The sequence below is a fragment of the Eufriesea mexicana genome, unplaced genomic scaffold (genome assembly GCF_001483705.2).
Source record: "Eufriesea mexicana isolate 0111107269 unplaced genomic scaffold, ASM148370v2 scaffold5767, whole genome shotgun sequence".
Taxonomy (NCBI): domain Eukaryota; kingdom Metazoa; phylum Arthropoda; class Insecta; order Hymenoptera; family Apidae; genus Eufriesea; species Eufriesea mexicana.
This window is the reverse complement of record NW_016913695.1, coordinates 688,705-813,409: the sequence shown is the minus strand read 5'-3', so window position 1 is coordinate 813,409 and position 124,705 is coordinate 688,705. Positions and strand designations below refer to the sequence as shown.

General features: G+C 30.7%; 18 protein-coding genes across 34 annotated transcripts in view; 10 read left to right on the top strand and 8 right to left on the bottom strand.

The window, feature by feature from the left end:
- Window positions 1-1,687, bottom strand: part of na (sodium leak channel non-selective protein na) — an 18,556-nt gene extending 16,869 nt beyond the window's left edge. The window contains exons 1-4 of the mRNA XM_017906709.1: window positions 1,568-1,687; window positions 501-597; window positions 277-426; window positions 47-205 (exon numbers count right to left, since the gene is read on the bottom strand). Of these exons, the coding sequence (XP_017762198.1) occupies window positions 47-205; window positions 277-426; window positions 501-571 (380 nt within the window). The 5' untranslated portion in view covers window positions 572-597; window positions 1,568-1,687. The remainder of the gene's footprint in view (window positions 1-46; window positions 206-276; window positions 427-500; window positions 598-1,567) is intronic.
- A 1,628-nt stretch (window positions 1,688-3,315) lies between these two features.
- On the bottom strand, window positions 3,316-7,998 carry glo (heterogeneous nuclear ribonucleoprotein glorund). The gene is made up of 9 exons (XM_017906641.1): window positions 7,858-7,998; window positions 6,999-7,276; window positions 6,786-6,929; window positions 5,768-5,906; window positions 4,345-4,517; window positions 4,070-4,263; window positions 3,865-3,984; window positions 3,688-3,787; window positions 3,316-3,555 (listed from the first exon to the last, which is right to left on the bottom strand). The coding sequence occupies exons 2-9, from the start codon at window positions 7,255-7,257 to the stop codon at window positions 3,470-3,472; spliced, it is 1,215 nt and encodes a 404-aa protein (XP_017762130.1). The 5' UTR covers window positions 7,258-7,276; window positions 7,858-7,998; the 3' UTR covers window positions 3,316-3,469.
- A 533-nt stretch (window positions 7,999-8,531) lies between these two features.
- mats (MOB kinase activator-like 1) lies at window positions 8,532-10,816 on the top strand. Of its 2 annotated transcripts, XM_017906643.1 has the most exons (5): window positions 8,532-8,797; window positions 9,664-9,830; window positions 9,910-10,137; window positions 10,200-10,363; window positions 10,448-10,816. In XM_017906643.1, the coding sequence occupies exons 1-5, from the start codon at window positions 8,784-8,786 to the stop codon at window positions 10,526-10,528; spliced, it is 654 nt and encodes a 217-aa protein (XP_017762132.1). In that variant the 5' UTR covers window positions 8,532-8,783; the 3' UTR covers window positions 10,529-10,816. The 2 variants fall into 2 exon arrangements, with proteins under 2 accessions (XP_017762132.1, XP_017762131.1); XM_017906642.1 differs by lacking the exon at window positions 8,532-8,797 and having other exon boundaries at window positions 9,650-9,830.
- A 7,901-nt stretch (window positions 10,817-18,717) lies between these two features.
- On the top strand, window positions 18,718-32,985 carry LOC108552248 (fatty-acid amide hydrolase 2-like). 3 transcript variants are annotated; one of them, XM_017906682.1, is made up of 12 exons: window positions 22,870-23,540; window positions 24,068-24,226; window positions 26,028-26,207; window positions 26,337-26,556; window positions 28,543-28,760; window positions 29,296-29,407; window positions 29,491-29,648; window positions 30,283-30,420; window positions 30,516-30,611; window positions 30,689-30,856; window positions 31,747-31,929; window positions 32,282-32,985. In XM_017906682.1, the coding sequence occupies exons 2-12, from the start codon at window positions 24,167-24,169 to the stop codon at window positions 32,387-32,389; spliced, it is 1,641 nt and encodes a 546-aa protein (XP_017762171.1). In that variant the 5' UTR covers window positions 22,870-23,540; window positions 24,068-24,166; the 3' UTR covers window positions 32,390-32,985. The 3 variants fall into 3 exon arrangements, with proteins under 3 accessions (XP_017762172.1, XP_017762171.1, XP_017762170.1); XM_017906681.1 differs by having other exon boundaries at window positions 22,870-23,544; XM_017906683.1 differs by lacking the exons at window positions 22,870-23,540; window positions 24,068-24,226 and adding an exon at window positions 18,718-19,167.
- A 296-nt stretch (window positions 32,986-33,281) lies between these two features.
- On the top strand, window positions 33,282-42,448 carry LOC108552254 (fatty-acid amide hydrolase 2-B). Of its 6 annotated transcripts, none has more exons than XM_017906699.1 (10): window positions 33,282-33,649; window positions 38,828-39,004; window positions 39,235-39,454; window positions 40,570-40,787; window positions 40,992-41,103; window positions 41,296-41,594; window positions 41,696-41,791; window positions 41,869-42,030; window positions 42,109-42,291; window positions 42,359-42,448. In XM_017906699.1, exons 2-10 carry the CDS (start codon window positions 38,837-38,839, stop codon window positions 42,446-42,448), a joined length of 1,548 nt encoding a protein of 515 aa, XP_017762188.1. In that variant the 5' UTR covers window positions 33,282-33,649; window positions 38,828-38,836. The 6 variants fall into 6 exon arrangements, with proteins under 6 accessions (XP_017762188.1, XP_017762186.1, XP_017762187.1 ...); XM_017906697.1 differs by having other exon boundaries at window positions 33,282-33,808; XM_017906698.1 differs by having other exon boundaries at window positions 33,283-33,753.
- Window positions 42,449-42,995: 547 nt separating this feature from the next.
- Window positions 42,996-57,477, bottom strand: jar (Myosin heavy chain 95F jaguar). Of its 4 annotated transcripts, none has more exons than XM_017906722.1 (19): window positions 57,432-57,477; window positions 49,490-49,683; window positions 49,083-49,156; window positions 48,740-48,869; window positions 48,486-48,650; window positions 47,995-48,407; window positions 47,780-47,791; window positions 47,350-47,609; window positions 47,130-47,287; window positions 46,901-47,065; window positions 46,604-46,827; window positions 46,245-46,436; window positions 45,191-46,174; window positions 44,912-45,051; window positions 44,617-44,661; window positions 44,201-44,321; window positions 43,995-44,112; window positions 43,697-43,912; window positions 42,996-43,456 (listed from the first exon to the last, which is right to left on the bottom strand). In XM_017906722.1, exons 2-19 carry the CDS (start codon window positions 49,668-49,670, stop codon window positions 43,305-43,307), a joined length of 3,750 nt encoding a protein of 1,249 aa, XP_017762211.1. In that variant the 5' UTR covers window positions 49,671-49,683; window positions 57,432-57,477; the 3' UTR covers window positions 42,996-43,304. The 4 variants fall into 4 exon arrangements, with proteins under 4 accessions (XP_017762211.1, XP_017762212.1, XP_017762213.1 ...); XM_017906723.1 differs by lacking the exon at window positions 57,432-57,477 and adding an exon at window positions 51,160-51,177; XM_017906724.1 differs by lacking the exon at window positions 47,780-47,791.
- A 3,736-nt stretch (window positions 57,478-61,213) lies between these two features.
- On the top strand, window positions 61,214-77,205 carry LOC108552265 (zinc transporter ZIP1). Of its 2 annotated transcripts, XM_017906727.1 has the most exons (8): window positions 61,214-61,226; window positions 67,178-67,429; window positions 67,811-67,978; window positions 68,080-68,241; window positions 68,323-68,484; window positions 68,888-69,095; window positions 69,181-69,307; window positions 76,473-77,205. In XM_017906727.1, exons 2-8 carry the CDS (start codon window positions 67,206-67,208, stop codon window positions 76,757-76,759), a joined length of 1,338 nt encoding a protein of 445 aa, XP_017762216.1. In that variant the 5' UTR covers window positions 61,214-61,226; window positions 67,178-67,205; the 3' UTR covers window positions 76,760-77,205. The 2 variants fall into 2 exon arrangements, with proteins under 2 accessions (XP_017762216.1, XP_017762215.1); XM_017906726.1 differs by lacking the exons at window positions 61,214-61,226; window positions 67,178-67,429; window positions 67,811-67,978; ... (2 more) ...; window positions 68,888-69,095; window positions 69,181-69,307 and adding exons at window positions 71,902-72,138; window positions 72,620-73,673.
- Window positions 77,206-78,965: 1,760 nt separating this feature from the next.
- Window positions 78,966-79,832, bottom strand: LOC108552223 (uncharacterized). The gene is made up of 3 exons (XM_017906656.1): window positions 79,672-79,832; window positions 79,221-79,343; window positions 78,966-79,158 (listed from the first exon to the last, which is right to left on the bottom strand). Exons 1-3 carry the CDS (start codon window positions 79,830-79,832, stop codon window positions 78,981-78,983), a joined length of 462 nt encoding a protein of 153 aa, XP_017762145.1. The 3' UTR covers window positions 78,966-78,980.
- A 681-nt stretch (window positions 79,833-80,513) lies between these two features.
- Window positions 80,514-82,829, bottom strand: LOC108552232 (probable pyruvate dehydrogenase E1 component subunit alpha, mitochondrial). 2 transcript variants are annotated; one of them, XM_017906668.1, is made up of 7 exons: window positions 82,648-82,829; window positions 82,465-82,482; window positions 81,871-82,107; window positions 81,575-81,793; window positions 81,267-81,515; window positions 80,939-81,187; window positions 80,514-80,853 (listed from the first exon to the last, which is right to left on the bottom strand). In XM_017906668.1, exons 1-7 carry the CDS (start codon window positions 82,696-82,698, stop codon window positions 80,668-80,670), a joined length of 1,209 nt encoding a protein of 402 aa, XP_017762157.1. In that variant the 5' UTR covers window positions 82,699-82,829; the 3' UTR covers window positions 80,514-80,667. The 2 variants fall into 2 exon arrangements, with proteins under 2 accessions (XP_017762157.1, XP_017762158.1); XM_017906669.1 differs by lacking the exon at window positions 82,465-82,482 and having other exon boundaries at window positions 82,648-82,828.
- Window positions 82,830-83,777: 948 nt separating this feature from the next.
- On the bottom strand, window positions 83,778-86,550 carry mah (solute carrier family member mahogany). Its single transcript, XM_017906670.1, has 8 exons — window positions 86,235-86,550; window positions 85,854-85,974; window positions 85,668-85,780; window positions 85,469-85,601; window positions 85,253-85,387; window positions 85,083-85,192; window positions 84,802-85,008; window positions 83,778-84,719 (listed from the first exon to the last, which is right to left on the bottom strand). Exons 1-8 carry the CDS (start codon window positions 86,368-86,370, stop codon window positions 84,019-84,021), a joined length of 1,656 nt encoding a protein of 551 aa, XP_017762159.1. The 5' UTR covers window positions 86,371-86,550; the 3' UTR covers window positions 83,778-84,018.
- Window positions 86,551-87,093: 543 nt separating this feature from the next.
- On the bottom strand, window positions 87,094-94,281 carry RpII215 (RNA polymerase II subunit RpII215). The gene is made up of 9 exons (XM_017906664.1): window positions 94,123-94,281; window positions 93,121-93,390; window positions 90,375-93,036; window positions 90,083-90,288; window positions 89,275-89,934; window positions 88,800-89,188; window positions 88,621-88,739; window positions 88,343-88,531; window positions 87,094-88,250 (listed from the first exon to the last, which is right to left on the bottom strand). The coding sequence occupies exons 1-9, from the start codon at window positions 94,198-94,200 to the stop codon at window positions 87,109-87,111; spliced, it is 5,715 nt and encodes a 1,904-aa protein (XP_017762153.1). The 5' UTR covers window positions 94,201-94,281; the 3' UTR covers window positions 87,094-87,108.
- A 2-nt stretch (window positions 94,282-94,283) lies between these two features.
- Window positions 94,284-96,288, top strand: LOC108552231 (pre-mRNA-splicing factor RBM22). 2 transcript variants are annotated; one of them, XM_017906666.1, is made up of 3 exons: window positions 94,284-94,302; window positions 94,961-95,014; window positions 95,101-96,288. In XM_017906666.1, the coding sequence occupies exons 2-3, from the start codon at window positions 95,012-95,014 to the stop codon at window positions 96,226-96,228; spliced, it is 1,131 nt and encodes a 376-aa protein (XP_017762155.1). In that variant the 5' UTR covers window positions 94,284-94,302; window positions 94,961-95,011; the 3' UTR covers window positions 96,229-96,288. The 2 variants fall into 2 exon arrangements, with proteins under 2 accessions (XP_017762155.1, XP_017762154.1); XM_017906665.1 differs by lacking the exon at window positions 94,284-94,302 and adding an exon at window positions 94,560-94,892.
- Window positions 96,289-96,769: 481 nt separating this feature from the next.
- Window positions 96,770-99,888, top strand: TM9SF3 (transmembrane 9 superfamily protein member 3). Its single transcript, XM_017906622.1, has 10 exons — window positions 96,770-96,856; window positions 97,367-97,562; window positions 97,650-97,772; window positions 97,847-98,091; window positions 98,178-98,417; window positions 98,585-98,869; window positions 98,954-99,162; window positions 99,231-99,377; window positions 99,458-99,541; window positions 99,615-99,888. Exons 1-10 carry the CDS (start codon window positions 96,770-96,772, stop codon window positions 99,757-99,759), a joined length of 1,761 nt encoding a protein of 586 aa, XP_017762111.1. The 3' UTR covers window positions 99,760-99,888.
- A 1,726-nt stretch (window positions 99,889-101,614) lies between these two features.
- LOC108552222 (stress-associated endoplasmic reticulum protein 2) lies at window positions 101,615-102,698 on the top strand. Its single transcript, XM_017906654.1, has 3 exons — window positions 101,615-101,879; window positions 102,328-102,400; window positions 102,498-102,698. Exons 1-3 carry the CDS (start codon window positions 101,796-101,798, stop codon window positions 102,533-102,535), a joined length of 195 nt encoding a protein of 64 aa, XP_017762143.1. The 5' UTR covers window positions 101,615-101,795; the 3' UTR covers window positions 102,536-102,698.
- An 850-nt stretch (window positions 102,699-103,548) lies between these two features.
- LOC108552182 (uncharacterized) lies at window positions 103,549-104,607 on the top strand. Its single transcript, XM_017906598.1, has 5 exons — window positions 103,549-103,614; window positions 103,735-103,973; window positions 104,033-104,225; window positions 104,304-104,402; window positions 104,483-104,607. Exons 1-5 carry the CDS (start codon window positions 103,566-103,568, stop codon window positions 104,605-104,607), a joined length of 705 nt encoding a protein of 234 aa, XP_017762087.1. The 5' UTR covers window positions 103,549-103,565.
- Window positions 104,608-104,899: 292 nt separating this feature from the next.
- LOC108552181 (putative malate dehydrogenase 1B) lies at window positions 104,900-106,778 on the top strand (the record flags this gene model as incomplete). The annotated part of the gene is made up of 6 exons (XM_017906597.1): window positions 104,900-105,046; window positions 105,390-105,703; window positions 105,778-106,067; window positions 106,143-106,327; window positions 106,383-106,518; window positions 106,582-106,778. Coding segments are annotated over exons 1-6 (1,269 nt in total), but the record flags the coding sequence as incomplete, so codon positions are not given.
- A 524-nt stretch (window positions 106,779-107,302) lies between these two features.
- eIF2beta (eukaryotic translation initiation factor 2 subunit beta) lies at window positions 107,303-110,879 on the bottom strand. The gene is made up of 6 exons (XM_017906615.1): window positions 110,741-110,879; window positions 109,879-110,139; window positions 109,650-109,806; window positions 108,488-108,672; window positions 108,113-108,397; window positions 107,303-108,027 (listed from the first exon to the last, which is right to left on the bottom strand). Exons 1-6 carry the CDS (start codon window positions 110,756-110,758, stop codon window positions 107,983-107,985), a joined length of 951 nt encoding a protein of 316 aa, XP_017762104.1. The 5' UTR covers window positions 110,759-110,879; the 3' UTR covers window positions 107,303-107,982.
- Window positions 110,880-111,825: 946 nt separating this feature from the next.
- spir (spire type actin nucleation factor) lies at window positions 111,826-122,149 on the top strand. 3 transcript variants are annotated; one of them, XM_017906716.1, is made up of 15 exons: window positions 111,826-111,947; window positions 113,893-114,218; window positions 114,871-114,902; window positions 114,985-115,108; window positions 115,191-115,348; window positions 115,566-115,787; window positions 116,224-116,253; window positions 116,725-116,988; window positions 117,114-117,255; window positions 120,028-120,161; window positions 120,237-120,495; window positions 120,568-120,878; window positions 121,002-121,250; window positions 121,323-121,609; window positions 121,747-122,149. In XM_017906716.1, exons 2-15 carry the CDS (start codon window positions 113,897-113,899, stop codon window positions 121,988-121,990), a joined length of 2,778 nt encoding a protein of 925 aa, XP_017762205.1. In that variant the 5' UTR covers window positions 111,826-111,947; window positions 113,893-113,896; the 3' UTR covers window positions 121,991-122,149. The 3 variants fall into 3 exon arrangements, with proteins under 3 accessions (XP_017762205.1, XP_017762206.1, XP_017762207.1); XM_017906717.1 differs by lacking the exon at window positions 116,224-116,253; XM_017906718.1 differs by lacking the exons at window positions 111,826-111,947; window positions 113,893-114,218 and adding an exon at window positions 114,536-114,662.
- The last annotated feature ends 2,556 nt before the right edge of the window (window positions 122,150-124,705 follow it).

Below are 124,705 nucleotides of genomic sequence, written 5' to 3'. Positions count from 1 at the left end.
TATTGTAAATACAATAGAAGAAAAATTACATATAATATGATGTTACCTATGTGCATTGTATTTAGAAGTTTCATAAGTAGAAATATGTGGTATATCTGTAATGTCAATACCCTTTTTATATGCTTTCCATACATATGATGTAATCCATGTGTAAAAAATATATGAAAATAACCCAGCATTATCTGCTGGCATACTTTCCTTATTTCTGAAAAATATATGAGAAAATATTACATAAAAAATATTTTATTAAAAAAATAAATTTATATTAATACATACTGATTTTTATGACGTATTGGTATAAGATTCCTTAAAGCTGGATTATATCGGTTCATATTGCTTGTTTTGATATATTCTACTGATACTTTTGGTGAGTGTGAATGTGAACTAGGAAGTAAAAAATGTTGTCCTTCACTAACATCATTGTATCTAAAAGAAATATTTAGAAAGTGTTAATCTTTTATCTAAATTCACCAAAAATAGAAAAAACTGTAATTTCATACATTTCACCATTAACGTATTGAGTTTCATTATTTTCGCTCTGGCCACTGGGAGCATCTGTTTTATTTTCCATAACTTTTCCTTAGTATTACAAGTTAACTATATTAAATTTAAATAATATAAACGTTAGAAATAAAATTTTAATAGAAACAAATATAAAGAATATAATAATAATAATAAAACATAGTCTTGTAAATTAGTTAATTGTATTCTAAATTGCTTAACAATTTGTGAAAGTAGAGATATTGGTACAACAGCTTACAAATTATTAGTAAGAAATTATTTTTATCAGTATGTTCTTATCAATGTCATTACCTATCTAGTAATTATGACAATTATGCACAAATGTACAATTATGCTTTCATTTTATAATAAAATTAAAAATTTTATATTTGTTTATATTCAGATAAAAAGAAAAACGAATAACTTTAATCCACTGGAAAGTTGCAGATATATAACATACAATAACAGATCTAATACTGATAATGCATATTAAGTGTTGAAAAGCTGATAAAAAATTTTATCAATTTTAAACAATGACAAGTGGTACGGCTGAAAACAGATTTAATTTAAAATTTGTGCGTGAAATTCTGCCCTCTATGATTTGACGATTTGTAGATACATGTGACATAATTCTTAATTAACCTGGTTTCAAAAGCTTCATTGAATCAACAAAGTAACGGTATTTTTATTTCGGAATTCAAAAGATTAAAAATGCAAAAACATAAAAACTATTTATAGAAATATTAATTAACTTAATAAATACTTATAAATTATTATTATTAATAATATATCAATATCAATGTAACAATAATGATGAAATACGTCCGTTATTTTTCTTTGTATTGTAATATACATTTGATTAAGTACCATTAAAAAACACAAAATAAATTTAAATAAATAAATTAAATATAGTATTTTGTATCAAGATACGTGAATATATAACTGAATATATAACTTTTCTACTTGCATTATTTGAAAGAAGATACTAAATTTTCTGAAATATACATGCTTTATCGTACAAAATCTGTCACAATCAAACTACAGTACTTAAGATAACATTAATTACCTTTGCACATAGATAAATTTTTGTATACACTTAGACAAATTGTACATTGCTTTTATGTTTCTCATTCCAATATTTCCACGTATTAATAGATTGCAATTGCTTGATGTGACGCTGCATGTTACATACATACAATGTATTCCTTTGTCCCACCCTCATTTATATTCATTATCTCAATTGTAAACACTTGAAATGATTTATTCATCACTTAGTCATAATCAAATAATATTATACTTTGTCTATAAAACCACAAAAATCTAAAAAATAAATAAGAATTTTATACTAAAATATAAAAGGCAAATTATTCTTTAATATAAAAATAATTGGATAAAATATTTAAATTTTAGCACTGAAAATTAAATAGTTCTGAGATACTAATAAAAAATTTTGGGTACATATGTACATTGAATTTTACTTCTATGTGCAAGGCTGCGATAATATGTGCGTCAATCTCTTTCAAATCTTATCTAGATCGGCCACCGAGGCCTATTGGAACTACATCCAAATGATTTATAACAATGCTTTATAGTAAACAAATTTTCATAAATTCAATACAAAAATTAATTAGCTATTTAATAAAAAAAAAATATAGTATGAATGAGGAGCCTTCTTTTATGAAGTTAGCATTTATTGTTACACTTTATAAAACACAGGTCACATCAAACATACGTCGTTGCTATTAATTTCATGCACAATATAAATTTATAAGGATACATTTTATTTTTTTTTTATTCTTTTTTCTCTTTTTTTTTTGGATATAGACTTTTTCACGTACAAAATATAAGGTCCTAAAGAAATACAAGCATTCCCGTTTTGTTTACAACATTCATTTTCGCAATGAAAGATAAGGAGTATTTTATCTCTTTTTTCTTATATATAGTGAAATGTTACATTTATTTTTTCCCTCTTCTTTAAATTAATGTTTTTCACAAAAACTTGTAGAGCTAAAAACGCTACAAGTAAAATTGACTCGAATGCAGATATATCTTTTATAAATGCCAAAAGTGGAATAGAGCCCGATAAGATTTAATATGCGCTTAACATATGCGCTTAAATCACTTAACATACTCTCTTCTTTTTTTTACACTATGAAGTATATATCATTAAACAAGACTTCATGGTCAAAATATTTTGCATATCATTTAGAATAATATTCGATAGAGTTAACATAAACTATGTAAATATAACTGTGTTATTATTTAGATAAATATATTACAATATGGATCATAATCGTTGAACTGTTTGCGTTTCAATATAAACTAACTATCCTTGTACGATTGCAAACGTTATTTCTAACTCTGACGATAACCTGGTGTCGAAGCTGTTACATAATTTATAAATATGCTTATTCTCTAATATTAGAATTTGGAACACTTTTGTGAGGTCTTAATGAAATAACAGATATATAATACATTAAAATATTATTATAATAAAAAAGGTATTGAGTAGTTTCTGTGACTTAGATTTTTATGATTCAAGGAAATTAAACTAATTATTTTTTAAAAACAAGATGTCTTTTATAATTATTTAAATTTAAAACTGAAATACACCCAATGGTTTGAAAAAGTGGTTCTTAGTGTAATGTTCAATATTTTCACTGAACATAAATGAACGCCAAAAAGAAACTGAAATATAGTTATAACAAATTGTGATTAACTAAATTCGTCCCTTAAAAAAACTAATTAATGATCACCGATGGTACATCATAAAAACTAAAACATAAGCTTTGAGTTCTGTTTAATAGTTGCGTATGTAAATCATAAAACATAATGTAATGGCTATAATCAATTTTCAACTGAACGCAATATGGAAACGAAATTTCACTGTTCACAAAATTCAGTATGTTAAAACTTTGATTTATGAAACGTTTTATCGTCGGTAGCGTAAGAAACGCGACATCCAGCCTCAAAAACTATTATAATTACTTCCTCCTAGTTGAGAGCTGAAACCTCTGTTTGGAGAATATCCCGGCCTGAAGTTATTACCCAAACCTAGTAATATAAAAATACAAAATTAGTATTTTTTCACTACCTATAACTTCTGAAAATAAACTAAAAACATAAAAGTAAAAAGGTTAAAAAAAAATTAAATAAAAAAGAAAGGAGGAAAGGTACAAATTATACCTCCACAGAAATTTCCAATGCCACCTAGCGACATTCCACTTGAACCACCAGTTGAATTTAAGAATAATTCAATGTACCTATGAGACATATGGCTTTTATCCTGTAATAAAATTATAATAGAAAAAAATTAATATAGTAATTGGAAGTTATAATTTGGATTACAATTATCTAACGAACCTTGGACATAGCTTTAACAGCCTCCTCATGAGTTGCAAACTCTACATCTGCTTCTCCAGAAGGACGTCCGCCGTTTTCAAGAATAATTCGGACATTTACTGGTTCAATAGGTCTAAAGAACTACAATCATAGAATAATATTTCATTGCAGAAATAATAATTTAATGAAATTTAATATACCTACTGTATTCAATTTGAAAACCTACATCAGCTATGTCTTGTTCAGTAGCTTTAAATGGTAATCCACGCATATGTATACTGTGGATACCGGAATTACCACCCCATGTATCACCGCTGCCTCTGAAATTTCCGCCTTTCATATCCAAACCACCTCTCATTCCCATATTTCCTCCCCGTGAATCGAAATTACTACCACTTCCCCATGGACCACCATCAAAATCTGAAAAATATTAAACGATAAAGAAAAAAGTTTTATATAAGCCTTACTTTATATTTTAAATAAGTAACAAATTCGTAGTACCTCTATTTCTTGAACCTCTGCTATTATTACTAAAACGGTTCATCCCACCGAAACGTGCACCTCGATCATATGGAGCAGGTCTTTGATTGAAACCACCCATTGGTCCACCTCGCATTTTCGGTCCAATACTAGCGCGCACTTCGGACAAAGTGCTTCGGAAGATTTCGATGTATCTGTTAAGATTGACATTAATTGTTATTATTTTCGTGTGAATATTATTGCCGCTCATATAGTCGGCTGCCTTCTCAAAGAAGAGAAAATTCGATGCAAAAATATCAATGAGTATAAAATTTCTGACTTTAAAACGAAGACAGATATAAATAGGAAATACAAATGTTAAAAAAAAAAAAAAAACATTGTCTAAATAAATTAACCGATTATTGTTCTGATACAAAAAAAGAAAAAAAAGAAAAAATTAAAAACTAAAAAGAAAAGAAGGAAAAGATAAATGGTTCGAAGAAAAAATCCATACGAAGAATTTTGTAATGGATTAACTGTTCATACTACACCTCCACATATTTATTAAACCTGTGTGTAGATACCCTCCCTCGGTGACATTGCATTCTGATGTATCTTATGTCACCCTAGCCATTGAGATGCTGATGATCCTCAGGTATATGACAATTACAATTGCACTTTATGCAATTTGAGAGAGAGAGAGAGAGAGGAGAGAGAGAGAGAGAGAGAGAGAGAGAGAGAGAGAGAGAGAAAGGGTAAACAATACACAAGTATCGAGAAGCGATACAACTAAAAGAAAGTATGTTAGATTTAAATATTTAATTTTTGGAAAAAAAGCTAAAATGATCAAAGATAGCGTATCTTGTCGTACGATCATGATAATAAAGTATTTCCGTGCAATTAATGAGCTGTATGTATTAACTATATATAGTGACCTTACAAAAGAAAAATTGTGCAAAGCCTTTGAGCTCAAATTATTACATAGTTTTGCATAAAACGTACAATTGTGCAATTGTCAAACAGATGTGCCAAATTAGATCGATGATTACTACCTCCGTAGTGCCCACCCATCCTGGGTTAGCCCTACCCACCTCCCATGGGATTTGGTGACGATGTAAGGGGGTACCTCCCGCCCGGCACCCACCCATAGGTTTCAGTTGGGCCAACAGTACTTTCGCTTACGTACGACTAACTTTCTTTTATTTGTGTTCAAAGAGAAGCAGTTTCTTTATATGATTAATTTCTATAGTAATATACAAATAGAATAACAGGTATAATTAATAAATAAATATTTTATTTTGTAAAGTATTTTCTTATTAACTAAAGTAATAAAGAAACTGCATCTATATAAAAACTCGCTCCCGCTATTTACTAACAAAATTTATATACCTACATGTACTACGATCATAAAATGATATTGAAAAGTTATAAGTATACCCAAACCCAGCTAGCGTCAGTGCCCCACCTGTGTCCTATCTTTTCCTTGTGTTTCTGCAGAGCGCGCTCCGCAACATCTTTGTTAACAAACTGAACGTAAGCCTCCCCAGTACTGCGGCCCGTGTAGTCTGTCGGTAGTGAAATCCCGTTCGGCAATATCTCCAACCCTGACCCACACATAATCAAACATCGACATTGTAGCGTAACACCCATTATTGATTATAGTATCGTCAGTTTATTTAAAGCCCTCATAAAGAAGCAAGATTTAAAATATCCTTTGCACATTATGTGCAAAACGTCTCGCTCCAAAATTATACTTTTTTCTCAATTAAGTCAAAATAAAAAAATGTTAACTACGCCGAAGTTAAGAATTAAGTTCTATACAGAAAACATAAAGATATAAATAAAATATAAGAATATATTTACATATTATATAAATCACATGAAAATTATAATAAATGTTTCTTTTGAGTCTATAAAGGATCATAGAATATAGGAATTTTACTTTTTTCAATCTTAAATCTTAACTAAGGCCATCTAATGATTACAGAAACACAGAGACACTGCTTGGGATGGGTATAAAATCACTTTCAAAGTTTATATATGTTTAGTAAAACGTTGCAAGCTTTTATTTCTATATGCATCTTGTTCTGACAGATACTTTTACTTTCATATTTATTCTCTAGGAAATATATATATATTATTTATTTGTAATCGTAAATTTCCTTTACCTTAATTTGAAGCACGTATGCTCATTTTTTAAGTTAAAATGGAATAGAAAATTATACTTTTACCTTATTTTTTTTTCTTTCATAATACTATAATGAATACGTACTATAACCATCAAAAGCATTTAGTCCCTGTGATTCAAGTTTTTTTATTTGATCAACAAAAATCAAACAATAAAATTAAAAAAAAAAAAAAAAAAAGAAAGAAAGAGAAAAGCAAGACACATTGATCATCAACAAGATGTAAGTGAACTTCTAGCAATATCTAATATTAAAAAATTAATAAAGATACAAGTTTGTATATACAGTATAAAATACCTGAGAAGAACTGTGCTATTTCTTCTTTGGAACAGCCAAATGGTAGACCACGTAGTCTCACACAACCATCATCCATAGCATTTTCTAGGTTCATACCACTTCTCTTCACAACCCATTCCATTTCACCTCTTTTTGCTTTAAAAACTATGGTGAAAAAAACAGTTACTTGTATCTGTTTTAAATATTTTTGACTTTATAAAATTTTTAACAAACCTTCAATATAACGATGACCCATATGATCCCTATCCCTTTTGCAAGCTTTCTGAATATCTTCCAATGTGTCCATTTCTACATATGCCTCTCCACTTGGACGGCCTTCTCGTGACATTGTCATATGAACACCATTTTTACCATTTGTAATAGAACAATCGCTAAAGAATTTCATGATTTCATCAACAGTAGTTGACCATGGTAATCCACGTAATTTAACAACAAAGCCTTCATCATCATGGTCTCCACTTCCATTCGACATGATTTCAGTCTAAAATAAACTATGTCATGATTTGTACAAATATATTCTGACATTTCCTTCATATTGTATATTATTAAATTAATAGTAATTAATATTATTTCATAATTCTTATTTAATTTTGAAATATTATAAATATGTGATTATTTATATATGATTATTGGTAATAACTATTCAGAATACAGAAACCAGTAATATTTAACACTATTATGTTATTTAACAAATAATTGATATAAAAATTAAAATAAATACAAATATGATATTTCATAACTTGTTACTGAAATTTAATTGTGATGGAAAATACTTTTCTTACATAATAAAATTTAGCAATAATAATGATGATACAAAAACAACAATAACAATAACAACAACGATAACAACAATAATAATAACAATAAAAAATAAGAAGAAGAAGAAGAATATCGAGATTTAAAGAAATACGTATACAAAAAAAATACGTTTACAACACAACCGTAAAAAATGTTTGGGAAAAAAAATACCTCATTATCAAGGAATTTTTAGTATCCAAGTATCCTAATTTTTAATTTTATAGAAACAAAATTGATTTGTTTTATAAATTATAAATACAATACTAATACTTACGACTTTGTGGTGCTGATTTATAAATAAGAAAGAATGACAAATTAAGTTTAATTGACAGCAAACGCTTAGCTCTACCACGCTCTACAAAGATATCAAGAAAATGGCGTATATCTTTACGAAACTTAAGGCTGGTTTAAAAATCTAATATAATAATATTGCGGTATTCAAAATTTTTGGCTCTTTTCCAATTTATTTACATTTTGCATGTTACAGTAATATATATTCTACTAAAAAATGTTTGATATATTTTAAAGTACAGGAATAGAAATCATGAATGGTTAATAGCTATTAATTTACGAACACACATAATATTGTATAAAGCGAATATATTTTACTCACTTAAATAAGAAATTATATATGCGTTAAAATTGGAGTGTGATATATCATTTAATAATATGAAGAAATATATTAATAGTACAAATTTAAATATAATTGTTACTAGCATGATATTATTTAGGGTTCATAAATTTATCCAAATTTTAGCATGTAACAATGTTTTTTACCTGGTATATCGATCGTGTTACACATAGTAAAACATTTAGTCTATAGATACTTAAATAGCATATTGATACGATTTACCATCTATTTCACAAAATATATCGTAGATGGCGAAACATCATAAATTATAAAATTACAAAAAAATTAGAAACTACGTGTCTGCAGTCACGTCTGAATAGAGGTCGTGACCGAATCTAAAGAAGTAGAATCCCGTTCTGCAGTGGAAGGATTGAAGTCGAGTTGATCGGGGAAAAGGTAGTTGACAAAACGTCTATTGTGCTGTCGCGGGAAAGAGGGTATGGTGGATTTTGAGAAATATCATTTGCAGCTAAATCCTGAAGTGTTATTTACTGTGAAGAAAATCGACGACACGTGCAGCCGTGTAGCCGTGAATTGAATTTCACTGATAGGTCATCCAGAAGTGCACAATGAGCTTCCTATTGTAAGTTTTTTTTCCGTTTATAGTGTAAATCGACTTCCCGCGGTACCCTTTTACCTTGTTGAAATTCCGCATTGAATTCATTGCTCCACGAAAATAGATATATTGAGTATTCACTGTTTCCCCGTTAATTAATTGTTTTATATCACGCCAATCTCATTCACAAATGACAAATAACAGCAAATGTGGAATTAGTAATTTGTTACCATGGATCGATTACAATGAGAAGAGATATTGACAGAAATCGCTTGACCTGTTCCATGGATGTTATCTTCTCAGCTAATTTAGGTTTCCGACTCGATGTACTCTTGAATTCGTGTACATCGCAATCGACCAATCGGTGGATATCTAAAAATAGCACGATGCCATAATTTCTTTTAAAAATTCTCCGTTTTCTACGATCTTCAACCCTCTCTTTCTTTACTGCTTTCACTCATGTCCTGTTGCACGCGCGTATATTCATCACACGTCAAATTTATCGCCACGAGACATTTCTTATCGTGACGGATACACTGCGGAAGTAGAATTTCTTTTTACAACGCTCCGATATTACTATATCAGAGAAGTCTTTAGCTGTAATCGAGATCGATCGATTTGTCACATCCGCCCTAATCATATTTTCGGTTTCTCGTGAACTTTATTCTATTTTTGCATTTTAGTTCATTTAATACCTATAATAAATCGATTTTTGTTTGGCTGTAATATGATCACTAATATGATTTATGATAAAATATTTCAATTTAAAATATATAAACAATATGCCAAAAATATCAGTACAGATAGAAATTCTACAATTTTGATTGTATTTTTAAAAATGATTAAGAATTAACCTAACCATTATTAAAATGTATTTTTATGAATTTCTTAAGTGGAAGCAGATCTTCAAAAACCTTCAAGCCAAAGAAGAATATCCCAGAGGGAACTCATCAATATGACTTGATGAAGCATGCAGCAGCTACTCTGGGCTCTGGGAATTTGAGACTTGCAGTTATGCTTCCAGAGGGTGAAGATTTAAATGAATGGGTTGCAGTAAATAGTATGTATTATAAGTATATTAGTTTATATCTATATTTTTAATAACTAAAAAATTATAATTAGCTTTTATATTGTTTCAGCTGTTGATTTTTTTAACCAAATCAACATGTTATATGGCACTATCACAGAATTTTGTACAGAAGAAAGTTGTCCCATCATGTCTGCAGGACCAAAATATGAATATCATTGGGCCGATGGACATACTGTTAAAAAACCAATTAAATGTTCTGCACCAAAGTATATTGATTACTTGATGACTTGGGTGCAAGATCAATTAGATGATGAAACTTTATTCCCTTCAAAAATCGGTCAGTTAGATTATTTTATTAAATAAGATATTCTTTTACCAATAAAATTTCGTATTTTTTAGGAGTCCCTTTCCCAAAAAATTTCTTATCCATTGCCAAGACAATATTGAAAAGACTATTCAGAGTATATGCACACATCTATCACCAACATTTTAGTGAAGTGGTTCAACTTGGTGAAGAGGCACATTTAAATACATCATTCAAACACTTTATATTTTTTGTTCAGGTAAAGAATTTAAAACTAAACAAACATTTAATAAATTAAAACTATAATTTCTCAATATTTATGCACAATTTTTGTTTGCTGTAGGAATTTAACTTGATAGAAAGAAGGGAATTGGCACCATTGCAAGAATTAATAGAAAAGTTAACGGCGAAGGACGCCCGATGAGCGATTTTGATCGTCAATCGAAAACTCCTCCAAAGAATTTCACCCATGCTATTTCTTTTAACAAAACGTGTAACTGTGCATGTTATTTAACTAATCTAATTCATTGCTAACGTGATCATTGCCTCATGCCAGGAGTTACTGGTATTATACTATGTGACATTCTGTTCATTTATAAAAACAAGTGACTGATTCACGCATTTTATACCGAAGATGATTCTCAACAAAGAAAAAGAAATTTTGACTATTTGGGAAAGTGATGAAATTACGTTAAAAATCAAGAGGGTGAGGATTATTAATGAGACTTTTGTGAAATAGTTATACATTCGATACAAATCATAGTGATCATTTTGTCTTACATTTTAAAAGAAGAAAAAAGATGTTATTTTATAAGTAGTGGAGAAACTACGTCGTAAACTGTAATTTATTACGTCTATGGAATTTTTATACTTGAAACTTCGAGAACAAAATTAGCGTGAGTCATACGCACGAAAAAATTAATTCATATCGACTATGTAGGACGAATAATTTTACAAAAAGTTCGGAACAACGATGATATTCAGTTTTACGTTTCTATTTTTATCGTTTGTAATTACCTCTCGATATTATGCAGTTTCATTTTAAAGGTTCAAGAAATATCGCCATTTTTATAAATAGAAATGACACTATGTATAAAATAAGAATGCGTCCGATAGCATTTCTTTCTTCTTTTTTTTTAATTTGTGACAATTTCGTAAGACATTGACGTCTTTGATATCAGCATGAATTGGAACAGCTTTAAATTTAACATTTTATATGATTGCTAAACTATGCATTGTTGGTACGTAACGTTATTAAGTTAATATTAACGCTATTTACATTTAACTCATACTATGTAATTAGTTTAGACGATTATTATCATCGTGTTAAGCTCTTGCAATACAAATTATTTATAGCGTTAGGAATTTTATACGCACCATATCTTTTATCCTTTATATGAGTGAATTTTTGAGTCTGTTCTATTCTAGGAAGCATGTTATATTATATTTAAGCCGTTTGCGTTGTGTTACTGGGGAAATTTTTTATATATTTCATATTTTTTTTATTGTATTTCAAAATTATTTCATTTTTAATGTTTTCAAAAATATGTGCACATGCTTACATCTAAAATTTGTAAATGTTTTCGGTTTTAAGAAGAATAGAATTAATTCGATGGATACAGGGTATCCCAGGAAAGACGCAAAGGGCAAACATTTTCGTATAAATAATGATAAATATGTGATGTGTATAGTTACAGTGTACACATTTACAATGATTTATTTCGCTCTTAAGAAATTGATTTTGATATATATAAATATCAAATAGGACATATAGTCGTTTATAGCGCGTTCAGCTACGTATAATAGTTTTCTCGCTTGTAGGAGAGATATCATAGGAGATATATATATATATATATTTTGTGTGTAGCGTGTCCGCGTGTGTGTATGTGGGCGCATAGTGTGCGTGCGTGCGTGTGTATTGATATAAATGCTTACTGTTTTCACGCGTGGCGAACTGCTCCCGTTGCATTCGAATATTTAAATGAATGCATTGTATTTGCTTGTAACTAGAAAATACTCCTCAGATGGTTTTTTTCTCACACTCTGTGCCCTTTGCTGTGATGATCGGACTTTGCATTTCTGCGTAATGAACTATATCTACGTATGAAAGGGTGAATTTTTAACTAAGTTTTTTTGCTGCTATTCATGTAAATGGTGATCGTTTGAATGAAGTAAGCTAGGAGAATAAGAAATTATGGCGTACGATCATGAGACGTATATTTGCTTTTAATGGACCAGGCTATTTTGCGATAAGTATCGCATGAAGTGATTCTTGAATCATGAGAGATACAAGGAGATGTAAAGATTGCGCCATTTTTTTACTGTATTTCATTTAAGATTTGATATGAATCTATGAAAGAAGATCTGTAGGAAATTTCTTTAGGTACTATATTAAGTATAAAGATATCAACATAATGTGATAATTATAAAATATGTAAATTGTGGGTTAAGTGATATTATCATGAGTTTAAAGGTTCCAATACTGTTTACAATCTGTTTTCAACTTTTTACTATTGCTCAGTTTGTTCTCAAACCTGAAGTAATTCTCAGCATTATCTAGAACTTCTTGTAAAAGTCCAATATTCTCAAAATTACAGATAAGAAAGAAGAAAAAACATTTACAGTTACAATTCCTTGTATGTCTTGGCAGTTTAGCGATTATATATGAAAAACTTATCTCAGAACAGTCTAACTTCATGATTCACTAGGCGGAAAGTTAGGAATTAATGGAATTCGAATCATGACAGCGATATAATTTGTTCGTGTTTAAAATGAATGAAAGGGACAAAGTGTTATTTTTTATAAAAGGTGTTTGCTAATATTTAACGCATCGATTAGATTTTTTTGCTTATCTTTCTCGCGTTAATACATAACGATTAAAAGATTGTATAAGGTTGCTCGATGTGATACCATTTTTCATGTAACTCATGAGGATCAATGAGAAATTTCACGAGGTCCAGGACTAATATAAATGTATTTTATTATAAATGACATAAACGAATTAGCTTTCGTAATAACGTAAATATTTATCGATGACAAGAAGGAATAAACGAATAATTATAGAAATTGAATGGAACGAAGAATTTTGAGGATAAAGGTGGACAATTCGAAGTAGACTACTGTGTGATGATCTACAGACCATGGTTGTTGAATGTAAAACGAATATAAGTGACAGTAAAAGTAACAATAATAATGGCTCGTATCGACGGTAATATTGTATTCAGTACTTAAGAAGATCGGGAGAGTTGTACCTTATAGAAGAAAACTTTTCTCGCAGCAGTACGCGATTTCGTCTCTCTTTTGCCCCTAATCTCTCACTTTTAGATTAGAGGGGCGAAATAGTTTGACTGTAGTAGTGTTGCCAGCTAGAAATTAATTTACACACAAGTAATACTGTTATCAATTACAATTACTCTTATTATTTTTACTATTAATAGTATTATTGATACGATTATCGCTAACGCCTTTAATGCTATTTATATAATTTACACGATTTATGTTATCGCATTGGCGGTAGACGATCATTTCTTACAAAATATACTTGGATTATTTTTTTATATTATAAATGTATATATATTATACTATATATATGAATATGTAAAATTTTATGATCATTTGTATAACTTCATTTTTCTTTGTTTGTGCTGTCTTTCTGTTGAATTCTATTTTCTTGATTTTTTGAAAGACCATTTTTTTTATGTCACTGAAGGCTCTTTCACATGATTACTAGTTAGTAGTATACAATTTTTTCACGATTTAGCAATTAAATAATTATGGAGTTATGTGAGTGTTTTCTTTTATTTAAGTGTAAGCAAATATAAGAAGATAGAAAAGAGTGGAAAGTAAGAAATTGGATAAGATACACGTTTTAAGTATTATAATAAATTCTTAAATTTAGAAATTTCTATTTCAAGAGAATTTGTATCGCCTTTTAGGATGAACAGAAAATACTCGTGTAACTTAACAATTTACTCAATTGTTATTCGTGTTTTGTTTTTGCATATTCTAAAGGAACGAAATTTATAACAATGATTGATTTTTTATTAAATTTATTAGAAAGTTGATTCGCGAGATAAATGTTAGACTAAGTTGGCATTATGGTTTATGGTTGAACAATAGTTCGATTTTTCGAAAGGGCTTCATGCGAAGAGCTTTCAGAAATACGATTGTCCATTCGTTTTTTAACGACGCTAGTGATATATCTGTGCAATGTAAATAATATTTTTTTCAAATAAATGAGAACTCACGCGTAACCATAAACACGATACTGTCTCCTCGTATAAATCCAAATCTTCTTTTTCTTTTTCTTGGAAATTAAAAATGGAAATATATTTTCAAACAAAAAGAAAGAAAAAAAATGCTAACTGGAATGAAGCATAATAATTGAAATTTCATTCAGTTATATTTAACATTCATAATTGTATTTGCATATCCTGGATATCAAATATTTTTTAAACTATATTCTTTAAGAAAAATTCGTTAACTTAATTTGTAATTTCAGTACAGTTTCATATCAGGATAAAATTTTTCAAATATTTTTAGATTATTTTCTGTAATATACTATTGAAAAAGATACTTGAACATCTCCTTAATCTAGCCTTTCTTTTTACCTCTCTTTAACAGGTACCTGGATTTGCGAAACGTTATGCAATTTTTATGCTCAAGTACCGTGTAAAACAGAAACTTTTCCTTTGGAATCTGCAGAATGCTTCCCAAGCGTAAATTTCAAAGGGTGAAAACGAAAGAATGACGTGTAGAGCGTTAATTACTTGAACAACTCGAGGAACACAAGTAATTAGAAGATGACCGCTAATACACGATAATTCGCTCTTGAAGCTATTGCTCAAGGTTATTCAATTAATATCTGTTGCTAAAGATTTGTTTGATTATTGTGAATTCAGTGTTTCAATTGAAATATTCGATCTGTGTTCAACTCATTTTTAACCATAAGATTTGCCAGTTAAAAATTTGAATATTTCAATAATCTCAGCGTAAAGTAAATGTTTCATTGTTCAAATATAAGTACAGATGCATTGGAAATTCTAATCGGATGTCTGATAAATTAGTTTAAACAGTAATATTTTTTGAATCCCTTATATAAACTTTTATTACAGTTCTATGAATCAATTGTAGATAAATTATTGACTCGTTTTCAAAAGGTCATTAAACCATAATTCAATCAACAGAAGATGGCAATTATTAAGGAATTTCACTTTAAAAATGCTGCATAATTTTAAAAGAACAGTTTGCAACAAAATATTGGAAATATTGATATGTTATATGATATTGAGATGTTGGTGAAATAAATATGCTTCTGTCTTTAATACAAAGCCAGTTAACTATTATTATGAAAAATCAACATATAAACCATAAAATAGGTAAATTATACATTTTCAAAGTTCGATCAATGTCGTAAATTTTGCAAAAATTGAGAAATAGGAGGAATACATAATTTAACAAACCGAATATAATAATCTGACAATTTTCTATTTCAGATAGCCAAGAAAATTATAGACTAAAGAAAGTAAAAGTTGAAAAAAGATAAAGAGAAGAAAATGAGGAATTTCACGGTATGATTATAGTTCTCGTTTGTCAGTCAACTTCACCGACTTAATTATTACTCTGATCTCTCATTAATGCTGCTTGCAAAATTCAATTCAATTCGCAAATAAGTACAGTGTTTAGTGTTTCTTTTATTTCTTGTTAAGTTTTGCAAGTTTGAAACACTGGGTAATATCGAAAATGCACCACAGCTGTTTGTTGATTTCTAATTTTCATTTATTCTTTACATGTAGAGTTGTTTATGAAGTTTGCTAAAAAAGATATTAAAACAGAAATCAAGAAATGACGATGACATTACATATTTGTAATGTTTTCATCATTAATATTAAGAAAATAACAAAAATTTTTGTAAAATTAATTGAAATTAACACAGCTTACTATTCATTTTTATAAAATTATTTTGCATAAAAGTGTTTTGCATGTTTTACAGCAAATTAAGCTATAGCGGTAAATGTTCCGATAATAATAGTCTATAGAATATGCAAAATAAAGGTCATCGAATATTTTATGAAGCAACGTATTGTTATGAATTCTCGATTTTGTATGCATATCCGTTTCTCATTAAGACTGATAATATAATATTGTAATTAATAGTGGAATTAAGTGAGGCCTTCAGTAAAACAAAAATGAATATTGGCGAGACATTTCGAGGATTTACATATCGATTTTTACGTTACAAAAATTGTCTAAACAGGTAAAAAATTAATTTTAAAATCGTTGATAACTGATAACAAATATAAAAATAAAATGTTTTTCAAGAGACAGAAACGGGTATAAAAATAGAAGATTATGCGATTATTTGAAAAATATTGAAGCAATATTAAATATTACTCGATACGAAAGTCTAATCTTTTTTAATAGATTACATTAATTATTGTAACAAAAATTCTAATATATATATTATGATATATTATGTAATTAACCTTAATTCATATATGAGAAATATAAAATATATACATACTCTTTACTCTACAAGTTTTAAAAAATACTTTTTAAATTTCAAAATTAATTGTAGGTATCATAAAATGAATTCGTAATTTCTAACTTCTTATCGCTTTCCAGAGAAAACGTCTCATAAAAAGATATCAATTAGGTGTATCTATTTGCAGGTATCTATGGAACGAGATCCTGGCCTGCACCCCTAAAAACGACCGCTTTCATTACATATGTATGTTTCGCCAACAGTTGCCAATAGAAACATCAGTTTTCAAATTCGTTTGGCCCATAAGTTTACATAAAGGAAGACAAATTATGAATCAACAAGTTTCTTGCAATGATTCTTTATAAGAAAGTTTTATAAATAAATCGTAATGGCTTTAGAAGCAATCTGATACATTAGAGCGAGGATTACCTTTTTTATTCTGGATCAATAGACCTTGTATACCGATTGAAAATTTCAAATCTGCGATCCATGTGAAACACTCGATGCCCAGAAGGAACTTCTATAATATCCAAGATTGATAAAAAATTCTTTGTAGCTTTCTGTTCCAAAGACAGACTTGTCAAACTTGAGGCAATAGAAAAGAAGTAAAGACAATTATAGAGACACTTTGCTTAAAATTCTGTGTTACAAAAAGAATTCGGTATTCTAAATTCTAATACTTTAATTTCGCATCTCTAACATTCTTCATTTCAAAAGACACTAATTATTGTAACCATTCTCGAAAATAGAGAACAAGTAAAAGTTAAGTTACAATTTCGAAATGAATTCGCGATTACTCGGGATATCGACTAACTCCATATGTAACTCCATATTTCATCATGTTCGATCGACTAGTCTTCGCTCAATCAGACGCTACCGACATTGCCACGTCTTACACCAGATGAAAGATAAGTTACCGAACTACTGATACTTCTAGGGACAATTCAAGAATCCCTAGCGAGATCTATACTGGATCTAATGACATGAGTCAGTAAAGGAAAACGAATCCATGTGATTGACGCGTAGGTAAGACACAATAGAACTGACAGTCTTTTCTTTTGTTTCATGAATATCTCACGAATTAATTTTTACTGACTCGTCTTAATAGTCTATTTATAGTATTTGGCAATTATTTGCGATATACCAGATTATCAAAAAATATCGATGTTTCTGTAACATCATATTACCTGAAACTGTTGGGTTACCGAGCATTCATATGTTGCAGGGTCTTGTTCGAGCCTTCCCGACTTTTGCCGAACTGGACCCGAGCTCGTAATCTCGGATACTCATACATCTCTACTACTTAATGCACCGGTAGCTCTTTTTCATGGCATAGGAGATCACTTTATGAGATCTGACCAAGGGACGCAGCTGTATTACTATTTCAACGAAATCTCAGGTAGACCATCATTCGAAGAATCAAATCGGAACGGATATAAAAGCATGGGATAATCAAATGTTAAGAGTGTGTCACGCAAACTAATTGGTTGTTTTGAGTGATAGTGATTATCGCAAGAACAATTTTGTTCTATCTAATAAGTTGAAGATGTAAGAGAAAACTTAGTTTAAAGTCTATGTCGTCTATGAAATCAACTAAAAACTGGCTCCTCGATTCCAACGACAATACCCAATACAAAAGCTATAACTTGCGACTCTAAAACAGTAATCTACAAAAGATCATCCTCGACTAACGCCTTTTTCACTAGTTTTCTGTAAACCCTGCTCCTCACTCTCGCTGAAAACCATCTCGTTTCCCCGAGTGGCTCCACGAGCAACCATCAACACCGGCACCACAAGTACCTCCTCGCGATGAAGAAGGACGGAAAGAAGTAAGCAATTTCCAGAAGGCCCGGTCTACTCGTGGCATCGGTACTTAAACGGATTTCCTTTTGTACTCCAGTCTTTAGACAGCTTGGAACTAGTCTCGTAGCCACTGTTGATCGTATTCGGTCTCCATTAAATTCTCTGTGCTTCGTGCATTCAGTTCATCGAAGTTTATGCTGAACGCTTTGTTATCTCTATCGTAGTAGCACTTAGGCAAGCTGTAAATGACAAAACAACTGATAATAATCGAGTATCGTATCAACGAATCAGTGAAAATAATGAGTGAAAACGAGATGAAACGAAGTCCTCTGGTTAATTTTCTTCGCAATGCAAAATATTCATAGACGAGATTCATCTCTCTTTCGTCTTCCTTTCTTTTCTTTATTTTTCCTGCTTGCGCACGATTTCGCGTCAAGAAGTGATAGAGTGAGGAATGACAGCGAAGGAGGGGAAAAGAGGAGAAGGAGGTGGGCAGAAAATAACTCTTGAGAAAGTGTTAGGAGAGACTCGTTGATCCGCACCACAAATTCGGTAGTCGAGAAAGTTACGTCTAGGTAGAGAATTTTGATTCCACGGCGTTTGATTCCAATGCGTGGACCTATGGGAAATTTGAAACCATGGTGTAGAATAGCGTGTGGTTCAATTTTAACAATTATAATTGGATTGGTGTGATTGAGATATCGAAGAAGAAGATTGGATTGCGATTCGAGAAAAGAAGATATAGATCAGTGGAGTTAAATTTGATGTCGATTATGGTATGTAGGATCATGTAATTAGTATTGTAAAGGTGGTGAAATATGTAGCGATTCAAGAAGTTGTTGAAAATCATTGAAAGGTTTTAAGACATAATTGTAGAAAAAGAAGAAATCAGTAAAATTTAATTTTGATCCTATACAGTCCTATCATTAGTACTGCAGAAGAGGAAATGGAAGATATGAACCTTTTTGTTGAAGATATGACCAGATAAAAATTATAATAATCGAAGAAGATTTTAAGTCGAGATTAGAAGGGGAGACAAATCAATGGAATTGAATTTTTAACATATAAAGTCGTCTAATTAATTAAATGACAAGAAATAAGAAAATGTAGATTTTTGTAATTGAAATTATAATTATAATAAAGTTTCTAGTAATAGGTTGAATTAAAAAGCCTAAAATCAGATTAATATTATCGAAGAAATTTTTAACATCAGTAGACTAAAAAAGTAAAGGATGGAGCAAATAAATTGCGACAGTCTCGTGTAATTAAGAAACCTGAAATTACCTTCAAGATTATGAAATTGGAAAAGCATTACTGCAATCGAACCTGTGTAAAATGTAGTTTTTGTTGCTTCATAACAAGAAAGAAGGAAAAGAAGGAAAGAATAGAATGTGCAATAATGCGTTGCAATTAAATTTAATTAGATTAAATATACGACCTTGAACAGATTACTACGATTTTTTCCTTCGATTACAAAATCAGATATCATTGCACTTTGCTTAATACTTTGGATGTCATCCTACAATTGAAAAGTTAAAAAGAGATCGTAACGTAGTGAGGGAATCATGATGAAAAATGTTATATAGCTACCTTTAAACTTTTGAATTTTGTTGTCATGTCATCTGTGGTAAAACCTGCGAAGTAAAATTTCAATGTAAATGCAAATGAACTATGAATTGAGAGTCATCAAATGATTCGCTAATGTCACCTTCATAGAATCCTCGGTGAATCAATTTTGAAGTAAATCGAAAACGCATTCACCACGCAATCTTGAGATCCAATCACTGTTTTACGCCATCAAAATGGCGAACGATGTCTGATTATACACGGAACACTCTCCTGGCAAACACGTGGTTGCGATTCAAAACATTGCAAGACGAAAATTTGCTTGTAAGCAAACAGTATTCGCAATCGTGTGTACATCAAGATTTGAAAAAGACGAAACCAATTTCAACAGAAGTCCACGAAGAATACTCATCTTATTGCTACGTTTTTATACAATAATTGACAAAGAACACAGTTCCTCCGAGCTGTTATCTCCTTACTGGTAGTGTTATTTGTCCTCTTTTCTTCCGTTGTGGATCACAAAAATATAACGATACAAATACTTTTTTACTCAATTTCCTTTTTTTGCTAAGGCAGGCGTAAAGGAAGGCTCTGTAATATCGAAATAAGTAGTGTTTAAAATTCTTTACTCTGTTTATTTTTCTCTTAAATTGCTGAAACAGTCGGTGAATAAAATATACTTTTATAAACGTACCTGATACGAAAAAGAAGAATCACAGGAATCATGAAATTATTATTCAAATAATCTGAGCCTGTTAATCACCATCAAATGACTGATCACCAGCAATATCGTATTTTATTATTCTTGATCTTCGAACAATCTACAACAATGTTAATGACACTTCTGACGTTTATACTATAATGATAATAGTATAAACCAGTGACCTCAAGTGTTATTCACACCACGTCAACGTTCACTTGCGTAGGTCAAGCGATTTCGATTTAATTGTCAATTCCATAATCTCGTCTGTCACTCGTGATCTGAAAATGAGACAAGAATAGAATTAAAATTTCCTTATTGTTACATTTATAATTTTCTAAGATACACAAAATTAATTTACTCCTCTGTTTATAAATCTGAAGAATATTTTTATTATTTATTCCTAGTTAGGACAAAAAGACCATTACAAAAACTTTTTTACTCTGCAATTTGAATTATAATAAACGTAATTATTCATGACACTTCAAAGTCTTCGACGCAACTCCTCTTTACAAATTATATATTAGTTATACAAGTGGCATTCTAATGATGTATGCGATTAACTCACAATTAGCTAATCGCTTGGAAAATTGCATATGCAACTGATAACATATACTGTAAATATCATTATACATGCCTAAAACGCATCGGTGAATGTTTCAGTTTTTGACTGAAAATGATAACCCACGCGTGAGAAATTTGTTTAAGATAAAAGAGAAAACTTAATTTAACGGAAGGAAGAAATTTAATTTTCTTTCTTTTTCTGCAAATTATTTAATATTTGCTGAAAAGTGAATAAGAGACCTTAGTCGACAGGATTATGCAATTATTTATAATCTATAGTACTGTAGAAAAAGATGGATGAATTTTTGTATCCTTTTATGATCTCAAAGGAAAAAATATTCATATAAAAAAGAAATTCGTGGAAGCAGAAGAAGATACTAATTAAATGGGCAAATAATTTAAAGAAGTTCCACGAATAGAGATTTTCAAGATCGTACAGGAACAATTCGAGAAGAACAAACTGAAGTTTATTGAAGAAAAATTCGGTCGAACTTTTTTTGCGACAATAATAGAATATTCGAGTGGAAACATTCAAGAAAATAATTTACTCTTGAGTATTTAATCGTACAGTACAGAAAATTTGGATTGGGCAGGCGAGGTCAACCAAGTTTCGTGAAGGAAGAGATATAAAGAATACGAATGGGATAGAAATCAACAAAATCCGAGATTCAGAGTACTTTTTAGCTGTGATTAAAGATATTGAAAATCTGTAAAGAAAATCGAAAAGAATATTTTAGGAAAAAAAAATGTACGAATTATAAGAAAAGAGTTAAATAAATTTTAATAAAGGAATATAACGTGCAAATAACTGAAAATATGAAAAAAGGTCAATATCATAAGAGACATCTAGCACGAAGAATAATATTGCGTAGTATAAAGAACTTTTTTCCTCAAGAACACATTGATAAGTTTTAAGTTTTAAGTTTTTTAACTAAAATGATATCGTAAATATATAATGTATACTTTATATTAGTGAAAGCCACAAAAGTCAATTTAATTACTGGAATAACTAACCAAAATAGTCTTCAACCGCAAGACCGACGTAACAGGGTCCTATGGTAAACGAAGTGGGATCAAAATCCAAAACTCTTGTCCGTCCACTGTCCAAGCCAGTACGCACTACGAATGGCAAACAGAATTACCACAGCATTGTTAATTATTATTTCAACGATAAAGATTTCCATTTGATGTTTATTAAAATTGATAAAACATTGCATACCGTTTAATGCATCGAAAGTTTCCTGCAATCTATATTCAATCAACATTTGAGTCGATATCAAATACATTAACTAAATAAAATTTAAAACAAAAATTCGGGATAGGTCAGCGGAAATGTTTTCCAATAAAGAACGTTAGATCATGTAATCGTTGAAAAATAGACAATACATAATGTTATTCGAAATCTATCTTGTCTTATTTGAAATGTTCGAAGCCATTCTATTATTATCATATTACCATTTGTCCTTTGTCAAATTTTGTCTCTATGAACATGTTTGAAGAACACGACATTGAATATATACAGCAGCACAGAAGCTATATGAAAGAACTGATTACGAAGAAAGACGAAACGTTCTTTTGGTAAGGATAGGTTGATCATAAGGTTATCTAATAAATGGGAAAAAAATACTTACATATACAGTATACATGGCATTCATTTTAAATGCTCATTCTACAAATATACACTATCCTTGAATTTAGCTAAATGCTTGCTACCAACGTCTAAAACAATATTTCCCCAATTATCGATATCTCAAATTCGGTAGTTTTACTTTTTTAATAGAATAGCAAGAGTTGATCGTTCACAAGTTTTCACCAGACTAATTACCATAGTATATTTCTAAGATACACATTCACGTTGCCCATTTGTAGCTCGTTTTGTTTCGGTAAATTAAACTTTCGTAATGTGCGACACCTTGTGGGGCGCCCTAATACGTCAGTGGTGGTTATTAGTGTGTTAGACGGTAACGATTACGTTTTCAATCTGGTTCGCTTTTTCAGTTGTACCAGAAGGTGATCGGTGGTTTTACGAAACGCCCCACCACAATAATGTTTTACTTAAGTATGCTACACTCGTATTGAGCCAGCTTAGTCCGTCGCGCTTATTCAAATCTCGCACGACTGAGAAAAAACTTGACTACCGAAAAATCGAGTTGGTACATAATGATTATTGGCTGGTTAGCAGTGGTACTGATTAATTTTCAGTTCAATAGTTTTTGAATTACTCGGTAGATGTCAGTTTGTTCCGTGAACTCAAAAGAATGGGGTTCATTTAAATATAAATAACAAATTTTTTCATAGGAATATTCAACAAATAAGAACGTAGGTATTTATTTACATTTTTGAGTTATTTTAAAATGATTTTATACATATGTATTGAGGTTTTTTGTTTTCACGTTGAGATAAAAGATAACAAAAGGTTGGGAAATTCAAATGTTTGAAAAATTGAAATTAAATATTTGGAAATGATGAATCATTGAACGGACGGAAAATGGGGAACATAAAATCGTTAAATGAAAAACGATTTTAGAAAACGTTAAAAAATTTGTATTTCGATCAATTAAAAATTCAAAATGATTGATCTATGATTTTTATTATTATAATTTTTTTTTTTATAGTTTATTAAAATTGTTCGAAATTCAAATGAAGAAATGTCAAATACAAAGATAATATAAATGACTTTTTAAGAAGGGAAGATAAAAAGGAAACTTTAGTTTTGTTTCAAATGATAAGATAACCGAATGAAAACAAGAAACGCTATTAACATAGATGTTTCATCCAATAATAATAAAATTTACAATGTAAACAATAGTACAAACTAACAATTACATATGTTCTGGTCCAACGAGATGTTCATTATTGGCCTAACTCGTCTTTCTGACCGTAAACCGTGAAATAATTATCAGTGACTCGTAACATAATTATCCATCGAAAGAAAATAAGGAAACATGGAGCTCCTATTGTCCATGCTGCCATTGCTATATACTAAACTTCTGATTAATCGTACGGTGAGTATTGGCGAACTAATAAATTCTTACAAAAAAATTTTTTCAAAGAAATAAGAACAAAAAATTATAAGAAATTTAGAAAGAAAGAGTAGAAAGTGTAATTTATTTCTATTTAAACATTTAAGTTACCATTTACCGTGCTATAGTTTAAGAACGTGTAGCAATAGCTACTATCGAATGTCCATGACTCACATGCCCATGGGTAAGTATGGTACAAATAGATATTTCGAATGCGTCGGAATTGCGGCCAAGCAAACATGGGAAGTAATTGAGGAGAAATGATCAGTCAAAGGTTCCCTTTCACGTGCAATGCCATATGGCAAGCAATGTTTGCAAAATTATATATAACAAAAGTGATCAAATGAAAAGTATAATGATAATTCTCACAATTTTGCAGATCGTGAAGTTGAATTACACTATGAAATATTGCTTAAATCACTGCTATCCTGTAAATGATTAATCAATATTAGAATATCATTCTTTAATTAGTAGTACTATTGTAGTAGATATTTATCGATAGTTCTTTCCTCATTCTAAACTATTCTCTTTTCTACTTTTTTACTTACGTTCAATTATGCATATCTTCTTTCTATGATTGTCAAGTTTTCAGTAAACTTTTAATAAAATTAACGATTATATACACCTACAATTAATTAAAAAATATTTATGAAATAAATGTTTATTTATATATATTTCATAAAATTTATTTATTATTTATTAATATTTATATATATTTTAAAAATTTTGAAAAGTTATTAATAATTATGTATTATTTTAAATTAATGAAAGTTGAAGTTTAAGACGATAACTACTGCAGGAAAAATATTCAATTGTGCATTTAATATCGAAAATATGTCATTATAAAACGTGATTAATACCTAAAACTATGTAATTGAAATATGTTTTTCACGAATTCGATATCATATTTCGAATTAAAAATATTTTAGGAAAGAATCGAGTAAAAAATAATCAGTTCATTTTCTCTAAAGTTTAATCGTATTCCGTATCTCGGAATCAATGCATTTGTAATAGATATTTTTTGCAACTTCTCAAAGTTCTTTCAAATTCAGACCTTGACTGTATTGGACACTTATTTCATATTCGCTAATGAAAGCTAATGAGAAGGAATGATCATTTAATGAGCATTCGTGATTTATGACATTCTTTTCTTCTGACAGTATCAATAGCCATAACCTTAAACTGTTAGCGATAATAATCATTAATTATTAATCAAACATAATAATGTTGACTTTTCTCGTGCTAGAAAAATTGGTCCTGCAATCAATTATAATATTTGTATGGTTATGTCATACAATTATAACAGACATTTTAACCATTGTCAAACTTACTTCTTGAAATTGTGGACTAAATATCCAAATTATGATTTTAAATATTCGAAGCAACGAATATTTTCATGAATATATACCAATCTAATTCCATATTCATGGTCAATATTTTTATTATCGTATTAATGTTTGATTGACCGCGTAAATCATTCGTCACCTTCCTCAATAAAATTTACCGCCGAAACTTTTAATGATGCTCCTTAGTTAATCTTTCCATTGAACCTTATTTATTCCAAATGCAATCGTAATTATAATTTTGAATTATACATCCTTATTTACTTGGTATTTCTTTATTTACATTTATATAGATTTCGAACAAATCTTACCTCACTTCTTACCCCAACATTGACAACAAAAGTTGAAATTGTATCTTATAAAACTTTTATTCGAGTGTCAATTTTTAATAGAGATTTATTCGATCAAGAATTTAATATATCCTTTTATGTTCTCCATAGGAAACAATAATTTTGATCCTTCATAGGATATTGAAGTTCCTGCTGGTTTTGATTTCCTGCATAGTAACGCCATTTGCAAAATTACAGTTCTTCAAGAAACGAAAGAAGCTATCAGCGATCAAAAGTTATTTGCTATTATCATCAGCTAGTGAAATCGCGCGAAAGATTCGCAGAAGAGAGGTACAGTGACAACGGATAAAACGAAATATAAGTCACATACGGAAACTTGCTTACCAAACAGGATGATAATTGCAGTTTCCTCGAAAAATAGTTCCATTCCTATTTTACCGATAGATGATATTTTTACAGATAAGCAGCGAAGAAGTGGTAAGGGCATATGTGGACAGATGCATAGATGTGAATCCTATAATAAACGCCATCGTCGATTCGCGATTCGATCTTGCTATTCAAGAGGCGTGCGAAGTCGACGAATATTTAGCATGTACCACAAAAACCGAAAAGGAACTGGCTCGCGAATTGCCTCTTCTAGGTGTTCCCATCACTGTGAAGGGAAGTATTGCGGTTAAAGGTTAGTTTCGTTTTTTTATCCAATTCTTTTCTTGAGTAACCAAAGTAGATTCTTAATTTGCCTCCACTATGCATCTGTCTTAATTTTATAATAATTAAATAATTTTAAGCATGAAGAATCGTTATTTAGAAACCAACCATTTTAATAGTTTTTTTACTTTATTGAGATCTGCACTATGTATCGTAGTATATGAAACCCGTTTTAGAAAAATATTTGACCTGCTTTTCACGTTACGTCATATTTATAGTTCTGTAATGTTTTTGAAAGAACCATATGTGATCTAAATGTAACTGCGCGCAATCGTCATGCTATGGAATTCTTTATGCTGTTATAAACTTCAAGCAGTCTAGGAAATTTATTTACATCATCTTAATTTGCTGTTCGGAATTAATTGCGTACAAAAAATGGTTGATTATGTGCACCATTTTTATCCTTCTTGTAAACTTCTTATAGTAAAACAGGACTCGATAGTCTTTTCTATAAAGATACGAAAATAGAAATTTCCTTTTTTATTGGACAATTAACATATTGATACTAAAGTATGAGATTTATTTTATTTAATTCTATTGATATGCTTACTTATTCAAAATGATTGCTGATGAACATTTTCTCGTTATGATTAAAAAAGAGACGAATGTCCATCAGTGTCTGTTTACTATTAAACATGTTAAATACAAAATGAAATTTTACAAATACTATTTATCTATCGCATTTTCAAAAAAATTTTATCCACTGATATTGATGGATAAAGGCATAAATCCAATAACAAGGAAAATAGAAGAATAGACTTTTTAATATTATTACTATCATTTCATTAACTTTAATACTACAGTTACGCAAAATAAAATGAATATCACGGAACAAACCAAATTTTGGGGAAAACAAGATTTTCAAACTTGTTTAAATTCTCGCTTTAATGTCGCTCCAATTTAATTTAATTGGTGTTATCATTATACTGGACATTTAGTATATTTCAATAAATTGAATACATTATTTCAAACTTACTTTGTAGTCATTCAAGTATAATCGTCGCAAGCATAATTAACACAATATATATTCCAATTAACAAGAGTTTTGAAATTTGTATTATAAGAGAGTAGTAATCAACAAAGCCGATAAATCAATCTATGGCTTGCCTTTATTTTGCTTCTATGGGAACACGTGTCAGCGACCTGTCCGTTAATTTTTGTTGTTCTTTTTCCTTTCTTCGATTTCAAGCAGGTTCAATCATTGTGCGAGCAGATATTTTCATGCAACGATACCGATCACAGCGGATCTTGAACCCATTCGAGGCAATGTCGATGTGAAATCGATTTCGGAATGTGAGACCGGTTCACCCGTGTAGTCGTTGAGTGGAATGTGTGGGTGAAAGCTCGTAATAAGTGTCCTACATATTTCCTACGTACCTTTTTCCACTTATTTTCTATTCGCCTTCTTTCCACTTTTCTTTGCTCTTTCTTGATCGAAATAGCGGTCGGTAATCAGCCTGATTCTGAAGTTTAAAAGAACCTGTTTATCATCTAGTTCAACCAGTTTCGACTCCCATGAATTTGGTCAATCCAGATTTACTATTACCAAGATACATTACATAGAATAATTTATTTATTCTATTTTATTTATTTATTCTGTTATACAATTCATCTTCTAATTTATTCTTCAACTTACTGTAATTTTTCCGAAACATCCTTTTTAAAGGGTATTAAGGATCTCATGGAGAAGGATATTATGGTGAAAATATTTAACCATTAGAAGTATATTTACAGCCTCTATGTTCTATCTAATATGTTTCTCCTTCATTTTATCCATGCATCATCTATTGGCATTGAATAATTTATTATCGATTGATTATCAGTTTTTAGTTTCCAATTTCCAATTTAAATTTCTTTTTAATGAGAAAGAACGGATGGAAGATTCAGATTCAAACACGTGGCTGATTTATTCAAAAGAAAATTAAAATAATATAAATATACATTCGTTTCTTGATAGGAATGTCTTATACTAGCGGCTTGAAAAAAAGTGCTCAATGCAAAGCAACTAAAGACGCAGTAGTTGTCAATACAGTACGCAACGCAGGCGCTATTATTCTTTTGGTAAGCAATATTCCTGAATTATGTCTGTTCTGGGAGACAAGTAACCAAATCATTGGTTCCACTTGGAATCCTTATGACAACAGGAAAATAGCCGGTGGTTCTTCAGGTGGCGAGGTTTGTATTCCTCAAAACATTTCTTATCTAATAAAACTGGGAATACCAAACCGGTTTACATGATTGGTTTCGGAATTCTGGCTTGAAATATACAGATACATTTTAACAACGTTAATGTTAATGTTTGTTGAGATAACAGAATAATTATGCGTACATATCTATTTTTACTAGAGTAGTTCTAGAGTTACAGAAATAATATGTTTGAGATTTCTGAGAACGATTAAATATTTTCTAAACAAAGAAAAATGTAAATTAACTTTTTCAGCAAAAAAGATTTTTAATACTTAAAAGGATAACCTATTGTGTACTCACTCATCCTGCTGTAGATAAAGTGATGACGTATATTTCAAGGATTGCTTGATTATTTTAATTTCTCCATCTAAATATTGTGCATTATTTTGTTGAAAAGTAAAACTTATTCTTCTTGTACTTTTACTTAGTCTTCGTATTTGTAGTCTTTTTGTATTTTTACTTTCAAAATTTTACTTTACAAGAAAAGTAAGATAAAATTATAATTTCTTCTTTTAATTTTTAGGCAGCACTAGTAGCCTCCGCTGCTTCGGTCATAAGCATCTCTTCGGATGTCGCGGGCTCTGTGAGATTTCCGGCCCTGTTCTGTGGGGTTTTCGGCCACAAACCCACATCCCGTGAGTTTTTGCATTGATACCGTTCGCGAAAGATTCTGAGGTAGAAATAGGACATGATCGTCTTATAAATAATTATGTCTAAGGTTTGGTGCCAATCGAGGGTCACAAACCAAATGGTAATGATATAATTTGGACGAATTCCTTTGTCATCGGACCAATAGTCAGATATGCTGAGGATCTGTCCCTCATGATGAAGATTATATCTCAGTCGGAAGAAATTCGCAGCCGTTTCGATGAAAAGGTTGCAATTGTTGCATTCACGTAGAGTTTTAAAATCACTGAGTCTTCATTTTTGATCAAACAATTGAATACCTTATATACTTCAGGGAGCAGAACAGCTTGACACGCTGAAAAATTAGTGATACTTTAAAGGAAGATCGGAGAAAAAGTAAACGCTTGCTGATATTATTTTATTACTTAAAAAATAAAATACAAAACGAAATTAGGCACTTTAAATTAAGCGATACAATCCGAATATAAACTACAGCATCACTTACAATTCAAAGATACTAGTTGAAGTTTAAAATGTGTAAAAATTTTTAATCATTTGTTTGTGATATAATTAGAAGATAGATGATCAGTGGATTTATAATATTTCCGATATAGTAAAAAACTTTAATGACATAATGAGTGTTAACTAATTGCAATATGAATGTCTTGAGAATAATTAGATTTTGTACACTAATTTACCTTCAAGCGTACAAATAGCGTTGCTTCCTAAGGTAGACAGATAGTTAAATTTAAATTCGAAATTTTGTGAATTCGAATGATTGGTTCATTACTAAAATATTCTCATAAAAGTCTATATCTATCAATACGATGATAGTGAATGGAATATTATTCGTTGAAATTTTAGTTGAATTCCCATTTTATAGGTGTCCATAAAAAATTTGAAATTCTTTTACATGGAAGACTACTGTACGGTATTGGATTCCATAGACAATGATGTGAGGCAAGCGATCAAGGGAGTAAGGGAGCACATTGAGACAACGTATGGCCTTCAAGTACAAAAGGTTTCTTATTTTTTCAAATATGCATTTCAAATATATACCTTGACAACGACTTACATTTCTAGAAATGATTAGTCAATATTTAAATATTATTTTAGGCATATTTGAGCGACATGAAATTCTCCTTTGATATAGCTACACACTCTTTGTTAGAAATGGACGTTCCTGAAATCGAAAGTAGCATCAAACATTCGGTGAGCATCCGATAAAAACGCAATTTCACGTCCTACAAGTAATTGAATTTAATAATTAATGTTTAATTATTGCCTAGGGGTCGAGTAAAATTCTACTTGAGTTATTGAAATGCATTTTCCTCGTGTCACCATATATGCTTCCAACGATTATATATAGTATTTTAAAATTGATCTTTAGTAAATTTCCAGAGAAAATTAAAAAGAAGGTAAAAGAAAAGCAGATCTCTCTAAAGAAACAATTTGAGGTAAGTTCTAGACATTCAAACATTTGCTTCGTTGTTTTGAGTGAAACTTCAAATTCTTATTTATTTCTAAGCTTTATATTCAAAAATAGTATTTCTAAGCTAGTTGTAAACTTTAAAATTTCATTAAATTGATCTTCATGCAACTATATACCCTTCTTCTAAAAAGCAAACGGTTTTATCATTATCATATTTTCATTATCATATTAAAAACTACTTCGGAAACTGATTGCTTTACCTTAGATAAATTTATTTCTTTGATAATTAGTCAGATTAACAGTGATTCTTTCCGAGCTCAAGACTTTATAATTCAACCTATTTTGTATACGTCTTCGAAGAAACGTGTAAATATTCATTCATATGTTGCTTAATGTATTCATCACTATTAATTCACTTCTGTTCCATTTTTTATTTGAGTTCAATGTGGTAAATAGAAATGATAAAATGATACTGTCTTTTATGAGATATTATCTGTATTTTCTTTATGTAAATTACGTACAGCATTAATATTTTATCTTGTCAGATAACCTGGATATATTCTTTGAAATGCTAACTTCATACTTTTTGCAAGATGCATCATTTCAATTTCAAATATTCAAACAGATATTTATGGTAATCTTTTATTCCTACTTCTTGTTACTTGATACTTTTTGTCTCTTGTATTTTTACTATATTATTTCTTCTTTTTCAACATAGCTGCTTGAATGAGTATCAATTTAATTTCAGTGCTAAAGCATCCATACAAACAGAATTTAAATAAAAATGGAATTAACAATTGAATGATAATTTTTACGTACATATACAAGTAGTTTTTAGATTTCAATTTATATTTGTGTTTTTATTTTATCAAACGGTTAAAACTAAATTGGAAAGTACTTCTGCTTTCGTCACAGGATCTTCTAGGTGACAACGGTATATTAATCTGCCCAACATTTACATCAGCAAGCTATTACTCATATCAAACATACAGTAAGTTTGCTAACTGTACACACCTGATGATATACAACGTATTGGGATTACCTGCGACTCATTGTTCAATGGGGCTCAACAAAAGTGGTTTACCTATCGGAGTTCAAGTAAGTATACCAAGGTAAAAGTGTTACTCAAACTATGCTCAAAGCATTCGTAATAATACCAAAGACATTTAAATGTAAGATTAACATACACTACTATACCCAAAATAAGTCGCAAAATACTCAAACTAATACCCAAAGATTCTCAAAATAAGCCTCAATTTAATCACCCGAATTGAAGTAGTCTGAACGTGTTCTTCACTTACCATGTTCCTAATACTATTGCTTAAATAATTATTTTCGAATTGTTAGTTAAAACTGTTAGTCGATGCTCAGAATCTTAATTTGAGTGTTCACATTGTTATAAGAAATTTCATCTATGCAACATATTTCGATCTTTGCGTCTTTTGTACAGGTTGTTGCAAATGCTGGCAACGATCATCTTACCATCGCCGTGGCCCAGGAAATCGAGAGAGCCTTCGGCGGCTGGCAGCAACCGCTTATGACAAAATTAGATGTTTAACATCTTCTAAGTTACATAATGGGATCTTGGACAATAGCTGTGTATCGAAATTCATGAATCCGTATCTTGAACCATGCGTCTTTGTTCAGTGTCAACAAATTACTACACAATTGTGCTCCCACGCCATTACGCGACACACAAACGCGATACTTCTGTGACTGTCAATGTTTTATGAATATTTACCAAACAAATTAGGATGTAGGTATTAGGCTTTCTAGGCAAGAAAGAAATTTTGTAGTTTCATGCTACTGTAATTCGTTTCATTGAAGTATTCATAAAGTTGCACGTAATCGTAGTCAAGATAGTATTACTAAAGCATAGGAGAGAGTGAAGGGTACTACTAGAGTTTAGCAGCGGGATGTATCTTACATACGGAGAAATCGAATGTGAAGTTGGCACAAGATAAAACCAAATTCTTAAATATAGAAACGTTTATTTTTAGTTTAGTATAAACTTCAAAGATGGGTAATAGTTAGGAAAAGAAAATGATTTAGTATTAATTGTACATACTGTGCGTTATAGTGATCCGATTCGACTACCATTATTGTCAATGTTGTATATTGACAATTGTAAAATAATCGTTCCACGTTATCTGTAATCGAAAAGTTCTTAATAAAGAATTTTTTCACTTAATGTATGATGTACTTAATATTTCAAATACTTACTAATTTTGTCCAACATACTCTAACATTAAAGAAATCAGTTTCCCACTGAATACGTTAGATTCATATAATTAATGTATCTCAAGAGATACCCAACATTTTAAAAGCAAATTTTTCGTTTTAAAATATCTTGGCATTTATGGTACGTTTATGGCGTGGAAAAATAGTTCTTTCAACGCAGAGCTTATCAGTAAAGCAACTCCAACTTCCTATAGATTATCTAGTATCCCAAGAATTAATGTGCTGCAAAGAATCTAACAGATCACAACTTTGCTCTCGCAGATATATTCAATAAGGAAATAAACTGTACAAATTACGTAAATATGCGTAAATTGTATAAATTAGTCATTTCTTTTGACCATTCATCCGCAACCATTCGCTCGATCTGTGCCAATCTGTGTCCAATCGCAGGAAGTGACGGTGCGAGAAGCAACCACCCCCGAGAGCATGTTCCTCACGATTGTGGACAATATTGCACCGCACGGCTCAGTAACGTTTAAGCGGCCGCAGGCAAAAGGAACTGACCAGTACCAGTTGTGATCATCATCGTGGTCAATTCGATCGAATCATTGATCGGAGATGTGCTACATCCAAAAGTGTACAAAAATTGTTTAGTTATTTGTATAATAAATATTATATGTGTATTAAAGAAGTTCCATTGCATTTTATTTGTGCTTCAGTAGAGTGTTCATCGAAAATTGGGTATTCTTCACAGATTTCTTCCTCTACAAAGAGCTAAAAAAAGAGAAAACATAAGGTCAAACCGACAATTCTTTGGAATATTAATTTCGCAAATATATGTAGGAAGTGAGAGTTGTGAGGATTGAGAGTGACCGCGAAGGAACGCTTGGGCCTGTGATGGGTAATAAACAGCAACGTAGGGTTCAGATCGAATGTTTGGAGGGACGTCTGAAGTGCGCGTAAAAGAACGAGTAACCGCGTGCAAGGATCTAATGAAAATGATATTTATGACTGTATGGAATGCAAGTGAAGAGCGAAAGGCGCCTGAATGTTTAAAGTACGTGACCCACCGAGAGCGAGGATATGGGAAATGCGTGATTGAGAAAGAAAGCTTGAGTATGAAAGAAGACAGAGTGTAAGGTTTAAATGAAGGTGCAAGGGCTGTCCTAGGACAGTCCTGTTAGTGAGACATATACACGAGATTTGAAAGAAAGTGGAGTCGATGACAGTTTTTATGAAGTTCGAAGAATTGACGTGAGAATGTGAGTTGTGTTATTAGGCTAATCTTTTAGTCGTACTTTACTCTCAAGTCGCTTTAGCTTATAAATAAAATATATTGGAATTAAATAACATCTTTATTCCTTGTATTTCGCCAATTAAAACATATCCCTAAAACTTCTTCGCCGAGATAAGATAGGCAAACACGAGTAAATAGAAGTTTAAGTTGAGTTTCGCGAAGTTCAATTAGTGCGACGCAAAGGGCATCCAAAAGGCTACTTCGCGGAGCTGTAAAATTATTCATTAGTTATGCAAGCTGGGGTGGGTCATGGCAAAATTTTAAGAGGAAGCTAATATCGGAATTCACGGAAACGTACAGGACATGACGGTGCGGAGCTGTAAAATTATTCATTAGTTATGCAAGCTGGGGTGGGTCATGGCAAAATTTTAAGAGCAAGCTAATATCGGAATTCACGGAAACGTACAGGACATGACGGAAAACGACGGAGGACCGAATCGAGGACCGAGGTGCTAAAATTCCTACATATATATTGGAGAATGACTACCGTTCAAAGGTATCAAATGATTCGTATGTGTTACGTAATTCTTTACATTCCGTAATTACTCGTAAACAATGATTAAGCAAGTAACGCAAAAGACGAGATAATAAATGCAAAAACCATTGATTGAATAAATATCCATTTGTACGAAACGTGTTTAGATAAGAAAGTTAGTACATTGTTAAGCACGTTCATATTTTTCTTCATTTTTGATACCTGTGAACGAAAACGTTGGAAAAATAAATTTGTTGGTTTAAATTGTAAAACAAATTTCGTAAAGAATACAATGTTTATACAAACTTTACCATCAAATATATTTTCAAGTTTAAAGGTCGATTGCAATATTTCTGCTTCTCACAACAGTGAACAAATATAATATTCAATTAAATTACACTATGAAGAGTCATGGATAATATAGAAATTTTAAAGGGATATATAGATAAGAAATCATAAATGAAACGTATTTTTTAAAACTAGAAATTAGATAGGATGTTTGACACACGATAGATTATGTAAAAATCATGGTTATCGATATTCTACCTGAGGCTATTGATTATTTAAGTAACATAGGTAATTTGAATTTCTGCATTCTCATAACGCGATGAACAGTTTACTCATTCGGTTACATCTGAAAATCTGATTAGGGTAACTACACACGAACGTTAATTACCTTGAGGAACATGCTTCATCGAACTTTCTCCTACATTCAGTTGACGTGGAAACAGAATTTCCTTATCCCGAGCCGGTTCAACTGAAAAATTTTCCGTTTCATTCCATGAATATTAACAAAAGGTTATTACAGTGACTTTTTATTTAGAATGTCCACTCTTGAACGTACAGAATAAACGATGCGAGTCTGAAACAGGATAAAAGTAAGAAAATACGCTAGGAATAATTTATTTAGGAACACTATTTCAAGATTCTTCGACTGAAATTAACTCGTCGGAATCGCGATACATCCTTCTAAATGAGTGTTTTCTTTACATAATTTTCAAATCTGAATGATAAGTAGCTCAAATAAATAGGAACTGAGATTCGTATGAGAAATACAATATTATTTCTAACATTTACATTCTTGGTTTAAATGCAACGATTCCTTCGAATCAATATTTTTCTACGAAATATTCTCTCGTTTTGATGTAACAGGTGAACAAATTACCTCAGTACGTAATACAACAAAAACTTTACCACAGAAATTAATCGGTTGCCTTCGGCTGAGTTTTTTGGAATCTTAAATGGAAATTCGATCGGATTAATGTTAATTTAAAGTATTTCAAGTGTCATTTTCTGTTTTTTTCTTTACTTTTTTAAAGAATATTCAAATTGGAATTTAAAATGATTATTTTTAAAATTGAACATTTTCTCAGTTCCATTGTAAATTAAATCTTACGTCCATAAGAATTAATAAGAATTAAAAGCTAAATAGCAGATTTAATTTGTTTTCTTAACTCAGCACGATGATAAGCAAAGAAATATTGCACTTGAAAGTGATTGATATTCTGAGCATATACGTAATTATCAGAGTTACATTTGACTGACCAAACATTATCATCGAGCAGGATGTATGTATTCATCAAAGTTATATGTATATTACCAAAAACTTTGTCACGAGAAGGACAATTGATACGAATTCTTCTATTTATTTCACGAAATACCATTGAGAAATTCAGGTTTAGGTATTAAATATTTGAACCTCAATCTGAATACTTGAGTTTCAGATATAAATTTAAATGCCGGAATTTTTATTCAAATCTGAAAAATATAATTTAGCTATTAAAAATCGAAGATTAAAATTCAAGTTCAAATGTATCTGAACTTTGTAAATCGATATTTCTTATCACGTTCTTTTTCTTCCCGTCTCTCTGGTTCTTTTTCTCCTTTCGTTTTCAAAGGAAAGTGTAAACTTCCATTTACGAGAAATGTTGCAAGTATTCTGGAATTCACGTTGAACGTATCCTTTCGCCACATAAATGCACGCGTTGCTTCCTTACAGGGCAATCCTAGTTCCGAGTTGTTTGTATGGTTAGAAGATAGAACTAAATTCAATCGTACCAGTCCTTACCTCGTGTTTGCTTTCAAATTTCTTTCTGACTCTTTCACCTTTTGTGACTATCGAATCCAATTTTTGCAACGCGTTTGTAAGTACATAACCGTTATATGGCACGCTTAGTTCTAACATTTTTACACATTTTATAATTGACAGTTATTAACTAAAACACAGAAAAGCTACAGGTAATAATAATCCATACCGGCTTAGATTTTGGAACACTATACTTTAAAGTTTTGACACGTAATTGCTAAAGATTCTATCCAGTATAAATTGCCAGTTAATCGTCGATGCACGAACAAGTAATAGACCTTCAGCGACGGCGAAAACCAACGTTCCGATTTCACGAATCGTGATACGAAATTAAATTGAAGATGGCACCTATATCGTGTTATCAGCATGCAAACTCTAAATGTATAAATAAAAGACATATTAAAAAATTAGACAATTAAAAATGAAAATGCAAGAAAAGGAAAAACAAATTCATTATATATATATATTTGTTACTGTCACGATAAAACAAAATTTCAAAGAACTGCAGTACAACGAAATTTGAGATAATACGATAATTTCAGAATCTTTATGGAAGGACATCTATACCTCGTTAATTTCTAGTTATCGACATTACTTTACGACCGTAATCTTGTACTATTTACCGACATTTGAATTAGAAATCACAATATCCAACTATTCCATAACACTTGCTCCAAGGATCATCAATTTCCTTTCCCTTTCTCCTCTCCCACACTCGCCCCTACTACACTAATTTCTACCACACACATCGAACAACAACTACCAAGTCTCAAAGTTAACGCGCCATCCACGAAACTATATTCGCTTTACAATCACGAGGGTTAATACGTGAGATCATTCCTTATTATTTGTGATTACATTACAACTAGACAGTTATACTTGAATCGGGTTTTAGTGTGATTGAATCGAATGGACAAAAAATTCGAATTGAGTGGCAAGTAGTTTCCGTTTGTTCCAATCGAGTAGCAGAGTTGCAGTTCATTCAAATCGAATGGTAAAGAAATTTGACTCATTTGCATCGAATGATAAATACTCTTAATTTATCCGGTTCAAATGGTCAGGTATCTCACTTGACTCAAGTTGTTTCATTCCACTTAAATGGCTGGGTGCAATCATTTGGAAAATGATATATTTAGTTTTCTACGCGGACGAAATACAACAAACTCAGGATAACAAAGAAACCTCGCGATTTCGTAACATGAACCAGGCAATAGAGAACGCACACCAAGTCGATTAATGAGTGGTAATAACAGAATCTCAACGACATCGGTTGAGAACACGCAAAATGTGAACTCTCTGTAACCAACGTTCTCCTTACCGCTACGCTTTCTTCACGCTCCCTTTATGTTTCGCCTGAGTACGATTGCGCGGATTCCTCTGCTGATACGATGTTACCTTCGTATATCGCTACTTCCAGAGATGTGTTTGTGCATTAAGAATTGTTAAAGGTGTGTTGGTGGATTGGAAAGTCTCGCAATTTTATGCAAGATGTTCATACGTGTTTCAATATCTGTTATTACACATGGTAACTATTCTTAACCCTTTCGTTGCCAGTGAAGAATCTATAGAGAAACAATACATATGTAGAAACTATTGCCTCCAATTAAATAAAATAAGAATTAAGACAAAGCAATATGTTTTGATACTTTTTATATCAAAAACACATCGTGTCTCACTCGGGAGCTAATGCGCACCATTTATAGATAATGCTATATTCGTTCCAATATATTATACATATCGATATATGACGAATATTCGTTATTAATTACGAGGCAAATCCTAGGAAGTAATGATGTATGTAGCAACAAATTTGTTAATAATACCTTTATAAATTGAGAATTTTTAAATATATTTGCAAATTAGAAATTCTAAAGGATCATTTTACGTTAAATGTTAAAATTAAATAAATTAAGATCAATTTCGAATGAAATCAATATTAAAGCATTTCCTATTACAGGAAAAAGTTATGGAAATACTGGTGAGTTTTCTAATAGTGCTCCTACTGCTGGTAGGCTTCATCGTCAAACACTTACTCGTCCTTGTAAACTGGAGGAAACGAAGTATACCTCCAATTAAAAATTCTCTATTAAAGTTAAGCGCAAGTGCGTTAGCAGAGAAGATCAGGAACGGTGACGTAAGCAGCCCACTAAATAGTTTCATTCTTGCTATCTATGTACATGCTTCATCATTTAACTTCAACATTACTGTTTTCTACATATTCTTTACTAACACATTAGGAAACATTTACATTTCATTTTCTTCAAAAGTAAAAATCTTTTATCAACTTTTAACCTGACTCTTTTTAATTCAATTTCATCAGGTTTCATATAGCCAAAATTTTTAACCTCTTTCAATTGTGAATAGCTTTCCAGCCAAACAGTAGTGGAAGCATATATCGACCGTATAAATGAAGTAAATCTTTTCATAAACGCAGTAGTAGAGAACCGGTTCGAGGAAGCGCTAAATGAAGCAAAAATATGTGACGAGAAGTTAAAGAACGGAAAAGTTACCGCTGCAACACTGAGCATAGAGAAACCACTTTATGGAGTACCGATCAGCATCAAAGAGAGTTGCTCTCTTAAAGGTAAACGATCCTTCCGAAGTATTAAGAAACTTCGTTGAGACATGCATTATGAATACTTTTTTTTGAAATTAAGATCATTTAGTAATGTTCAACGCTGTCTTGATATATTATACATTACTAGTTTCTTTATAAAGGATTCTTTATAAAGGATTCTTTATGAACAAGAAAATTCCTTCAGATGTCGTAAGCAAAATGAAATATGATTGTCCTTAGATTTGAAGGATACAAATATGAAGCTTATAATTTAGACCAATATTTAATTGTTAAAAATTACGTTAAGGAAGAAGAACGTTAATGTATATACACATATATCGAATAGTAAGTGTGTGTATATGAAAAGTAAGAAGATTTAAGCATAATAAAATTGTTAGATTGTTATTATTTAACGTATTTATTTTATACATTATTGGAATATTATTTTCGATTTAAAGAATATATCGTAACGTTAAGATAGTGTAATATTATCTACTAAAATCTGATATTCATGATATTTCGTTACAAAGTAGGCTAAGAGGAAGGTCAGAAAATGTCAGAAGGTCATCGATAATACTGTTTCAAGAAAGATTGTTGTTTAGAATCGGATGCTGATAGATTGTCAGGTCAAGTCGTTATGCGTGTGCTGATGCATTACGGTACGCAAAATCGCAAATCGATTTTATAATGCTTACATGCAAAAATAGTTTGTTTTAAAGGCTGGGACCTTCCGCATACCTTCCGTATATTACTTTTAAGACTACTATTTAAAACAAACTAAAGACTTTTTTTTTTTAACTTCAAACTGTCTTGTTCCTTTAAGAAACATACACCCATAAGTCACTCCAGGAACTGTAAAAAAATAAGTAAAATGACTTGAACTAAAATTTCATTCTATTCTCAGGTAAATAAAATGTTGAATGGAACAAAGAAAAAGAAGTATATTTAAAATCATCAATTTTTGCAAACATGGTATAATAAAATTATATAATTATTGAAAGAGCTACATAAGATTACATGATAATTATTTTAATTAAACGGATGATTGAATGAATGAAGTTTATTTTAATAATGGAAATATTATAATGCATTAAGAATTTTGTATTTCAAAAATATTAACATTTTCCTCTTTTTGCAAATAGCGATGAGTTATACCGGAGGTTCCCTATTTAGAAAGGGAATAAAGGCTACAGAAGATGGAAACGCAGTTGAATTATTGAAACGTGCTGGAGCTATTCCTTTGCTAGTCAGTAACACTTCTGAATTGTGTTCAGCACTTAATTCATATAATTTTCTATTTGGTGCTACAAAAAATCCGTATGACAGAAGAAAAACAGCAGGAGGATCTTCGGGGGGTGAGGTAAATGATTCAATTTATATAGTTTATACCTTCCTAGTAATTTTAAGCTTTTACTTTCAACTTTGTTCAAAGCGAGAACATAAACTTTTGTTTGTAAATTATAAGAAATATAAAAGTATTTCTTATTTAAACACAAAACATTTGTACATTATTATTGGAAATAATATTTTTACGTTTGTATCATTTTTTTTTTTTTCATTTAAGTCCGCATTAATTAGTTCTGGAGCATCAATCCTTGGACTTGGCTCGGATATGTTAGGTTCCATAAGAGTACCAGCTTTCTGTACTGGCATTTTTGGTCATAAACCTACTGCAGGTATTATGTTCAAAATTCATAAATTTTTAATGGCTATAATAGATACTTATTGATTCAATAATTTGAATAACTTGTAATTAATTTTCATCAATATATTTGCTATTTATCCAATATTACAAATATGTATGTAATACTATATAGGTAATAAAATAATCACATATATCATATATATATATGACTATTTTTGTATAGATATTGTTCCTATTGATGGACACTTTCCTATCTCGAACAATCCAATTTTCCAAAAAATGCTAGTGCTTGGACCATTAGCAAGATACGTGGATGATCTTTACTTGGCTATGAAAGTGTTAAACTCTAAATGTGAAAGACCATTGCAGTTGGACAAACCTGTCGATATACGCAATCTAAGAGTTTTTTACGCGAATAATGTCAGTACGTTTTGTGGCATAAGAGCAACTTCATCGGATGTTAAGCAGATAATTTATAAAGCTACACAATATCTATCAGATAAAGGTGCTCGTGTGGAAAAAGTAATAATTTTACTGTAATTTAGATCAATGAATGAAAGATTTTTTAATTTGGAAATTTCAATATTTAAAATTGAATTTAAATTTAAAATATTGCGTTTTAGATGCCGCAATATTGGTTAACTGATATGTTGCCCATATTGATATCCCTATTCAATAATATTGATATGTTTCATCAGACAGACTTTATGGACGAGCAGGTATTAACAATTAAACATGATTTTTATATTTCAAATTTTTAATTTGCAAGCTACATATAAATTTTCTCTCTACACAGGATAGAAATGTATATTTTGAATTTGCAAAGTCAGTAGTGGGATTATCAAAGTATACACCATCACTTGCTTTTATACATATGATTTTAGAAATAAATTTTATTTCATCTTCAAAAACAGAAGACTACATAAAAATCAAGAACGAATGTTCTAAAATAATAAATGTACGATTGGCAATTTATTTCGATATCATTTATATACTTATATCGAATGAATCTTCAAACTTCTCTTATCATTTACAGAATGCATTAAAAGATAATGGAATATTAATATGCCCTACCTTTCCACATGAAGCACCGTTTCGCTCAATGATGTTTTTTGAATTTCCGTACAACATTTATTGTTCATTTGCTAATTATATGTATTTACCATCAACACATGTACCAATGGGTTTGAATAAGAATGGATTACCAATTGGACTTCAGGTATCTCATAATTTCAGTAACTGCTCATTAAAATCCAATTTTTCTAATATGTTTTATTGTATTTCAGGTAATATCTGCATCTTATCAAGATCATATTTGTTTAGCAGTTGCTAAAGAATTGGAAAAAGAATTTGGTGGCTGGGTACCTCCTAGTTAGGATTTAATTTCAATGATATTACTTGCATGTTATGAATACTTTGTTAGCAAACATCATTATTAGAGACTGTGAACAATGTTACGTTAACCCGAAAACAGAACTGGAGCGAGTGTTATTTATTTAGAAGTATACTTCATTAGTACATGCTTTTTTTTGTTGACGTTTTTTTATATCCACCAAAAAGACGTACGTACAGTTCACGCTAAATGTGCAATAATATACCTTGTAAATAAGTAAAATTATTTATACATAATCGAAAATAATTTGTTCAACGAAGCTTTATATTAATCAAAGAAATCATAACGGCTTCTTTATTGTAAAATATAAAGGGTTTTTATATACTAAATGTTCATCGTTTTACAATAAACCTTAATACCATAAATTAATTTCACCAAGTATATAGACACATTATTTTTCTCCAGAAAAAGAGAACAGATTCAAATTTAATGAAATATTTATTTTTTCTAAGAATAACTGCTTTTTAATTATAAAATTTGCAATATGATTTTATAGTGATCTTGAATACTAAATAATTAAATTTATCGCGTTAAAAGAAATTGTTTCCACTTGAAATACTGTGTACATGTCACAACACACCAGTTATCGACCGTTTAGTATAATGTACGTTCATTGATCCCAGAATTCACTATCAGTTCAATTATTTTTCTACATACTTCATGAAAAGTATTAGAATTAATAACAAAATCAATCTTATTGTGTTTTTTAAAAAGATTGCCTTCTTTGTTTAATGATAAAGGCACAAATTCTAAAACACTGTGCTGTAGATTCACTTTCGAAGTGGATCAATAAAAAAAATCGACAAGGTCTATATTATTTTCGCCTGTTCGATATAATTTCATTTTTTACGATCACATGGAGGCACGTACGGTTTGCCTCCATGTTTTTCCCACTCACGATTGAATTCATGTTCCAACACCTCGGCTCCACGTTTCCTGGTCAACCCAGTCTCGTCTAAGCTCAATTCGCACATCTGCATGTCATCAATACCTTGACAGAAATTTAATTTCTTGAAAATACTAATTATCATAATAAACATATACGATTGTTTGTATTCTTTAAATATCTTCAAAAGTAAGTTGTAAATAATACATAATTAGATAAATAGATAATCACTTACAATCATTATAGTGATTTTAAATGATATAAAGAATTCAGAGGAATAAGATTATAACAGAAAAAAGTAAGAGCAAATTAAAATGAATTAAAAATCAATGTTTAAAATTTTACCTGCTATTAACAGAATTGGTGCCTTATCAGGATGAAGTTCCATTTGTCTAGCGACATACTGACCATCGAAATGAGCGTACCACCATCCTCGTTTACAAGTTGCATGTGAATTGTCTTGTTGACCGGTTGCAACTGGTCGTACAAAGGGAATTCTGAAATATCGTTGCGAGGACTCAACTATGGATTGTTTCATTTGAGACCTTGGTGTTTTGGCAGCTAAAATAAAGATTGCAATATATTAATATAGTATAAAATAATCTATATTTTACAGATAAATAAAATTACCAGTAAATCTTACCAGCTTCCATAATAGATTTTGGTGCCCTTTCATTTTCGTCCATGGTTGTTCGCCTACGATTTCTTGCTTTCCATGCATGATAAACTTTTAATCTACGATGGAATTCGTGGCGACAAGCCTGTAAAAGATTACGATAACGATAAATTATTTTTCTCATTGCAGTTTTCTTATATTATAACTGTTCGATAAGATCAATTGACGTTTACCTCTAACAGCTCAATATCACAAGATGTATTTATAGCATCTCGTAATTCCGAATACTTCCACTTAGATAAGTCATACTTTTTATTGGCCATTGCTGCCTGGTTATTGCGCACTTGCTCCGATCTGTCATTTCAACAGAAATGAATTAATATTGACAAAATATACAAATTTTGTAAATAAAATTTTAGATTTGTGTAGTAAAATGTATTGCACCTCAAGCTTGCATGAACATTAAAATATCATCGTGCATTTTCTATTTTAAAACATAGAAAATGAATAATATCCAAAGAAATACAAAACATTACCAATCCATAAATGATAAAGTTTAGTTACCGTTAGTATTAAAAAAAAAATTAGTTATAAAAAATTAATAATTGTTAGTCATGCATGCAGTAAACCTCAACAAATTTTACAATACCTTACTAGCCTGTTGTTGTTCGATGGTACTCGTACATCGGAACCGCTATATGTACATATTTAACAAAACAAGATCTTATTTCTTTGTTTGAAAAATTTCTTCAATCGAACAGCAAGATTACTTTCATTATATATTCGTTATATTTCATTAAATAAAAATTTGTTTATCATTTAGAGTAGCTTATTCTAATTTTCTCCAATTGATTTAAAAAAAAAAAGAAAAATGAAATACCAAATTTCAGATATTTGAATTTCTATAAAAAACTTCTATAGAAAGTATAAATATTATACAATACCTTCGTACAGGTGGTGGAGAATCTTCGACTTGTCCGTTTGATTCTTGAGCTAATCTGACAGCTAATTCATGATCCCTCCTTTCTTGCTCCAATAATTCGCGGTATTTGTTTTCTTCCATTGCTTCTTTCTCCAATTGCGCCTTCAAAAGAATGAAAGATGTAATTTCTAATTTCAAACACTTGCGATTACTGCAGTATTTGCAGAGAGGTTTATATAATATACTATATATGTGAAAAATTATAAAACATTTTTTATTGTAATAGCAAAATAATACGCACTTGAAGAACTGCAGCAGTTCTTTTATCTTCTTCTTCTTGTTTTTTCTTTTGTTCTTCTTCAACCTTCCTTCTTATTTCGATATCATGTTTTTTCCTTCTATTTTCTTCCTCCTCACGCTTTTTTCGCTCTTCTTCTTCTTTCCTTTGCTTTTCAAGTTCTAATTCTTGTTGAATCTTTCGAAGTTTTGCTTGTTCCTCGGCAATCTTTTGCTGCCTAACCATATCTTGCAAAGACGCCATTTGTCTATTCATCTGGTTCACTAAATTTGTGTATAGAGAATCGATTTCTCCCGATTTTATTTTCTCATTGTCCTTGATCCTTTTAATTGCCGTCTCCAAATCATCTTGTAGTCTTTTTATATCATTCATAGGTTTCTCACGGTTTTTCAATTGTCTGGATGTTTCTTTCATGCCAACTAACTGCGTCCTTAAGTTCTTGATCATCAAGATTCCCTTTATGCGAGGACGATGTTGCTTTTCAGCTATGTACATTCTTGCTGTTTTTTGTAAAATGATTAAATGATGTCTTCGATAAATGATTTTGTTTTTTAATTTAATCACAGATAACGCACAGAACTGCATCTTGTTCCATCGAGATTTAAGCAACCATTTCTTTACGTTAGCTACCAATTTTCTTAAATTCTCAGGATCTGATTTCATGATTTTATCAAATTCAGCAAATTTCCCAGGCTTGAAGAACACTCTAGTAATTCCAAATTTGAAATCTTTCTTATTTAATTTTAAACTATGGAGCAACGCTTCGCAAAAAAATCTAGGTTCTAATTTGGCCAATTCTGGCGGAAGATAAGATTTATACATATTGTACAATTCTTGAAATGGAACTCTACTAGGATAACCGTGTTCCATGAGTTCTAAGACGGATGTCATTCCGGAACAACGAAGTTGTCCTAAAATACTATTTCCATCAAACTGATGTGCTACCATCTCGTTATTCGGCTTTATACAACGAATAAAATTTGTTCCCTATAAAAGAAATTTAATTTAATCATATCGGTCACCATGTTAAGAAAAATATATTGTTAAAATAATTTACATTGCTTTTCAATTTATCCATCAGTTCTCCAAGTTGTGTTTTGAATTTACTACCAACACTGATAAAAGTGAGTTTTCCCTTCTGACGAGAATTATTTGCAAATTGTGTTCTAAGAAAGTTATTATTACTTTCTTGTATTAGTGCTTCCAAAGAAGCATGTAACGCATCGTTGTTTTTCTCTATGAATTGGTTCTACGAAAGAAAAAAATTGTAAGTTTTAAAGAAAGTCAGAAAGTGTTCTAGAAAGTGTACCAAGTTTAGAAAGTATATAATATAGTGTATAATATTAATAATAAAAATACTTTCTATAACAAATAGCTATAGAAATAATAGAGTATATGGTAATTGATGTGAAGTACCGTTTGATAACAAACACCGCCAGCATAATGACGTATTACAAATCCTTCGTCATCACGCAACTCTCTATGAGCCTTCAAACGAGAAGTTCGTGGTAAAGTTATTCTGAAGTGACCATTCCACACTCGATGAACTTCACTAGTAAAATGTGCAAAACTATGAGTAGGTAATTTTGATTCCTCATCTAAAAGGCTGAAAACTCCCATGTTTTTTGATTCAATTAAATCTGAAAATTAAATAAATAAAATGCAGGATCGTAAACGCAAACTATAAAACGATAAATTGATAGTTATATTTACCAATACAATCTTGATTATCCACATAAGATATTTTAGGTACATTAAGGGATTCTCTTGCATAAAGGTCTTGTTCATACTTCAAAATCCTTTCATTAAAAAATTGTTGCAACTTTTCATTGCAATAATTTATACAGAATTGCTCGAAGCTATTAACCTTAAAATACTCTGTAAAAGTAGTAATAGTACATAATAAATTAGATAAGTAAACAATATAACAAATTTAACCTACCAAATCCTGCAATATCCAAAACACCAATATAATAACTCGAAGCCTTAAAAGGGATACTTTTATTAATACGAGCCACAATATGATCGAATAATTTACTGTAAATGGCTTTAGCTAAAGCGTCCCTGGCATTATTGGCTTCGTAAACTTTCAATGGTACCCTTAAAAAATTGAATCAATTATTTAATATCATCCTTTTACTTCTAATTTTTATATAACTTACATAATGACCGTTCCCTTGATACCACCACGACTAGTCTGCATCACTTTTGAAACTAAAGCTTGTCGAAGTTCTTCAGGATCAACACCTAATAATTTTGCAGTCATTAATACTGCTTTTTCAGAACTGATGCATATCCTGGAGCCCCCCTTCGTATCCTCAGGATTATCCTCGAACATGATGTTTCCAAGATGAAGTACCGCAGCTACCATTGTATAAATTTCCATTCTTTCTGCTTCAGTCAGTCCAAGTCGTGTCAAAGCCTTCGTAAAAAATTAAAAAAAAATGATAAGTACTTTATTAAAAAATTCAATATAAAAATCGACTATATAATACATTTTGTAAATGAAATAACTTGCAGTAATTAAGTAAAATTAAAAATTGTATTAAATTAGACGAATGTTTCATAGTAGTTAAAACATTATAAAATTACCGTTGCTTTTTCCTGTGTTGAAAAAATTATGCACAGACAAAAAGAAGCAAAAATATGAAATAATTATCAAGTTTTTTTTATAAAACTCTTATTGTTTCTTTCATTAATAAATAAATTTAATAAAAAATATTGTAGTAATTATAATCTCTTAAAAATTAAGAGTTTAAAAAATCGGTGGCTTAACTCTAATTAAAATCCATAATATTCATAGTTACTTGATCGATAGCATTGAATCCTTCAACGTCATCCAAGATTGGATCGTGCAAACTACCTTTCATACTTTGATCATGACTCTTTTGGGCCTCGTTCAACTTTTTTTCCGACTCTGCGTTGCAAAAATACTGTGTACAGCCATTCTTTAAATAGTGGAAGTCATCCGGCTTCGTAATCCCAAGTTTCGCACGCAATTCAGGAGGAGCTCCAGCGCACATCATGTAGAAAACATGATAGTTTCTTTCATCAGGGCTTTGAAGACACACTCTTGACTTTTCCAAAAGATAATGAGAAATGTAACCCCCGACTACTTGACACTTTGAGTCGAAATGGACTTCCATGAATTTACCAAAACGAGAACTATTATTGTTTCGTTTGGTTTTTGCATTTCCAAACGCTTCCAACACAGGATTTGCTAATAATAATATACACAAGTAAATATAAATATTCCTTACATTTAATTATAAAATAATTTCTATTTTATAGATTATACCATCTAAAATCTTCTGTTCGATCGGCCCAGCCGTCGATCCCCATAAGTCACAGAGATATCGAAGAAGGTACTTGGTTGATTCAGTCTTGCCTGCTCCTGATTCGCCAGAAACAATGATACTTTGTGATTGCTTCAATACTTTCATATCTCTGAATGCTTTGTCGGCTAAAAATGAAAAATGAAATTTTGAATTGAACCAAATTATTTAAAATTAGTTTAAATTGCTCAATTATAATGCTAGAAAATGTACGTACCAATAGCAAAAACATGAGGAGGTGTCTCTCCCAAAGACTTTCCTTTATAAGCTTTAATCGTATCAGTAGAATAAAGATCCCTGACCTCACAATAAGGATTTACAGCAATTAAAATATTGGCCACGTAAGTCTGCAAAATATTAACAAGTTACTTCGATATGAAATCTTTACTATTTCATAGTCTCAATCACAATTCATTATTTACAAATGTAAATATACTTAATGCATTCAAAAATAATAATTTATTATTTATAATAGTTGTTCTATCTCGACAGTCTATTTAGAAATATGGTTTCCCAATTGTTTTTAAAAATGCACTGCAATTTTGCGCGTAATTACTCACGTATATTCTATCCTTGAAGTAACGAGCTCGTACGTTGTTCAGCAGTGTAGCCTCGTTCAGGTACATCAGAGCACCTGGGAACACGAAAAACAGAGCAAACCAGTGAAAGCAGATTTTCAAAAGCGAGAAAAAGAGAGAGTCACCTGCAAGATCTAAAGATCTCCGTTCTTGACGGAAATGTCCGTGAATCACATTTCCCGTTTACATGTGAATATCGTGAAACACGTTTATTATTATCTAAATTCAAGTTAATTAATAGTCCCGGTACAAACAAATGTTCGGTACATACAAAATCATAAATAAATTGTCACGGTTAAATTTGATTCTTGTTTAAACGCATATAAAGATAAAGAAAGAAAGAAAGAAAAAATTTAAAACGAGAATTGAATTTGTAAGGATGAAATTACAATTGTCTTCAACATCTTTGGTGTATTCCCCAGCAGGATAAACTTCATCCAAAGGACAGGTACGTTGTGGATATTTTGGATCCAGTGGCATGATCAACGCATCTCCGTCAACCATGTCCGTGAACTTGGCGATTATGAAACCCTCTTGAGGGTCTCGCACCCACACCTGCTGGTTCTCCATACCAGCCTACGCTCTGAAATGACAATGAAAATATGTAATATTTCAGACAATTATATTTGCAATTCACATAATGTAACTTATTGTTAGATTATATATTTTCACACAACCGCTAGTATAATATGATATTAAAATTTTAACAAAAAAAGAACATAAATTCTTAGAAGTGAATTGTACAAAATTGTTAAATATAATAAAATATATTTAAAATTTGTTTACAAAATTCATAATCATAATACAAACAATCTCTACAACAATCAGATATGAAAAGAAACTCCTTGAACGAAAGCAAAATTTACAAATTCATAGTAATAAATAAATATTCTAGTTATCTATATACAACGATATATCTTTCTTTCAGCTAACATAAATCTCGTGATTCAGTTTTAAAGGTTACAAGTAATTTCACGGTGAGGAACAACGGGTACATTTGAAGCAGTGCACATAATTCTTTCCGTTTCACATGAGCTGTAATTGCGTACAAATTACCATAGCAAAAAGAACGCAAAATGAAACGTTTATCTATGAATTCAAAATAAAAATCACAAAAAATGAAGGTTTCTGGTGAAAGGAACAATACTTGTGGATTTTCGGCAGCGAAATTGTAAGTGCAAAAGGAAATTCTTCAGCCCATGCTCTGTAACACCAACGGCACCATTATATTTCTAAAAGAAAAGCATGTTTCTTGTAATTGGTGAATGATTTCTTGAAGTACAGAATGACTTATTATTATTCTAACTACTAAAGTATAGTACTAAATATAAAATTAATACTGCAGTAAACCTTAGCCTTCTATTGTCTTACTTTCTTCTCTAAACACGGAATTTATTGCTTCTTGGAAATTATTTCATTTATTATTGCTGTAGATTAATTTTAACACTCATTTTCCGCATGGTCGAAAATTTGTTCATAAAATGAATCATAAAAATCAACTTAGAAACAAAGCTAATCAAAGTCAAAAGTACATCTGTTATGATAAGATTGATTGGAAGTGAAAAAGAATCATAATTGATCCTAATCACGGAATCATCATATGAGTACATCAGTAGTAACATTATAATGAAATTAACGAAACGAAGAGAAATTCTGTTTTAATGCAACTTCGTCGTCTTTAGCAATTCCAGGTAAATTAATCAAGGTAAATGAAAGTAACCAGCGACTGCTAACAGTTACCACCACTTCACGACAAATAAGACGACGACAAACGAAATTGGTTCGCGTCGTGTTATTGATGGAAGAAGCATTATAAGTGCCACTGTTAAAGCCGTTCGATGAGGATTTAAGACGACCCATGACGGAACAGGCAAGAGGTCCCTAACGAAGGACAAAAGATGCGATGAATCTGATGCAAGTTTTATAAACGTCACACCACGTTGAAATAAGAAATCCCTCTATGATAACAAATTGTAGTACTCGTTTAAAAAGTATGGAATAAGAATATCACATAAAACACTGTATATCTATGTTAAAAAATATAATATTATAAACCTACAACTGTAAAAGGATTATTATTTGGTTCAACGAATTTTTGGATACTGACAAATGTACTCGTTCAACATTTCTCGACTTTTATCGGATGTTATCACGATATAGATAAGAAATGCACGGTGCTGAACGTTGCCATGATGAGTCATTGAGGCAATTTACATGAATATAACCTTACCTGCCTTCTTTACTAAAGACGGAAAAATAAAAAACGAGAAGACTAACTTATTTTAATAAACGAAGAAAATTAGCAATTCTGAATAACAAAGAATACGTTACTAGCTTGTAAAAATCGAACTCGGAAAGAAAAATAATCTCATCGTCACTTTTTCAAATATTATTAATCGGATTAACGTTACTGAATGAAGAAATATCACATGTCGATGCATCGTTGCTGCACGAACATGAAGGTACTGTAATAGAAATTTGAAAATTCTGTTGCAAATCGAAGTGGTATGCTTCTGAACGATACGTTGCGTGTTTATGTAGACGAAATCGCTGGTATGTGACTTGCATTGACATGGAGAAGCTGCTAGAACTTCTTTGCTGGAAATTAAGGATATATAGTTAATACGTTGCATTACATTTTTACATTAAATCGATAAAATATAGTGTTATATGTTTACAACTTCTAGATAATAACAATGTACTTCATAATATACTTTAGATTCAGGGATTATGTCCTGCTATATGTTATACATAATCCGTAGAACACATAGTATTATCTCTGAAGAACAAACATCAAATTGTGTAGTATAGTGTTTCAGATATTCTTAACTCATACTTTTCCCAATTCAGTACTACTTCAGTAGTACTTCTGAGCACTGCATCATCTACTATTATATTTGCAGACAATTTTAAAATAGATATTACTATGTATTATTTCCTAATCATAACGTCAGTGCGCTTAATATGATTTTAAACAGTAATAAATGTAAACAGCATACACGTATATTACATATACTTAGTTATACAACATATGTAACATTTGAATGCAAACCGTTTTCTTCACCGTTACTAACTTATTTAAATCACGTTATACTGATTACCAGGTACTGATGACCGTGAATAGCATAACGCTATGGGCACGGCTAATTTTCTAATGTACTGAGTACACAGCAGTAAGATCGTATACATCTGGAAACTTGCCTTTTGTATATTCTTAATTACATTCTTCATTTACTAATCATTATATTTTTCTCTTGTCTTTTTGTTTTCAATTAGAAATCGTGCTTTTTTGGATACATCTGAAAATGATTTAATACGTAAAATGAGATAATAGATATTAACAAGTATTTATTACAAATATTGACCTATCATTCGCATGGTTGATCTAAAAAGCGCGAGAAAGCAATGGTTTTGGCTAGTTCACTCTGTCGTCGCATTCCCAGCATCCCGTTAGGAGTATCGTAACGGTAAAAGTAACCGGCAGATCCTTGCATCGATCCTTGAAACACGAACCGAGAGTGCATCACGTTTAATCTACGGATTCCTGTTCCACAGATTCCTTGTCGAAATGATTTATGCCAACGTTGATTATCGATGTATTTATCAATAAATAAATTATAAATTTTACAATTACATTATGGTCATAAATATTACCGTTATTCCATTGCACCAATGTTACTTTTTATCACACGATATATAACTAATAGAAATGCCGTTAAGGCCAATGAAGTAGAAAATTATTATATCGATAAAGTAAGAACGATCGAATCGTTCAGTTCGTTCACCTCATTTCCTATAGAAAAACGACAACTTGCGGATAGCGAATCATTCGATCGTTACTTTATCCGCTACGAAAAGCAGTATACGACACATCTCGGTGAAATAAAATGAATGAATCAGGAGGGGAAACAGGAAACGGCAGGTGGAACCGACGGTCAGGAACAGGGAGACACGCGTCAGTTGTCACGTGCTTTCCAACAAAATTTTACTGCGGAATCACGAAACAAGAATAAAAATAAAAAGAACACATTTATTGTTTGATTTTCTCGACTGGAGTACGACACTGGAATATGAAACTAGGTAACTGCACTTGAGTCATTGTTTTACTTGGAGTATCGACGATTCACCCGAAGGCTACACCTAAACTCTAGAGTCTAGACCCTCTTTCCGTAGTGCTGTTCAGTTTCGTCACCGCGAGAAAGTAAGAGCCGCCTATCTGTTGTCACGGTCAACGAACTCAGGACAGCTACTTTACCTTCTGCGAATATACTCATTACGCATTACGTCCACGCGTTGCGTAGCTACTGTGTAATTAGACGTTACGCTTAGGACGGTTTCGTAATTCATTCGATGCGATTAGAGAGCAGAAGAAGCCGCGGACAATGCAAACGAAGTACTTAATGTAAATACATATGAACATATGATTATCACAATTATGATTATTATTACTATAGTGATAACATATAAATATAATTTTAGATGAAATTCTAAGAATTTCGTGAGAACTATTTTACCATCAGGGATATTATCATGGTTTTATAATGAATGATTACTGTGAAATGGTTAACAGTATCTACTATCAAGTACACATTAGAACGCGAAAATAACAAAACAAGGTGAAAGAATGAAGGTAAAACCCTCGACAACGGACTTACAATGGAGATTACATTAGAATGGAACGTTAGCACCTCGGACCACAAAGAGCGGTCAACGACCTGCTTCCCTGAACAAAAGGACAAGATTGAAGAAAAGGGAAACCTCAAAACTGGAAATGCAATGCTATCTTTTAACCTCCAAATTTCATTCCTGTTTAAATTACTCGTCAAGTATAATTTTTATATTCAACTCAATTCAAACATTTATAATTTTACGATATACCAAATACTAAAAAACGATTACGATTAGAAAATACTAAAAAAATTATTTACCATATAAAGAAAATTTTTGTATTACGGTCGTAAATTATTTCATTGTAAAATACAGATGTATTGAGGGCATAGTAACATGCACGGTCCGATCTTAGGCATTGCACTCACGTACGGTAGTATCATCATTTTGCAGGCCGTTTAATATTAATTGGAACAACCTTCGCGCGATCATCGTCATCAACCGCTTTCAACGATTAGATTGAATCGTGGGATGTGATTTCGAGCGTATGTTGTCTTACTGCGCTATTTGATTCCTCTCTTTATATCCCATCTATTAGTTGTTATCTTTTACATCATTTGTATTATAGTTTATGAAAATGTAGCCATCATTCACTGAGAAACAATGATCGATCGCGCACTAAAAATTTCACTAATTATATAATTAAATCTTCCGAATAGATAGATATCTTATAATTTAATATATTGTATTGAGAAAATGTAGTCACTGGCATCTAAAGAACACCTACCAATATAAAAATGAAAGATCGTGCGCCCTCTGTGAAATCCATATACAATTCAAACCAATCACAAACAATGATTTATAAAAATACAGTCGATAATGTCGAACGGTTCATTTGCATGTAAAAAGTCCTTGTGGTGCGTTGCCTTTTTACGTTGTCGAGATAATTAGACTGGCACCGAGACTGCGTTACGTAATCACGGAAAAAGGATCGTTCGTTCCCATATAGGCGAGCCGATATCGTGAGACGAGAATCGTGTTGCCAATGACTCATGCGAACATTCAAGCGAGGACCATGGAGAGAATCGTTAGTCTCGTTCTTATGTCAACATTAAGGACACATCGGTGTATACTTCATAATTAATCCTGCAGCCGGTAGATACCGACTCTGTTAACATCCCGGTCTAACCTAATTATCTAACTGTGTTTCCTTTCTACGTTACGATTCTTTATACAGTTAAAAATGATTACTGAGACAAATGACGATTTAATAACACAAATTTCAAAACAAAGGTGATATTATGCAGTTTTGACGTTATAACTAAACTACTTTAATTGTTTCTTCCGCATTATTAATTCTTTCATATGACATTAAAAAGTACAATTCAAATAATGCATCAAAGAACTTTTATCTGAATGGTTCTTTCAATGAATGAAACATAAGTGGTGAAAGCAATTGTGTTTGAGAGATAATAAAAATGTTATTATTCAAATAGATTTCAAAAATAAAAGGTACATAATCGAATAAAGCAGAATTTTATAACAGGGTGAAGGAAGCAAATGCACCCAGAAAAAACACATTGTTTTCAAATAAGTGCTTTGTTATCACGCATCCTCGCACTGTGGTAGTCGAAACTAAATGTGCTTTCATCACGCACTAGGAGACTGGAATTTTTTTCTCTTTTTTTTCTCAGTTATCAGATACACTTACGAAGAACGAACCGCATACGATTCACATGCTAATTCATAGGCGCAGAATCGTCTGCTTTCGCGCACCTGTGCACTTTCGTTCCACTCTCCTAAACCTCTTGCAATCGCAAACAAAAAATACCGCACATTTTAGTCGTATTTCGACGTAACAATAATACAATATTAAATACCTGCATCACTATTTAACTGATATTAAACTTTGTATACAGAGTTTTATAAATATTTGTAGAAATATTTATATTCTAAAAAAAAAATAATTATTCATGTCATTAATTTCAATCTTATGATCTAACCTCAAACTAATTTTTGGATTTCATATGTTACAGTTGTATATGCATAACGTACAAAACGTATCAATAAATAATATTATGTATAAACAGAAATGAGATGGAAGAATTTTGAGACATTATACTTACATGGCACGTTATTATATCAGAATTCTTGACACGTATGGACTGTTTGATAGTTCCGATTGATTTTTAAGCACATAACACGGAAACATTTATATCATCCATGAAAAATGCATTATCAATGTGAAATAATATCAAATGGCATTGACACGATATCTTGATCAATAGCTTACGGTACATATCTGCTTTTAGTTGGTAAACGAAGCGTAATACTAGGATTAATTGATACTCCGGCTAGAAATATGGTTTGATTAAGAATACTTCTCCATAAAACGAAGAATAAACAAGCGAGATGTTTTAATGATAACGACTGCGGGTTTAATTAGTACGTATTAGGGATAAATGAAGCACTGAAGATATTCTTGTTTCACATAAAATTTCCACGGATAATACGTAGAACTTGCATAGCATGCTCCCCTAACCTATTTACTATGTGAAACATCTAATATAATTTAATACGCGGAAAGTCATAAAAAATTGTTTAACTAATATGTAGACAGACAATTCTTAAATAATTTGAGTAAAATATTCTCTTGAATAATTTCATAAAATATTAAATGAACTTAAAATTATATTATGAGGAACAGTTATTTCTTGAAGATTCTTTTTATACAATTCTGAGACAACTTGATGAACCGTTCAAAAAACAGTGGTTTGAAATTAAGAAATTTATTACCTCACAGAACGAACGCATATGCTTGAAAGTACATCATACTTATGTCAGCATTTCATACTTGAAACCACCGTTACTTACCATTAATTATTTTCACGAAATAATCGACAAAAACAATATAAATAACCTAAATGATTGTCCATTAATGCGAAAAGCATTCATAATTGTTAACTATTCATTACATTTATTCATCTTGGATGTTAAACAATTGTATTAATTGAAAACAGCGACAAATAATAATATTAACGAAAATGTGAATAGTGAATAAAGATATGAAACATATGCCACTGGATTTCTATCTTTTATTAACCTCATGTTCAGTATTTCACACATTATTTCTATGTAAACATAAACACATAATATATGTAGATGCTCCGTGAAAGATTGATAATATTACTGCTCGATCGATCATTTTAAAATCGATATATAATATACTAAACTTTAAAAAGCCACGCGAATTCTTTAACCGTAAAGATTAAATGTGGACGCAATAGTTCTATCGTTCTATACCTAACTTTTCAAACGCTACTACACCCATATTACATTCTCAATTGCATAATAATTTAATACAATCACCGGTCTAAATCGAAATTGTATGTATACATTAAGAAACGATTATTGATTCAGAAACTGAAATAGAGGGAAAAAATGTGTTTGAAACATATGATGTCAGTGGGTTATCAACGAATGTTAACCATAAAAAGCATGTAAATAAAAGTATATATGGATACTTTTTACTAATAGTTTGTATATATTGTGCACATTATATTCTAGATAAGTATATACTCAGGAAAGTAACAGATTTTTAGAAATGAATAAAAATAAAAATAAGAAATGTCAAAATTAAAATAAGAAATGTCAAAATTAAAAATTAGCAGGTGTGCACATTAAAGGAAAAAAGTGTGCAGGTGTTAAAACAAAGTTACTTACCAAACCAAAGAACGATAGCCACAACACGACCGTAACGAAGTCCGACATGCAACTGGCGCTTCGATGCGTTAGTTCTGTCAAATCGGCAATTTTCGTGCGTTTTCGGATATGCCACGCGGCAAATAGCAATCACCTGGCGAATCGCGCCACGAAAATTTAATCAAGATTATTAACATAACAACAGGTGGTAATCAATTTAAAAATGAAGTATCATGAACAATATATATTGCAAATTTTACATATTTTATGATAAAAAGTATTAAAAATATCAAAATTGGAGCAAACATTTACTTTTATTAAATGGAGGGTATGAATATTAAATTTAATTTAGATATTTAATATAAAAATTATAAAATTCTTTTTCAAATTAAATATTGCAATATACTGAAATAAGTATTTATTCGTATCACTTGGCAATTTTTAAGTTTTTTATTTTGGGAGAATTTTGAACACAATAATAATAATTAAAAAAGAGAGTAATATTGGTATACAAATACAACTATTTATGTAAGTTACATAAATATTAATTGTTATAATTACAAAGGTTAGAAGTAAATTCTCTGTGCCAGCAGTAACGTAGTGACACCTACCTTAACATCCAGCAAATACAGTCGGTAAAACAAAACGTACAGTATATGCTATCCACAAACAACTTTACGCGTCTCTTTACTGTACTTAGCAAAATCTCCGATCATAAAAAATGAATTTTTAATAATATCCTGAAATAAATTTGCTATTAGCTTTGCACATAATTTAATTGTACAAGATTCTTATTTTTAAAAACATTTTTAAAACATAAAAACGATATTTTCAAATCACTCTATGGTAATCTGTAAAGTCATATAATGGTCACTGACCTCTACAAGTTACAAACATTAAGAACATAATATATCTATAGCATCACAAAAAGCCCTTCAATGAAATATATACGAGATCATTCTCTAACCTTACATATTTTTAACTTTTTTCCTTGTTTACACAAAAAATTTATCGTTTGGTTAGTTATTAATTCAAAACACAAAACAAAGACCTCATTTTGAAAAGCAATCCTCTTAATATCATTTTCTCACCGTAACAACTGAAGAAAAGGAAAAAGAACATGAAATTGTTTTTATCCTTGGTATTTGACGATGTACCAATCCTTGCAGTTTTTAACAATACCAATATTGCTATGTATATAGGAAATATTCCCACGTACTACATTTTTCTCTCATTTTCTTCATCGTGATTCGTTTAGAAAATATTAACTATATTTTCATTTAATTATTCCAGCTTCATTATTAACAAATGTAACTGGGAAGATAACTCCAGGAATTACATTTTACTTAAATCGATACAATTTCAGGTACAATAGTGAAATATTTCTACCTTCCGCTTTCTCTGTCCTCTTTTCAAACGCAATTTCTATCGAGTTCCATTGCAGGACCGAGTTTCCGTTCACTTCCTTGTGCGGTGACCTCTAGGAGGAAAATTCTCCAGTATTCGCGCAAGGTGTATTAACGGACTTGAAAATTTACCACGGTCTGTCATACGTTGCATCCAACAACGACCATATATTTAGTGATGCGTCACGTGGGTAAGAACAATTCAAATAAATCTATTCCATTATTGATAGTCTTCAAAGGATCTTTGATTTGCGAATGATACATAGGTAATCCCCTGGTTCGAGGTAATCCCCTCGATCAGCCACATTAAATGGAAATTTTTCTGTCACTCTATGAACAAGGAAGAATCCATACTCTTCTTCTCTTTCAACTTATATAAGAGCCTAAAAAAGATATATAAAATAGATCATTATAGCAATAGTACCAAAGTTACTAAATGAATCACTACAATGTTTTTATAATAAACAATGTTTATTTTTCCTTATATTTGCTTTCTCTTTTGTTTCCCTTTAAAATCAGACGTACATTAAAGTGCACTGAAAAAATAAAATTTTGCAATAAATATACTACGTGTTATTTATGAAACATGATTCATTATGCAAACATAAGAGTAAGTTCAAACGTAAGAGTAGATATTTCTAAAGACGATGATGTTTCACAATTGGGTATGACGAGACAAACACTCCTTTTCGTTCTCCTTTTTTTCCTTCTAGAGCATAATATCGCATTTCCTGCGTGTCAGCGATCGACGCATGTCCCATCTAGCAGAATTACAGGTCACGCGCAGCTATACGAGCGAAACAGATAATCAGAGTCAACTGTAAAGAGCAGCGTCGCGACAAATCTTTGGACCTGAATCGCCAAGAAAATTCTTCCTCCAAGCAACTTCATGAAAGCACAGTAGTACCCTACAAAACAAAACGAACTGCTTTACTCTTACGTGTGTAGAGTATCTTCCTAACGATAATGCACAAGTTAACAAGAGTCAAATTTTCGGTCTCAGTCCCAATTACTTAATCTAAAGAACCAAAGCCTTACTAACCTCTTGGATATCTTAGTCTCACATTTTCTATTATCCAATGTCTTCCAACTGTTTTCCCGATGAATCATAACAGTGATATACCTGGGAAAAAATAAGTATTCGTAAAAAGTCTCAATTGAAACATAAAGGAAATACGATATTGTTTGGGCCTCCTAGTTCCAGCGTTTATGTATCAAAGAAGAAAATATACTTTATACTTAGATGGACGTTGTGTTCATCTCATAAAACGACTGTTTCAACTGTACATTGTGTACGTACAACATGGTCCTCCTTTTGCGGATAAGGGTGACGTAAGATCGATTGAGTAGGAAACGGAACGTATTAAAAACAACGAAAGCCAGACTGCAGCAACTGATCAGTAGTCACCTTGAAAGATTGCATAATTAGAAGAATAAAAGATGCGCAGTAAAAGGGAAACGGAAAATGTAAGACATAAAAAATAATTTTTTTATGCCTATGTAATACTTTGACACGAAAAAAGCGGACATATTTAATATTTAATAATGTTACACATTTAATGATAACATCTGACGTTTGTAACTACATAGATTGCTACTTAAGTAAATCGATATAGTGAATATGACTCTAATTGTTACACTCGTTGAAAAACTTGTGAAAAATTGTTGACATTTTTAGGCGATTAAAGTGCATCAAATGTTTCTAAACAATCATAATCCATTTGACAACAGACAGTAATGCAATTAGTCAATGGCTTTAACTGGTAATGTAATATCGATGTAAGATAAAAGATTTGCGATAATTTCCAACATTAAGGTGATATTTGATCGTTATTCACGGGACATTTGTTCCAAATGAAGTTCTATCATAGTGATACCAGTATGGTCGAAGCTAAAGAAAGGGGAAACGAAAGGAATTCTATTATATTTCATATTCCAGATTATCCGAAGGTAAGAAAAATTTCTAAATTTCTCGTGTCTAAATTTCTCGTGTAACGGGACAAGGTCGAAAATCGTTAGTGTGATTAGCAACGGTATGTTTGTTTAATCATTTCATCTTCTCTTAATTTTATAATCTAAAACTTAACTTGTAATTCATACGAAATTTTGATCAGGCAAAATAATGATAAATATAAATGATCAAAAATATAAAGAATTCTAACAGGAATATGACATGGTACATACACAGTCCATACCATCAGTGTGATTTGAGGTGACTTTTATCCCGACCTAACATACTCCACCTGTTTGATCTTAGTTGTTAAGTAGATGCTGAACGTGCAGCAAGTTATTTATGAATACAACACGTCCACATACGTGACCGTGGTGAATTGACGACTTAACCCGTACCCAGGAATCCCCGGATAGAAAAGGGACGTATACGCACACGGCAGGGAATCCCGATAAACAGGTATGAAAGTTTCCTTTACCGACTCTGCTTACTCTCTCCTGTGCAATGTTGCTATTCTTCATTCACGCATCCGACTCAGTGTGCTGTGGTTCGCCGGAACTCTTGGAAGTGCCATTTACGTCCTCCGTGGAGTTTAGTGGTCCGTTTACCTGTGAAGATTGTTTGTTAGTTATCCAGAATATATATGTAATAAATATTAGTAAGTTCATACTGAAATTGATTAATGTGATTATGTACCGGATTATGGTCTATCTTCTCTTATCAGTATCTCACAAGATACACTGTGTGACTTCTTCTGCGGTAAATAGATTGTATGGCACCGACATGGTTATGATATCACTGTTCTTTATAAATATTTAAATTTTCGATAGAGTTCGAAGATGTTTCCTAGCATTTGCAAATGATCTCAAAATTTTATGTATGAGAAATTCAGTTTACGATTCATTTCTGATAGTTTAGTTTGTGCTCTAATGTGCTTTCGTGAAAGTTTCCCAGTTACAACAGTCCATTTATGACAATGTTTTCATTAAATATTTCCAGTATTTCAATGAAAATAGCAGAGTTCAGTTACCATACGAGTAAAAGTTACACAATTCTTTGACACATGTGTATTTATTATCAATTCGATAATTTATCAAAAAGCCAAGAATAAAACAATTATTAATAAAAGTTATTTATTAAAAGAAGTGATGACAGAGAAATATTGAATGATTTACCACTGATAAATAGGCGAACTGACACATTTCTTCTGTCTTTGTTTATTTAAACTCAGAATTCATGTTTATGTCTTGTCTAAGCCTGTTATGTATTTGTCACAGTATCATCTATTTGTTATTGTTATTCAGTATTGTATCAATATTATTTTACAAAACTTTAACAACCCACCCACTTCACACGTGTTCATCAATCATTATTATTGTAATACTTTAGAAACATCATACTTTGAAATCATCTTCGAGAACTGTTAAGATATAATACAAATAATCTTATAATTCTTTGAAAAACAAATTTGTCTTCCATGCTTATTTGGCATACTTTTATTCCCTTATACTCCAGTATCAACATATCTATAATCCCCAAGATTCCGTTAATCATCATAACAAGTCTCTCAAAGCGGATTATCAATCTTCAATAACTTACAATTGCTAAAAATTGCCTGCTAATCACTTATCTTGATTACTGTGACCCTCTCGCAATAACTGCTCCACTGATGAGAATTCAACAACTCTTAATATGTAACAGACAGAGAAATTTTCTTTAAAATGTGTCAACGTACAGATGATACATCATAAACAGTGCCATAGACCTCGAATATATCAAATGTAAACATATTTGATTATATCCAATGTCACTGAATTGCGCAAAATATTATGTTCCTTAGCAACTAATTTCATCTAAGACTAAATTCTAGCTTCGAATAAGTTAATAAATCAGTACCATCAAGTAATAAACTTGAATAAAAGTTATTCAATATCAAAAAGTTATTACCAGTATACCTCAGGTGTACTGTATTTATCAATTATAAATTAATTAATTAATTACTCGAAATATACGTTATACACTAATTATAAAATATATATATACATATATATATATACGTGATATACGTCTACATTACGATACTCTAATTACATGATATATGCCGCATACGTTAATATATAAAATATATATTGCATAATACACATGGTACACGTTGATGAAAAAATAATTGTAAAAGAAGAAATAATAGAAAATAAGTACGAAGAGGAATGATTAAAATGGGAATCGCCCAGTACGTTGCCCGTAGTGGGAGAAGCAACGTCAATTGGTGAATCAATTTCAACCAAGCTATAGTTCTTTCCGTTCTCTCTCTCTTTTGCAATTATATATGCCTATCGTTTCTTGCATCTATGATCAATACTCTCGTTTGGACTATTTTCATTTGGATCGACCATTAAACTATCCGAATAGCTCAAAGAGAAATAAAAAAAACATCTATACACTCACTGAACATTGCAATGTAATTACGATCTTTTAACGATCCATGAAAAGCAACGAATGACTCGAGATAAGAAATAACATGCGGAAAGCGTTTCCACCATGCCCGAACAGCCAGTGAGTCGTTTCAAATGGATTCACTACGAAACAGCGACGTACTGTGAACTACGAAGAAAGATCGTCCGATGTACAAATTATGGGAAAAAACGTTGGAACTCGTTACCGTCTCTGTCGGCTTTTTGGACCATTATGCCGGCCAAAACTGGTTTCGCGAATACGCGTACAGCTGGTGGACACTGACTGACTAGCCAGCCGACGATCCTAGTATTCTTCAATCGTCAAAACGTGCATCATATCATTTCAAATATCTGAAAATATAATCAATATTATACGTGTTGTATACCGTGTTTAATTTAAAAAGATTAAATTAAAATAAATCTAAAAATTATTCCAGTCGGATTTTTTAAATATCGATGGTTGGCTCGTTATGAATGTTTATATAGATTTTGATATGGATTTTAATTCAGTCGTAATACTTATTAGTTGATATTTCATCGGTTAGATCATTTAAAAAAAATCAAGTCCCGCAGTGAATGATATTTTTTGTGATCTGCGATTCCATTTTTGTGTTGTCTTATAACCCGGATACATATGAGTATAAACTAGATGCAAAAAAGCTTAGTTTGATAAATAGAATGAAAAAACAGTTGATAATGTCAAACAAAGATAGTCACTGTAATGATTGATGATGATCAGCACGCGTTAAACTAATATCAATAAACATTAAAAATTAACAAGTGAGAAACACATATACACAAGGTAAATTCCATGAAAAAAATGGGTAACTGACTTGCGTATGCCAATATTGACAACATACATGACAATTAATTCATAGAAATGGTAATATCGTGATCAACTTCAAATGTCTAGCTGTTTTCAATTTTTTTTTATGTGAGTTATATCAGTATGAAAATGTACCTAATTATTAAAAATAGCTTGACATTTAAGTAAATACAGTTATCAAATCTTCGCATAAATTTGTAAGAATCTTTTTGTTTATGAAGCTAAGATAGTAATAAAACATCTTTTATTGTTTTATTATCACCTTAAAGAAGCAAACGAGAAAAAGTATCATTGTCGCAATAAGTTCCTAAGATTATTTACATAAGTTCCTGGAATTATGGTATAACGTTTGTAAGGACGTTTCACCTGACTCGATAATAAAATAAATACCGCTGTAAAATTGTATTGCAGAATTTTATTTGCCAGAGGAACGAAGTAGTGAACGTCAAACTTCCATGAGGGTCGCTGGAATCGACGGAAGAAATAAGGTTACGATCTATCGATCACAATGACTTCAGAGGTTGTGCAGTTTACCTTGAGTAAACGCAAAAGTCATTTCTTCTCTCTTTGTTTTACCAAAGGAACATAACGAACATACTTTCACTGTATTCAAGCTTCGGTACTACGTAGTACCATCTGTTCCTGATTCTCCTTTACACTGTTCTTGCATTTAATGACCATTCGTATTGATTGCTCCTAGTTGAAAGGGAAATCTTTCGCTCGTGGTACCATTATATCCTGAGAAATTTCAGTTTCGAAGGAAAACGGTTTCGTGCAAATGTAAGTGTCTTTCACGGGTTACCAATGATGTGCAAAGAACAGAAAGGCAGTCGCTCGAAGCACGCAACTTATAAAATGTGTTCCAATACCAGAGATGATGAATGTTCACGGAATGTTTGCAACTCTGCAAAATAACCAGCGATTCCAGGCATTTATGTGTGTTCGAGTCTCCCATGATTCACACTCTGTGTCACGGCCTATATCTCCTTTGGAAAAAAAGAAAAAGACAAAATCTCCAATTAATAATAATAAAAAGAAATACAATGGTTAAAGAATAATTTCAAGTTAGGAAATTTCTATATTTTAATTGGCAGAGATATCAAATAAGTGGAACAAATCCCTTGATGTCTAAGATAAATGATAATGATCTTTATCGACTGGTTTATATACATGAATTTAACGAAAAATAAGTTATTGTGAAATGTGTTTAATCAAAATTTATATATAACATATTCAATAAGATACGTGACGAAACTCATCGACTTTATACTTTATATCCAAAAGATCGCCATCATTCCTTTTACGGACGGAACCTCCGACCACACGCAGAGACGTTATGCTTTCGAGAAAGCAAGAAGATAACAAAAACCTTTACCGTTGATTAGGGAAATTCTTTTCAGTCTAATGTTATCGTGGTCCTACTTATGATTCGAATGATTCGAACGGAAAGCTGGATCAACACTATCTATACATTTATATACTACCCACTGAAAAAGATGATTCGTAGTGCGACCACTCTTGCGGTTATATGAAACATCTGAAGTGCTCCCAGTTGTATAATAGCTAACTAGACGAACAGGTGTCGCGATAAATTAACGCCGCTACGTTCAAGCATTCGCCAATTTCAAACGGTGAGTCGATAACGAAGATTTAAAGAGAACCATTATTAATTAACAATTAAGGAATTTTTATTACTTATAACATATTTTGTTCAAATTTCGTATAATCCTAACGATAGAAATAAATCGAATAATGGTGATTCTCTGGTGATCGGAAATATAATTAAGTAGAAAATGACATTGTGATAACGAGAAACAATTGTAACGCCAAATATACTTTATCTTAGAAGTACAGTGTAGCTAAAGTGTTGTTGATTTTACTTGGTTCCAGTGATAATTCAATAACTGTTTGTATGAATCAGGTTTTCTTATAACATCTACAGATTCTGACCTCGAATAACGAAAAATAATGAATCGTGATAAAATAAAAAACCTTTCGAATCTTTCTTTGAAACAAGATTTAAAAAAAAACTCCATTTAAAAAAAAAGAAAAATTGAGGAGCATATTTTTTTAATTCAAATTTGAATATGAAAAATTTAATATTCAAAATACAATTTTCTGTTATAATGTGAAATAAAATGTTTTATCTACATTTCGATGTAACTTGAAGTATTCTACGTTTGATATAATAGTGGCTATCAGATTGTGCAATATTCACGTACAATATCGAGTCCTAACAGCAATTTCAAGTGGAACATAATCGTCACCTATTTCGAATCTTTGATATTCAATATCTATGGTCGGTCCGATATTTTACGACTATAAATAATTTATCTCTAATTTATCAAATAATGTAAAATTATTTTCTTCTTTTTTAAAGTACAATAGGAATTACCTCGGATATTTTTAATTTTATATTAACATTGAATGCAAATCTTCACAGCATGAAAACATTCTTAATATACAATTTTTCCACTTCGTGAGATACAGCTTATCTAAAATAGGAAAAATAACATAATAAGTTCAATAATACCAGTATGAACTTAATACATCATTATATTATGAGTAAAATATTTAAGAACGATAAAATACTTACAAGGATACTCGATGAAAAAGATTTCTATTGCATTGATATCGATTGCAACTTATTTGTAGGTGATAGTATAACGGTCGATAAAATAAAGCTTTATATTGAATGATAAGGTAATATATCAAATTTAACTTTAATGAAAAAGAAATTTCCGAAGAACGTGAACTCGCTAACCAAAATATAATTATAATTCACGTAGAAATTGTGTAAAATAGTAAAATCTAAACTGAAAATAGAACAAGTATAAAACGAGTTACTTACTGCTTTCAAAGATGTCGTACAATGCAACTTTACCGACATACAAAAAATGAATACGTAATTTTAATTTTATTTTATTAAAGTATTCCATTTTTTGATAAATATATCACATTTATTATGCAAATATTCATTCGTAGATAATATGTTGATACACTTTAAAAAATGTAGCAAATATTTTTCTCCAGTTTTCATGATTTAATTGCTACTGATTTATCTATATTCCTGTGCATCGGTGCAGTAAAAATATGAACTCTACAGATAACCGTATGCAAATTGTTTTCAGAACGTCTCGACTGTCGATAAAGGAAAACATGTTTCTGTTAGAAGATAACTTACTTATGCAAAGACTAACGGCCACCGACTATTCCCATAAAGAAGATGAGGAACATAATCACAAAGATGATATGTCGAGCGTACTGATTGCAAAAGGGATCACAATGGTCATCTTATGCATAGTAAGCATCTGTATGGGCATTCTTCCAATGCAAATGGCGAAATACTTTAAATGGAACACTTCTGACGTTGGAAATCCTAGGTACAGACATAATTGATATAAAATGAGATAGTCAAAAACTAATTTTTATTTTTTAAAATTATTTACCAATCATTTTCTTCATTTATTATTCCAAATTATTTACCCATAATTCTAGTACGATGTAAATGTAAGTTGATCCTTGCCTAACTAATAACCTATCTAAATATGAATCACGTTGTATACGACAAAAGCAAACACCTTAAACAGCGAATTTGCAGACTTTATTATCAGAGTGATAATTATAGTATACATACAAAATTTCATGTGTTGCAATACTTACAAAATGTATCTCTAATGACATAATCTTACACATTAGTGTGAACGTCGAAGAAATATGTCGATAAATTAGTATCGCGTTAAAAGTTGACTTCGTTGCGGTAGGTCAACGAAACTAGTGAACTTACTTCTCGGATTCGGAGGTGGCGTTCTTTTCTGCACAACATTTCTTCATCTACTACCGGAAGTAAAGGAAGGGCTGGAACATCTTATGGCAGAAGACAAACTTCCGAAACTTAGTTTTTCTTTGGCTGAAACGCTTACTTGTACTGGGTAAATAAAATAAAATAAATTTATTTCTTCATTAATAAATCAGAAAATTTTTAATTCTGCAAAAAAGGTTATGTGAAATTTATCATCACATTTTTGTATAGTTTCTTCATCATGTATTTGGTTGAAGAATCAGTACATACGCATTTACGGAGGAAACAAGCACACAAGGAAAAGTGTTCGAAAAAAGACGTCAGCAGAAGTACCAATGAATTAGTTGAAAATGGACAAACATTGTCAAATTGCGTCAGTGGGCACTCACACTAGTAAGAAGGATAATATTTATCAACTATGTTTTATGAGTCTTATGTAAATTAAAAAAGATAAAACTTCATACATTATTGCAGCAACGGCCACGGTCATTCGCATCACTTACCGGTCATAATGGACGAAAAAGATGATTTTGTAATAAGTTCATTACGAGGATTATTAATAGTTCTAGGTTTATCCGTGCATGAATTATTTGAAGGACTCGCTATCGGGCTAGAAAGTTCAGCTTCCTATGTTTGGTATGTTCATTCTCTAATAAATACCCAAACAAAAGTTTTGTTAATAAACAAAACGAAATGACAAAAATCATTTTTATTCTTCTTTTCAACTTTGTCTGTAAAACTTATAGAATAGTGATTTTAATAGAAAAGCAATTTGAAAAAATATTATATAAGGTACAATTTTGAAATTAGTAAAACGACATAAATTCTTAGTCAACAAATCGAAATCAATTTCGAATGTAAGTTATTAATTTACAGTATCTTTCAAAATATAAAAGAGGGCAAACATTTTACTATATCTTATTTTCTTTGCTTACTAATTGCAGACTATTTTTTCAACTGATTATAGTCATTGAAACAGCTCATACGTAATATGTTTAATATTCATAGACACTGATAAAAATGTTAATTTCGTTTTCAGGTACATGTTTGCGGCAGTAGCAGCTCACAAATTTGTGATAGCATTTTGTATTGGCCTAGAACTTATTGCTTCCAATACCAAGAGGTATCTTTCGGTGATCTATGTCTGCACATTCGCAGTTGTTTCTCCTTTAGGCATAGGCATAGGAATGTTTCTGGTTGGCGGCGAAAGCGCTGCTGCTAGTGGCATACTTCCGGTATTATTACAGGTATAAATGATATGCTTTATGATCTTCTATAATAAATTCAATTAACTATGATACATAGAATATGAAATATACTGAATATGTATAGGGTTTGGCGTCTGGTACTTTATTGTACGTGGTATTTTTTGAAATCCTTCAAGAGCACAGGAGCGGCCTGAAACAGTACATATCGATTTTATTTGGATTTGCTGTGATGTTTGGATTACAAGTATTAAGTAAGTACAACATTTATTTACAAATAAAGCTTATAAATATCCCTAAAGTATATTCTTGTGCGCAAATAAAAATATTGTACCATCATGCCTAATGTAGATAGTCAAATATTAAATATAACGTTGGAATTATTATTTTTCTATTAGAATTATCTTGTAAATATGTACTTGTTTGTATAAATGCAACTAACAAATGTAATTAATACTTCAAACTTAATGAGCAATAGATTCAATGCGTAATAAAATATTACTAATCTTGCAATTAAGACTTCGTTTAACGATTGGAGCATTCTCTGTAAACATCGGCAACTTACGATTATAGAGAACCTAGTACAATAAATTAGAATAAATTACATGATTCTGACACAGCGGGACGTAAATATTGACAGAATCGAGTACGTAGCAACCTTTTCCTCATTTAACAGTTATCGATTGTCAGTGTGGTCAATAGTCAGTTATCGGCTGATAAAGCGCATAATTTGAATTTAATAGAGTAAAAAGTTGATGCGTTGAAGTCAATGTTCGACGTATCATTACTAAAAGCAGGAAAACATAAGCAAACTATTAATATGTAAAAGGAATTTCATGTTAAGACTAACCTTTTTGAATTGTGTTTAAATCATTATCTGAACGACTATTAATGAAGCTGCTAGTAGAAGTAATCATTATTACCGGTACAAAGATAAACTGCTCACTTTATGATTAAATCATTTAACGGCTAATCTATTACTAAATGCAATTAAATTTTTACCACCAATAGAGTTAATAATACAGATTGTAATAGTATCAACTGCATCAAGATAATGAATTGTATAATTGATTATATGATTTAATAATGACAGTACTTTAAATAGAATTTGCATTCGATCAAATATTACAAGAATATACTGGAGATTAGCTGGAAAAGTAAACGTAGTAAAACTATAGCTTATCTGCACCAATGACTTAATTCTGCATTGCCATTATCATAATGCCTTTCACCATGAAACCAACATCACTTATTTACGCACAAGCGTACCTAATTCATGGCCGACATGGATGTTTACGCTGTAAACTTGATCGAACTGGAACTGATTTAGCTTTATAATGTAAGGTTATTCCAAAACAATTCAAATTAAATAATTTAATAGAAAAACTATGATATTTACCTCTAATTCCTAATTTGACTCTTCATTTCAACATTTATAATTTATAATTGAGCAAAATTCATAGAAAAAATTACAACATTTTTGGTTCAACAACATCATTGTCCCTTGATGTTAACGAGGTTAATGATGTTAATAACATGATTATCCCTTATTCTACTTGTCTAAAATTATCGAGCACACCCATCCTCGTGACCGATCGATCCATCGATCAATGAAATCAACACTAACTCAGCCATCACCGACACTACAAGCACGCGATGCTTGCCAATCATTCATTCTCTACGACGATCGTCAGTATGTATCAGTGAGTCTCGCTCACTATCAGGTCACCAAACAGTCGCTGCTACGGGTTCATGCATCTGCGAGGAACATTTACATACATGTTGGCTGTGGCACGCAACCAAGCAGCGGTAACAGCAGCAACAACGTATACACACAGGGAAAGGAGAGAAACGAATATCAGCCTGGTAGGGAAGCGATGTATCCAATGGAAGGGGAAGAGAGCAGGAAACGGTGTGGCTACGTAAGACGCAAGGGGATTGAGTCGAGTGACCAACCAGCCCTGGAGTATCTGATTCACCGTCGTACCGCGTGGAACGAACATCCTTCGCTCTAGAAGAATTCATTTATATTGTTTTCTTGAATCCCTTTCACGATTTTCTGAGACAGAAATCCTCTTGCAAACTAATCAGAGTGCATATTCAATAGAATGTATCTAAAGGACAGAGTCAGCAACTAGGCGGTCATTTTGCAACTGGACGCCAGTACGTTCACACTTTCCAAGGGAAAGGTAAAGTGTTGCAACATGAAACAAGAAGTGTGGTTCTATTAGCAACTTGAATCCAGGACATTCCATTTTCTGCAAAAACTTTACATCATTAGGAGGCTGAAAGATTATGTTCTTCTTGAAAGAGAAATATAGAGGGTGTTAAGTCAATGTGGACCATAATTACCACTACTTCGGATTTTCATTAAAATTGTAAAAGTGAAATAGTTCATAAGTAGTTCTACCCTCTACTGAAACTGTGGAAAACCTAAAATAACAGAATGATTTAGTGATAAAAAATCCGTTTTATATTGTATTAATATTTTGCTAAAGGTAACCTGATGATTTTGTCGTTTAAACGTCATTTGCCAGTGGCTCGTGCGTGTGTTAAGTGAAAAAGTGATCGCATCGTTGGTGGATTGGCTGTCTGGACAAAGAAGAGAGAAGTGTGAAACTCTTGACAGATCAAACATCAAGAGGAAGTCGAAAAACGAGATGTTAATTGAAGATGATATAAAAAAGACGGACAAATGGTAATCATAAAAACTTAGGAAAAAGAAATTTTGGAAGATTAATTAATCATCGATATCAGCCATTAACTTTGAGGAATAAGAGAAATTGAAAAGAAAATCTTTAACTTCAAATTTACCTTTTAGAATAAAGTAGTAGAAAAAATAATAAAAATGGAGGAAGCAACAACATCTACAGTTTTATTAGTAGCAAAGATAGGAGCAATGATTGGTCTTGGCTTTGGTTCTTTGCTTTTGGGAATGTTACCGTTGATTGTCGGACGTTACAGGATGAATCATCGTCAAAAACGACATCGCGGAATTTTCAGTAATTCCAGTACCTGTACTTCCACATCAGTTTCAAATGCTTCCTCCTCCAGTGTAATCTCTGGATCTGCAACGAACTCACAAGTACGTTCTAAATTTCGATAATTAAATTTCAACGATAAAATCTTCAATGATTTGATTCTTAACTGATAGAATTATTTGCCTAAGAATTAATAGACTTTATCATTAGTGTTTCATTGAGGATCAAATAAAGCAAATAAACTTACGATAATTCATAATATCCTCTTTATATTAAATTTGTATATATTTTATAAAATCATAGCACATATCTTTTAGTTGTCCTATTATTATTACTCTATCAGTCGAGGATTAAGTAATTTTTGTCCAACACTTGTTATTTACAATATTGGCTCAATTAAGAAAAGATTCCAAACTTCATGAAAAATTAATCATCGCAAGCTAGGTTAACAATAACATTAAACACAACAAGGAATATCTTAGTTAACCAAGCTTTCTTTCAATGAATATAAAAAAAGAACAAAATCGTGTCAATAAAGGATATGAAACGATTGGCAAATTAGAGAGTGTAACATGTAATCTTCAGGGTCTGCAAACATCGTTGCTACTCTGCTTCGGCGGAGGAGTCCTCCTGTTCACCACATTCTTGCACCTAGCCCCAGAGGTCCGCATCAGCGTAGAGAGACATCAAGCAAATGGTCAACTGCCTACTCTGGGCACGCTAAGTCTGTCGGAGCTGTTATTCTGCGCCGGATTCTTTCTCGTCTACTTCGTTGAGGAGGCAGTGCACGCAGCGCTGACGGGAAAACCCGAGTCATCGGAGGCACTACTGTATAGAACAGTGTCTGTACGTAGGTGCAACAATCAGCCAGGTGCATCAACAACCACAACTATGGGTTCGAGTACCACTGTGTCCTCCACAACCAGATCCACCTGGAAAGAAACTAATGATGATTTAGAAGACAGCGAAAATGAACTAAACAAACGATCTAGACAACAAGATTTAGAAGATCTTCGCGATGGCAAACAACATCAAATGTTACCCGCCATATTTGTTCTGTCTTCTTCTACGAGATTATCCGCCACGGACTGCAATCCTCGGGACAACGCGAGACACCATTCTAACACAGAATTAAATCCTTATCCCAGGATGAAACACCACGAACATAATCATGTCACCATGACAAAAAACACCTCGATACAAGGATTGTTGACAGTTCTTGCTCTGTCTTTTCATGCAATTTTTGAAGGTCTAGCTGTTGGTTTAGAACCCTCTATTGGGTCTGTTGTTTACTTGGCTGCTGCTATAGCTACGCATAAACTGGTGATTTCATTCTGCGTTGGTATGGAACTTTATGTAGCTGGTGCCTCTACGAGGACCACTCTTGGATATTTAACAATATTCTCAATGGTAACACCGATTGGTATCGCTGTTGGATTGGCTCTTGGCCACTTCAAAAATGATAGTGAAAATTTAGGATCTACCCCTACGATACTACAAGGAATGGCAGCTGGAACATTGCTGTACGTGGTTTTCTTCGAGGTGCTGGCACGCGAGAGAGCTAACGAGAAAAGTGGTCTCTTACAGTTGACTGCCATAATTATCGGATTCATGCTGATGTTGGGTCTACAAATCGCTAGTGAGTGTTTTCCGGATAATACTCCGAGACCGAAGCGTGTCACACGCTGATGTTAATTATGGAAAGCAATTTCCGCGAATATATTTTTTTCCCCTCTGATTTCTAATTGTGGATGAGGTCTTAAAATCATCCATGTCCGGACTAACGGTGAAAGTATACCATAATTGATTATCCAGCAGTAATGTACACATTTCCTTTGTTACTTTCATCTCTGTTATGTTAATTTATTCTATCTCCAAACATATTCCAATGAAACATAAAGTATAATTTCCCTAGAAATAATAACATAAAATAATATGATATAAAAGTTTTTAAAGTGAGGATTTTTAGCTAAAAATTGGTGCATAATTATAAGTCACTATTATACTTTTAAAGAAAGTAATAATATTGATCTAAATAAGAAATATTTTGACATTTCGTAAGTTTTACCATATATATTCAGAAAAGTTCAACTCTATCATCAAATTGATTGCTTATAATGCCAACTGTTAACATTTGGTATTTTGACAGCATTTTATCTTCTTTTTCTTAACTCATCAACGTCGGTGCAAACCTATTACCGGTACGTCCTTGATGCAATCACCACCCACGTGTTCTTGTAACACGTGGAAACCATGTCTACCTATTGATTCAACGAAAAGTTAAATGGCACCGTCCAAAAAGTCACGGTCACGAAAATCGTAAGAAATCACATTGTACCTCATAACACAATATCGATTTTATATTCTTATCTTTTCTTTTTTTTTTAATTTTTGTTTTAATCATAATCAGTCTTCCATCAACAACAGTACAGATTAATTTTCTGTTATTATCATTCCATTTGTGTATGCACTAAGATTCTGTTCAATGACAAACACTTAGTTGCAGAGATGGACGTTATCGATGTGAATTAAGATAAACTAGAAATTCGAATTTAGTTGGTAAGTAGGAAACGTAACGATACATAATCACTGACTACCATCCGACCCAAGATTTACGCATAATGTAATGGTTGCGTGCACGTTCCTTTTGAAGAGATTCTTTTAACAGGATTGATTACACGAATTTACAGACGGAGTTCAATTTCCTTACTTGTTGTCTGACTTTATTTTTTCCGTTGCACGACGACACCCCAGGACATGGCAGTTCTCAATTGCAATTAGGTTAATGACTTTGATAACGGTGTCGAGTAAATGTAGCGAACTTCTGCTTCATGACAACGCTGCCCGTCGCGACAATTTCTCGTAATACACAGTCACAGATGAAACTCGGATGTACCTATTAACCTATTAATTCACAAAAGGTACGTGATATTACTGACTTGAGTAATAGCACACGTATTCGTATATGTGATCATATGTACGCGTGATATTTTCAAAAAATCCAAGAAGATCAATTTAAAGACAAATTGATGTTTAAAAGTTGCCTTTAAATTAGGTTATTTTTGATAGCAATCTTTATTTAAAAATAATGACGTTTCTCAACGTAATTGTAAGATAGTTTTTTACAAAAAATATACTATCTGTTATATTTTAATCAGTAAAGAAAAAGATTTTATTAGCTGAATGTGAATATGCTTTTAATAATTTTTAAATAAATTTTAAATAAATTTTAAATAAAAATTTTAAGAAAATATAGCTCATTTATAAATGAAAGCATCTAGAATAATTAAAAGTCACTGCTATATTTTATGCTAGTAAAATATTTTCTATCAATATAAGAGCTTCCCTATCTTACCTTTTCTTAAGTATGAACATTAAAATTATATCTTACACTATATAGCAAAAATTTTCACCTGTCATCATAAATATTTGCTGTTGCATAACTTACCGTGCACATATACTTTTCAACCATTTGAAACGCGTTTACTATCCATGTTAATAACAGTAGATGAGTTACTTAAGAGGTCTAAGCTCAAGACCTGCAAGGAATTCATTATGACAACAGTTTTTTGCAGAAATATCATACATTATGCAATTTGCTCTCACGACACATAGCAATAACAAAGGCGTACAATCAAAGTGAAATAACAAGTTACTTTCTTTAATTCAAGAAAGGACAAGCATACTTGCTAACCTATATATAATTCATTGTAAGTTATATTATTATTATATCAAGTAAGATAATTTTCTGCAAAGCAAATGACAGCTTCACCTTTGATATTATGATTACTCGCAATTACTTTATTTCAAAATGACTTGTTATTGAAAATGACATTAATATAATTATTTATGATTTCAAAGAATGAACACAAAGAACAATACGCTAAAAGAAACTGGTTATGCACGAGCTTTCTCCATCTATGGCAGTGACCCAAGACGATGTACAGACCGACCGACTTTCGACCGCTTTCTCAACAATTTATCGTGTTTCGATCTGTAATTCCTATTTGTAAAAAAAAATTCAATGAGGTTCCCTTCTCGTGACACTCAGGTAGTCAAATCATTGCTTAAATACCTCTACTGAGCAACTATATTTACAAATATTCATAGGTTTACAGAAATTCGATATTTTATATAAGAAATAATAACAATTATTTTTATTTTAACAGAAAATCGACATTCTCTTTATAATTATAGATTATTTTCAAATTATTGATTAAATCTTATCATCTGTTTATTAGTAAACTGTACCTAGTAAGTTTTATTGATAATTCAGATATGAAAATATTTTTTAGTCCTCTTTTAACTGTAGATAGTTACTACTATATTACAATTATCACATTTTTAAACCATATCTATTAAGAAAATCATAATATTTATGAAAAAATCAACTACTAGTAACAAAATTGTCTGAACAATGGTTTCTTTTATTTTACAGCCGCGCATTCTCACTCTCATTCCCATTCCCATTCGTATAATGGTCATACACACGTACACGGCCACGAGACTGCGCATCAGGAGAATGATCACGATCCTGAGCTGGACTCTCATGAACACATCTATTCCAATGAAATGAGCGAACGAATACTCACCGACAAAATCTATAGAGTGACGGAAAGCATCGCGGAGACAGTCAGCAACGTTTTATCTTCCACGATAAAAGCACAAACCGATGTTCCCTTCAGAAGTAGTAATAACGAAACATTACATACGAATCGAAGCTAAAAGTCATTTGCGCGGGGAGAAATCCCTTGACTAAGCCGTTAATATTTCATTCTTGGGACAAATGTCTCCTGATTGACACTTACTTTTGGGAATCTATCAACCGCGCTGCTTAGAATTTATCGATCATTTCAAAAAAATGCATAAAGAGTTAGAAAAATAAAAGGAAGATCTCGATGAAAGGACAGTATTATGAAACGTTGGTTTTAACCTAGGAAAGGAAAACAAACTCCTGTTCTACACGTATTATGCACATATCACGCTATTTGTACAAATATAAATAGTTAATGGTGATCTTTGTGAAATACAGTAGAAATGTATCTGAAACAACAAAAAGCATTATTGCCTTTGAATGCCCAAATGTGATATGATTAACGAATGTAACTATGTAATTGTGCTACTTACTATTTTTTAAATGTAATATAAATTACATAGAATATCTATATAAAGCATTGTTTTTTATATTGTAACTAGGAAACTATTTCCTAACATGTGCGACTATTTAAAAGCGTGCTCCTATAATGTGCATATTGCATGACATCATAATAAAAATAGCCTCACATCCAAAAATTATAATTTTAATCATATTTTAGTGATTTTAAAGATTTACAACATTCTATATATAATAACATATTTTGCAATACAATTATTTACCACATATATCACTAGAAATAATAATACGCTATTGTTATTATGATGACAATGGAAATTGCATAGAAAGAATTAGAAACTGTGTTGTATAAATATTTGTAATATTGTGTATCTTATTCACTTTTTTCATTTGTATGGTATCAGAGTAATATGACAGGTATACTACTATTTATGAACATATTTCAATACACATAAATGCTATCAGTATATATATAAACATATTATCTTTTTTACACCAAAGAATCAACTTTTAAATATAAATTATATTTTTCACAATATGTACACAAAGCAATAAATTTAAAAAAGAAAAGACACAAAACAAAGCATTATGTATCTTAAATAACTAATTGCACCTGTCAAAGTTTTCCAATACTTTCCAAACATTTGCACAATTTTTTAAAAATAATTTTGTCACCTTTGAAACTTTTAACAAATATACAGAATAATTAATAATACATAATTTCTTAATATACAATTAAGTTTGTGTCTAAAATCATAAAACATAAACTGCTAAAGATTCTGCATATTTTAATTATTGTTGATTTTCATTATTTATTATCATTACTCACATAACATTGAGTAAATATTACTATATGAACATATAATGTGATTGATATGTACATACATTTGCTTTTCAAATAATGCCTACACACACTGTCATACAATTCTGTTTTGTATACTGTAAAATTTGCTAATAAAATAAAAAAGACTTTGATAACAAAATAAAAAAATCATTGCTTTCTCTTTTAAATAAATGTATTGATAAATTGTGACAGTTTAAATGTTCAACAAATTTTATTACAGAAGTGATACAATTTTTTGTTGCAGTGCACTCGTGTATATTTTTGCAGCTCATACATTGGTTTAATAAAACTAATTCTGTGTAACCTGTTTTTCACCTGTTACATTTACATTGGTTCAAAATACTATACAACTTATTCAGTATTTGTAACATAAAATGCTTTGAAATCTTTCTTTTTTAGTACAATATTTATTAAAACGACTGAAATAGTTTACACATCTCTACCACTACTGCTAATCAATTACTTGGATGAAGATGCTATATGCCTCAAAAAAATGCACTGATATTACAAAGGCAGTTTAAATTATGATAAAATTTTCCTTTCATTCTTCTTATTTTTTACTTTTTTTTAATTTATAAATTGTAATTCCATACATACAGAAAATGTGAAATATATTTCACTATTCCAAAGAATTGCTTTTGCATCATTTGCACATTTTATAGAAAATACAGTAACAATATTTGAACTTCTACTTTATATGTCTTCCATGTAATTGTCAGATCTTGTAAATAATTAATAAAGCAAAATAAGAGCAGTTCGTAATTATTTTCAACACAATTTAGCTCTTAATCTTCTGCTATTTATAAAGAAAAACTTATAGAAAATGTAAAAATTTATGAACTTCTCAGAATTTCTTGTTTAATGATACATTTTCTTCCTTCTTGTTCTTATTTCAATATCATCCACTAGTTTATGATGTATTATAGCAAATTTCTTGTTTAGATGCATTTAGTACATATTGATCATGTCAATTATAACAATTTTTTAATCTACTTTTTTGGTATCTGTTCATCAACAAAATTTAAGTAACTGGAACCAACCTTAATAAATGCAAGCCCAGAACTAATACCAATTATTGTACATAATGTTGGATTTGGTGGTACAATAGATCGGAGTACTGCCCATACTAAGACTGATCCAAAGCTCAGCAATATAGAACCAGCAGTACTATAAGAATTGTAAAGAATTTATTAATACAATAAATTAAACAAAATTTCAAAATCTCATACCTATACATGATTTTCACACTTGTGGGGGCACTTTTCATGTGATCACGAGTGAATATATAGGTACCAGTTCCAAGAAGGGCACTCCCCAATAAGAAGTTTGTAATATCTTTCTTTGGAAAAGCCCTGGAAGTATATAAAAAAAATAATATATAATGCAAAATAACAATAAAAAAATTACTACCGCAATTGAAAGATAATTTATTCTTTATATATGTGCAAACTTGTAAATTACACGTTGTAAATAAGTTATAAGATTTATATCCAACATAATCATCCTCATTAAGAGAAAAAAAAATGAACATTCTGATCAAAATTTGTAAATAATTTTAAAAAATTTCATCGATAAATATTTGTTTCTAAAGATTACGTAACATTCCAAGAATGATGAAATTCTGGTACGTAAGAATAGAGGTTAACATTTAAAAGTAGAATAAGTTCATTGTTATTTTACCTGATGACAAGACTCGGATTCATCACATTAATGGACAATGCAGTGTATGAAGTGACACCGAAAGCGGGAGTATAAAATTTTAGAAGATTACATTTCGTAATCGGTTTTAAACCAAGTTTTTGCAAAATTGTGCCGGTATCCGTGCTTCCTGCAGTAGCCATTGTTAGACTTCAACAAACTGTTATCAATGAACTGCTGACCAAATAAATATGGACGTAACGTAATTTTATAAAACGAATGTTTACACGAATTCAACCAAATGAACAATATCAAGCAGACCAAATTTGATAGGACAAATATAGAAAAATGGATCCTAGCAATGTGTTCGTAAATACATTAATGGTGCGAATCTATGATATGATGTGTTCTAAAATTAAGTTATAAATAAAATCAATTGAATATTAAATACTTTTTGTACTTAAATTTTATTTATTTTAAATGTAATATTTTTTTAATTATATGGTAACATCTTTTTGTTCATATCTTTTATTATCAAATGAAGTTTATGACTTATTATTTAAAATCATATTACGTAAAATATTTTATAAATAATTGTCAATTTTATTTCATTAATTTGAGATATTAAACATGATTGACACATAAGCTTATGTACAGTCATTTTGTATAATTGTACAATTTTCTTTTAAGAATAAGAAAATAATGGTACTGTCCTTTAAATTGTATTTTATATTTTTACTAATTTGATTTATAGTTGTAAGAAGTGTACTGATCAACCTAAAATGACGTATCTTTTTCTCATAGTATTATTTCACAGTTATAAATAAAATGAATATACAATTTGTGTATATACAACTAAACCGTAAATGATAAACGAAAACGTACTCTAATAATTTACTATTTTTCTTGTCTAACTCCAGGAACTAGAGTTAATATTCAAGAATCTTTTATACTAACTATTAATCTTTTTATGGCAGATAATGCTATAATAAACAAGATTTAATACGCTATTTATTTAAGATCATTTTTAAAACTAGGTTAGGAGTTTATAGCTGCACCTAGCCTCGTGTGTGGCAAAGGGTTAAACGGAGTGGTATTACGAATTTCTTTCTCTACGCAATTACAATAAATATCGGCAGTGAGTTCATTCAAGGGAATTTCAGAGTCTGCTTTCGCAGCTTTTACAGCATCATCTACTACTTTTCTTATTTCGTTTTCTATCGCCTGAAAAAAATATAAATGTTTAACAATTTTACATTTTTAATATATAAAGTATATGTTCTATATATTACAAGATATATAAATTCACCTTTATTTCCTCTGGAGTGACAAGATTAGAGTTCAGTACTCGTTCCTTAAAACCAGTAATAGGATCTCTAGTCTGCCTTACTTCTTGGATTTCTTCTCTTGTACGGTAACTTGTACCGGGATCGGACATACTATGTCCACTATATCGATAAGTTACAGTTTCTAAAACAATCGGACCTTTACCAGACGTACAATAATCAATCGCAAATTTGGTAGCTTCTTTGACTGCTAGTACATCCATACCATCCACCTAATAAAATATTGAATCAATGTAATTTACAAAATAATCATAATATAGTAAAAATGGTATTTTTTATTTAAGAACAAACCCAAATTCCAGGAATGTAATCTCCTCTTGTGTAATAGTCTGTACTTGCAGAAGCACGATCAACGCTAGTACCCATACCATATCCATTGTTTTCACAAACAAAAATACAGGGAACATCCCACAATTTTGCCATATTATATACTTCAAATACTTGTCCTTGATTAGCTGCACCATCTCCATAGAGTGTAACGCACACACCCCCATTGTTCATATATTTATGAGCAAAGGCAATTCCTACTCCTAATGGTACCTATAAATTTGTTTTGTCTTACCCATAGTTGATTTAATAATTTAACAATTAGTACTCACTTGAGCCCCAACAATACCATTTCCACCATAAAAGTTTTTGGAATACATGTGCATAGAACCACCTTTACCCTTTGCATTTCCTCCTTTTCTACCAGTTAATTCAGCTAAAACACCAAATGGTTCTATTCCCATTAAATAGGTCCATCCATGAGCTCTGTAAGCTGTAATTACAGAATCTTGTGGCCGAAGAGCTGATCTTATTCCAACTGCACAAGCTTCCTAATAGAAGATTAAAAAGCTTTTACTAATAGAATCTTTTATTGAATAGATTGTAAAGAATATAACATGATTCTTACTTGACCAGAGTACAAATGACAAAAGCCTCTGACAATTTTTTCCTTATAGAGATTTCCAGCAGCTGTTTCCATACGGCGGATTGTATGTAGTTTTTTATACAGCTCTATTGCTTCATCTTTGGTAATAGTGACTTTAGTAGGGGGTCCACTATCCAATTTGTGTAATCGAAAGGGTTTCATTTCAAATGAAGCTTCTGTAGCATAATTATTCTTTTTGTTGAAGAAATATGATACCACCTACAAATACATAATATACATATATTTCTTATACATAATTTTATAAAATAATATACAACATCCATATTATAAGTTATTTTAATTTGTAAAAATAATCAAATAGAATAAAATAGCACAAAAGGAAATGTAACAAGTGTAGAAAATGTAAAGGAACATTTGCAAAGCCACATAAAATTCGAAAAATGCACAATTTTGGTGTCATTCTAAATCTACCTACATTGTGAATGAGTGTACTTACAGAGAAATTAAGGAAAAAAGTATGAAAAAGAAGCAGGAAAAATTAAGTATTACAATAAACAAGAAAATTGATTATCAATGATAATAAACACATGAATAGATCTATACGAGAATAATTACCTCGTTCCAACTGCCAAACTGGTAAGACACCAGGAGAAGATATAAAAAAAAGAAAAGAACGAATGTTCAATCGTAAGACTTAAGCAAAAATCGTACGATTAGAAATTATAACAAGACCCTGGCATGGAACGTGTTGGCAAATAGCTAGTTTAGAGGTCATTTATCGTTCGGTCATGTACTCACGTTTCGTTTCGATGTTTGGACACCTATGTTTCTGATGCAGTTAGGTATCATTTTTAAGTTATTTTTCAGTTAATCGTGCTTAAGATCAAATAATTTAACGAAGAATCGAAGTTAATACACAAATTGAATCTAACAAGAACGGAACATTCATATGGCGCGGACGGTATCGTAAGATCTGGTTCGTAAACGTCACAGGTTGATCCGTGTCCCCACCACAATCATCATTAAAAATGTTGGATGATATGACGTAATGAGTCGTTCAGAATGCAGATAAAATTGAATTAAAAATGATAGACGTGCGCAGACCACGTGTAAAAATAAAATATGTTAATAATAGAAAAATCTACTTAAACATTATATAATATCATTGAGTCATTAATTACATTTTATGAATACATATATGTTAAAGTTATTGAGTTACAACAATGATAAACAGATTAAATAATTTATTCTAAAAATAATGTTTCAATGTAGAAATTTATTTTTGTAGACATATAATTAACACGTTTGCTTATAGAAAGTGTATATAAACAGTAAGAGAAATGACTTTTCAAGGTAACCTTTACAGTTAAGAATAGTTGTGCGATCAGCTGATTCTTATCAGATGTTTCCTGAAACACGTGGATGTTAGATAATAATTTTACATTTGTTTCTACCATTTTTCAAAATAATAACTGAAATATAATATATCAACTTTTTGATACGCTTTAAACATTTTATGATATAAAGAAAGATGCATATCAAATATAATTTTATTAAACTTAGAATTATATATTCTTATCGTGAAATGTGAGTCATTATCGGTATGATGCTGCCATACTGTGGTCATTTATAAAACTTAGAAAGCCGCTATAAAACTTTCAAATTCAGCAAAAAGATACGAAGTGAAAAAACAACTTATAATTCATTAAAATAGTAAAAAAGGACCATATTTTTTTATATTCAAAATGTGAGAAAATTTTGATTTTTAATATTTTATAAAATTAATATAAATACATCATTACAAAATCATCTACTTCTACACTTATTACAAAAATTTGTTTACATAGAGTTAACAAAATCCTTACAAGATGTTTAAGAAGATAGAGAACTATTTTACAAAATTATTTTTTAAATACAGTGGTGCCTGTTTAAATATCCACGATCTATCACCTTAATGGAAAAGAATGCATAAAATATAATTTTTCATTTTTGTTTATTTATGTATGGCAGTGTGAGGCACAATCGTTCAATTTCTGAAATAAACCTCACTCCTTAAATATCCATACTCGATCCTGGTTAGTGGACATTTAAGCTGACACCACTGTATCTATAAAAATTTAAAAAATTTGTGTGTTACTTCTTTTTCTTTGTTAACGTAAAAGCATTATTTTATGCGGGATTTTGTACTACGGTAGCGTTCGCGATACATGATGGCGTGAATTGTACATAGCGTATAGTATTTTTTATATTGATATACGTCGAAGAAATGGTAATGACAATACCAAAAAACACAATTAAATAACCGAACCAATCATTCCATCTTCGACAATTATAACGTATCACTGATTTCGAAATCGGTTCTTTAGGAAACCCAGCTCTTTTATAAACGCTCAAAGGTTGACTAGCATCTACAAATACTGGTCCGCTATCGTGAATTCTTTTTGTCATTAAAAATTCCTCAGTGACTTGTCCAGAGTCTATAGGACTATTTTCATAATCCATAATTTCATCGAATTCATCTTCCAACTCGTCATAATAAACATACGAATATCGATGATATTCAGTTTTGGGTACACTTAAGACACCATAATAAATTGATCTGGAATGAATTCTTGGATCAGTAGACATGCCTTCACTACTTTGACGTCTCTCAGAACCTGAGTACACTTCAGGAGTTAAAGGTCGCATAGATCTTGCTTTCAGGGCAACTGCTTTTGAATATACCAAAGGTGGTAATACAAAGACTAATGGACCAGTTAAAGATCCCCCAATCAGTGCCATCACAATGTCAAATCTTGGTACAGATTCTCCTACAACTACACCAAGAAACACAATAGCTGATCTTATAGCACATCGTTTCCATCCAAATTCTGTGATAAGAATATGTATCATGTAAACCACATATCTTGAAATTATAATTCTTAAATTCCTATTATATTAATGATTTCTTACTTCTTTTGATGTTACATTGGTCCTCCAAATCTTGGAAAAGAGCTGAATGACCGAGAGCACTAGAAAGACATAATTGGAGAGCTGCAACAAGAACTGCAGCACTTACTGCAAAACTTCCTGGAACTATTTGCAGGACGTTAGCTGTTGTACTACCTCCATATTTCCAGACAACCAAAGTAGTAGTAATAACAAATAGTGAACCACTAACTATAGTGAATAATGTTGTTAATTATAATTCTGACAAATTATGACGCAATGCTTTAATTGTATTAATGATTTACCTAAGAAAGAAATTACAACTGCTTTGTTAATATCTTGAGGTCGACGCATATCCACTTGCACAGTCATTAATGTTGGATGTATGTCAAATTGAAATGCTAACATCCCATACCTGAAAGACGATTTCAGGATAAATATTTAGTGAAATGAAATTATTGATAAATAAGCTTACCCAGAAATAAACTTGTCCCAAGAGGGAGAAGTAGATATTGGAGTAACATTAAGTTCTCGATTATCAGTAATTATACACCACCATATTAATAATGCTGTCAGTACAACTGTTGTGCAGGAGAATAAAGCCAATATTCTGCAAATATTTATTAAATGTAAATAGATGATATTTGTGATTTATGAAATATAATATTAATGGGATTTTAATAAAAATTACTTCATATCACGAGGGCTGGCGAGCCATAAAATTGGGCATAAAAGAACACCTACGACTAAAAGCCAATAGCAAAAAGATAGGTCAAATCGTTGTCCCGAAATTTTCAGTCCAAAAATTTGTAAGTTCTGCGAAGCTAACATTTATAATTAAAAAATATATAAATCAATTATTTTTTACTTAAAACAGCATTCAAACTTACCAACCAATAAATTAGGTATACTACATCCAAAAACCGTAAAATCTAGAATTATAGTGACCAAGGTTCTTGCTCGAGGACCTAAAGTTAATTCGGTTACAGCCGCAAGAGGATTTCTGTAAAATTAATTCAGCCAAAAGTTTACTAACTATAATGTATACAAAATTAAAGTATAAAAATCGATCTTACCGATTTTTTCTCAAAATTTGCGGATCTAAAGTAGTTGCGATAATCCATGATTTACCGAGAAGAATAGCGGTATAAATTTGCAAAGCTAGTACAACAAGTACCAACGGAATCCCATACAATCCTAAAATAACGTAATACGCGTTTTTCTTTTTTATTAATAAAAATTCATAGCTAAACTGATAGCTAAAGAGGCGATCATAATAATCTACAACACGTTAGCAAGAACTGTTGGTTGTTTAAAATGGAGTGAATAACGAAAAAAAATTTACTGAAGATTTACAATCTTTTCCTCAATGATACCCTACTTATATTATGCAAGAAAGCAAAAAATATGACGAAAAGAAAAGAGATAAAGAATACTAAAGACACAGAGAAACTTACCACATTGCACAATTGAACGTGGTAGTGCAATAATCGGAAAAACGCCGAATATGTCGATAACACATAATGTAGCAAACAAAAGTGACAAATCCGAATTGATGTCTTTGAAAATAAGCGGTAGTCTCTCACGATTCATGACTGTGAATAATTTGTACTGTTTAACATCAGTGCATGTACACTGTAAACCAGTTTTGTGTCTGCGGTAGCGAGTACGATACCAAGTAACATGATACTCTATTGAACGAAAATGGCTTACGTAAACACAGTTATAGTAACGAAGGAAGACCCACAATGTGTTAGCGTTTCTACCTTTAAAACTACAAACAAATATGTGATATGAGAATATAATATGAACCGTTGCGATCCATGTTGTATATGAAATTCAATTATAAGTAATACATTTGACACGGTACATGAGTTTTATAATAGAAAATATATCTTTTGAACAGTGTCAATAAATTCTTCATTTGTGTACGAAATGAATTCATTGTTTAGTCTTGCTGAGCATATAATAATAGATATCTCCTTATTATTAATATCACAAGAGCACATTGACCTCTTTGTGAACTATTTCTGTATTACTATTTACTACCATTTCTATTATTATTTCATACTGATACGGTCAAAACTTGATTAAAGGTCCAGTTTGTTTAAGAAAAGATAAAAATATCTTTCGATTTATGATCGTATCAGTAACCACGCAAAGATTAAAAAATTCATACATAAATTTATATCTTAAGTATATATATGAATAGTTAAAAAGTCGAGGATTCAAAAACAGTAATTACATTTAAAATGATCGTATTTATACCATAGTCCATAGTAAATATTTAATAACATAAAAAAAGAACCGTACAGATACGTGTAATACTTCTTAATCATCTGTTTCATAGGCGGGCGATGCTGGAGAATACGTAGGACTTGTCGGTGAGTATCCCGGCACTGGTGGTGAGTACGTTGGACTTGTTGGTGAATAACTTGGGCTAGTCGGTGTATACGTTGGACTGGTGGGCGAATATTTGGTACTTGATGGCGAATATTGCGGACTTGTAGGTGAATACGTTGGACTAGTAGGAGAATAATTCGGACTACTAGGTGAATATCTTGTACTTCCTGACGCAGTGTGTTGCGGTGAACTGGGCGAGTACGATGGACTCGACGGTGAATATGTTGGACTTGTTGGAGAATATGTTGGACTTGCTGGCGTATATTGCGGCGAAGTTCCAGCAAACGATGGTGACGTAGGCGAATATGATGGGCTTGTTGGAGAATATTTTGGACTGCTCGGTGAGTAACTTGGACTAGCTGGCGAATATTGTGGGGAACTTGGCGAATAACTTGGACTCGTTGGAGAATAAGACGGTGAAGCAGGTGTGTAATTTGGCGAACTCGGTGAGTAGCTTGGACTGGTTGGCGAGTAGCTCGGACTCGTTGGTGAATAGCTTGGTGACGCTGGCGAGTACGATGGGCTTGTTGGTGAATAACTTGGTGACGTTGGTGAATAACTTGGACTCGTTGGAGAGTAACTTGGACTTGTCGGTGAGTAACTTGGACTTGTTGGTGAGTAACTTGGACTTGTTGGTGAATAGCTTGGACTAGTTGGTGAATAACTTGGACTTGTTGGTGAATAACTTGGCGATGTTGGCGAGTAACTCGGACTTGTTGGAGAATAACTTGGTGATGTTGGTGAGTAGCTTGGACTTGTTGGTGAGTAGCTCGGACTCGTTGGTGAGTAGTTTGGACTGGTAGGTGAGTAGGTGGGACTTGTTGGCGAGTAATTAGGACTCGATGGTGTTATACTTGGCGATGTTGGCAAATAAGCGGGAGATGTAGGTGAATAACTTGGTGAAGCGCCACCCGCTGGTGACATTGGATATGGACTCATACTGGGTCCTGGACTTCCTGGACTTCCAGGTTGTGGTGAGTATGCAGAGTAAGCGGGAGAAAGTCCTGATGCATCTGATGCTCCTGATGGTGAGAAGCATGCCCCTCCAGGTGTCATACCACTACCCAAAGCTATAAAAAAGAAAACAAATGTTTGTAATGAACAAGTAGTATTACAAAATTTCAATATTAGAACGACATAAAATCACAAAAAATATTCGTACCAGGTGACATACTTGAGGCGCCATAACCAGGTGTAGCACCCATCCAAGGTGTCATTTGAGGACTCATACTTGGTGTAGCAACACTACCAAAGAACATTCCAGCAGGTCCCATCATACCACCACCTATTGCCATTGGTATTTCAATGCCAGCTTTACATTTTTCAGCATCCAATAGCAGATCAAAACATCCTAAATTTGAAATAAAATTAAACTTATATACTGTTATCCTTGCAATTTCACACTTATTTCCTAAATTCATCAACAAAATATAACAATACCTGTTCCTATACGTGGAAGTTGTCCCATAATAATATTTTCAGATACTCCTCTCATTGGATCTACTTCTGCATGAGATGCTGCATCTAACAGAACGTCTACTGTTTCTTCGAAGGAACATCTGAAGTAAAATAAATTATGAAGATTATAGGCAATTACGATTTTCTCATCTTTTACTTACCTCATAAGAGCACCAGTGTCTTGTCTATTAATTCCATGACGTGTTATAGCCATCAAGTGTCCTTTGGCAGTCATTACATCACAAAGTAAAGCAAGATGACGATAATTTACGTAAAGACCGTAAAATTGCAAAACGGCGTTCATTTCTTTCTCTACCGACTTTCTTACGGCTTCTATACCTAATACTTGGAATATTTCACAAATATCATTACTAAATGTTCTAACTGGATCAACATCTCTTTCGCTCAAGACTTTCATCAAACTTGTACCGTCCGTTTCCAATAACCATTCGGCTATTGCTTTAAATTCACCAGTTTCTGTAATAACTATACGTTTTTTGGCATCAGTTTGAGGCAAATGCATATACACTTTTCCTATTGCTTCAATACCCTGCAAACAACAGTAATAAATTAAGTAACATTTTAATTATTTTATAATTATATTTGATTTCAATATAAAATTAATAGAAGACATACCTGTAATGTCATGTCACTGAGCATATTTGCTTCAATACATCGAAGGAACATATCATCCTCCATTTTATCTACAGTCTCTTCCTCGCTATCTTGGAATTTGTTATCATCACTGTTCATTATTCTAATTCGTAGAACTAACTTTTCAGCGTTATCATCGTTAAAGATACAGTTTAGATCATCACCAAAACCGGCATTAATTTTTTCCGCAATTTGTTCCATAGTTAATTTCTTATCGGTCATCCTCTTACGATCTAACTCAATTCGAAGTAACCATGGTGATATTTTATTAGGGTCGAAATCGGGCATTTCGTAATAAACGTTAACAAATTCTTGGTCCTCCGCAATTACGGTATTTTGTGGATCTGGGTCATAATAAATTGCAGTGTTTGCTGTAACTTTTCTCAATGTAGTATGTTCCAATCGACAAAGTACATTTTTTGCCTTTTCAGCATCCCTTGCTGCAGCTCCAGTCAAAAACACCGTCAACGATGGAGCCTTAGGTTTTTTACTGATATTTATAATTTCTTTTAATCTGGGTACACCAAGCGTTACGTTCTTTGATGATACACCAGCGAAATGGAAAGTATTCAATGTCATCTGAGTTGCAGGTTCACCAAGTGATTGAGCAGCTAAAGCGCCTACCATTTCTCCAGGCGATACCTACATAAAGGAAAATTATAAAATTGAATTAAAATTGATCTTAAAATCTTAAATTTTAGTTTAAATTTCAACTTTTATATCGGGAGTGCTATATAATTTGTATTTTAATGTATTTTTTACATTAATACATAATTTATTGTTCACAAACCTGTGCTTGCTGGAATCTAGTTTCAATTTCTCCAATGAGCCATTCAAAAGCTTCACTGGATAATCGAAATTCTTCAGAAACACATTTTGTACACAAAGTAGATCTTACTAAACATTGGAATAGTAATGTAGCATTTTCGTTAGCCTGTTTGCTAAGTCTATCATCTCCAGCCACAATGATACATTTATCCAAAAGATCTTTCACACCTACAAATAAAAACATTTTAACATTAATATAATTAACAGTAACTAACACTTGTGTTTGATATAAAATTATTGAATTATATACATACCCTGTATAACTCTCATAGGACTAAGATCGGTGGGTGCACGCTTATTTATATGGAAAATTTTTTGTACATTCCAAATCATTCTTTGTAGATTACAAGGTAATACAACTTTCGATTCTCCACTAGGAAATATTTCTCTAAGTACAGCACGATCCTTATTCAACTGTTCCCACTCTCTTTCCAATTCGGATATTACTTCACCCGATCCCATCATTTCTCTAACGATATCTTCGTTGAAAATGCGGCGAAGATATCGTTCATTAGTGGGATCAAACTTGAATTTCTTTTCAAATGCTTTGTTGCTTAATTTAATCGTAGGCAAATTCTGAAATTCGACGGTTTCACCACATAAACCGTCTTCCCCATAACGCAATTGAATGAGCTGTCCTACAGAGTTTCGAACTGTTCCATCATAATGTACCATAACAGACTCCATAGCCTTTATTAAACGACGTTGAATGTAACCAGTTTCTGCAGTTTTTACGGCAGTATCGATAAGACCCTCACGACCTCCCATAGCGTGAAAATAAAATTCAGATGGAGTCAAACCAGCAAGATACGAGTTCTCGACGAATCCTCTGGATTCAGGACCATAATCATCCTTAATAAAATGTGGCAATGTTCTTTTACGGAAACCAAACGGAATACGTTTACCTTCTACGTTTTGTTGTCCGACGCAAGCAATAACCTGAGAGATATTAATGTTAGAGCCTTTTGATCCTGATACTACCATAGCTTTGAGATTGTTGTACTCTGTTAATGATTTTTTAGCAGAACCACCAGTCTTATCACGAGCGTCGTTCAAAATTCTATTTACTTGATTTTCAAAAGTTTGTCTTAAAGTATTACCAGGTGTAGGTTCCAATTCCATATTGTGTGCTTTTTGAATGACTTCTATCACGTCTTCTTTGGCCTTTTTTATGGCTTTCTGAATTTCTAGATAAGTCTGTGGATCAGCAATGGTATCTCCAATACCAATTGAATGTCCTTCTAACAGCAACCAATTATTAATTACAGTTTGAATGTTCCCATAAAATCTTCCACAAACTTCATGTCCTAATTCCAACATACAAATATGAAGTAGAGATCCAGCAGATGTACCCAATGTCTTTTTACAAAGTATACCCATAACAAGTTCTCCATGTTCTACCATAACTTTAGTATCACCAGGAGAAATCCATTTATATGGACCATCATCTTCTTCATCTGGATGTGTACTGTGTGTTCTTATCATATTTACATTGCCTGGTATAATTAAGGAAAATATTTGTTTACCCGTCCATAGAGGTTTTGGTTTCAATATACAGGGTTGTGGCATTTTGCCATCCCAACTGGGTAAAAACATGAGAATATTCATCATTTGTTCTTTTTCAATAAAAACGTCTCTTTTGGTCATTTTTCTAACAGCAGTAAGTGTGTCCTGTACAATACCCATAACTGGTTTATTAGCTTGTGGTGTAATAATTTGACGCGGTGTTACATGAATATTTTCTACTTCCGCTCGAGTCTCCATCGATTGCGGTACATGCAAATTCATTTCATCTCCGTCAAAATCAGCGTTATATGGTGATGTACAACTAAGATTCATACGGAATGTACTCCATGGTAAAACTTTCACTCTGTGACCCATCATACTCATCTTGTGCAGAGTTGGTTGACGATTGAAAATTACCAGATCACCATCTCTAATATGACGTTCTACTCTATAACCACATTGTAAATGTAGATCGGACGGTTTTGGATGGAACCTTAAATCGATTCTCTCTCCATTATCTCTGACAATATACTTAGCGCCTGGATATTGTGAATTACCACGTCTAACGAGTTCTTGCATTTTATCGATATTAAAAGGCGTTACAATTTCAGGAAATGTTAAATTCTGAGCAATGCTTCGAGGCACACCAACCTGATCGATCCGCAAATTGGGATCAGGAGTAATTACGGTACGAGCAGAGAAGTCGACACGTTTACCCATTAAATTTCCTCTTATCCTACCTTCTTTTCCTTTCAGTCTCGCCTTTATAGCTTTTAACGGTTTACCAGATTTCTGCATAGCTCTTGGCATACCAGGCATATCATTATCAACTAACGTTGCTACATGAAATTGTAACATTTTTATATTTTCCGATATCACGTGTGCTGCTGCTCCAGCTTGTTCATTTCTAATTAATTCATTATTTGCTTTTATAATATCAGCAAGTTTGTGTGTTAAATCATCTTGATTCTTGGCAGAACCATACATAATAACTGCTGGTCTAACTGATAAGGGTGGAACAGGTAAAACAGTTACAACCATCCAATCTGGTCGTGCAAATTTCGGATCCATACCGAGGATAAATGATTCTTCATCTGTAATATGCTTCAAAATTTCCCAGGCCCTTTCTGCAGTGAGTGCCATTTTTTTTTCTTGTGAATCTTCATTTACATGTGTCCATTCAGCAGTTACATCTAAACCAGATCTTCGAAGGTTTGGTTGATATCTACCACATCCACCATGCCCAGGTTTCCTTTCTGTAGATTGTGGTTCCTGATTTTCTTTATTAATGTCCATCTCATCACCACCCTCACAAATGTTTTTACTTTTACATAAATCATAAACAAATGTAAGACGTTTTCGTGGCTGGCCTTTAGTTTTCATAACAATTTCTTTAATTTTTGGATTATGCTGTAATTTAAAAGATAATTTAGAATTAATCACAGAATTATAACTGTGTGAACCAAAATTTAACTAGTATTAGTCTTTACTTACAGGACTAACAAGAAGTTTTGAACAATAAAAACATACACATCTCAAGATTTTTATTGTTTTTGTTATAAAACCAACATGAAAAACTGGTTTTGCTAAATCTATATGACCAAAATGTCCTGGACATTCTGTCATATTACCAGCACAAGTCTGACATCTAGAATTTCTATCAATAACACCTTGTCTAGGGTCCATAAGTCCACCAAGTTTGGGGCGACCACCTTCCATAGTTTCTGGAAATCGAATGCCGCCATCTGTGACTGACATTCGACGCTATACAAAATATTATACATAATTACATATGTTTACATAAATTTCTTGTATGTAAGGAACTACAATAATAATTTTTTAATAAATAATATTAAATAATTTTAGCAATATAATAGAAATTAAATATACAACAAATTTATTCAAAATAGTATAACATCTTAAGTCCTATATTTAGTATATTGTGTAAAACAAATACATATGATACAGGGGTATAATTATTAAAGGAATAGCAGGACAGCAAAAGTAATAAAGGAATCGAACAACTATGTATTTGTCAACATAAACTAACAATATTTCCGTTTATTGTCAAAATTATGTCATTTTACAAAGTATGTAACTTATCCTCAATCTGATCAATTTTATTGTCTACTAATACTTAAATTCATACACTAACATTGGAAAGAAGAATTTTTAAACTTTTCCTTTATTGAAACAATTACCATAATTTAATTTTTAAAAAAAGCTAGTAAATTATACTATAAATGGAATTTAAAATAAACCATAGAATTTGTACGATAAATCACATTTATTGTATATATTTTATAATTTTGAGTTGCATTTCTCTACAAACACAATGATACATCGTGGAAAATCACACGCACAACTGTTCAGAAGTAACATTGAATACTCTGTGTGATAAGGTTTCATACAATATTGACTTATGACGAAATAGTTTTAAATATCACGGAAAAAATATATTTCACAAAATCACTCGATTACAAATAACGAACTTACTATCTCATCGGGAGAAAGAATGCCGAATTGGACCCTTTTTACGGTTCGCAGAGGCGCTTTGGAGTCAGACGTGGCCATTTTGCAACGAGCACGTAGAACTTCTCCCGCAGCCTTCTGCGTCACGACTCCCTCTAACCGTTCTTTCCCGATGGATGCATCACCCTTCCTTAACAATTTCGTGTTGGTACTTTTTTACTTATTTATTTGTGAGTTCCAAAATGCATTACATTTGTACCTTAAGAAACATTTCCATTTTTAATTTTTAATATTAAACACAGATAGTATGACTGTGGATATTTAGTGTCGATTCTTATCTAAATGAATGTTGTTTAATAATGTAAATTAATATTAAGAAATTTATTTAAAAAAAATTGTGGAATTTTTTAATTTTTTAATATAATTAAAATTCTTTTTCAACCTAAAAAATAACTCATAGTCTCTACTAATTTTCTATATGTTATTATAGATTTAATAAATATTCCACAACACTAAAATGATCTTATTGGTTAAAATGTGAAAAATTGTATTTAGAGACGTAGGTGAGTGTGAAGCATTCCATGTTTGCTATCGCCATTGAATAATAAACATTAATGTCCGCTATGTGTTGTTGAATCAATTATTATTGATGCAAATTATAATCTTTATTGACGCGTATGCATTGTTTGTCATAAGCTTAAGTATCAATTCAAAGTGTGTATAACATAAAATAATTAAAAATGGCTACATCCAAAACAACGAATATGTATAATAGACAAAATTGGGAAGATGCTGTAAGTAAAATTAAATGTATAACATGATCATGAAATAAATAAATTTGTGTTTATTTTTTTTCTTTTAGGAATTCCCAATATTATGTCAAACTTGTTTAGGTGACAACCCATATATTCGTATGGTAAGTTAATCTTATGAATATATAAATTAATCTTGATTTTTTTAAAATATATTTTCAACAATTTAAAAAATAAATTGTATTTTCAGACAAAAGAAAGGTATGGAAAAGAATGTAAAATATGTATGCGCCCATTTACAGTATTTAGGTGGTGTCCTGGTGCAAGGATGAGATTTAAAAAGACGGAAGTTTGTCAAACTTGTAGTCGCTTAAAAAATGTTTGTCAAACATGTTTACTTGATTTAGAGTATGGTTTACCAATACAAGTTCGTGATGCAGCACTTAAAATCAAAGATGATTTGCCTAGATCAGATGTAAACAAGGAATATTATGTACAAAATATAGATAGTGAAATTGGTAAAATAGATCCTACATCACCAGCAGGTGCTGTTGGTAAATCTGCAGCTGCTAGTGACTTATTGATGAAACTAGCAAGGACTAGTCCTTATTATAAAAGAAATAGACCGCACATTTGCTCCTTTTGGGTTAAAGGAGAATGTAAAAGAGGAGAAGAATGCCCATACCGTCATGAAAAACCAACTGATCCAGATGATCCATTAGCTGATCAAAATATCAAAGATCGTTATTATGGAGTTAATGATCCTGTTGCTGATAAATTAATGCGCAGAGCTGCTGCTATGCCCAAACTTGATCCACCAGAAGATAAATCTATTACAACTTTATATGTTGGTAATTTAGGAGATGTCTTAACAGAAAAACAGTTACGTGACCATTTCTATCAATATGGTGAAATACGTTCTGTAACTATGGTGCCTCGTCAGCAGTGTGCTTTTATTCAGTACACACAAAGAAGCGCTGCTGAGGCAGCAGCAGAGAGAACGTTTAACAAATTGATATTAGGGGGACGAAGATTAACAATTAAGTGGGGACGTTCACAAGGAAGACAAACAGTATCCGCAGCAGAAGCAACTAGAGAAATCTTGGAACCTGTACCAGGTTTACCTGGTGCTCTACCACCACCACCAGAAAGTATGGGAAATAATTTTTTCAATTTGCAAACTACTCCTGGTATGATGCCTCCAATGATGATTCCACCTCCCCCAGTTGCTCCTCAATTTATGTTCCCACCTCAAATGGCAGCTGCCACTGCAACACCTATTTTTCCTCCTGGAACAACTCCAATACATTACCCAAGTCAAGATCCATCAAGAATGGGTGCATCTCAAGGCATAGGGAAGCCTTGGCCTGAGGAATAATAATAAAGATGTTTACATTTTTATTAATTGTAATTATAACAAAAAAATGTATGCAAAAGTAAATATATGTTTTTGATTTTGTTTAAACTATTCATGCTAAAATAACTTGTATTTTCTTAAATAAGTTACCATTTATGCCTGTACACATAAGTTATATAACTTATAAAGTGATTGAAATTAAACCGCGTAGCTGTTAAAAAACATTACATCATAATGTTTTACTTTCGGATTTTGAATTACATGATTCATTTGAACAGCCTTTACAACAAACAGTTGCCCATTTCAATGAAGACTTTAGGAATGTAATCATAAAGACGCCATCTACTGTGATAGTGGACAAATATTCTTAACAGCTAGCGCGTATTAGCCGCCGCTGTGAGTGTCATCATCGTATTTTAATACGTGTCCACTGGTGCCTGTCCGTCCGGTGTTTCTGCTACGTAAATTTTATTCCGTGAATCTATGGAGTGTTTTTATCATCAGATATCTTTGAATTTCAGTCTGTATTAGCATAAGGCGCCTAGTGCGCCTTCCCGTCACGATGAACATGTGTCGGGCTCGATTGTTATTCCACTTTCTGGCACTTAGCCTACTCCCCTTTGCCTGTTCCGACGAGCATACTCACATAGTAAGTATTTAGAAATGACATATTTTCAAAATGTCAAAATTGCAAGTTTATCGTATACATATCCTTGTTAACTTTACAACATGTACTTTTTATGTTCTCATGCTGCAATTTATTCTTTCGTCATCTTACCAGGGGGGGGTGGATGTATCATTTATTGTAATATGTAAATTTTTATTTACACTGTTTTTTTTGGTAATAGGAGATTCTCACCTATTATCTATTTAAAAATAATACATTACAAAGTTTAATATATATAATATATAATACATGTGTATAATATATATTATAAACACACACACACATATATATATATATAATATGCACATGCATATGATATACACATATAATACACATATGTATATATTATAAATAATACAATATGTATATATTATAAAGTGATATTTAATTGTTCCTTAAAAATTAATGTTTTACTCTCGTGTATTATATATATTAAGTATATTATATTACATATGTTAAAAATATATTAATTAATATATTTTTTGTTATTAGTATGAAGATAATGATGAAGTTGTACTATGGATGAGTACAGTTGGACCATATCATAATCGCCAAGAAACATATTCATATTATTCATTACCTTTTTGTATGGGCATGAAAGATGTTATTAATCATTATCACGAAACATTTTCTGAAGCATTACAAGGAATCGAACTTAAATTTAGTGGTTTGGAAATTGAATTTAAAGGTATTTTAAAGATAAAATATTTATCAGTTTATAGTATTGTTAAATATTTACGTTGAAAATAATAATATATATTTGATTACATAATAGCTGATACTGTAAAGATGGATTATTGTCAGATAAGATTAACAGAAGAAAATGAGAAAGCTTTTATATATGCAGTTAAGAATCAATATTGGTATAAAATGTATATGGACGACCTACCAATATGGGGTAAAATCAATGTTTTACATTTTCTAGTATTTAAGTGTTTTGATATTATATTATTTGATTGATATAATATTCAGGTGTTGTGGGAGAGCCAGAAGAAAATAACGGAATTGTATCTTATTATATTTGGACACACAAGAAATTTGATATAGGATACAATGGAAAGCAAATAGTAGATGTAAATTTGACCAGTGAAAATAAAGTAAAACTACTACGGGATGCAGCTATCTCTTTCAGTTATGAAGTTAACTGGAAGAAAAGTAATATTAAATTTGAAGACAGGTTTGATAAATATTTAGATCCTAACTTCTTCCAACATAGAGTAAGTATCATGTTAGTAAAAAATATGATTTTTAAATTAAAAATTATATATTTATATAAAAAGAATTATTATTCTTTCTTTTTCAGATTCATTGGTTCAGTATTTTTAATAGTTTTTTGATGGTAATCTTTCTTGTTGGATTAGTTTCAATGATTTTAATGCGTACATTAAAGAAAGATTATGCTAGATATAGCAGGGACGAAGAGATGGATGATATGGAAAGAGATTTAGGAGATGAATATGGATGGAAACAAGTTCATGGAGATGTATTTAGACCAGCTAGTCATGCAATGCTTTTCTCAGCTCTTATAGGCGCAGGCTATCAAGTACTTATTTTAATAATTCAAAGTTTATCACACTACTATCAATAATAAACTATTAATAATAATTATACTAATATTACTACTAACTATTATTATTACTAATTAATATTATTATAAATATTGATAACAAACTACACTAATGTTAGCTATAAATTAATGCCCTATTTTAGGTCACTGTGGTTGTACTTAGTGTTATTATTTTTGCTATCCTCGGGGAACTGTACACAGAAAGAGGATCGATGTTATCAACAGCAATTTTTGTATATGCTGCTATGTCTCCTATAAATGGTTATGCTGGAGGAGGTTTATATGCACGTATGGGAGGTCGTATTTGGATCAAACAAATGATTATCAGTGCCTTTATGTTACCTCTTATCGTCTGTGGTACTGCATTCTTCATTAACTTTATTGCAATGTATTATCACGCCAGTCGCGCAATACCATTTGGTTCTATGGTAAGTACTATTCATAATAAATACTTATTTATATGTATATACATATGTTTTCTTCATATACTACCAAGAAAATCTTAATTACAGGTGGCAGTTACGTGTATTTGCATATTTGTTATATTACCACTAACATTAGTGGGGACTGTCTTAGGCCGAAACTTAGCTGGAACACCGGACGCACCATGCAGAGTTAATGCAGTACCTCGACCTATTCCTGAAAAAAAATGGTTTATGGAACCATTGGTTATCATAATGCTTGGCGGTATCCTGCCGTTTGGCTCAATATTCATTGAAATGTATGTTTCAACATTTGTATATATTTAAATTGATGTATTTAAGATTACATTTTATTTTATTTTTTTAGGTACTTCATTTTTACATCATTTTGGGCATATAAAATTTATTACGTTTATGGATTTATGTTACTAGTATTCGTTATTCTAATGATAGTGACTGTTTGTGTTACTATCGTATGTACATATTTTTTGCTAAACGCTGAAGATTATCGATGGTAAGCATTATATCACTGATTAATTGCTTATATTGGTAATTAATACATTTTTTATTTATGTATGTTATTCTATTTCATAGGCAGTGGACAAGTTTCTTAGCGGCAGCTTCAACCGCTGGTTATGTTTACGTATATTCTTTTTATTATTTCTTTTTCAAAACTAAGTAAGTTTATAACATGCTTGACTACAGTATATGTTAATAGAATCAATTTATTAAATATCATTTTCTTTTTCAGAATGTATGGTCTATTTCAGACAGCATTTTATTTTGGTTATATGGCATTATTCAGCCTTGCCTTGGGTATAATGTGCGGAACAGTCGGTTATGTTGGTACTAACGTATTTGTACGAAAAATCTATTCTACAGTTAAAATAGACTAAAGCACAATTCTAGTGTAATGTCTACAATCGTGAATTAAATTAAGGATATACAGAGTGAAATCTGCCAGTTTCTGTAATGTAGGACTCTCTTTTTTGGATAATTTAAATTATTTACATTATTCATTATAGCGCGCAAATTCATAATTCATAAATTCATAAAAAGACTAATTGCAATGAAATATAACGTAAATATTTAAAAAGAAATATGTATTTGTTTTATCGTTATATCTTCCCAAAGTATTCATTGAATATTACATTTTACATCTGTTGATGTAATATTATATTTTAATTATAAAAAAAAAAAAAAGAAAAAAAAATAGAAAAGAGAAAGAATTTATTCATTGCAACTTAATTGAAAATGAGTCCTACGGTGGACATTTCACATCTGTGAAACAAATAGTTCACCAATAATTTAATCATATATATTATTCATTTCATGAATCACAATTCGGTATTATACAAAACAATGGCTTCAAGAATTATATAATTTTAGAATTAATATTTTATTCTTAAGCAACTTATAAAACAACCAATTCTTTAACGTTGCTCAATTTTGATAGATTTTATGGGAAACTTGCTGATTATTCATTCTGTTCGGATTTATAGAAAGCTATATAAATTTAAAAATATTAAAATATTTCAATATTTTTCCTGAGTCAGCAAACATAAATGTCTAAATTTTTTGTCAAAAATATGAATATTCCGAAATATCAAAAAATGTCAGTAATTATAACTACAAAATGTAAAAAGTTAAAACTGAAACAAAAAGTACAGATTATTACGTATAAATGTACAGTATGAATTTCCGATACAATTTATTCATAATGTAAAGAATATACTTCAGTTAATTATTACAAATTTTGCTGTGCCACAATTATGTGACTCGGAATTGAAATTTTAGTCATATAATGCTTAATTACCGATGATTCGAGTAACGTTAATTTATAGTTAAACTAAGAGATAGATCAAAGTAAGAATGTGAATAAGAAATTTTTTTACCATTGGCTATGTATTACATGTCACAATGTTTTCTTTGATGTGGATACTTTATATTATAGATTATGAATGCATTTGTAAAATGTAAAATATTGTGAATCTATAACCAGTGGTAAAATAATTTTTTCAATTATGATCCTCGTCACGCGGCTAAATATCTAATTATACATTTAAACGCTGCTGGAAAGAAATATTGTTAAATAAAGCGAAGGGGATTGGAATTTGGAAATCGCAGTGAATGTGTTTATCCTAACGTGATGCATTGTCGAACGATGAATATCTGTGAGAATATTTGAATGGACATAACAATTTGTTGTTAGACGTAGCAGTTCTACAAAATATAAAATTTCTACATACAATAAAAATCTACTTTTATTCATACACAGATCAGTTTTTGTTTAAGTTATAGCTAACTTCATTGTGCAAGAGTACTTTTAGTATGTTTTTAGTAAATACAAGATTAACGTTAAAGTTTAAATGCAAATGTCATTGTTTCCCAACTAAATATCCCGATCCAAATAATTATTTTATCTAAATGTAACATTCTTCTAAAACACTGACTTATTTTTAAAATATGGAACATATTTTTATATTTAAAAATAAATAAAATAAGATTCAGAGAACCGTATCTGTATTTAAAAGTACTACATTATTCAAAAATATTTTATATAAAATATTTACGTGAGGTTGAATATATATTAGAAATATATTAATAATGAAACAAAGAATATAATAATATGGTAATCTATATATGTTATTGAAAGAAATAAAATATTCCGAAGAATATATTTGTTAAATTGATTCTGCTGGTGCCAGTGTGGCACTAAAAGCTGCTCCGTCGTACACTCTGTGGTATTCACGTGTCAAAGCGCACACGTCGACGCAGTTGGATTGTCGGAGCATAGTGTACACACCTGTTTATTGCTCCGAAAACTTTACATACTTTATTATACGTACAGTGACTGAAATAATATTTAAATTATTTATTATTTTATTTCAAGTTTTACCGAAGTAATTTTGGTAAACAAAAAACAATAAAAATGGCACCAAAACAAAGAATGCGTATTGCTAACGAAAGAGCCACAAAAAATATCACACTACGTGGAAATGTTCCCAAGTCATCGGTATGCTATATTTTATTATTCAATAAAATTTATTTAAAACATTATTAATAAAGTAAAATAATTACAATTATATAAAAATAAACAATAGTTAATTTTTGAGGTTATGAACTCTTATGACATTTGTGATAACATTGCTACTTCAAGTTCTATTTTCTGTTATGTATACTTTTGAAGTGACAAAACTTCAAAAAATATTTATGATTTTTTATTTTATAATAATAGTAGAAACAGCAAGTTAACAAACAGATTAATAATTGTAGCCTGTGTAAAATGAATGTTTGTAACAATATCAAAATTAATTATTTAAATAATTTATGTTTTTATTAGAGTGAATACAAACGATAAAATTATGTAAATTTATTTGTTTTGGTAATTGTATCAAATTAGTAACTATATTTAATAATGATGTTGTAAGATATAATGGCATATAATAATAATTATATTATAGAAACCACAAGATGATGGATCACCAGTTGGACCTTGTCTTTTAGCACTCTTTCTCTTTGTTGTATGTGGTTCTGGTAAGTTTTATATTGTTACTTGAATATATATTTTTTAATCAACATGTAATATAAAAAAAATATTTCTTGTTGTAAATTAAAATTTTCTAATTTCCAGCTGTATTCCAAATAATTCAGAGTATTAGAATGGCTTAGGAAAACCAAAAGCATAAAGTTAAAAAGATGTTGCTGTTGCTGTTAATATGAAAAAAAAGTCTACATTTTATTGGTACACAAGCGAGATCAACAGACTGTTTTATTGTATATTATGAAAACATGTAGGCATCACAATGATATTGACACAAAACTGAACTCATATTTCCACTAAATAATCTCCTTCTTTTGCTACAACTCAAAGGAATTATTTATAAAAAGAATTTAGCATTTATAAATATTTTACTTAATTGTATATGTATCAATGAAAGAATATTGTATTTAATATATTTTATTTATATTGCATAAAGTGTTACATAGTAAATATGATTTCTTTTTGTTTTGTAGCTTAACATGGCATTCTTTATTCTCAATCTTATAAAAAACTTAAATTCTTTCATTGATACCTATACATAGTAAATAATTGTATATACATATGATCAATTTATTGTAACAATTCATTAATCAAAGCATTCCACTGTAAGCAGTTGGTAGCTTTTGGTTGTCTATATATTTTAGAGGCCTTAAGAGACATAATAAGTCATTACATGTGTAAAAATATATATTATATATATTGTCAATGTAATTTATCCTAATGAAAGATTTGCTATGGACAATTCTTTGTTTCTTTTAATAAATTATATTATGAATAAACATTCTCTTGCATAAGCGAGATAATTTATATTTATCTTATGATCCTTATGTGAAAAATTTAATGGAAACATCTATATTTGAATTTATTATGTGCAAACATAATAAACATAAGTAATAGATATGTATAATAGTAATAAAACACTACTTACTAAGAATTTTATTTTATACCCAAAAGATTTTAGTAATTTAAGATTTCAGTATGACCAATTTTCCCTAGCTTTGCTTAGAGATTGTTATTTAAATTAAACGGAAAGTTCACGAGAACGAATTTAGAAAGATTTTTTGAAGACGAATTCGGAAGCATTAATAATTTATTTTCTTTACATACAAAATATTGTTTTGATCATTTTAACTTTGTTTTTCATATAAATTTTTATATATGGCTAACATATTTAATTTGTTTGGTGAAAAATCGGAACTTCACAAAGGTAAGTTCAAAAATACATGGAGGTTAATATTTACATTTTATTTTTCTTTTCAATAATTATTATTTTAAATTAGTGTTTTATTTCTTCGATGTATATTTATTAATAATGGAAAAACTCCAGGTCCGATTATAAAACCTTTAGCACAATCAGAAACAACTGCTAACATAAATGGAGCTTCTTTGAAAAGTATTAATCGGTTAAAATCAAAAGGATTATCAATTAGATCTCGCTCTGATTTAAATGTACCTCCTATTATACAGGGCACTCCTAATAAACAACAAGAATTACTAAAGCCAAAATTATTACATTTAAACAATAATGGCAAATTAACATCACCCAAAAAGGACCTTTCATTCAAGGTATAAATTATTTAAAAATTCTGTAAATGAAGTATAATTTCGTTTTAATTTCTTTATAGAAACTAATTGAATCTTCTAATAAAATAAGAGGAACATCACCAAACAGAATACTTAATACAAAAAATATAAGATTACCAGAATCATATGATGAAAGTATTTTTAAAAAACCATTACCTTTAAAAAGTCACATTAAGAAAAACTATCCAAAACCAGAGAGTCTAGCACCATATTGTGATATGCAATCTGAATTTGGTATGATATATTAATTTAAAAACATTTGATTTTAAAAGTAATTTAGAAAATAATTATATTTAAACAATATTTCTACAGATAACATTTATACAAAAGTCATAGAAAATGAATTTAAAGAATTACTTCTAAAAAAGAGAAATGACATAATGCTCTATAAAGATGAAGGATTTGAATCAGGTATTAAACTTAAACTATACATTTTTAATTAAAAAATAAATTTTAGATTATCTATTTTATGTTTGAAACTCTTTGTGTAGATCCAGAATTCATTGAGTTCGAAATACCAAAATTACATATATCATCCAAATTATTTAATGAAAAATGGATACAACATAAAATTCCTGATTTACCAAAATTATCAGATGAAGAAGACAATTTTTAAATATAAGGATGTAATAATTATTTAGCTTAAAATTCTGTTTAAGTTTTTTATTAATCTTTAAATAAGATAACTTTAAAATACAGTATTATGTTATAATACATTATATAATTTATTTTACATAAATATAAGTTATAAAGGATTAATCTAATAAAATATTTTGGTGCATTATGCTTTTTTTATATATAATTAAATTATTTTTTATAACAATTATGCAGCTATGTTATTAAAATGTTTCTATACAAATTTTCATAAAAATACCAATTAAATGTTTTTCAATTGTTAATAATACAAAATGACAACAGATAGATGTTTGACTGTAATAGCTGGTATCTTAGAAGATTATAGTTTTAATTACATATGTTTTATCGCTGATAGTTTATCTACAATATTACCAAATTTTCATTATAAAAGTATTAGTAAAAGTTCTACAAAATGGGAAGTAAGTTAACGTTAATTTATTCACAAACAATTTGTTATTTAAAGCTTTTTTAGACTTGGTTAAAAGAAACTTGTGAACTCTATGGATGGACTCACTCCAAATCTCCATTAGTATGGAGGGAAATTGGACTTAGTCGAACTCACGTAAATTATATTGGGGGTAATTACCAATTTTGGGAATTGTTGCATAAATACTATAATATTACATCATATTTGAATAATGAAGAACTTAATGCATTACAAGCGGACTTATTATTTGTATGGAAACGTTTTAAAAATTTCGTAAATTATAATTTTTTAAATTTAATTTTCGTACCTAAATTTATTAAATTTATTTAATAAAGGCTCACAATGTAAAAAAACAAAAAATCAAGTCTTTACAAATACAAGAAAAATTTCGTCGAATAATGATAATAGGAGCAGGGAGGTCAATGTGTCTAGACCTAGTTCCCCAGTTGTTAATGACAAAAGAACTCTGGACAACTCATGGAATTATTATTAATTTATATGACCAACCAGGATGTTTCTTTAAACTTAGGAGAATTTTTAGAGATGCAGGAACAATAGGTGCTGGTTTAAATACAGTAAATATTATGGAAAATATTCCTGATGGATTAAAAGACTGTGATATATTAATTTATCTTGATAGTTTTGTGCGGTAAATCTATTAATATTGATTATATTCATTACTATTATAAAATATTTGTTAATATTTACATATATACCTTTTAGAGAAGAGTATGAAGGAACAGATAGCTGGCTGAAACGAAATTATAAAATGATAGAAAATTTATCTATGCAAATAAACGAATATGCACCTTCACATATGAAAATAATTTTTTGTTCAATGAGTATTCCATGTTTTTATGCAAATGTCATGCATGAACTTGTAACAAAATTATCAAATACAAACATTGTAGTTGCTAGTGCTCATTATGGTTTAGAACTTATATATACAGTTGTAAATTCTCTGGGCCTTACTCAACAAAATTTTGGTTGTCCACCTGTTTGGGGCTTTTTGGGTTGATATATTAGAAAAGTATAGTATATTCTCAGTATTACCAGTATATATACTAATCAGGTAAATTTAATTATAGGAATCAATCACTTTGTAGACATTCATCATATGATTCAAATGTACAATATGTACCACCCAAATAAAAGAGCTCTTAATTTAAATAAAAATATAGTACTACCATTTGGAGTTCAACATTCAGAATTAAGATGGTTTTTTTATATGGCACATGATAAAAATCCTTATAAAGATCACTTCAAACGTAAGGTATAAATTTTGTTGCTTTCTTCTAGATAACATAAAAAAATACAAATTTCTTTAGGCACTTGTTCGATATCAAGTAGGCAGATCAGAAGATTTCCCAAAATGCAGAGCAATTTGTGATCTTCTGAAATTATGGTACAGCAAGAAAGAAAGCATTGGAGATGAAATTATATCATTGGGAGTTGCATCTAATGGTAATATAAGAGTAGTAAGAACATTGTAAAACAAGAAAATTAACAAATATTTTAATTTACTAGGCTGTTTTGGTATTCCAAAAGGATTAGTATTTTCACAACCAGTATATTTAAAACAATGTGAAGATGGCTCACGAATATGGATCCCTTTCAAAGATTTTCCAATGCCAAACATGCCAATTTCTATATTTCAAAATTTTATAGACACTGCTATTAATATTAAAGAAAAAATAATTAAATTAAGGAATAATTCTAATTTGACAAAGAATTAAATTTTTAATTATTTCTATGATTTATGACTTCATCATTTTACATTCATTGAACAAGTCCGTTTATTTTTAATCAGAAAGTTCATAATTTTATTGTATTATGTAGTATACATAAATAGCTAAATTATTCAAATTTAACATATGTATTCAAGTTAATTGTTATAATATACATATATAATCATTAAAATTGCACGTTCTTTTATAACCGATGCTTCCATCAACCAAGCTTGATAACTGGTGTTTAACATCAGATTAGTTCAAATAAAAAATATTGATGAGTTGCATATCAGTGATTTATAACAAACTATAAATGACGATCAAATACTAAAACTAAACTTAATAAATATGAATATCTTTACAATGTTGTTAATAAATCATAAAAAGAATAGTTTCTTAACATAGATTTATTACCTAGTAAATACAATTGAATAAATTAGGTAAGAAAAGTGACTATTGATCAATTAAAAAAAATTATTGTATTTTTTATCATGACATTTCATGAAAAGTTACGGGAATAATACTTTTTGCCATACTTAATAATGTACTTGAATTTAATGTTACAATTTCCTTGTATACAGAAAATGATATAACAAATTGTTACCAGCTTAAATCTATCATTAACAACTGGTACTCCATACCATTTTATACCTAATCGACAGTTCTTTATACAGGATGTTATGTCACAATGGTAGACAAATGTATAATGCATTTCGTATTATCGTGTAATTGCTTTACCTTTGCTATTCAAATTTTATGGTTTTTAGAAAATGTCCAACACGTTACATCAATGCAGAAGGAATGAAAATGTGTAAAAAAAATTAAAATTCTATTAAAGGATGTAATTTTATATATGCATTGTGGAGAAAACTGTATACTAGAGATTTAAAAATTAAAAGTAAAATATAGATATTAAAATTTTCTGGGGAACTTGAAGAAAATTTCTTTAGAAATTTGTATAACTTTTATATAATTTCTTTTTGTCTATTGCAAATTGATAAAAAATATTGTGCTGTGAATTTTATAATTTTTTCTTTTTTTTTAACTGACGATTTTCGATTCCCATAAACAAAAAATGAGTGTTCTGATTGCACACCATTATAATAGATATATTAAAAACTGCGTTCTGACACAAGAAATCTTTGATAATTTCAAAATTATGCTACAAAATTCATAAACATGACATATGACAAATTTTTTAGGCAGTTTTTGCTCGAATAGCAGCACGCTTCCCAGTAACGGCCTAAAATAAATAATCGTTAATTAAAATAATTCTTAAAGCAATTAATATTTAAATAATTATAAATATTGGAATTAAATATAATTACCTGGAAACCAGATTTTATGCTAGCTACTGAACATCTTGAACCACAAGTTTCACACTGTAAGAAAAATAGTCGAGTATCTTTTTGAAGAATGGTGTCTGGAGAACGACAAGTGTGGCAGGTAACATATTCCTTTATGTATCTCCTAAGAACATTTTCTATTTGTTTCTGTTGGAAACGACCCTTAATGATAAGTTGACTATTTCCATCAACAGAACCACTAGTTCCTAATTCAGCGAGTAAAAAGTCAAGTAAATGTTTTGGTTGCCTATGAAGTGTTTTGCATATCTGCAATTAAAAATCATAAAATAAAAATTAAAAAAAAGAATAATCACTAATTTAATAAATTAAATAAATAAATTTTACTATAAAACTAACCTCTGTAAAATTAGCAAAAGATGTTTTCTTGGTTCCTATACGTACTACTTGAGGAGGACGCATGACAAACTTTTGTTTTTTACCAGCAACCATATCCGGATTCTTTTCTCTCATAATATTAAATACTCTTATCAGTAATTCATCATATGTATAATCTCTATCCGATCCAACCCAACTTGTTTCTTCTATTAAAAAATATAACACTTATCATTTAAGTATTGATAAAGGTAGCCATACAATTAGATAGTAATGTACGGGATCCTGATGCTCGAGACAAGACCGGATCCTGAATATTTTTTGAAATTTTTGATATTTTCAGGAACCTGAGATGCCATCCCTATTTCGGAAAAAATTCCCATTCTGTTCCGACCCAACATTTTCGGGATCCCGCACATCTCTACAATCAAGTGTAGCAACAAAAGATTTAATTATAGTTTTATGTCTGATTTCATTGATTAAATTATATTTTTTCTTTTCCAAATAAAATTTCAGTTAACATGTATTTCTTCTTACTTCTGCAGTTAATCAGTATAATTGGTAATTTGCTTTAGTGATTTCATTAGTGAAATTAGACATACATATAGAAAAAGTATGAAATATTGATTAATTATATAATAGCAGCCACATCCAGCTTTTAAAGAGAACAAAAACATTACTTTAATAAATATAATTAATTCCTTATCACATTATAATTAGAAAAATTGTTCCCATAACTGAATGAAACTACCAAATAATAGTTTGACAGAAAACAAGTTGCAGGCACGATTTCTTGGGCACTTTGTTTCCTGTTATTTATAATGTAAATAGAAATATTCTAATTCAATATGTAATATACCTTAAATTTATCATTTTTACATTGATCATCAATTAAATTGATCAAAGTAATTTTTTATAAAATATAGAAATAACGTTCATATGTTATCTTAGAATGAGATTTATGTAAGTGCAGAAAAGGTATATGATTTGTGATTATTATATGTGAATTATATATATATATATGTATATATATATATATACACATATATATATAGAAAACAGCAAACATATCCCTTACCGTACTCTGCACTTCGCTCAGATTCAGTGCAGCATGTTAACAAATAATGAGTAACATAAACAACTAGTTACTCCAAACTATGATACTCTTGTAATCTATAATATTTACCATTTTCTTTATCTTCAATTTCCTTACGTTCTTCCTCTGCTACTAATTCATCGAGATCTTTTTTTTTCTTTTTCTTCTTTTTAGTTTTCGAGAAATCCATATCTAAATCAAAGGTATCGTCCACAGCAATTTCTTCTGTTTGTTGTTCAACAACATCCTTTTCAAATAATATATAAATACAAATATAATGTTATCATTGCATATGATAATTCCATATACAACTATTTACCTCTTTTTTTGTATCAGGCAATGCTGCATCAAGTTCATCTAAATTAAATGCTTTTTTCTTCTTCTTTTTCTTTCTCCCAAAATTTTCTAAATCTAATGTTTCATCATCTTCAGTTGGTGCAGGCGGGTCTGGCTCTTGATTCTCTTTGTCACCAGTAATTTCCATTACATCTCCAATGTTAGAACCTTCATTAAATGCTGCATCAAGATCAAAAGTGGTTTTCTTCTTTTTCTTTTTCTTTTTCAAAGTAGGATCAAATACCTACAAATATTTTTAATTATTTGTTAAATTTATAAATATTGTGTAAAATTTAATATTTCAATATTTTACATATTATATGTACAAAATATAATAATTTTATTAATAAAGTAAAATACAGATATTAATTTTTCCAAATAAAGATATACTGATGATCATTTTAACATAAAAATTTAATAATAAAATTAGGTAAATATTAAATATATTTTGCAATATTTTAAACATTAAATATTATACTATAATAATTTAGGAAGATTAATAAATATAAAATACTATAATATATTATAGTAAACATCAAATATGTATAGTAACAGAGATAATGGAATATCTGTCAAGAGATATTATACTCATGATAAAGGTACATTCTTTCGAAACTATCCACATGGCTTTGAGGTTGGAATTTATAAAGTAGCGTTACTTTTATTTTATAAATGTTTCATTAGAAAATATTATTTTTATATGGGTTTAAATTTTATTTCTTTATTCATAGACATTAACATAATATCAAAAAATCAAAAAGTATGTCAAGATGTTCATGCTCCCATGCTTTTCCAATGCGACACAGATTCTTTCCTACAAATACTCTTTTAATATTATTACATACCGAGTCTTCCTCAGTCATTTTGAAAATTGCTCTAAATACTTTGGTGTCCTCGATAAACTTATTAATTTGCTTCGTTTTTAAATACAAATCATCATCTTAATCACGCGGATCCCAATCCTATCCTACTACCTATACAGTGCATTCACGTCTTGTTAACGAATATTGCATCAGAAATTTCGACTTTTAAGTGCAAAGTGTAATTCACACCTCCAAATTTTCCACACGAACTAGTAATTCGTTGTGCACTTTGACAAAGCTTTCTATTGGTCAATTTTATAACACTGACCAATGAGGAAAGACTACTTAAGTTACAATTTTATACACAGTACTCGATTTTATACACTTCTAAGTATATTTATGTACTTTTTAAGTTGATATTGTTTTTATCAAAAATTAAATAAAATGATTTAAAAGTTTTTAATATCTTACTATCAGTCCGTATAATTTTTTATGAATTTGAATATAATTTTTATATAAAAAATTAAATAATAGATGAAACAAAATTAATGTTTTTATCAGTAAAAAATATTTCACTTTGTCAGATAATTATTTGAATGAATTTAATCTATCGTTATCTTCTGTACTTCATATATGCATTTAGGTACTCAACAGCATACACACGCATACGCATCATATACAAATCATACATATATAACAAAAGTACAGGTTATAGATTGGATGGTAGCGATCAGTAGTTTCAGTCTATATTGTAATTCGTACAACCATCAGTGATCGTTAGTTTAAGTGTTGTTATAATGAATTTAAAACCAATATCTTCTTTGCAATTAAATTTGCTATGAGTATATGTTAACTTTGATAAAGGGAAAATTTTATTACACAAATATTTATATTGCCGGTAATTCTATAGTAGTATTGAATTGAAAATATACAATATACATTAAATGTTTCGTTTAATTCCGTAATGTTAAAGAAAAGGTTCTGTTGCAACCAGAAATTGACAATAAACAAAATGTCATATCGAGTATCGATTGTCAATGTATTCAAGAAAAATTAATATGATCGATATTAAAAGTTGCAAAAGGAAAGTTCAATGTGAAAGGTTGTTTGTGCCTAAAGGAATATTTAACTCAATTGAGAAAATAATACAAAAAATCTTCTACAAGAAATGAACAGAATAGTGATATTATAGTGAAAATCTTAAAACGTGTTTCGTGCTGTAATTTGTCAACTGCCTAAATAACCAGAAGTACGTATTAAAGTAAATTTTTAACATTTTTCAATGTTTTGTTCATTATTCGACTTTGTTTAAAATACGTGTTTCTTTTTCATGTTATAAATTTCTAAATATTTTGTCAATTATAAATTCATAAAATATCTTAATATATATATATATATGATAATGGATTACAAGGTAATACTGCAATGCGAATTTTATTAGGAAAATAAATTAGTTGTAAGAAATTTAAAGATTTTGATAAATAAAAATGTAGATAAATATACAAATTTATATGCTTCTATAATTGTATTAAAAATTATTAATAGTTGTTTTAGTCAATGAATTAAAATGGTAGCTTGAATTGTTTATAATTTCTGTCCGAATATGCAAACATACTTTGTGGCATATTATAAATATGATTCTCTATATCTATTCAAAAAATGTGTAACACATATACACATGTAGTTAACCTTGAATTGTTTCACAGAACTTTTATTGATCATATTTATCTATGAAATATAATACAAAATCATATAAATAATTGAAAAAGAATAAGATATTTTAGAAAAAATTTGTAAAATTATAATTTACATATTTAAAAACGTTTGATATTGCAGAAAAAGTATGCATGAAGTTTTTTATGATTTAGTTGCAACTTTGTATATACATAATGCAAGTACGAGATCGATAATTTGCGCGCAATAACTAGTAATTTCAAAGTACTTTGTACCCTGTAATGTAAAGATTACCATTGTGATCTTGCATAATGTTGTTTTACTATAAATTTGTTAAACATAAAAACATAAAATTCTTTTCTTATAAAATCATAAAATGATAAATAAAATACTATTGAACTTTTCCAGAATAATTTACGTAACAAAAATTTAAACAATATAGAAATTAATTTGTGCTATATAATTATATACTATGTTGAAAAATATTTGAACATGAAAACAAAGAAAGCAGATTAGATAGAATACTTATCAGAAACTATCAGTGTCCTTATCTTTTCTTATAGTTTTATTGCATCTTATTAAGGACCAATTTTTCTTGAAAATTCACTCAATTGTAGGTCAGAAAAAGAGGCGTATGTTGATCGTAATATATTAAGAATCATAATTTTCACGTATCTGTCATTACTGCATGCGTGACGACAGATAGAATAAACGTTTATTTGCTTTCATATACGCTATTAAGAACGTAGAAAACCAGAAAAGATATTTAGTTTACTTGTTCTCGCATAATTCGAAATACCCATGTGAATTATGATATTCACTATAGTCGCGAACTATAGTTTACTATAGTTCACTAGAATGACACTTAATTGATTTAAATATAGTGAAACTTCGTATAAAAAATTAATACTATGTAATTTCGTTAAAAATAATAGTAGCAGACAAATGAATTTAGTCAGAATTTGTACTGTATTCATAATGAAGAGGAGGCAACAAAACCATTAATATGTGATTCCTTTCTAATTCTGTCGTATGATGTAAGTGCGACTTTATCTAAAAAATTATTAAGCTTATTTACGGTACGGTTCTCATTTACTTTTCCATTGAGTTTATTTTCAAATATATTTTTATTATTTTCAAGTAATTTTGTTATTATTAATGTATTATATTATAATTATTAATGTATTAATATAAATAACAAATTGAAATATAATACGAATCATCTAGTAATAATGTAGTAATAATATCATATATATATATTTTATTGTTATCATAGGGGAAAAAAGTAAAAACCATATTAGTGGTTCAAATTAGCTCAGTTTATTAAGTAATGATCTAGTAATATAATGACTTAAATTTGAGATTAAAAAATTTCAAATTTAAATCCTGAATTGATGCATAAACTTGAACAATTAGATAAATTATTTTTTTTTGTATAAATATTCATAAAATTAAGTAAGCGAATGAATGAGGAAAATATTACTAGAGATTATATGAGAGATTTGTCGATAAAATTACAGAAAGATGACAACGCACAAACAGATTTCTACATCGTGTGAGGATGATCTCAATGTTTTCGGCAATGAGAAAAAAGCGACAGAGGATACAGAGGAAGAAACAGAGATGAAAAGGCCGAAGTGTAGGCTCGACGCGAACGGTCGGCTAAATCTCAAAGATATTCTACTGTCTTTTAATGGACCGGTTAGCCAAGAGCAAGCATGGGCTTTATGTTATCAAACGGCCAAGAGTTTGTCACGTTTATCAGAGAACAATTTTTATGAACTCTCGGAGTTATCGCAGATCGTCCTTCACAAGGATGGTGATGTTTGGCTTGGAGATCTAATCAGTAAGTTGATTTAATCTTTCTTTCAAAGAAAGCTTATTTTCTATCGTGGAATATCTTATCGATGTATTGTTTTATAGTCAATTTGAGTAGGGCGCAATTATTTCATAATTTTGTATTATAATGTGGTATAGTATATAATTGTTTTAAATGTGTAATTTTAGTAAATAATTTTTTTTATAATGTGTATCTTTTCGTTCTATAATATTATTTGTATACTTATATAATATATTCAACAACAGTATGTAAGTATAAAAATTAGTTATGTTAGTGTAACACATTGGAATATGGTATAGTTTACTAGTAGTGGGTAAGTAAATTATTTGGTATACAGTTACAAATGCTTATAATGCGAAATTTTTACGTATAACATAGTTTTTTAAAGTCGATAAATTACGCACGGTATTTGGTTGGCGGTGGCATGACTGGGAACACTCGTTCCATGAGGTTTGTACAGTTGATTAATAATTAAATATGTCTGTGACAAGATTTTTCGATAAGACTAATACTATAACTGGTTGATTATCCAAGAAAAGTTGTTGAACTTTGTATAAAAGCAATTGCTTTACATGCAAGATGAATTTCTCATTATTGTTACAAATTATTCGATAATTTTTGAATTTATTTTTTATTTGTATTTATGCTTTTGTTGCAGAATCGGAGAAACCCCGTGTATCCGAAAAAAAGGTAAGCATTTGATTTGAAGACATATTTTTGACAAAAGTCTTTATATTATTTTATAAAAAAAGATATTTTTTCGTTTGTCCAGGCAATGTTTTCGTTAGGCATGATGATATTTAAAGCGCTCGATTTCGGCCTAGATGAACAAGAAGAAAGGCCTTTATCACCGGATCTAGAAGCCCTTATAACATTGATGACAAGTGCAGATCAAGGTGCAATTAATTTATAAAATATTACATAGAATGAAATAAATAATAAAAGTCATTTAGAAAACTAATGATTTTTATCGTATAGAAATTGAAGGTGAGACGGAAGAACGTCCACAGGAAACGGACGATGAAGGTATTGAGCGGGACTCCAGTGATGCTGATGTAGATGAATTTTTGTCACAAAAAAGTAACGATATGTATGAAGAAAGATCAACGACATATTCCCTAAAAAATGTGATGCAAGTAAGTGTAGCAAACAAATGCCCTTTTCTATATTTTGTACACACACACGCGCGCGCGCGCGCACACACACACACACACACACAAACACACACAGAGTGATATAACAAATTTTTTTACTTTTTAATAATTCCCTTCTTTTTCAAGTATCTACATTTTTTGTATCACTCTGTACATTTTTGCTTCATTCATAAGTAATTATATAAATTTGTGTATATAGTTATGTACCAGGCATATGCAAACTTCCATTGAGTCTGCTGAAGTTCATTATAAGGCAGTAATACGGGCATTTGTAACAGAGGCTCTGGAATTGTCACAATTTTTGGATACAGTAGCAGCTGACAAATTACAAGCTAGTCAAAGAGAAGGTGCTAACAATGATGGCAATAAGCAAAGCTCGATGTCCGTTCAGAACCTTGATACGTTAGATTTCATTGATTGGGTAAGATTTCAATGGACCAATTGTGGAAAATACATGATTCGTGCTATGGGTTTATATAAATAAGATAACACCACTTTCCTATTTTAACAAATTGCGATAGAGTGTTTGAAGATTACAGATACGAATTTCATGTGTTAAAAAACAATCGTTAAAATTACAGTTTAAAAACACTCTATATCAGGTTATTTTATTATAAATCGTTCATATTAAACTGCTTTAATATTTTTTCATGCTGAAAAAGTAGGTAAATTTAGAAAAAAATTAAATAATAAAAATAGTCATTTAAATTGTCGAGTCGTGGAACTGTATACTCCGAGTACGTGCTGTATTTCGTGTAAAATGGAATAACTAACATTGCCATGTCGCATAAAGTCATTTGTCATTTTGCAGAGATAAGATATTTGAGATTTATTGACTTGACTCTCTACCGTTATAGACTGACATTAGGATTTGGAGGGCTATACAAGTATGTCATTGTTAATAATGTTTGCGCATGTGAAAGTGATGTGTTAGACTATAGGCGTAACCAATTATCAAGCATGCAGCATGATTAGTTTCGTAATTATCAGCACTATTTTTAAACATTGATTTCTATAGTCCTATAGAAGAATCATCTCTCACTATATTTTAAAATGCATGCATTCGATTTAATTTCAGTTTAAATCCGTGCGGAATATATTTAATTTTGATTTGTATAATCTATTTGACAAGAAAGCTAAATTTTAAGCGACTTTTTACATAGTTTGTGTAACATAAGTAGTATTTATAGTATTTAATATATTTATCAATACAAGTAATAAATACGTACAAGTAGTGCAATAAGATTTATAAAAGTTGTTCATTTAATGTCCGTCTAATTTATATACATGTTTTTTCTTTTTTACAAATTTGAATTGCAATTTTAAGATCAGAACAATTCAAAGAACTATTTTAATAGGCAAGATTTTGGGTACAAGTTATCCAAGAATTACGGAAAGGCGTGAAATTGAAAAAAGTAGAAGCCAATTTGGGTTCAAAGAACACTGTTCGTGGACGCGGAAGAGGAGCAGAATTTGAATTAACACCGTATGAAATTTTAATGGATGATATTCGGAAAAGGAGATATCATCTAAGGAAAACACCATCACCAACGCCACATTTGCGAAAAGATGCACACGCTGTCATTCTTGAATTTATTCGGAGCAGACCACCTCTTAAAAAGGTAACATTTTATCAGAGAAAATGTTTCATTCAGATTTTATCGATGAAACTTCAATAAAAGAACTGTTTGTAAAAATTGCAGTTTTTGAAAGTTTCAGTAAATATTAGAGACGTAATTTTATGCAGGCATCTGAGAGACAACTGCCACCTCTGCAGAAGGAATGGACTCTTCGGGAATTACTTATGGAAAGCATAAAGAAACCACCAAATTTAAGATCGTCACGCAACAGATACGTTCCTAAGACCGAAAGAATATCCCCACAAAGTGGTAAGTTATATTCCATATTTACATGCACAAAAATAATTTTTTGCATGTCATACTGCTTTATAAAATATATCTTCTTTGTTTGTGTACACCTATTTAATAAATTCATGAAAACTAACGCATTCCGCTCATATTTTGCACACCAATAATTGTGACATTCCATATGCATCAATCTTATTTATTACTGATTTGTGTGGTACCTCAATAAATCTTTCTTCGCTAAATATGTAAAATAAATATATTAAAATTTCGAAATGGTGATATATCTTTTTGGGAATGATGGTTAAATGTATATAAGGACCATAATATGTAAGCTGCACATTTATTTTACTCTCTCCCCTTCATTAATTTTTAAACAGAATTTTTGACTGTATCGTTTGTATTCTTGATAGATTTTATACATAACTAATTTTCGAATTAAATGACTTTCAAATACGTGGAAAAGCATGCATAAAGAGCTATATTTTCATATCGGTTGCATCAATACGGTTGCATCTGAATACCTCGAACTTTATGGATAACCGTATGTATATACAGTCATGCGTTGCACACGTGCGATTGCATTTTTATAAAAATATATTTAACTAAGAGTACACATGCGCAGGAAGTGCGCGCGAGCGCAGTACCTATACAGGGTCACACATCTTTTCACCCTTAATATACTCTTGAGAGTAGAGCTTGGCAATTGCAACGCAGTGCGGCCAGGACAGTGGTATATGTGTCTTAATTTTTTTTCAATAATAATAACAATAACAATAATAATAATAATAATAATAGCAACAATAATGATAATCATTTAATGCTCGTATCCCAAGTTTTTATTATTAAATACCATCTAAATTAACCATTGGCTATTCTGTAGTAATGAAATCAGTTTAAAATTTCTTCCAGTGCAACGAGAAATTTCTTTGAGCAACGAGATACAAAAGTATTGGGGAAAAAATCATTTTCAAGTTTCGTCATTATATACCGAGGATGGTACGCGTTATGACTAATTTTTTATCGAAATGGAAGAGGGTCGATTCGTATGAATCATGATTCGCGACGGTAGGTCGTCTTAAAGTATCGCAAGCCCCGGACTGCTCGCGATCAATAACCGAAAGCGCGCAAAGGGCGAAAGCTGACGTCGCCTGAAACGTCATCGCGTAACGCGCCCGCTAAACCTCCAGTTGATTTCTCGCGTGTTACATTCTCGTTTCGTTGCTTTCGTTCATTAGCCTCACGTTTATTCGTATTTCTTTGTTTTCTCTTCTGTCGTGCGCGTTTTGGGGGTAGCTGCAGCTGAAGCGTGAAATTCAATCGGGTTGCGTTTAAACGTGTACGCATAAGTCAAGTGCACCGAAAGGAGGATAGGCACACTAACGAGCACGTGTGCTTAATGTACAGTCCCTACCATCGGATCTGCAAACATCACGGTGGGCCAAGGATTCGAGAGGATGGAAAAAATGAACAGATGAACGTGGAGAACAGCTTGGACGCTGGTAATCGAACATTTCTGATTGTTTTTCAACGAAGAGGAACAATGGATTAGTCACTTTAATCGGAACGTATAAAGTTGATAAACGTCTTGATTCGCAGGCTGTGAGATCGTCGAATCGACCAGAAAGATTGTAAAAGGATCAACAGAACTAGTGACTTCCGGTTGGACGTCGTGGTCGTCGCAAGTAGAGTTATTGTAAAGAATTATGTTGACACAGAGTATGTTCGGTTTAAGAATGAATAAGCGCTTGATTACTAAACTGATAGTTTGTATAAATAGCTTAAAATCATTAATTACTTGCAAGTAATGAATACTTTCATAAAGTACGGAAAATAATTGTTGATGGCGAAACGTTAATAACTAATTGTATGATTATCTCTGTATCACGCATCAGAAAAATTGAAATGACGAAAGTTAAATCGGACATACTGCATATACTAGCAGAAGAGAAAAGAGTAAATATCGAAAAGAGGAATAATGTTACCGACCGTAGGCGGTGAGTCCCGCATGATAGTCCTGGGTGAAGTTCCACCGTCACAACCAGAGCAGGAACATGAACCCGCGCAGGATGTGGCGGCACAGTGGTTGCAGGCAGAGAATCAGGCCAATGCAGTCTCGACTACAGTTGGCTCCGTTACGACCAACGCACCGACTACCGCGAGTCGGAACAGATCAAACGTACCACCGGTACCGCAACCGAGGCAAAGAATCAGCAAGCCGGATATTAGGGTACCGGGAAACAGGAATCGTAAGTCGCGTAGAAGGCGCATTACGGTCGCAGGTAATCATACCATTCATCTTTTTTTGGCCGACACAAAGGATAACGTGTAGAAATGTATTTGGGGCCACAAATATTATAATCTGATTATATTACGAATAATGCAACAATTATTTTCTTAAAATAGTTTTCCGAATTATTACCCTGATTATATCGTGTATAATAATGATCTGAAATATAGTAGTTAAATTTTATAATAAATACTGATTTCACTTTTATTAAATTATAGGAGCATTACTTATTTATGATATTGAAAAATTTACAAGAGTTTTTTTTATAAACTTTTTTATGTAATTTTAATGATTGTATTTGATCTTATGCGTCCTCTCAGGAAGCAGTTATGTATGTATTTAGGATTTACTGAGGTACCACAACTTTGTGAATATTTGACCTTTCTTGTAAAATTTCACATTCACGTGTCATGTCCATTGGTCATCAACATATACGTCCCTGTGCTTTCACAGCATTAATGATTAATATATATTGTGAGTCTGTTTCTATGAATAATATTTTTTAGATCATATCCAAAGTATCACTGATGTGAAGGATAATGAACCACCTATAATACCGAAACCTCCTCGGAGGGATTTAGACAGCATTAATTCTACAACAAGTAGAAGAAAAGTAATACCCGTAGATTTTGATTTGAAGGTAGATTATTATAATTGTTATATCTTGTTACATTTAACTTTTTGTATCTAAATTAATGTATATTTTAATCAATAGCTCGACGCGGAAGATGAAGAGGATGACGAAGATTACAACGATGAATTTGCAGTAACAAGGTTTGAAGAAGAGGATGAAGCATCAAACTACTGGCAGTTGAAAGAGGATTACACATTCATAAACAGTGGTAATGCAAGGAGTAGACATAAAGTTCAAAGGGATGACGACGAAGCAGGTTCTGCAAATCCTTGGCGAAGAACTGGTGGACTGCGTTTGACGAGAAATGAGTATCACCGATTTTGTGATACACAACTTGAATGTAATTATTAAATTATTTCAGAAGTATTTTGTTGACATTGGAAAATATATTTTCAAAATTTATTCTTTTCAGCTTATGATCTTGCAACACAGTGTCCATCTAGAAGAGCATCTGCTCGAAAACACGCAGCGAGGCGTAGTATAGCTCTTACAGCATTAACTGGTACTACTTCTCTTCCTCATTCGAGGCCACAGAGTCGTCAATATACAGGTGCAACTGAATCGTCGTTGAGTCAAGGTCCGAGTCCTAATGTCAGCGTAAATCCTAGTCCAAGTTTGAGTCCTCAACCAAGAGCAAGGCAACCGCGACGTTCGCAAATTATCGCCGAAGGTACGAAAGATAATGAAGATCAAAGTGAAGACTGGCAAGATGATAAAGGACAGGTATTATATCATAGAAATCAGTTTATTGTTAAAAATTTATAAAAACGAAAGAAACGAGTGTTTATATAAAATACTTCTAGAATTTTAAATCGTTTAATAACAAGAAAATATTTTTTCCCATAGAAACCTACATTAGGTGATATGTTCCTGGATGAAAGACTTTCTCTAACCTTAGAAGAGATTGTGCATATTCGTAGTGTTCTAACTAAAGCAGAATTGGAATCTCTGCCTGTAGAAGGGCGCGTAAAGGAAGATGTAGAAAAAAGACGCGTTTGTTTTCTTTGTTTAAAAACGAGGTTTGGATTGTTAGGACCTTGGGGGCAACGTTGTCGTCTATGCGAAAGGACTGTATGTGTAAAATGTTACTCCAAAGTAAGAAATTTTTGTTAATTTACTCGTACTTGTTTTCTGTATCTTTCTATTGAAATACTATTCGTATTTTAGATGCGAATTCCAACAGAACATTTTGCCCATGTTCCGGTAGTTTTACTATCTCCTGGTCTTCTTCTATCTCCATCATCCTCAGAACCAGATACTAGCAAAAGTTCGTGGCTGAGAGGCAACGGAGCAGCTGGATCTGCACCGGCATCACCCGCCTCTAGACGTAAGGATTCGTCGTTGAAAAGCGTAACGCCTTCATCCACGCCTACTACAACACCTGTTTTGATACTTACACCGACTTCCACACCGCCTTCTCATGTTCGTCGTGAAACAGAGAATCAAGAAAAAAGGTTCTCTTCATTTAATTATTATATTACTAATTTTATTTACTATTTATTCTGTAAAAATCTTTATTCTTTATATAGCAAGAGCTAGAAATAACTTTCATTGATAATTTTTTAGTTTCTATAACAAAATATAATTACAGGAGTTATAAAGGCAGTGGCAGTCCAGCTAATGTGCCATCACCGAAGGCATTCTCCAGTTTCACTAATCAAAGCTCGGAACAACGATTGGCCGCGGAAAGATTGCGTGGTGTTTCAATGGTAGTCTGTCATGATTGTCGTATTATGGTGATACAGATAATTAAGAGTTCAAGAACAACACGGGCTACAATACGTAATAATGTCATTTCACGACTTACTTTAAACCTTTCGCCAGCCTACGTTTGAATCCCCCCCCCAAAAAAGAAAGAAAAGTTCCATGCACGAGATTTTTGTTGGATAAAATGGTGCATCTCGTTTTCAATTCTACTAATGAGTAACATACTAATTATGCTAATAAGTGAGGCACGTAGATTAGATTTCTCTTCTTCGTCCGGTGTCTTGTGCTCCTTGTGCCATTACTCTCTTATGAATAATTGTGAGTATCTTTGAAAGAACGTACGTATTATACAAGATTAATTGTTGGTTCTGAAATCGAATATATGACAGTAACAAGGATTACATTATAATCTTTATTTAATTTTTTTCTGAAACTGAGTTCTTTCTAAATAAGTTTGTTAATATTTTCTATGCAACTTATATATAGAATAATATCTGTTTTAAAAAAATACTTCTAACATGATTAGAAATTTCATTTACAAATTTTTCTATGTACAAGAAAAGTTAGGCCTATAATATATTTTAGGGTGGATAATGGAATTTGAAGGAAGAATTTAGTACGAAATTGGCACACAGTGGCATTTAATATAGTCTACGTACCTACATTCAGGCTTACATCTAAGTAGATTGTTAATGCATGCAAATTTGAAAATGATATGATTAGAGCCAAGTATTTAATTACAATGGCTAAGGTTTCATTTGGTTCTCAACGACGGTGAACTATTTTCGCTTCCCATTTCAATAATTATTACTAATAATAACTGTACTAATAAAAAATAACAAGCTATCATGCTATTGCATTGTCAGTGCGCACTATGTGTATTCTCAGTTCATACAAACTGAGAATTCTTGTTTGACCCGATAAGTTATCTCGGGATTTTGAAAATGTGTACATATATGTTCCTTTGCTCCCATATTGTTGTGAATACTAAATCTAAAAATAATATTGCATTTAGCGTAAAATTTAGTTGAAGAAAAAAAATTATAAATGAAAATCAACAAAGAAAAAGTAAAAATGTTGAGACATTAAATGTAATCTACATATATGTGGCAAAATATTGTTTTTGCGCAATAGCGTGTTATTATACATTTTAATTCATTATACTGTGCGATAGTTTCAATTATGTAACTACTAATTCGAATCACCAAAAAATTCTGATTTTCTTCGATTGTATAGTTTGCTAACATATTCATGTAACATAGCTTTTGCGCAATTTTAGATTTCATATTCTATATAACAATGATAATTGTGTTCGAAATTACTAATATCCATACCTTTGTTAATGATCTAATTAAGGCGAGAGGTACGCATACATAAGCACACACATATTATAAACTAGCGAGAAAATCAAATACTCTGATAACCCCAAAGGAAAAGAATGTTATTTTTTTGCGTCCGCGTGACATCAGTTTATTTTAAGAGAATATATTTAATTTTTAAAGCGAGTCAAAGTCGGATGCACAATTGTACTATAAGTCCGTTTTAATGCAATTCATTAATTGAAATCCTTTTGTATGTTTGTGATACTAATTTATTATTTAATTTATTGTTTTCTATGTCTACTATTTATTATATTTATTTAATTCTGCGGATTAATTAGTAGACGTGTTTCTTTATAATTGTACATATAATTATATACATATATGTTATGCAATTTATATGAACATGTAGTGCAATTTTCATATTTTGTTGCATGTTATTTTATGTGGAAATATTTTTTATTTATATTGTTGTTGGTATCAGAAACTGAAATTATTTTCGTTTCTGTTCGTGTTTTACTTTTATGTGGAATAATTATATTATTAAACGAATTAATAAGCGGAGATGAAAATGAAATTTAAAAAAAGAGAAAAAAAAAGAAGAAAATGGTGGCTCCTGTTACGGTCACGTTTATAGAAAATTAGTACAATGAAGTGGCTGTTTGTTTGCACAGGTTAAAAGTGTATTGTTAATGAGGAAATGTACAAACATAAACCGATGATGGTTCATAGTACAAACGAAGAATGCGAATTGCACTATGATGATTAGTATGCTGGCATTACGCCTGGTACCGAATTGTATACATAAAACAGCGTGGTTATAAATTTGTTGGTACATGTAAAGTGCATTGGTGAATTTAACACAAGAATGAATTGGTTTATTTAAGGATAAAGTTTATTTATTTTTTTAGTTACACAAGTAGATTTTCCAATAATTTCGAAGCAAAAATCAAAAGAAATATACTTCACATAGTACCTTAGAAGGCAATGTACAACAGATTTTTTAAAAATCATTAACACAAAAAGCACCACGATTCTTTATAAAAGATGTGAACATGAAATTCTATTTGTAGAAAATTATTACAATAAAATTAAGCTGAAAAACTGCTAAATAACAGAGTCACAGTGGCATGACATAAGATATAAGAGCATTTACGTGATGGTAATTGAAGAAGATCGTTTATTATATTAATTTATCGTTTTTTATGTACTATGTATATGTATACCCATAAATAATTAGAAATCTTGTTTTTATGATGAAAATGACCAAAATACATTCTATTCCAATTCATTACTTAAAATGTTGTATCTTTAAACAAAAGCATCTCTCTTAGTCTCTATTTTTATACTAAGATGCCTCTATTTATATAAATTATATTTTATTGAAATATAATTTACGTATAACAATATTTAACGAGTATAGTTTTTTAAAAATATTTTTATTCGTATTTATTTTTTATTTATGATATATATTAATTAATATTAAAATATAATTAACAAATTACGATCTAATTTTTTAAAAAT

Excerpts from the sequence above, each read along its gene's own strand:
- LOC108552182 (XM_017906598.1), top strand. The coding sequence starts at position 103,566 with ATGGCTAACATATTTAATTTGTTTGGTGAAAAATCGGAACTTCACAAA. Across the intron at positions 103,615-103,734 it reads AAAATCGGAACTTCACAAAG|GTCCGATTATAAAACCTTTA; the intron begins GTAAGTTCAAAA and ends GAAAAACTCCAG. Across the intron at positions 104,226-104,303 it reads TGATATGCAATCTGAATTTG|ATAACATTTATACAAAAGTC; the intron begins GTATGATATATT and ends ATATTTCTACAG.
- glo (XM_017906641.1), bottom strand. The coding sequence starts at position 7,257 with ATGTCGAATGGAAGTGGAGACCATGATGATGAAGGCTTTGTTGTTAAA. Across the intron at positions 5,907-6,785 it reads AATAGCACAGTTCTTCTCAG|GGTTGGAGATATTGCCGAAC; the intron begins GTATTTTATACT and ends TGTGTGGGTCAG. Across the intron at positions 3,556-3,687 it reads CATTGGAAATTTCTGTGGAG|GTTTGGGTAATAACTTCAGG; the intron begins GTATAATTTGTA and ends TTATATTACTAG.
- LOC108552265 (XM_017906726.1), top strand. The coding sequence starts at position 71,902 with ATGGAGGAAGCAACAACATCTACAGTTTTATTAGTAGCAAAGATAGGA. Across the intron at positions 72,139-72,619 it reads GATCTGCAACGAACTCACAA|GGTCTGCAAACATCGTTGCT; the intron begins GTACGTTCTAAA and ends TGTAATCTTCAG. Across the intron at positions 73,674-76,472 it reads GTTGGGTCTACAAATCGCTA|CCGCGCATTCTCACTCTCAT; the intron begins GTGAGTGTTTTC and ends TTTATTTTACAG.
- LOC108552222 (XM_017906654.1), top strand. The coding sequence starts at position 101,796 with ATGGCACCAAAACAAAGAATGCGTATTGCTAACGAAAGAGCCACAAAA. Across the intron at positions 101,880-102,327 it reads GAAATGTTCCCAAGTCATCG|AAACCACAAGATGATGGATC; the intron begins GTATGCTATATT and ends ATTATATTATAG. Across the intron at positions 102,401-102,497 it reads CTTTGTTGTATGTGGTTCTG|CTGTATTCCAAATAATTCAG; the intron begins GTAAGTTTTATA and ends TCTAATTTCCAG.
- spir (XM_017906716.1), top strand. The coding sequence starts at position 113,897 with ATGACAACGCACAAACAGATTTCTACATCGTGTGAGGATGATCTCAAT. Across the intron at positions 120,162-120,236 it reads CCGTAGATTTTGATTTGAAG|CTCGACGCGGAAGATGAAGA; the intron begins GTAGATTATTAT and ends TTTAATCAATAG. Across the intron at positions 121,610-121,746 it reads ACAGAGAATCAAGAAAAAAG|GAGTTATAAAGGCAGTGGCA; the intron begins GTTCTCTTCATT and ends ATATAATTACAG.
- jar (XM_017906722.1), bottom strand. The coding sequence starts at position 49,670 with ATGGAGAACCAGCAGGTGTGGGTGCGAGACCCTCAAGAGGGTTTCATA. Across the intron at positions 45,052-45,190 it reads GAACTGCTGCAGTTCTTCAA|GCGCAATTGGAGAAAGAAGC; the intron begins GTGCGTATTATT and ends ATTCTTTTGAAG. Across the intron at positions 44,113-44,200 it reads GTGATATTGAGCTGTTAGAG|GCTTGTCGCCACGAATTCCA; the intron begins GTAAACGTCAAT and ends AATCTTTTACAG.
- LOC108552248 (XM_017906682.1), top strand. The coding sequence starts at position 24,167 with ATGGAGCTCCTATTGTCCATGCTGCCATTGCTATATACTAAACTTCTG. Across the intron at positions 24,227-26,027 it reads AACTTCTGATTAATCGTACG|GAAACAATAATTTTGATCCT; the intron begins GTGAGTATTGGC and ends TGTTCTCCATAG. Across the intron at positions 29,408-29,490 it reads CGGCCACAAACCCACATCCC|GTTTGGTGCCAATCGAGGGT; the intron begins GTGAGTTTTTGC and ends ATTATGTCTAAG.
- RpII215 (XM_017906664.1), bottom strand. The coding sequence starts at position 94,200 with ATGGCCACGTCTGACTCCAAAGCGCCTCTGCGAACCGTAAAAAGGGTC. Across the intron at positions 93,391-94,122 it reads TTCTTTCTCCCGATGAGATA|CGTCGAATGTCAGTCACAGA; the intron begins GTAAGTTCGTTA and ends TATTTTGTATAG. Across the intron at positions 88,740-88,799 it reads GACACTGGTGCTCTTATGAG|ATGTTCCTTCGAAGAAACAG; the intron begins GTAAGTAAAAGA and ends ATTTTACTTCAG.
- mats (XM_017906643.1), top strand. Across the intron at positions 10,138-10,199 it reads TTTATTCCCTTCAAAAATCG|GAGTCCCTTTCCCAAAAAAT; the intron begins GTCAGTTAGATT and ends CGTATTTTTTAG. Across the intron at positions 10,364-10,447 it reads ACTTTATATTTTTTGTTCAG|GAATTTAACTTGATAGAAAG; the intron begins GTAAAGAATTTA and ends TGTTTGCTGTAG.
- LOC108552223 (XM_017906656.1), bottom strand. The coding sequence starts at position 79,832 with ATGGCTACTGCAGGAAGCACGGATACCGGCACAATTTTGCAAAAACTT. Across the intron at positions 79,344-79,671 it reads AATCCGAGTCTTGTCATCAG|GGCTTTTCCAAAGAAAGATA; the intron begins GTAAAATAACAA and ends ATATACTTCCAG. Across the intron at positions 79,159-79,220 it reads AGTGTGAAAATCATGTATAG|TACTGCTGGTTCTATATTGC; the intron begins GTATGAGATTTT and ends CAATTCTTATAG.
- mah (XM_017906670.1), bottom strand. The coding sequence starts at position 86,370 with ATGAATCGTGAGAGACTACCGCTTATTTTCAAAGACATCAATTCGGAT. Across the intron at positions 85,975-86,234 it reads ACGTTCAATTGTGCAATGTG|GATTGTATGGGATTCCGTTG; the intron begins GTAAGTTTCTCT and ends ACGTTATTTTAG. Across the intron at positions 85,781-85,853 it reads CAAATTTTGAGAAAAAATCG|AAATCCTCTTGCGGCTGTAA; the intron begins GTAAGATCGATT and ends TTAATTTTACAG.
- TM9SF3 (XM_017906622.1), top strand. The coding sequence starts at position 96,770 with ATGAACATGTGTCGGGCTCGATTGTTATTCCACTTTCTGGCACTTAGC. Across the intron at positions 97,773-97,846 it reads GGACGACCTACCAATATGGG|GTGTTGTGGGAGAGCCAGAA; the intron begins GTAAAATCAATG and ends TATAATATTCAG. Across the intron at positions 98,092-98,177 it reads CTAACTTCTTCCAACATAGA|ATTCATTGGTTCAGTATTTT; the intron begins GTAAGTATCATG and ends TTTCTTTTTCAG.
- LOC108552231 (XM_017906665.1), top strand. The coding sequence starts at position 94,839 with ATGGCTACATCCAAAACAACGAATATGTATAATAGACAAAATTGGGAA. Across the intron at positions 94,893-94,960 it reads GACAAAATTGGGAAGATGCT|GAATTCCCAATATTATGTCA; the intron begins GTAAGTAAAATT and ends TTTTTCTTTTAG. Across the intron at positions 95,015-95,100 it reads ACAACCCATATATTCGTATG|ACAAAAGAAAGGTATGGAAA; the intron begins GTAAGTTAATCT and ends TTGTATTTTCAG.
- eIF2beta (XM_017906615.1), bottom strand. Across the intron at positions 109,807-109,878 it reads TGCCTGATACAAAAAAAGAG|GATGTTGTTGAACAACAAAC; the intron begins GTAAATAGTTGT and ends TTATTTGAAAAG. Across the intron at positions 108,028-108,112 it reads GCATAAAATCTGGTTTCCAG|GCCGTTACTGGGAAGCGTGC; the intron begins GTAATTATATTT and ends TATTTATTTTAG.
- LOC108552254 (XM_017906699.1), top strand. The coding sequence starts at position 38,837 with ATGGAAATACTGGTGAGTTTTCTAATAGTGCTCCTACTGCTGGTAGGC. Across the intron at positions 41,595-41,695 it reads AAGGTGCTCGTGTGGAAAAA|ATGCCGCAATATTGGTTAAC; the intron begins GTAATAATTTTA and ends ATTGCGTTTTAG. Across the intron at positions 42,031-42,108 it reads AATGTTCTAAAATAATAAAT|AATGCATTAAAAGATAATGG; the intron begins GTACGATTGGCA and ends TATCATTTACAG.
- LOC108552232 (XM_017906668.1), bottom strand. The coding sequence starts at position 82,698 with ATGATACCTAACTGCATCAGAAACATAGGTGTCCAAACATCGAAACGA. Across the intron at positions 81,794-81,870 it reads GTCATTTGTACTCTGGTCAA|GAAGCTTGTGCAGTTGGAAT; the intron begins GTAAGAATCATG and ends ATCTTCTATTAG. Across the intron at positions 81,188-81,266 it reads ATTACATTCCTGGAATTTGG|GTGGATGGTATGGATGTACT; the intron begins GTTTGTTCTTAA and ends ATATTTTATTAG.